The following is a 144,179-nucleotide window of genomic DNA, read 5'->3' as shown; positions in this document are numbered from 1 at the left end:
ACTCACCACGATGCCCAGCTAATTTTTGTATTTTTAGTGGAAACGAGGTTTTGCTATGTTGGCCAGGCTGGTCTTGAACTCCTGACCTCAGGTGATCCACCTGCCTCAGCCTCCCAAAGTGCTGGGATTACAGGCATCAGCCACCGTGTCCGGTTCCAGGTCCTTTTTTGAAGCATATATTTTCCAGGTTTTCTTCCCCTTGAGTTTACACAGGTGGACACCACATACATACTTTTCACAAAAACAGGATCGTGAGAAGAATATGTTTGTAAAATTCCATTGTTCACCATTGAAAGAAACTTCCTAAAGTAAGTAAAACTGCCAAATGCAACTAATGATTGGAGAGAAGCAGCAGGAAACCAAGACAGAGACGTGGAACCCAAGAAGCCCTGCGCACCTCTCAATGCCACAGTCACGGAAGGGGAGCGGGAAGCCCATTCATGACTTTTTCAGGCCTTTTGCCACCTCTCCCTGAAGCTTTCCTAAGCCAAGTTTGTTTATACATCTCATGTATTAATTTTTCTATTGCTGCTATAAAAATGACCTCAAACTGAGTGGCTGAGAACAACACAAATTTATCCTCTTCCAGTTCTAGAGGTCAGAAGACCGAAATGGATCTCACTGGGCTAAAATCAAGGTGTAGGTAGAGCTGTGTTACTCCTGGAAGATCTGAAGGCGGGATGCATTTCCTTTTGCTCTTCAGCTTTCTCACATTCCTTAGTTCACGGTTCCTTCCTCCACTTCAAAGCCTGCAGTGTACATCTTTATATCTCTCTCTGATTTGATTCTCTGCCTCCCTCCTCCATGTATAAGGACCCTTTTCATTACAGTGGGCCCACTCGGATTATCCAGGATAACCTCCTCAAGGTCAGTTTAGTAACAGCCTTAATTCCAACTGCAACGTTAGTTTCCCATTATGTGCAAACTGACATACCCAAAGATCTTGGCTTTAGAATGTTGAGCTCTCTGGAGACCGTTATTCTTTCTTCCATTCCTCTCATACAGCACCAGGTCAGGTAATGATGCTCATGAACCCACCTCTTTAAAGCCTTTACCCAAATGCCAGCCTCTCTGCGAGACCCTCCCTGCCAGCCCCCCTAACATGGTAGCAGCCTTGTCTCCATCCTGTTCCCTGCATTACTTTTTATCATAACACTCATCACCATCTCATACTTTACTCATTTTTCCTCTTCAAGATAGATCTTCACCTACCAGAATATTCATTCCATGAGGGTGAAGATTTTTGTCTTTTGTTTATAGCTATATCTGGGACACCTTGAAATGCTCAATATGCATTTGTGTAACTAATGTCCTATAGCCCATGCTCTCTTAGGCATCCTCCAGCATGTTAAAGTCCCATATACATGTATTATAATCTCCATAATCCCCGCATATTAAAAGTTGTATCTAACCACTTATGCACTGTAAATTAGGTGCCAAAAATTCAACAGTCAACAATTTTAATCAACAAATGTTTACTGAGAACTACTATGTCAGGCACTGTATTTTATCAGAGTTAGCCTTATTTTAAAAAATTGATGTACTGTGGCATATGTACATGCTAAATTTAAGTATTGTTTTGGGACATATTTGTATCACAAGTTTGTGTGCCCATGTGTGCAATTGTGTTTGAGCTCCATCAAGAGTTCATTTCTGCCAGCACATAGGCTGCATGTGCTTTGGAGAAAAAGCTCCTTACTTGTACTGAGTAATAAAGCTCCTACATAAAAAAAAAAAAAAGTGTTTATTGCTCACTGTGTGGACTGTCCAAACCTTTACAAGACACTGACATAGAGTCAGGGCAAGTATGCGACAGTACCAAAGGATGTAGAGAGAAAATAATACAATGGCCCTAAACATGAACAGAATTTCCAAAGAGAAGAATGCTGGTAGCTGAAAGGAGAATATCAACATTTAAATTCAGCAAAATTATCTAGTATAGCAAAATCACATTTTAATGTGCAAACATAATACCCTCCTCTAATTAGTAACCAAAATGAGATAACATTTGCATTATAACTTCTATGAGAAAACTCTCGGTAATCATATAATCATGGAAAACATTGGTACTATTGGATCATATATGAGCCACTACTTTAAAAAATTGTCAGTACAATCAATCTTTAAGTTTTTACTATTGTGGTTTCTTTATACCCATGAGATAATTTTTTGATATAAAATTTTGGTCTTCACAGAATCATATATGGGCAATGTTTAAATTCATTCACTCTGTCAAATCCAGGCAAAAATACCTGTAAGATATTCCAACATCAAATCAAATAGCATTTTGTGGCTCTAATAAACTGAAATAAAGAAGGTATTGATGTACAGATATAATCATCCTATAACTAGAATATGCCCAATTGTTCTATGAATGCATAAATAGTATTCTCCAATACACGGCTTTGACTGATGCACTGTCAAATTGTTGTGGACTGCAGCTTTTATTTCACTATGTTGTTTGTAGAATTCATAGTATTCTTGATAAATAATGCAACTATATTATTTCCATTATACTCTCAGTTGTGTCATTTTCTGTCTTACATTTGGGGCAGAAATGTATTTTGAGGTGGTTTGTACTTGTTGTGTTGAATTGCTAATGAACTCACAGAAAAATAAAGACTTGATATTAAAGCCCCAGCACAGACAACCTGCAATGGGCTGTGTCCACTCTTCCAGATCCCAACCTCCACCAGACAGGAAGAGGCTGCTCCTTGGAGGAACTTCAGTTCAATTAGGGGAAGAGCAGAAAATACATGGAAAACATAATCAATAAAATTGACAATTTAAAATAGGATAAATGCTATTGGTGAAGAAGATACATTAGAATAAAATGTTACGAGACTGTCTGTGGTTGCTTGGGCTAGGGTAATGAAGCTCCTTTGCCGTTCTGGCAAGAAGAGACATTTGAAATTAATTTCAGAAATGGATTTTGTCAACCACTTATGTTATTAGAAGGAAGAGGTAACATGGCCAGGCGCGGTGGCTCACGCCTGTAATCGCAGCACTTTGGAAGGCCGAGACGGGCGAATCACGAGGTCAGGGGATGGAAACCATCCTGGCTAACAAGGTGAAACCCCGTCTCTACTAAAAATACAAAAAATTAGCTGGGCATGGTGGCGGGCACCTGTAGTCCCAGCTACTCGGGAGGCTGAGGCAGGAGAATGGCGTGAACCCGGGCGGTGGAGCTTGCAGTGAGCTGAGATTGCTCCACTGCACTCCAGCCTGGGCGACAAAGCGAGACTCCATCTCAAAAAAAAAAAAAAAAAAAAAAAAAAAAGATTAAAGAAGGAAGAGGTAACATATTAGAAGTGGATATGTGGGAATCCATCACAACCAATGGAATGTGGTGGGACAAGGCAGGAACATGGCCTTCCATGAAAGTGTTTCATTGGATGTTTGAAATTGGATGTGAATTTCACTGGATGTGAATATTGCACATATTCCATTGCTGCCTCTGCAGACTTCCAAATAACTTTGTTCCTCTGTGACCATTAAAGCAGTCACTATGGAGAAAGTTATTTGACTCTGTTTCTGCTACTAGAATTGAGTTCCTGCAGAGGAGGGGGCAACATAGTGTTAGCACTCTACAATTTACAATGTCTGCCCCTCACTTAAAGTCACCATTTAGGAACATTTTCTATTAAATGTTGACACTCACAGGGCTTTTTAATTTTAATTTTAAAATTGTATCCGTTGTAGTATAAATGTAACACATCTAAAAATTATCATTCATAGATAACTCTACACAAATTCTGCCTTCTGCATGTGCTTTCAATGAATAGAAACCTCTATAGCATTTAAATGGAAGTTTTATGTTTGAGAAGACAACTTAATGAATAAAAATTGGACCAACACATAGAAAGGACCTTGTGGAATACCTGTTGAGCAAATGATTCTTCACCTTTCTGTAATTAAAATGGTTTCATAAGAATGATATTCATCTGTCCCCAGTTTTCTTCTCTTGTTTTAAAAATTTTGTTTTATTTTACTCTAAGTTCTGAGATACATGTGCTGAACGTGCAGGTTTATTACATAGGTATACAAGCGCCATGGTGGTTTGCTGCACCTATCAACCTGTCATCTAGGTTTTAAGCCCTGCGTGCATTACATATTTGTCCTGATCCTCTCCCTCCCCTTGTTCCCCACTCCACAAGAGGTCCCAGTGTATGATGTTCCCCTCCCTGTGTCGATGCATTCTCATTGTTCAACTCCCACTTATGAGTGAGAACATGTGGTATTTGGTTTCTGTTCTGTGTCAGTTTGCAGAGAATGATGGTTTCCAGCTTCATCCATGTCCCTACAAAGGACATGAACTCGTTATTTTTTATGGCTTCATAGTATTCCATGGTTTATATGTGCTACATTTTATTTATCCAGTCTATCATTGAAGGGCAATTGGGGTTGGTTCCAAGTCTTTGCTATTGTGAAGAGTGCTGCAATAAACATACGTGTGCATGTCTTTACAGTAGAATGATTTGTAATCCTTTGGGTGTACACCCAGTAGTGGGATTGCTGGGTCAAATGGTGTTTCTGGTTCTAGATCCTTGAGGAATCACCACACTGTCTTCCATACTGGTTGAACTAACTCACATTCCCACCAACAGTGTAAAAGCATTTATATTTCTCCACATCCTCTCCAGCATCTGTTGTTTCCTGACTTTTTAATAACTGTTTTTCCTCTTCTTAAGTCAGCGTCATTAAAGCACAATTGACATACAATAAAATTAAAATTTGGGGGGTAAATTTGCACATACTTTGATAAATGCATATGATCATGTAACAATGACTATGGTAAAAAAAAAAAAGCAGGACAGCTGAATTCTATCACATCAAAAAGTTACTTCATGCCCTTTTGCAACCAACTTCTTCTCCTCTGTAGCCATTTCCCTAACTGATTTTATTTGTGGCCTTATAGATTGACTTTTGTCAAAATTTCAAATAAATAAAATAATACAGTATGTATCCTTCTTTGTTTGAATGTATTTATCATAATAGATTTGAGCCCTATAATTTAAAATATAAAAAATTAAAAAATAAAAACTATTTCTTTTTGAAGATCTGAAGTTACTGGGTTCTGCACTTAGAATCTGTTTTATGTTAAACAGGCTTGACAAAACATGATAGAAGACTAAATTAGGAAAAATAATACATGTTAGATAAACCATCTTAAATATCTCTTGCTATGAAGAAATGTAGCATATTTGCCATGATTTTATGTATGGCAACTCCACAGAAAAGCACACATTTCCTTAGCATTTGATGTTCAAACCCAGAAGCAGTTGGAAAATCTGCCACAGACTTTATTTTTTAGATTTCCCATTTGAGTGCACCACAACGGATAAAGGAGGAGCAAACTGTCTGACATGCTATTTATCCAGCTATAAAATTATCATAATTAGAGAAAGTGAGATATTTTGGTATTTAAAAGAGCTTATTAGTTCTTTGAATAATATTTATAAACAAATATTTGCATTTAAAATATATATAATTATATGAAGCATAATCGAAGAAAGTAGTTTTAGGGTTGTAAATTAATGGTTATTTATAGTTGCCACGAAATTGATAGGGATTTTAGATATTAAAAAAAGTGTGTGTTTATATATGAGTCATATTTACTCCCATGGGGGCATGAGAGGTATTTAAGGCTTCTCACAGATGTTCCAAGATCAATTTATGTGGTGCAAAGAACTAGCGACATATATATGAACATTATGGAAGGTGAATCGGATTTTTCAAGCCTTAAAAATGAATTCATGCACAACAGCAGCAAAGAGCCTAGGAGATATTCTATATTTGCATATGTCAACCCAGCTGTAAATCTACAGAATTGATGACTGTCTCTCATTGTTAGATTAAGAATGTTAATAAAGGATGCTGCCCATCCCAAATCAATAAAACTTTGATATTAAAACAAACCACAAGTTCTGTAGAGGAAGAATTTCAGAATTATATGTTATGGAATCTTCACACCTAATTTTGTTTATGTTAATAGAGTTTAGTTTTTAGAGTAGTTTTAGGGTTAAAAGAATTGAGTAGAAAGCACAGAGAATTCCCATATACCTCCCTCTACCAGGCACACAGTTCGCCTCTTATTCACAACTTATCTTAGTGTGGTACATTTGTCACAGCTCCTGAGCCAATATTGATACATTATTATTAACTACAGTACATAGTTTATATTAGGGTTCACTGTATGTGTTATGTCCTACTCTGGTTTTTCACAAATGCATCATGTTATGCGCCTATCGTTAATGCCATACAGAATAGTTTCACTATCCTAAAATTCCCCTATACTCCACCTATTCATGCTTTCCCCCTTCCCTCTATCCCTCCCTCACACTCCTTGCAACCACTGATCTTTTTATTGTCACTACTTTTTGCCATTTTCAGAAAGTCATATAGTTGGAATCATACAGACTGGCTTCTTTAGTTTAGCGACGTGCACTTGAGGTTTCTCTGCGTCTTTTTGTGGCTTGATATTCCATCTATTTGTATTACTCAGTGATGTCCCATTGTCTCACCAGTGTCACCTATTGAAGGACATATTGGTTGCTTCCTATTTTTGGCATTTCTGAATAATGCTGCTATAAACATTCGTGTGCAGGATTGTGTGTGGAGATAAATTTTCAACTCATTTGGACAAATATCAAGGGTTGTGATCGCTGGGTGGTATGGTAAGACTATATTTAGCTTTACAAAAAAACTGCTAAACTCTCTTCCACAATGACTGCACCACTGTGCATTCCCGTCAGCAATGAATGAGAGCTCCCATTGCTCTACCTTCTTGCCAGCATTTGGTATTGCGCCTGCTTTAGATTTCAGCTTTATAATGGATGTGTAGCGATATCTCATCAGTTTTAATTTGCAATTCCCTAATGAGGATTGAGCACCCTCTCATATACTTATTTGCCATATACATGTCCTTGATGAGATGTCTGTCTAGATCTTTCCCCTACCTCTAAACTGGATTTTTTGTTTTCTTATTGTTGAGCTTTGTGAGTTTATTGTATATTTTTCAAATAAGTTCTTCGTCAGATATGTCTTTTGCAAATATTTTCTCCCAGTCTGTGATTCATCTTATTTCCTTCTAAGTAGCATTTGAAGAGCAACTAAAAAGTCATCAGCAAACCCACGGTAATAAAAATTATCTTCTATGTTATCTTCTAGAAATTGTGTAATTTTGCATTTTTTTTTTTTTTTTTTTTTTTTTTGAGAAGGAGTCTCGCTCTTTCACCCAGGCAGGAGTGCAGTGGCACAATCTCTGCTCACTGCAAGCTCCGCCTCCCGGGTTCACGCCATTCTCCTGCCTCAGCCTCCCGAGTAGCTGGGACTACAGGCGCCCGCCACCTCGCCCGGCTAATTTTTTGTATTTTTAGTAGAGACGGGGTTTCACTGTGTTAGCCAGGATGGTCTCGACCTCCTGACCTCGTGATCTGCTCACCTCGGCCTTCCAAAGTGCTGCGATTACAGGCGTGAGCCACCGCGCCTGGCTGTAATTTTGCATTTTATATTTAAGTCTATGATCCATTCTGAATTAATTATTGTGAAAGGTATAAAGTTTCTCTCTAGGCTAAATTTTTGGCATTTTTCTTGAAGACAGACTATCAATGCTTTGTTTTTTTCATTGTATTATCAACTATTCTGGGTCTTTTGCCTTTTCATATACAGTTTACAATCAGTTGGATTGTGTTGAATCAATACATCAAATTAAGAAGAACTGACAACTTAGCAATATTTGTCCTCTTATTCAAGAATATGGAATATCTCTCCACGTATTTAGATCTTTAATTTCTTTCATCAGTTCTGTAGTTTTCCTCAGATAAAATTCATACATACTTTATTAGATTTATACCTAAGTATTTCCATCTTTTTGGTGCTATTGCAAATGGTATGTCTTAAATTTCAAATTCCAATGGTTCACTGTTGTTATGAAATGAACAGGAAAGCAATCGACTTTTACATATTAGGCTTGTATCCTGACACACTGTATTTTCCCCACTGATATTTATATTAACTTTTTTTTTTTTGGATACAGAGTCTCACTCTGTCGCCCAGGTTGGAGTGCAGTGGCACCATCTTGGCTCACTGCAACCTTCGTTTCCCAGGTTCAAGCAATTCTTCTGCCTCAGCCTCCAGGGTACCTGGGATCACAAGTGCACACCACCATGCCTGGCTAATTTTTGTATTATTAGTAGAGATGGGGTTTCACTATGTTGGCCAGGCTGGTCTCGAACTCCTGACCTCAGTTATTTATATTAATATTATCTGTGAACAAAGAGTTTTATTTCTTCCTTCCCAATCTTCAGTTCTGTTAGTTTCTTTCCTTGTCTTACTGCATTAGCTAAGACTTCCAGTACAATGTTGAGCAAGAGTAGTGAGAACACACTTGGCTTGTTTCCAATCTTAAGCGGAAAGCATCTAATTCTTACTATCAAATCTGATGTTAGCTATAGATTTTCTCCTTCTACTCTTTACGAAGTTGAGAAAGAACCAGCTCTAGCTCTTGATTTCATTGATTTTTCTATGCTGATTTTCTGTTTTCAATTTTATTGATTACTACACTAATTTTTATTATTTATTTTCTTCTGCTTATGTTAGATTCAATTTGCTCTTCTTTTTTAATTTTCTAAGGTGGAATCTGGCATTACTGATTTTAGAACTTTCTTCTTTTCTAATATATGTAGTTGATGCTATAAACTTCCTGTAAGTACTGCTTTTGATGCATCCCACACATTTTGGCAAGTTTTATTTTCGGTCTAATTTAATCCAAATTGCTTTTAAATTTATCTTGAAAATTCTTCTTTTACCTATGTGTTATTTAGAAGTATGTTGTATACTCTCCAAATATTTTGGAAATTTGCAACTATCTTTATCTTACTGAGTTTAATTCCACTGTGGTCTGAGAACATATGTTGGATAATTTCTATTATTTAAATGATTTAAAGTTTGTTTTATAGCCAGACTGTGTTCTATCATGGGGAATGTTCCATGTGAGCTTGAGAAGAATGTTTCTTCTACTGTTGTTGGATGAACTATACTACAGATGTTAGATAGTGTTGATTGATGGTGCTGTTCAGTTCAACTATCTCTTACTGATTTTCTTGATCTGTCAATTATAGATAAAGGAGTGTTGAAGTCTCCAGCTATAATAGTGGATTTTTCTATTTCTCCTTGTGATTCTATCAGTTTTTGCCTCGCGTATTTTGATGCTCTGTTGTTACCTGCATACGCATTAAAAATTGTTATGTCTTCTTGGAGTTTGGAACACTATCTCATTATGTAATACCCCCTCTATCCCAGATAATCTTACTTGTTCTAAAGTTTGCTTTGTTTGCAATTAATATAGCCATTCCACTTTCTTTTGCTGTTGCTAGCCTGATACATCTTTCTCCATGCATTATCTTTAATCTGTCTTTTTATTTATAAAGTGGGATTTCTATAGGCAACATATCATTGGATATTACTTTTATCATTTGTTTTCATTTTGATTCACTATGACAATCTCTGTATTTTAATTGGTGTATTTAGACCATTCCCATTAAACTGATTATTGATGTAGTTGAATTAATGTCTACCATATTTGTAAGTGCTTTACATTCGTTGATCTTTGTTTCTTCTTTTATTTATTTGTTATCCACTCTTTTTTTTGCCTTTCTGGTTTTAATTGAGTATTTTATATGATTTTATTTTCTCTCCTCCTTTAGCATATAAATTATGCTTACTGAAAATAATTTTAATAGTATCCCAAGAGTCTGTGGGATGCACTTACTTACTACTAATGTATATTCATTTTTGAATAACACTATTATGCTTCCTGAGTAGTGAAGGTACTTTATAATCAAGTATTACCAATGCCTCCCACCCATTTCTTGTGACATTTATGTCATGCATTTTATTTTTCATAAGCTATAATAATCCAATACATAGTTTTTATTTTTTGAATATACTGTTACCCTTTAGATAATCAAGAATAGGAAAATTAAAAGTTAAAAGATTTTGTTTTACTTTCATTTATTTTGTCTCTAACACTTTTCTTTTTGTAGGTCAGAGTTTCTGACCTTTATCATTTTCGCTTTTTATTTTTTGGAGGACTCTTGTAATATTTATTACAAGTTAGGTCTACTGCTGGCAAATGCCAACAATTCTTGTTTATCTGAAAAATCTTTATATCCCCTTCATCTTATTTTTAGGGATGAGGTCTTGCTCTGTGGCCCAGGCTGGAGGGCACTGGCATGACCATAGCTCACTGCTGGAACTCCTGAGCTCAAGCAATCCTCCCAACTCAGCCTCCTGAGGACATGGAATTACAGGCATGTGCCATCACACCTGCTCCACTTCACATTTGAAGAATAGTTTTTCTGAATAGAGAATTCTGACTTGGTGACTTTTTCCTTTTAAAAAGAAATAGGTTTAGGGGTACATGTGCAGGTTTGCTATATAGGTAAACTGTGTGTCCTGGGGGTTTAATGTACAAATTATTTCATCACTCAAGTAATAAACATAGTACCTGATAGGTAGTTTTTCAGTCCTTAGCCTCTTCCCACTCTCCATGCTCAGGTAATCCTTGGTGTCTGTAGTTCCTTTCTTTGTGACCATATGCACTCAAAACTTAGCTTCCACTTGTAAGTGAGAACATGTGGTATGTGGTTTTCTGGTCCTGCTTAAGATAAGCCTTCCAGCTTCATCCATGTTGCTGCTGAGAAATCGTTATATCCCCTTCATCTTTTTTTACAGATGAGGCATTGCTCTGTGACCCAGGCTGGAGGGCAGTGGCATGATCAGAGCTCACTACAGCCTCGGACTTGAGCTCAACAAAGGACATGATCTCATTTTCATTCTTTTTTATGGCTGCAAAGTATTCTATGGTATATATGTACCACATGTTCTTTATCCAGTCTACCATTAATGGGCATTTAGTTTGGTTCCATGTCTTTGCTGTCATGAATAGTGCTGTAATGAACATATGCATGTATGTGTCTATGGTGGAAGAATTTATATTGGGTATATACCCAATAATTGGATTGCTGGGTCAAATGGTAATTCTGTTTTAAGTTCTTTAAGAAATTGCCAGACTGCTTTCCACAATGGCTGAACTAGGTCACATTCCCACTAGCAGTGCATAACCATTCAATTTGCTCCATAACCTGGACAGCATCTGTTTGTTTGTTTGTTTGTTTATTTATTTTTGAGATGAAGTCTTGGTCTGTTGCCCAGGCTGGGGTGCAATGGTGCAATCTTGGCTCACTGCAACCTCCACCTCCTGGGTTCAAGCAATTCTCCTGCCTCAGCCTCCCGAGTAGCTGAGACTATAGGCACACACGACCACGCCTGGCTAATTTTTGTACTTTTAGTAGAGACAGGGTTTCACCATGTTGGCCAGGCTGGTCGCTGGTCTCTAACTCTTGACCTTGTGATCCACCCGCCTCCCAAAGTGCTGGGATTACAGGCATGAGCCACCTCGCCTGGCTAGCATCTGTTATTTATTTAACTTTTAATAATAATCATTCTGACTAGTGTGAGATGGTATGTCATCGTGATTTTGATTTGCATTTTTCTAATGATTAGTGATGTTGAGCATTTTTTCATATGCTTGTTGGCAGTGTGTATGTTTTCTTTTGAAAAGTGTCTGTTAAATGTCCTTTGCCCACTTTTTAATGGGGTTGTTTGTCTGTTGCTGGTTAAATTATTTAAGTTCTTTGTATGCTGGATATTAGACCTTTGTCAGATGCAGTTTGCAAATACTTTCTCCCATTGTCTAGGTTGTCTGTTTACTCCACTGAGAGACTCTTTGGCTGTGCAGAAGCACTTTAGTTTAATTAGGACCCATTTGTCAATTTTTGTTTTTGTTGCAATTGCTTTTGGTGTCTTTTTCATAAAATCTTTGCCAGGTCCTGTAAAAAGAATGATATTCCCTATGTTGTCTTATGGGTTTTTTGTAGCTTTTGATTTTAGATTTAAGTTTTTAATCCATCTTGAGTGGATTTTTGTATATAGTATAAGGAGTGGGTCCAGTTTAAACCTTCTGCATGTGGCTAGACAGTTATCCCAGCACCATTTATTGAATACGGAGTCTTTCCCCAATTTTTTTTTTTGTGGATTTTTTTGAAGACCAGATGGTTGCAGGTGTGCAGCCTTATCTCTGGGTTCTCTGTTTGTTCCATTGGTCTGTGTGTCTATTTTTGTAACATTACTGTGCTGTTTTGTTTACTGTTGCCCTGTAGTATAGTACAGTGAGCTTCTGTTAATGAGCTGTGATGTTTACCAGTAATTCTCAGTTTTTCCTTTCTGCTATGGACTCAACTATTAAAATTCATATGGTGAAGCCCTAATCCCGATGTGATGGTATTTGGAGATGGGAGCTTTGAGAGGTAATTAGGCTGATATGAGGTCATGAGGGTGAGGCCCTCATAATGGGATTTGTGCCCTTATAAGAAAAGACACTGCAGAGTTGGCTATGGCTATGGCAGAACATAGTAAAGAGGTAGCTGTCTGCAAGTTGGGAAGTGTGCCTTCACCTTGCCTGCACCTGGTGTTGGATTTCCAGTTTCCTGAGAGGAAACGAATTTCTGTTGCTTAAGCCACCCAGTCTATGGCATTTTATGAGAGTGCAAACTGCCTAACACATCTTCCTTGGGTCAGTCAGGAAGTCTAGAGAGGATTGGAATGGAATATTTTATTTCCTTTTCCCCAGGTTAATTAGGCTCTGGTAAAGCCCATGTTTGTTAGGTTCAAATAGAATAGTTTCCTGTGAGGGCAAGCCTTTTTTAAGGAGAACAAAAAAACTCCAAGCATGTTAGAAAATAGTTACCTTTCTCCTTTCCCTGCCTGAAGCAGGAGGGGATTTTTTTTTTCTCTGATCTTCACATTTAAAAATGCTTGGAGTTCCTAAAGGTAAAACTCAGAAGTGAGAGAGTGGGGACCCGTCATAAGGCTGGCTCCCCAGGCACTTTTATCTTTCAATCTAGTCTACACTCAAGCTCAGTTAGGGAAATTAGTCAATTCCCTGGTAAAATGTCCTTCTCTGTATTTGTCTCTCTCTCGCTCTCTCTCTCTCTCTCCAGTATTCAGGCATGTATTTCATCCTGCAAATTCTACTTTTTGATAGATCTAAGATCTCAGGTCAGTTTGTTCTGTTTTTCTAGTTGTGATGCTAAGAGTGATAACTTTCAAGCTTTTTACATATAGGACTGCAAACTAGAAGTCCCTCTACATCTAGTTTTTAATATTTATACATGGATGGAACATCTTATTGGAAATCGAAGAACACATCCCTGAAAGTATATTACTTTATATGTCTTTCTATGATATATTGATTTATATGAAAGTATTGCAGAAACTAAATAGGTAAGTTTGGACAATCACTAGAGTATAGACATAATGGAGCCGAGAAAACACTCGCCTTGATTCTGAACTTGATTGAGTTTGCTTACAGGAGGAGAGTGTCAAAATAAAAATATATCTCCTCCTAGTCACTTTGAGTATTGCCTGAAGCAAAGAAGACATTGAAGAAAAGCCAGGAGTTCAGGACACTGACAACTTTGCCACAATGATTTTTTTCTTTCTTCTGTCTAATGAGCATCAAAAGGGAAGATGTTGCTCAGCTACCATAGAGGTATGTGAAAAATTTTTCTCAACAGCCAGTTCTGCTGCTTCAGAGAATCTGGGAGAAAAGGAAGCAGAATTCTACATGGCAAGTAAGGGTATTAGTGTAACCACCCAAATATAAAGGGAGACATGGATCCAGTCTAACACGAAACAACACTTTGGATAAACTTTTAAACCACTAATGATGTGAACTTTAAAACTGGAGAATATATAATTATTCACATCATCTGTAAGACAAATATTTGTATGGTCCACCCTAACACTGTTTAGTAGGTGCCAAATAATTGTACTTTTTCTCACTTTGTTCTCTTGTATGAAGAAATAGTAGAACTGATAACAGTAAATAAGAATGACATAGTGTATCTACAACTGGGTACATATGTTGCTAAAAACAGTAAGTGTCTAACACATAAAATGTATGAAACTGAAACCAAGGTCTACTTTTTTGTACAATTAATAAAAATAATCTGGATAAAAATAAACTCCAATATGGAGAAAAATGAGTTTAACATAATATCTAGACAGCTGGCTAGGTGAATGCAGCTGAAAAAATGCATAATTACATCTCTAATTATTATGTTTTTATAAAACACAAGTCACAGGTCAAATGTAAGCATTTGTTTTTATTTTGCCAAATGATCATGTCCAGTACACTATGTAAAGCCAAGCTAAATAAGACTAATGCACGATCCTAATTCACTGTGATTGGAATTTCCTGCTGGCATTTATGTATTGGTTTAAATGCATTAGAAATTAAGACATCGATTATATTTAGTAGATGATTGAATGAATCCTATTTGTAAATGCTAATAATCAATGTGAGTTTAATGAAAATCATATCATGAAAATGAGGGCATATGCTCAAACTTCAAATTCACATTCTGTTCTTTACCTGAGTTAGAATGGCCATAGTCTCAAAACTTTGCTCTTGTAACTAAATGAACAAAAAACAATAAAAGGTTTAATAATAATCTATTTATTGAATTTGCAACTGAAATATTTTTTTTTATTATACTTTAGGTTTTAGGGTACATGTGCACAATGTGCAGGTTTGTTACATATGTATCCATGTGCCATGTTGATTTCCTGCACCCATTAACTCGTCATTTAGCATTAGGTATATCTCCTAATGCTGTCCCTCCCCCCTCCCCCCACCCCACAACAGTCCCCGGAATGTGATGTTCCCCTTCCTGTGTCCACAAAAAACCAAACACCGCATGTTCTCACTCATAGGTGGGAATTGAGCAACTGAAATATTTTTAATAGCAAGTGTGTGGGATGATATGAGAGAATAACTAAACAGCAGTGTGAGGTGATGTAAAGAGCCTCAGAGTGATCTGGATTCTTTCTATTCTTACTTCTGCATTAATTCACTGGGTTAATGGCTGGTGACTTTGCACCAGCCATTTTTATTTTTCTGTGTAAATTTATGTTTTCTTGTCTTTAAAGTGAATTAGTTAATCCAAAATCTTTAAGTTTTGACTGATTGAAAAATTATCTGAGTCTATGAGATTGCTAACAAATCCAGTGGGACTCCCATTTCCATAAACTATTTATTATAATTACTATTAAAATGGTCACTCTCTGATATTGGGGCTCTTGTGACAATTATGTAGGATCCTGCACCTGTCACAGAGCAGGGGACTAGTAGAACATTAGTATCCTCAGGTTCACTTTCTACCATTGGTCCATGTTCAGACTTGAGTTGTAATTTCCATATATTCTATGCATGGAACTCCATTATTCCCTATTTAAACTTTCTCAAAACTCAAGGAGTTCATTTTATTCTTATATACATTTTGTAAATGTTTGCCTTTATTATTCACCTAACAGTCATCTTTCTTCTGTATGACCTGACTCTGACTCTATCTCCCCCTAAGTGGATTCTACGTGGTAATGGGAGTGGTGTCATACCGCTTGCCTTTTCGACAAAAATAATGGCATACTTCATTTTACTGTGCTTGACTTTATCGTGCTTTGCAGATATTGTGTTTTTTACACATTAAAGGTTTGTGGCAACCCTGCCTCCAAAAAGTCTATAGGTGCCATTTTCCCAACAACATGTGTTCACTTGAAGTTTTTGTGTCACGTTTGCAATTCTTACAATATTTCAAACTTTTTCATTGTTGTTATATCTGTTATGGTGATCTGTGATCAGTGATCTCTGGTGTTACTGTTGTAATTGCTTCAGGGCACCAGGAGCGGCACCCATAGAAGACGACAAACTTAATTGATCAATGTTGTGTGTGTTCTGCCTGCTACACCAACAGATCATTCTGAGACATAAGGATATTAAAATTAGGCAAATTAATAATCCTGTGATGGCCTCTAAGATTTCAAGTAAAAGGAAGAGTTCCACATTTCTTACTTTAAATCAAAAGCTAGGAATGATTAAGTTTAGTGAGGAAGGCATGTCAAAAACCAAGACAGGCCAAAAGCTAGACCTCTTGCACCATTAAACCAAGTTGTTAATGTCAAATAAATGTTCTTGAAGGAAATTAAAAGTGCTACTCCAGTGAACACATGAATGGGAAGAAAGTGAAACAACCTTCTTGCTTATATGGGAAATGTTTTAATGGTCTTAATAGAAGATCAAATCAGCTACAAAATTCCCTTAAGACAAAGCCTAATCCAGAGAAATACTCTAGCTCTCTTTAATTCTGCGAAGTCTGAGAGAGGCAAGAAAGCTGCAGAAGAAAAGTTTTAAGATAACAGAAGTCAGTTAATGACGTTTAAGGAAGGATGACATCTCCATAACATAACAGTGCAAAGCAAAACAGCAAGTGCTAATATAAAAGCGACAGCAAGTTATCCAGAAGATCTAGATAACTGATGAAGGTGGCTTTGCTAAACAACGTAGTTTCAATGTAGATGAAACAATCTTTTATTGGAAGAAGATGCTATCTAGGACTTTCATAACTAGAGAGCTTGGCTTCAAGTCTTCAAAGAACTGGCTGACTCTCTTATTACGAGCTAATGCAGCTGGTGACTTTAGGTTGAAGGCAATCTCATTAACCATTCCAAAAATCTTAGGGCCTTTAAGAATTATGCTCAATCTACTCTGTCTGTGCTCTATAAATGGGAAAACAAACCCTGAACATCGTGACCACACATCTGTGTACAGTATGGGTCACTGAATATTTTAAGCCCACTCTGGAGATCTACTGCTCAGGAAAAAAAGATCCTTTTAAAATATTAAAGCTCATTGACAATGCACCTGGACCTCCAAGAGCTGTGATGCAGATATACAAGGGGATTTATATTGTTTTCACGCCTGCTAACACGATATCCATCTTTCAACTGATGAATCAAACAGTACTTCCATGTCTTATTATTTAAGAAATGTATTTCATAAGACTATAACTGCCATAGAGAGTGATTCCTCTGATGGATCTGGTCAAAGTAAATTGAAACCCTTCTGGAAAGGAGTCACAATTCTAAATGTCATTTAGAACATTTGTGATTCATGGGAGGAAGTGAGAATATCGACATTAATGGGAGTTTGAAAGAAGTTTATTCCAATCCTCATGGATGACTTTGAGGATTTCAAGAATTCAGTGGAGAAAAGTAATTGCAATTGTGGTAGAAATAGCAAGTGAACTAGAATTAGAAGTGGAGCCTGAAGAGGAGACTGCATTGCTGCAATCTCATGATCAAACGTGGTGAATGAGGAGTTGCTTCTTAGGGATGAACAACAAAAGTGGTTTCTTGAGATGGAATCTGTTTCTTATGAAGGTGCTGTGAACACTGTTGAAATGACAACATAGGATTTAGAATATTTCATTCACTGAGTTGCTATAACCATGGCAAGAATTGAGAAGACCATGGCAAGATTTGAGAGGATTGAATCCAACTCTGAAAGAAGTTCTAATGTGGGAAAAATGCTATCAAGTGGCTTCACGTGCTTCACTGACTCTTCATGAAAGGAAGAGTCAGTCAATGAGGCAAACTTCATTGTTGTCTTATCTGAGAAATTGCCACAGCCACCCCAGGCTTTAGCAACCACCACCCTGATCAGTCAGCAGTCATCAGCATGGAGGTAAGACCCTCCACCAGCAAAAAAATTACGACTCCCTGAAGGCTCAGATGATCTTTAGCATTTTTTAGCAATAATGTATGTTAATTATGATATATACATGTATATTTTAGACACAATGCTATAGCACATTTAATAAACTACAATATAGTATAAACATAACTTTTATATGTACTAGAAAACAAAAAAAAATGCACTTAACTAACTTTGTCACCATATTCACTTTTTTCTGGTGACTTGGAACTGAACATGCAATATCTCCAAAGTATGCCTGTAGATTGCTTTATCTAAAAAATATTTACTATGCACCTAAAATAGACTAAGTCCTTTCAAGTTGAGTATGACCTAACAAAAATTACATGACTCAAAAGCAATTTCACCAGGCTGTGTTTTCTATCCAGTGTTAGTCAATATTTTTCTTTTTCTGGTATGTGTGAGTTGCAGCATAATCATAAGGACCTGTTGCTGGACACAAAATAAAATCTCATTAATGTATTCATTATAAGTTAACAGTAAGTTTTCTGAGAAAGTATACGTTTTTACTAGAGATATTTTCTACCAATATGCCCAAGAAATATTGAATATTTAATGAAGTATGCAGCAGCTCACGGGAAACCCATAATAATTATTATCCTAATATAAAATAAAGATGATTTTAAAAAATTTTCTTTTCTCTCCAGAGATACATTTCTTCAGTGGAGGAGTTAATGTTCACAACTGAGGGGTTCTTCTTTTTGGATGTAGGCTCTATTCTCTCAAAGTAGCAATTATGTCTTAATATGTTTTATAGATAGTGTTCAATATCCATTTAGCATATCCTTAGCTACATATGTGATCTATGAGAAAACACATACAAGCATTAGAATACATACAAAGATAAATGAAACCTACTGGGAAATAAATCTAATATGAGTATGACCAGAATTAAAGAATGAAGAAATACCGGAATATTCCAATTCGTGTTGTTTTCCTAAGAGCTGAGGCCATTTTGGCACTGGACTACACTAAAAAAAGAAAAAGAAAAAAAAAAGAATGGCTTGGCTTGCAAAGTCTTAGGAGAATTTTACTGTGTTGGAAGCAGCCTGAAAACAAGAATATAAATATCTGTTGCATAACCTCCAATGTTAATAAGGCTTACATACAAGAAATCACTTTCTTGTTTACCACTGATACTTGCTTTGGGCCCAAAGTTATTTACCTTAGAAGAGCATTGTTCAAGAGCTCTCAGAACATTATGGCTGCTCAAATTTTGGTCCTTCTCCCATGACCAGCATTGATAGATTTTGCTTATTATTATTTACATTTCAAATAGAAGATATTGAAGGAAAATAGTTTGAGATAAAAGCTGCAAGCCATCACTGAGTGGTTCATTTAGTATAAAAGCCAACGCTAGATGAAAGTAAAGACACACATTCTATGTGTGTGTGTGTGTGCATAAAATATGTATATATAGGACAAATATATATTATATATGTATATATGTGTGTGTATATATATATCTATAAAACACATATATTTATTTATTTGTCCTGGTTAAGAAATAACAACTAAAGCTTCATTTCTGTCATTCATGAGCCAGTTCAAAGTTCCTACCCTCCTCCAGTTCCAAGTGAAGTCATTCTCAGTGGTCTTGACTAGACTCTCACTCTATCCCTTGTCTTTTTCCATCAGCAGCTCTGAGGTTTGGAATAGGGTGTAAGAAGACTAAGAAAAGGAAAATGTAAGTAAACAGAGGAAAACAAATGTAGAAAAACTGGGAATGGAAAATGCTGAGGAAGCAGCATAATTTTATTCAGAAATAGAGTAGATACTTGAAAAAGCTAAAAGATCTTTCTTTCAATATTCACTTCCTTTCCGTGTGTATGTTTTATTTTGCTAGTATTTTTAATGGACATATTTGCATTTTTTAAACGAGTAAGAGAAAATTTCACGAGGCTGTAGAAGTAACTATGAGAAACTATACTGTAAAAGTTTCATATTATACTCATTATGCACTTATTCAACTCTTACATATGAACATAAGTCAGTGCAGCAGACAATATAAATTGTACCTAGTCATTTAATGTGTTAAAAGACCCATTTTAAATAGAATATCTTTGATCACCCAGTGATTGAAAACAAAAGATTAAAGGGAAAACTATTTGTGGCCTCAGAATTTTCAAAGAATCATTGTGTCACTTGTTTTCATAAAATGTATTAATTTAGGAAAATTACAAATCATTTCTGAAAGGCCACTCCATCAAAGTACAGAGAGGCATGTGCCACAGAAGACAGAAAGATCAAGCTGCATACAATATAGTTCGAAAAAGTCCAATGATCTTGTTAATAATGAAAAGATGCAAAGTTGTGATTACATGAAATTTTTTCTAACCTGAAATGCTGAAATTAATTTACGACAAGTTTCGTTCTTAGAACTTCAAAGAACACTTTAAAGCTCAGTTTTATTTTTTTTCTCCTCATGCTGAAAGTATGAAGTCAGGTCTGAATCTTGGCAACACAACAATACGCTTGTTAGATTTCATGTGAAATTAGGTTTCTGACAGCTTTAAATTTTTTTTTTCTAAAGTTTTTTAAAAAACAAACTTCCTTTAATTGCCACATATTTTTATGAAATAGAATTGTATAATACATCAATTCATCTTGTTCTCAATGAAAATTTATTGTACCTAATGATAATCATAATAGTTTACACCGATTGAGTGCTTTTCTGTGTCAGGCACTGTTATAAGAGTGTGGAATGTTTAGTTCACTTGATATCACAGCAACCCTATATTATAGGCCCCTGGTGTTAAACCTATTTTGCAGATAAAAAAAAAATTGAGGCTCAGAAAGGATCATTTAATGGGGGTAGAACTAAAGGAAGATATTCTTCTGGACGCCAAAGTTCAAGGTGGCAGAAATCTCAGTGATAAACACAGTGAGCAATTGACCAGCACAATTGTTCAACTGAATATTTAACTAATAAGGATGTCATATGCTGCTCATTTCCTACAAGGTACTTAAACCTCTCAGTCTCCTTAAACTGTGTATATGAGGCACCTTAATAAAGGCTTCATATCAAGTTAAATGCGTAGAATGGTTCCATACTGTGTTTCTGCTAACCATGTAACATAGACACTGTTGTGAGATTGTAAGAGCAACAAAGACCCACTGAGGTTGAAAATAGAGGGACAATAACAACCTTCACAGTTCATATACCGCCCTCTTGGCCTTGCAAAATGTTCCAAAATGACGCATGCGGTCTTGCCTTAAGATGTGTTCACCTAAGTTTTTCTGTCACAGTGATTATGGCTAAATCAAAAATCTTTATTTTGGCTTCAGAACTTTTCTTGATCCTGGCTTAGAATTCAAGGTTGTGATGTTCAGATGAATTATTTTCAAACTCCTCCATATCACAGATTAACTAAATGATTAATAGGACTTTGATGCTGCTAGAGTCTTTAAATGCTGAGATGTATGGAGAGGCAATATTCTCTTGAAAGGTCGCACGTGCAGGGAAGAAACCTGGAAAAGCAGAATAAATGTTTTGTTTCAATAAATTTGACAAATTTTCTGTAGTTTCCTATAGTTTCTCCTTAAATGAAATGGGAAATGTGTGACTGGAATGTACACAGTGATTGAATTACTTAAAACATCTGAATGAAGTTAAGTCTACAAAAACTCAGAGAAGTTGCTGATTTTCTTTCACTCCAAAATATCAGCAGATGTAGCTCTCTTACTTTGTCATAGTGCCACATTTTAAATGAAAAATGTCACTAACATTTTCTTGTACATTGAATACTTTCTTTTTAAAAAAGAAATATAACATATTGGGATTGACTTCAAAAGTGATTTTTTTTTCCAGGACAATGTTCCATCCTGCTGGGCTGTTCCCCTAACTACATTTTAACAATTATACATGAAATAACTGTAACCCAGACATGAGTGAACGAGTGAAAAAAAATTCATTGGCACGGGAATTCAGTTCTTTCTCTTATTTTTCTTTGAAATTGAGTAAATCACCTTGGTTTGCTAGCTTATTAAAACAAACAAATAAATAAGAAACAACAAAAAACCCAACAGTGATTTTCATTATACATCTTCTTAGGAATGTCAAGATGTTTATCACAATGAAGAGGCAGTATGTCCATGATCACAAGTTGCACTGGCATGGACAGTATCTGATTTACAACTTTTGGAAAAAAAGAATTTGTTAGGTACTATTTTTTTTAAGTTTTTAAAAAGAAATATGTTGAGGACAAAATACCTCTCTGAATTATCCTTGAGTTTCCATAGGGTCTGCCAAAATATTGTTCACATACTAAGTTTCCAACAAATGTGCTTTGAATCATGCTAGTGAAAGCCATTACTTTCATTGACTGTGAAAAGAGTACAGAGACTCTAAAAGGTCTTTAGAAATAAAATTGCAAGACGTATGGATTTCAGATTACCATTCAGATACCTACTATCATAAATAATGCTTGTCTCATACTTTTCCACATCAGATTGAAGAACCAAGCATATAGTTTCCAGAACAATATTTGCCACCTTTTAAAAAATCTTAATAGGTATGTAAATGCATATTAAATATACATATACATATTTTATTTTAGAAGAGTTTAGATTTTTCGTTTGTTTGTTTTGAGACAGTCTTGCTCTGTCACCAGGCTGGAGTGCAGTGGCACGATCTCAGCTCACTGCAAACTCTGCCTCCCCAGTTCAAGCGATTCCCCTGCCTCAGCCTCCCAGGTAGCTAGGATTACAAGTGCACACCACCACGCCCAGCTAATTTTTGTATTTTTAGTACAGACGAGGTTTCACTCTGTTGGCTAGGATGGTCTTGATCTCCTGACCTGTGATCCACCTGCCACGGCCTCCCAAAGTGTTGGGACTACAGGCATAAGCCACTGTGCCCAGCCTAGAAGAGTTTAGATTTAAATGGTAGGGTAGAGATCCCCATACACCCCATACTCAGCTTCTCTTATTGTTAACACTTTATATTAGTTTGGTATATTTTGTTACTTAATTAAGGAACCAATATTGATAAATAATTGCTAACTAAAATTTACATATGATTTAGCTTCCTTAGTTTTCACTGATGTCCATTTTCTGTTCCAGTTCTCCATCCAGGACATCATTACATTTAATTGTGCATTTCCTTAGGCTCCTCTCGACTGTGTTCATTTCTCGGACTTTCTGTTTTAAATGACCTTGAGAGTTTTGAGAAATCCTGGTCAGGCATTTTTCTAGAAAGCCTCTAAATTAGAATTTCCTTATGGGTTGTTAGGAGGAAGGCTGCAGAGGTAAAGCACACTTCTTATCACATTTTTCAAGAGTATATATTATCAATACGACATATCGCTGTTGATGTTAACCTTCATCAGTCGCCGAGATAGAGTTTAATCTGCTCTCTCCTCTGTAAAGTTATTGTTCTTCCCCTTTCCCATATCCTACTCTTTGAAGGAAATCATTATGTGCGACTCACTTAAGAAGGGGGGACCTAAGCCCCACCTCCTTGAAGAGACAGTATCTACATATGTAAATAAATTAATTGAAATTCTTCTACACAGGCAGTCTATTTATTCAAACATTTACATATATCAGTGTGGACTCATACGTATCTATTTTATACTTTGGGCTACAATCCAATACTACTTTATTTATTTACTTGCTAAAATTGTTTTATGTCAATTTCTTGGGATTATACAGATAATAATTTTACCTGTGGAAAAAAAGAGAATTTAATTTTTCCCTTCCTATCCTGTATATTTTTTTCGTGTCTTTTGCACTAGCTAGAAATTCTAGTATGAAGCTACGTAGGAGTGGGATTAAAAGACATCCTTGCTTTGTTTTTGCTTTTAGATAGAAAGCATCTAGTCTTTCACTATTAAGTATGTTCTTAGCTATAGGTTTTGTTAAGATGCTTTTCACCAGGTTGAGAAAGTTCCCTTATATGCTTTGTTTGCTAATAAGTTTTTCACGAATGGTGTTGGATTTGTCTTATAAAGCCTTTTCTGTATCTATTGATATGATCACTTGATTTTTCTTTATTAGGTCACTGATGTGATGAAATATGTGAATGGATTTTTGAATATTGAACTAGCCTTGCATATCTGAAATAAATCCCACTGGGTTGTGCTACGTAATTTTTTGATACATTACTAGATTTCATATTGCTAGGGATTTTTACATCTATGCTTTTGAGAAATATTGGCTGGTAATTTTCCTTTACTGTATGTCTTTATCTGTTTTTCATATTAGGGTATTGTTGGCTTTATGCAATGAATTAGAAAGTATTCCCCAAGCTTCTACTTTCTGGAAGATATGATGAAGAATTGTTGTCATTTTTATTTCTTAAATATTACATAGCATTTGTCAGCAAAATAATTCACCTTGTCATTTTTGTTTTGAAGGTTATTCATTATTGATTTGATTAGTAGGTGTCAGCCTATTTAGCCTAGTTGTTTCTCCTTGTGTGAGTTTTGGTGATTTGTATCTTTCAAGAAATTGGTCAACTTAATCTAAATTGTATTTGTGGACCTAAGCTTGTTAATAATATTTCTTTATTATATATTTTTAAATTTTATTTTTATTTTTTATGTTTTAATTTAATTTCAAGCTCCAGGGTACATGTGCAGGATATACAGGTTTGTTACATAGGTAAACATGTACCATGGTGGTTTGCTGCACCTATCAACCTATCATGGACATATTAAGCCCCACATGCATTTGCTATTTATCTTGATGCTCTCCCTCCCATATTTCTTTATTATATTTTTATGTTCATGGGACCCATAATGCCCACCTTTCTTTCATTTCTGATATTGCCCATTTTTTTCAACTCCTTTTTTATGGTTAGCCTGGCAAGAGGTTTGTCAATATTATTTTATTTTATTTATCTCATTGATCTTTTCAAACAATCAGTTTTTCGGTGTTGACTTTTTTCTCTATTGTTTTCCTACGTTCAATTTCTTCTCTAATTTTTCTTATTTATTTTATTTTATGATAAAATAAAGCATGACTCTTCCTTTTCTAGTTTCCTAAGGTGGAAGTTTAAGATGAATATTAAATCTTCTTTCATTTCTAAAATATGCATTTAATCCTTTAAATTTCCCTGTAAGCCCTACTTTTTTTCATCCCACAGATTTTAATAAATGTATTTTCATTTTAATTTTGTTAAAATTATTTTTAGATTTCTGGCTGGGCACACTGGCTCACACCTGTAATCACAGCACTTTGGGAGGCCAAAGCAGGAGGATTGCTTGACGTCAGGAATTTGAGACCAGCCTGGCCAACATGGTGAAACACTGACTCAACTAAAAAAATACAAAAAAAAAATTAACCTGGCTTGGTGGCGCTTGCCTGTAATCCCACTCGGGGGGCTGAGGCAGGAGAATTGCTTGAACCTGGCAGCTGGAGGTTACGGTGAGCCAAGATCATACCACTGCACTCCAGCTTGGGCGACAGAGGGAGACTTTGTCTAAAAAAAAAGAAAAAAAAAATTATTTTAAAATTTCTCTCTTGAAATTTCTTTTTGACCAATGTGATACTTACTGGTGTGGTTAGTCTCCAAGTATTTGGATTTGTTCAAATTATATTCCTGTTATTTCTTTTTAGTTTAATTCTACTGTGGTCTGACAACATAAATTGTTGGAGTTCCACTATTTTGAATTATGTAAGGTGAGTTTTAAGGCCCAGATGCAGTCTATTTTGGTAAATGTTCCACATGAGATAGAGAAGAATATGAATTCTCCTGGTACTGAGTGGAACACTATACAAATGTCAATTAGATTAAGATGGTTGATGATAATGTTTATGTCAACTCTAGTCTTACTGATTATCTGCCTGCTCGGTCTATCAATCATTGATAGAGGCACACTGCAGTCCCTAACTATTATAGTGGATTTGTCTGTTTCTCCTATCAGTTCTGTCTGTTTTTACCTCACATATTTTGATGGCCTGTTGTTAGGTGTGTACACCTAAAATAGACAAATCCACTATTACAGTTAGAGATGTCAGCATGCCTCTATCAATAATTGATAGACCAAGCAGGCAGATAATCAGTCAGACTAGAGTTAGGATTATTATGCCTTCTTGGAAAATTGACTCCTTTATCATTTTGTAATATCCCCTTTTCTCCAGGATGATTTTCCTGGTCCTGAAATATGTTTTCTCTGAAATTAATATATTTGTAATCTTTCTATAATTTTTATCATAGAGAGTTAGTGTCTTGAAACTCCCTTAGCAGTAACCCACTGTTAGTATAGCGGAACTCTATTTGTTATATGGAAAAGTATGGAGGAATGAAAGTTTTGTACAGTTTCCTCAATTTCAGTCTTTTACTTTGCTTATTCTTGACCTGTGACCTTTCAATCTAGTTCTTAGCTTTTAGCTTTTGTTCTCCCTTTTACCTGAGACAGGACAGCTCGAGGGAGCTGTGTGGGAGAAATGCCTTTCCCCAGGTAAGACAAGGCTCTGATAAGGGTTTTGTCCCCCTTTGAGGAATGGGCTTTTATTGTTGAGAATGCTTTTCTTGTTTCAATAGGAGTATTCATCTTTTCCCATTGCCAGAGCCAGCGGAGATTTTTTTTGTTTGTTTGTTTGTTTTTACTGTGACAATCTGGTGGGGTTCCTGAAAGTAAAACCCATGAAAATCTGAAAACCCCTGAGACTGAAGCTCCAGGAGTTGTTCACTGTCATGCTAGTACATACTTAGCCTTCAGCTATTTGTCAAAATTACCATTTATAAGCTTCTTCCAGTTTATGTCTCAAGCAGCTTCTCCTCCAAGTAAACAGATCTTAGCTGCAACTCTAGATTTGCCTGTCTACCCAGATTTCGAGTGATGGTTTGCTAGTAATTCTCCAATGCATGCAAGAAAAATTGTTGAGTTTCTATGTGTTTTTCTTGTAAGAATTGAAGTGACAATTACGCAGGTCTTTACATTTCAGAGTTGAAACAAAAAGTCTTGCCACTGTCTTGATATATCTTTTTTTATTCTTATCTACTTTATATTAAAGAGTTAAAAACATAACCTTTCTTCTCTTCTTGGAGGGTGTATACACACAATCATTCAGTCTGACTTCTCTTCTTGGAGGGTGTATACACACAATCATTCAGTCTGACTTCTCTTCTTGGAGGGTGTATACACACATTCAGTCTGACTTATTTAGATGAATTATTGATTTGGAAGAATTTTTTTGTTAAATTATATTTTTATTAAAATATCCATGTTCTTGAACATTCTGTTAACACTATGTTACAGACTTATGTTCAGACATATTCAAAATTTTTTTGAAAAAACTATTAGTAAGTTCTGAATCAACTCTTCATCAGAAATAATTATGTGATAAACCATTTCAAAGACATAAGGTTATCGACAGAAAGGAATAAACCTAATTTATTCCTTATATAAGCAAATGTAACCATAGTCCTAAAAAAAAAAGCACTTAAATATTCTGATTCTTTTGTGTGTTGGGGCATGAGTTTTCTTCCTCTCTAGGACATAAGAGGAAGCACGTCTTTAAAGACTGATGCGCTGGATCCTGCACAAGACTCTTTCTTCAAACAAAATTTCTTAGTTTTACATATTGTGTCAGGAGTGATACTTAAGATTATGTCTCTGGAAGTTTTGTGCTTCATAAAGTTACAAAACGCAGAATAATTTCATAATGAGTAGACAGCAGTCATAGAGGTTCTGTCAGTCTAACTTATATATGTCTTTTCTCCTGAGGAGATAGTGAATGGAATAAAAAGGAAACACAATGATAAGAAAACATCCATTTTTGTTGTTGTTGTTATCATATAATTTTAAAGTTCCGCTGGGAGAGGTGGCTCATGCCTGTAATCCCAGCACTTTTGGAGGCCGAGGCAGGCAGATCACAAGGTCAAGAGATTGAGACCATCCTGGGCAACATGGTGAAACCCCGTCTCTATTAAAAGTGTAAAATTTAGCTGGGTGTGGTGCCGGGTGCCTGTAGTCCCAGCTACTCGGGAGGCTGAGGCAGGAGAATTGCTTGAACCCGGGAGGTGGAGGTTGCAGTGAGCCGAGATCACACCATTGCACTCTAGCCTGGGCGACAGAGTGAGATGCCGTCTCAAAAAAAAAAAAGTTCCTTTCCATTTCCCGCATAAAAAAAGGAAATTAGAAATTAGATACAGCATAAGAGAAGTATTTTATGACATTTACATAGTGTTTTTAATGTCTCTTTTTTGTTTTACAGAAATATACGTAAAAATCATTAATATTTTACCACTGTTTCAGTAAAGCATTGAAGCCAAAGGCAGGCCCTGTTTTCTATATTCACTGACAACAGAGCAAAAAGTTTTCCTAAACTGTAGCATGCAACTTTAATTAATTCAGGAGTGAAACTAGACTACCTTTTTCCAGGATATTCTTGAGAGGTTCTCACTTTGTTTCACCCACATTGGCATATTTAACCTGTGTTATAAAAGCTACAAATGGTTACAGTTTGAAAATATTATTGCAAAAATTACAACTACTTTTTTTTTTTTCCTTTTTTTTTTTTGAGACGGAGTCTCGCTCTGTCGCCCAGGCTGGAGTGCAGTGGCGCTATCTCGGCTCACTGCAAGCTCCGCCTCCCGGGTTCACGCCATTCTCCGGCCTCAGCCTCTCCGAGTAGCTGGGACTACAGGCGCCCGCCACCATGCCTGGCTAATTTTTTGTATTTTTAGTAGAGACGGGGTTTCACCGTGGTCTCGATCTTCTGACCTCGTGATCCGCCTGCCTCGGCCTCCCAAAGTGCTGGGATTACAAGCGTGAGCCACCGCGCCCGGCCAATTACAACTACTTTTGAGTAGACTTTTAATGTAACTTTATTTGAAATAGTTTAAGATTCAGGAGCAGTTGCAAAGTACAAAGAACTTCTCCCAATGTATATATACCATATAGTAGTGTCACAACAAATATATTGATGTTGATTCTGGTAGACTTTTATAAAAGGAGAATATGCACTTATTCCAGCTCACAAAAAGCAATTCATCCACTATGAATCTTTATACTCTGTATGTCTATATGGTGTGGTAGAAATCCTGGATTAAAAATAAGAAGATGAGTAGAGCGACTGAAAACCTAAGGAAAGAAAAAAAGAAGACGACGACGGTAACTAGATAACTCTCACTGTCTCATAACTCTATATGCCAAGATTGTTTCATATCCCAGGTACAGCTAAGTTCTTTCTTCCTCCTTTCACTTTACCCTTTCTCAGGGAGCTCTCTCATGGAACATCCAGGAAAATGGGTCAGGCTAATGACTTCTCAGATCTGTGCACTGAGGAGTAAGAACAGCCAGAAGCATGTACCAAACCTGTACATATACCCTCTGAGTCTGTAACACTAATTGTAAAAGACTGCCAGAAGAACAAAGCCATATATGTTTAATGAGCATAAATAAAGTATTTCATGAGAACTAAGAATATTGATATGGCTCCGATGAGTGGAGGAACACCAGAGCTCTTGTCTTGCACCAAATTGGATAAAACCACACAGACACACATGGGGTGGTTTTAAGGAGTGGAGAGTTTAATAGGCGACTTGTAAGAAGGAAAAAGATCCTCCATACAGAGACAGAGGGAGGGGGCTCCAAAGCTGAGAGAGTAAACTGCTGAGTACCGCAGAAACCAGCCAGTTATATGAGGAGGCTGGTAGATGCAGTGTCTGATTTGCATAGCACTCAGGGGATTAGTTTGACCAGGTATGTCATTCACATAACCCATGACAGAACTGGCCCTCCCACCTTAGCCTTTTAATATGCAAACGCACAGTGCCATGATGTTACACATATGTGGGGATGCACCATGTGATGTATTTAAAATTTTCAGATAATTCTTTTTAATAAATTTTGCCCCATCAAATCATACCTTTTTATTACCTCTAAGTATGATTTTTCACTTTTTAACTGATAAAGTAACTACTTCATGAAAATTAGTCAGATTTATTTTACTGAAGTGAGGGTGCTCAGGATTCTAGGGTAATTTCTTCACTATTTTTTGTGGGTCAAATACCAACAATTCCATATGATCAAATGAGTTAAAACTAGAAACATGAATCATGAAATCTAGATTTCTAAGTGGAAACTCATTTCAGAAGAATTTTTGCCTTTTTCATCTTTGCTGACTTTTTATCGTTATAAAAACACAAAATTAAGATCTTATTAGCAATATTGAAAGAAATCACTTTGGTGGTGCTCTGGCAATACATTTTCTGATACTGCTAAATCCTGCTCAGTGTGAGTCACTCTTATGCTATGTTACAGAAGCTACAATGTTAAAATTGGTTCTCTAGGTAATAGCATTTCTGACAAATTAATAATGTGATGTTTTGCTCGGCCCATGAGATTTTTCATTACATATTCCCCAACTGTTATTTACAATACGATGACAACTTGTAATTTGTCAAGAGGTAAAGAACAGCAGGAGTAGCTTTAAGAGATGAACATAAATGAATCTCCATCATAAGAGGGGTGGTCAATGGTCGTTTGGAAAATTCACAAGTCATTGCTTTTTTCTCCCTTCTCCTTCATGCTTCAGTCCTCACTTGTTACTTCTCTATACATAGACTAGAGCAAAGGCCAAATACAGGTGTAGGTAAAAAAGACTTCATGCCTTGGTATAATCACCAAAATCTCTTGAAAAAAGAGCTTTCTCAAAGTTAGCCCTCTGTACTATACCACAGAGAAACAACCAGCTGAAACACAGGCTTGCAAATGGTCAATTGCCCAAAATAAATTTCATGATTTATGTGATTTCTCTCTAGTGAGCAGTCCAAGAAGCCAATTTCATTTTTCTTCCTACTTAGTGCTCCCATCGAGAAGAGGAATAGTATTTTCTAAATAATTTATTTGGAAGGTTGATGATATGACTGACTGGACAGAGCTGGAAGCACAGTATTCAAATCTGCCACTACCTGCTGTGGGATCATTAAGGAGTTTTCAATATTTCAGTATATATTGTGTAAGTAATTAGCCATGATGTGAAACTGGAAATATAAATGCCAGCAGAAGAGGGGGAAATTCCAAATTGTTACTATGCAGAAAAAGGCAAAAACAAATTGGAAATGAGATAGGAAAAAATTGGAGTTGATATGAAGGAAGATAGGATTAAAAGCAAGATTAGTCCTGGCATTAGCAGAAAGCAAAGGATATTTAAAAGAAAAGCTAAAATAAAGGCAGAAGTAATGAAAGAAGAATGAGAGCTTTAAAAGATATAAAGAAAAAAATGGAAGCAGCATGGTAGAAATTTATGGTTTACAGCTTATAATAAAAGCTTATGAGTAAAATCAAAGAAAGCAAAGTGTTTTGTTTCTGTTTTTGCTTTCAGATAACTTTGAATGCTACTCTAATACAGGTTTTTCAATCCTAGGCCTAGGTATAAAAAGACAATGTAAAAATCAGTTGCCAAAATCTAGGAGATGTTTCTACTAAATGCCAAGCAGGTGAAACCACTAGTTCTGAAAATGTAAACTGCTAATCCACCCATGCTCTGCTGCCTAAGTCACAGCTAGCTTGCCCATCTCAAAGTAAGAAGGAAGGTATTTTACTGATTCTATGTCTTCTTCCAGGTCTCTTGTTCAAAAAATCTTGGTCTTACTAGCCAAAGCAATCTACTAAATATTCAATGCAATCCCTATCAAAATACAAATGACATTTCTCACAGAAATAAAAAATAATCCTGAAATTTATACAGAATCACAGAAGACCCAGAATAGCCAAAACAATCTCGAGCAAAAGGAGTAAAGCTGGAGGCATTTTATTACCTGACTTCAAATTGTAATACAAAGCCATAGTAACCAAAACAGCATGTATTGGCATAAAAACAGACACATAGACCAATGGAACAGAATAGACAACCCAGAAACAAATGTATGCATTTATACCAAACTCATTTTTGATGAAGGTATCAAGAATATACAATGGGGAAAGGGCAAACCCTTCAGTAAATCATGCTGGAAGAACTGAATACCCATATGCAGAAAAATGAAACTAGACCCGTATCTCTGGCCATATACAGAAATCAAATGAAAATGGATTAAATACTAAATCTAAAACCTGAAACTTACAGAACTGCTAGGATAAAACATTTGGGAAACATTCTAAGACATTGGTCTGGGTAAAGATTTTATGCCTAAGACCTCAAAAGTACAGACAAACCAAAGCAAAAATGGACGAATGGGATCACATAAAGCTAAGAAGCTTCTGTGCAGAAAAAGAAACAATAAACAACGTGAAAGGAAAACCCACAGAATGGGAGAAAATATTAGCAAACTACCCATCTGACAAAGGATTGACAACCAGAATATATGAGAAACTCAAACAACTCAATAGAAAAAAGACCAAATAATCCAATTAAAAAAATGAGCAAACGATCTGAATAGGCATTTCTCAAAAGAAGGCTACAGATGGCCAACAGATATATAAAAAATTGTTTGGCATAACTAATCATCAGATAAATGCAAATACAGACTACAATGAGATACTGTCTCATCCAAGTTAAAATGGCTCTATCCAAAAGACAGGCAGTAACAAATGCTGGCAAGGATGTGGAGATAGGGAAAACCTTTTACACTGTCGGTGGGAATGTAAATTAGTACAGCCACTATGGAAAACAGCGTGGAGATTTCCAAAACTAAAAACGGAGCTACCACATGCTTCAGCAATCTTGTTGCTGGGTATATATCCAAAAGAAAGAAAATCAGTATATCAAAGAGATATCTGGACTCTTATGTTTATTGCAGCACTATTCACAATAGCCAAGATATGGAATCAAGCTGCATGTCCATCAATAAATGAATGTATAAAGAAAATATGGTACATATACACTATGGAATATTATTTAGCCATAAAAAGAATGAAATCCTGTCATTCACAACAGCATGGATGGAACTGGAAATTATTATGTTACGTGAAATAAGCCAGGTGTAGGAAGACAAATATTGCATGTTCTCACCCATATGTGGGAACTAAAAATATTGAACTCACGGAGACAGACAGTAGAATGATGGTTATAGATAGTAGACTGATGGTTGTCAGAGACTGGGAAGGATAATAGGGGGAAGGAGGATAAATGGGGGGTGTTTAACAGCTACAAAAATACAGTTAGATAGAAGGAATAAGGTCTAGTGTTTAGTAGAACACTAGGGTGTTGTTAACTGTAGTCACAATAGGGTGACTATAGTTAACAGTAATTTATTGTATATTTCAAAATAACTAGAAGAATGAAATTGGAACGTTCCTAATACAAAGAAATAATAAATGCTTAAGGTGAGTGATATGTCAATTACCCAGATTTGATCATTACACATTACACATGCTAGTACCAAAATATCACACGTATCCCATCAATATCTACAGCTGTTATGTATCCATAATACCTAAAAAATTCTAAAAAGTCTAAGTATCTCTAAATAACATATTAAATACCTTCCTGTGACTTGAGTGCTGCTTTTCTAGTCAGAGTGCTATGGAAATTTCTAATTTCATCTGCAACTCCCTGGTAGTAAAAGAGAGTAAAAAACATTTTCAAATGGCAGCAACTGAGTGTTTGGGAGAGTGGGTTTTTGGGTGGGCATGGGAGAGCAACACTGGTACACTGAATCTAGGAATGCATATTTCACACACACACACACACACACACTAAATGGTTAAGGATAAGTGAAAGAGAATGAAGAGGAAGATATTTCAAAGTGATACATTCTGGGTATTACACAATAATTTTCTATTCTTTATTCTGACTTCAATGTGTCAGAAATCAAGGTAGTGGGTTAGAAGATGGGCTATTTAAGAACAAGGCAGCTACAAAAAATAGAAGCCTGATTAATGCAGTGAACTTGTCCAGAGGCTGGAAAATTAACCTGCTATTCATAGACTGATCTGAGGAGAGGAATCCAGAAAAATATGAGCAGATCGAGAATTCAGATAGGAATAATCTATACAACAGGTCTGTTGGCTATGTCTGGATAGATTTTACTTTATTCAAGCCTGGTAGACAAAACAACATATCTGTAGCTTGTGAAAACATTGTAAAATAAGCAAATCATCATACTGAGAAGTTAAAGAAAGAAAAGATCAGTGGAAATAATTTAGTATGGAAACTAGAGAAAAATAATAATATCAATAATAATGTGATAGCAATAAATCATGTTGATATCTTCAGCAGCATGCAAAAAAGCAGAACCTCTGTAAAACAAGAGCAGAAATCTGTGAACCGATTTAATTGAAGAGGAAAAGTTAATCTGAGATGAAAAAAAGATACCTGAGTAAAAGATCACTAGGAAACTAAAAAGGCAAGATGAAAATGAAAGTCTATACTGGAATCATGAGGAACAGAACTGGCACTGTGGACAGCTGAATATTAAATGCAGAGGACATGTGAGAATTTTCTACACAAAGCAGATGTAAGCAAGTTAAAGATATGGGGAAGAGGGAATGAAAGTTTGCATGTGTTCCTAAAGAAAAAAAAAAGTTATAACTGAAGCACAAGCAATTCTCAAAGCAAGAAAGTTTTTCCCAAATTAAAAATATTACCCAAGAATGGAAGTTAAGTAAAATCACATAGACCATGCAAACAAAAAAAGACAAAATAATTCTCAATGAACTAAATAATTTTTTAATTAACAAAACAAACAAAAAACAGATTACTTGGAATGGCATAACAGTTATGATTATCTTAGACTTCTCTGAAACATTCAAGTCAGAAGATAATTAAAATAAATCCTTTAAGTTTTTGTAGAAAAATTGTGATATACAATGTTTGATAGGCAATTTGCATGGTATATAAACCTAATATTTCATGAGCACAGAAAGTTTATCAGTAAAGAAAACTGAAAATATTTACAAAACTTTGATTGCTCAGAAAGTGTACCATAAACCATCTTTCTTACAAAATGTGTTCTTTTTCTGTTCTCATGAAATTTACATCTTGAATCCTTCCATATATTTCTACATCAACATTCCATTTTTACCAAGTTATTTCTATCAGCATGAACATATACTACAGTCTCTGGTTAAACTACATGGAACTGCTGCTATTTGGCTCTTTTTGACATATAAAAAGGTCAAGCTGAAATTTATACAGAATTGAATATATGAAATTTATTATACCACCTTGATGAATTTTTGCCATATTAGTTTACTCTATCAGTCAGAGTTCTCTGGAGAAACAAAACCAATGGGAGATAACTACATCTATATCTATCTATCTATCTATCTATCTATCTATCATCTATCATCTGAAGGGATTTATTAGAAGGAATTGGCTCATACAGTTATGAAGCTGAGAATTCTTATGATCTGCTGTCTGTGAGCTGGAGACCTGAGAAAAGCCAGTGGTATAATTCAATCAGATTCTGAAGGCCTGAAGAACCAAGAGAGACAATCTGGTGTAGATCTCAGTCAGAGGGCAGGAGAACCCCATGCTTCAGTTCAAATGGTTAGGCCTAAGAAAAGGGGAGGTCTTTCTCCTTCCTCTGCCTTTTGTTCTATTCAGGCCCTCAACAGATTGGATAATGTGCACCTATATTGGGGAGTGACACCACCTTTATTGAGACAACCGATTCAAACGCTAATTTCACCACTGGGCATCCCATGGCATTAACCATCATATTTGTTTTGTCAGCTTTCATCCATATAATCTTTTTATTTCAATCAACTTCCCCTTTTTACTTAAAGAAGTTCAGTTTCATCCTCAGCAATAATCTCCAGGATATTATGGGTTTCATTTGCCGCTTACGCTATTTTTTTTTCTAATACAGTACCACTTGCCAGCTTCTCAGAATAGCAGCAGACATTCCATACTGGTTCTATGAAAACTGGCAGATGCTGGGGCCTGCTAAGTGCTGGCCATTGGACTCTCTTGCTGTACACCCTGCTCTGACGCTAGCCCCGGGCGAGGGAATTCTTATCAACGAGGGGCTGTGTTCCTTTCCAATCTTTCCCAACTAGTAGTACTTGTTATTGTCATTTCATTACTTATGTATTTATTATTAATTGATTCCATTATAATTATTCATCAAATAAACTTAAATATAAAAATCAAGTGGGTGATTGTTTTTATAAAAATTAAGTTGACTTCTCTGGAAAGATTAAATAACAGTCCTTCATAAAATATCCTGGTAAATTTGGTGTGGGTGAGAAAACTGTAAAATCGTGGAGAAAAAATGCAAAAGCTCTAGGATTCTGCCCTCAGATTGCTTGGCAAGTGTCTTTAAAGTCTTCTCCTTTTTATTTCTTCTTCCTTTCCTTTGCTCTACTGTATTTGAACCTCAGATACAGGTACCATATTTAATCATTCCCTTGATTTAATCATACATGTTGAAGATTCAAGGACTGGGTTTGCTCTAGTCTCTTAACAGACAGAACTAGCCCATATATATGTGAATTCCAATCATCATAAACACTTATGTCTGTAACTACTTGTAAAATATATATTTATTTGCATCTATATTGAGCACACATGAGTTTATACTGATGTTCCCATATCTAATCTAGTACCACATGGTTCATTCTAGCTTTCTCCCCTGGCTTACCTGCTCTATCCTAGTCTGACAGCGAGGAACTGGCTCCCTGTCATCCATCCCTTTTTTATTTGCTCAATGCTAGTATACATGTGCAGTGGTTTTAAAATTGTTAACTCAGATCTTTGTGGGGAACAACTTCACCAACTAAAGTACATTGATTATGTATAGTTTCCTTTGTTTATAGTCCTAGTCTCTACACATTTCTAAAATTACTTAGGTCTGGCTGGGCACGGTGGCTCACGCCTGTAATGCCAGCACTTTGGGAGGCCAAAGTGGGCGGATCATGAGGTCAGGAGATCAAGACCATCCTGGCTAACGCGGTGAAACCCCGTCTCTACTAAAAATGGTGGTGTGCGCCTGTAGTCCCAGCTACTCGGGAGGCTGAGGCAGGAGAATGGCCTGAACCCGGGAGGCGGAGCCTGCAGAGAGCCGAGACGCGCCACTGCACTCCAGCCTGGGGAACAGAGCCAGACTCCATCTCAAAAAAATAAATAAATAAAAAATTAAAAAAAAATAAAATTACATAAGTCTTTAATTTCTTTTACCAAAGTTTTGTAATTTTTCACCTATATGTATATATTCTGACTGCATTATGTTAGATTTATATATAAATATTTCTTTAATTTTTTTTTGGTGTTAAGGAAGTGTTTATTGTGTTTTATTTTCAATATCCAAATTCTAATGTTCATTGCTGGTATATAGAAAACCAATTCATTCTTGTATATTCACCTTTTATTGTGTGACCTTGCTCTCCTTGCTTGTAGCACATTTTTTGTTTATTCTTTGGGGTTTTCTACCTAGGCAAACAGACACAGTTTTATTCCTTCTTCCCAAGCTATGGATTTCTTATGTCTTTATATATTTATTTATTTTGTCTTATTGTCCTCCCTATGAATTCTAGTAAAATGTTGAGTGGAATTGGTGAAAGAAGACATCCTTGTCTTGTTCTTGATCTTGGAGGAGAAGCATCCTATTTCTTACTATTAGTTATGTTGGCTGTAGGAGCTTTTTGTAGATGTCCCTTCCCAAGTTGAAAACGATTCCCTCTGTTCTTAGTATTCTGAGAGTTTTTAATTGTGAATGGGTGTTGGATTTTGTCAAATGTTTTTACTACACCTATTCATAGGATCGTATGATTCTTTTTTGGTTTTTTGGTGTGGTAAATTACATACATTGATTTTCAAATGTTGATCTCGGCTCACTGAAACCTCTACCTCCCGAGTTCAAGCAATTCTCTTGCCTCAGCCTTCTGAGTAGCTGGAATTACAGGTGCACGCCACCATGACTGGCTAATTTTTGTATTTTTAGTAGAGATGTGTTTTCACCATATTGGCCAGTCTAGTTTCAAACTCCTTACCTTAAGTTATCTGCCATTCTCCGCCTCCCAAAGTGCTGGGATTAAAGGCATAAGCCATAGTGCCCGATCAAATGTAGGTCTTTTAAAATGTGCTGGTAAGTATTCCTTCCTCTTTTATTGTTTTTCAAAGATATTGTATGGAATTTATATTATTTCCTTAAGTGTTTGGTAGAATTTACCTGAGAAAACCCCTGGACCTGTGGGTTTTATTTGTTTTGTTTTTAGATTTCATTTTTGCTGTAGTTATTTTATTTTATTTTATTTTTGAGACAGAGTCTTGCTTTGTCACCCAAGCTGCAGTGCAGTAGCACCATCTCGGCTCACTGCAACCTCTGCCTCCTGGGTTCAAGCAATTCTTTTGCCTCAGCTTCCCAAGTAACTGGGACTACAGGTGCACGTGCCACCACACTCAGCTAACTTTTGTATTTTTAGTAAAGATAGGGTTTTACAATATTGGCCAGGCTGGTCTAGAACTCTTGACATCATGATCCACCCACCTTGCCCTCCAAAAGTGCTGGGATTATAAGCGTAAGCCACTGTGCCTGGTTTTGTTTTTCGTTTTTAACTACTAATTTAAAATCATTAATAGATGTAAGACTACTCATGCTTTCTATCTCCCTTTTAATTAATTTTAGTAGTTAGTATCTTTCAAAAACCTGATCATTGCATCTAAGTTAATAGGTTTGTGGGGCAAAGTTGTCTGCAATAATTCACTGATTATTGAGCCAGGGGATCAATAACCTCTATACTGATTATGAATTCTATATTTTTTTCTTGGTTAGACTGGAAAGAAGTTTATCAAATTTATTAATCTTGTCAAAGAAATAGCTTTTGGCTTTGTTGATTTTCACCAGTTTTTTTGTTTTCAGTTTTATTAGTTCCTGCTCTAATATTAATAATTTTCTTCTTTCTGATTGGCTTAATAAAAATTACCTAATTTTTCTGCTTCATTTAATTTGGCTTTCTATAGGATTAATTTGTTCTTAATCTAATTTCCTTACAGGGAAACATATGTTAGTAATTTCAGATTTTTTTCTATAATGTGCATTTTAGCACTATGAATTTTCCTCTAAATACTGTTTTCACTTCATCCTCAAACCATAAGTTGTGTTTTAATTTTTATTTAGTTAAAATATTTTGTAATTTATCTTAAGACTTCTTTAATCCCTAATCATTATTTTAAAGTGAATACTTTAATTTCCACATATTTTCAAAAATTTAGATATATTTTTGTTATTAATTTCTAGCTTAATTCTCTTGCAGCCTCATAATATACAAATTGTGCATGCCACACGAAAAAGGTGTTACGGTAAGTTTAAGAATACCGGGGAACTAAAAATAGCAATATATTATACCAGATTTAGAGCAAAGAGCCATGTAACAGTAGATGTACAAGCTAAGATCTGCTCCAAATTTTAGTGCAGTTCTGGGTTAATGTTTATCATGAAGTCTAGTTGATAGTCAGTGCTAGAGACCCCTGTGAGAGTAGCTGTGCAGCCTTTCCTCTAGAAATATGCATCTTTCCAAAGCATCAGATGGTTTAAAGTTAGGTGTTAGAGAAAAAAGGATCCTACTGCATGACTCTTAGAAGGTGATTAATTTCTGACTTCAGGGTCTTTATCCCAACTCATTTCTTTATTCTCCTCTCACGGAGTTTAAAGAATCTCAGTGTTTGCATGCTTTATCTGATGTCTCTGATAACTTTTTCTAGATCTCTATTTCAGAGTAGAGTTTTGCTTCAATTTTTTGAACGTCACTAGTTGTCTCTTTCATTGACTGGTCTTTAGAAGCCACAGTTCATTGTGTTCCATTCCCTGGAAAAGATCATTTAAAAATGTCAGCTGGGATCCATAGCATAGTATACAATGACTCAAAAATCACACCAAGTATAACGGAATAATTCTGTCTTGATTGCAGTGTACTTTTTAAGTTTATTATAACGTACTTTATGGTCCAGAATGTGATCTATTTTAGTGACTGTTCCATATGTATTTTACTGTTGTTGGATGGAGCATTCTAAAAAGGTCAATTTGATCACATTGTTTGCTGTTGCTGTTCAGGGTACGTGTTCTTACTTATTTTCTACCTGCTTGCTCTAGTAATTAATGAGAGATGTTGAAGACTCAAAGGATATTAGTGGATTTGACTGTTTCTCCTTGTAGTTCTTTCAATTTTTTTATGTATCGATATTTTATGTTATTAGGTGTATATGGTAAGTCCATATTTAGTGAAGTCCACAGGTTCTTGGAAATTGCAACTTTTAGCAACACAACATAGAGCGGGTCTCTACATAATATCATTTACCTCAATGTTATTTTGCTATAACATTGATAAGGGGAAAAAATGGTTTTGTTATCTATCATTTCATTTAAGGTAGTGGTTTCCCAGAACCTATGGATGGCGTTAAGTGAGGACTTATTGTACATGTTTAGGATTGTATGTCATGGAGTATTGACACTTTTGTTATTCTGTAATGCCCCTCTTGATCCCTGATGATTTTTCTTTGTGTGATGTCTACTTGTTGGAATATAGCTATTGACCAGTGTCAGCATGGTATATTTTTCTCCATCTCTTTACTTTTAACCTATCTGAGTCTTCATATTTAAAGGAGTTTCTTAGAGACAGCATATGGTTGGATTTTATTGTTCTTGTTTTAAATAAATATGATAAGCTCTTTCAAATGTTATCTTAAAACCACTTACACTTCGTGGCTTATAATCACTTATAGTGATTATAAATATATAATATAGTGATTAAAATCTACCATCTATGTAAGTGTTCTCTATTGATTTCATTTGTTGTTTTCTTTTTTTCTGCCTTTTCTGCTTTTAATTGATTATATAATCCTATATTATCTACTGTTACTTTTTAAAGATTTGTTCATTGCTTGTCCTACCATTTATAATAAATATTTTTAAATGTTAAATATTAAATGTCAAATCCACCTGTCAACTGACACTATAGTGCTTAATATGTAGTACAGTTACCTTATAACAGAATATTCCCAGTATCTCATTTCTATCCCTTCTGCTGATGCTTTCATTTCTCTTACCCAAATTCTATAATTACCCAGTAAATTATTATTGTTGTTTAAAAATTATCTTTTATATCAATTATGAATAATGAAATAAAATATTTTTACATCTTAACTTATTCCTTCTCAGCTGCCCTTCCTTTTGTGACACACAGCCATGCTTTTGGCCTATATTATTTTGTTTCTGCTTAAATAACTGTTTTTAACATTATTTAAAGAACCAGTCTACCAGCAATTAATTAATTCCTTCAGTTATAGTTGTCTGAGAAAATCTTTACTTCTTCACTTTTGAATATTCATTTTATTGAATATAGAATTTTAGGTTGGTAGGGGTATTTTTCCTTCTGTTATTTAAATATTTCACATCACTTTTTTCCTGTTTGAATAATTTCTGAAGAAAAGCCTCATGTATGTCTTATCCCTGTTCTTGTATAGGTAAGTTGTTTTTCTCTCTCTTCAAGATTTTAGCTTTGCCTTTAGTTTTCTGAAGTTTAAATATGATATGCTTAGGTTGGTTTTGTTTTTATGGTTTTTTTGTTTGTTTGTTTCATATTTAACATCTTTGTTTTCTGAGCTTTCTAGCTCTGTGGTTCACTACCTGTCATTAAAATTGAAGAGTTTTTAAACTATCATTACTTCAAATATTTCTTCAGTTTTATTCCTTCTTTCTTCTTCTTCTGGTATGCTTCTCCTCCTTATGGTTTCTGAAGTTTTGATTGACTTATTTTCTATTGCACTGATTCTTTTCCTCAACTGTGTTAACTCTACTAATTAACGCATTGGAGTCATTCTTATCTTCAGCTACCTGGTTTTTAATTTGTAGCACTTTCTTTTGTTTTTTTCTGATAGTTTCCATCTCTGCTGATACTGCCTTTCTAGCCTTGCATATTGTACCCATTTTCCATTAGCACCCTTAAAATAATCATACTTATTTTAAATTTTTTGTGTTCCAACAGCTGTGTTTTATGTAAATTTGATCCTTACACTTGTTTTGGCAATTCCGATTGTGTGTGATTTTGTGTTTGCTTTTGTTTTGTTTTTTGATATGCCTTGTAAAAATTTTTTGAAAACTGAACAAGTTGTATTAGGTAATGGGTACTGAGTTGCAGAGACATTTAGTATGAGGATTTATGTTAATACGTTTGGAAATTTGGACTGTATTTCATGTTTGTTGTAGCTATAAGTACCAGAGGTTTTATAATCTTCTATTGTTTTTATCTCCTCTCATGGTGTTGGGGCTTCCCTTTTTATTGTTCTCCAGAGAAAGGTTGTGCCTTTTCCAGCTCTTTTAGCTCTCTATTATTATTATGGAGGCTTGCTGGTGAGGTCATATGCTAATTAAAGTCTCATTCTTTCAGTGGGCCTGTGTCTCAGGGTGAGTGAGATCTTCGCAACTGTTTCTATCACTTATACATGGTCTACCCTCTTCCCCATTTACCCATTTCCTTCCATGGCTGTAGTGGGTTTTCTTGTTGTTTTTGTTGTTGTTGTTTCTATTTCTTTGAAACCCTGTCCTGGTTGACTATATTTTTGTTCTTGAGTTTTTTTCCCCCCATTGGTGAGACAGAAATTCTGGATTTTGCTGGAGTGATGCAGAATTTATTCCCTCTAGGATAAAGTTTCAGAATTGTCCTCTGAAGGAGTCCTCCTCCTTGGAGATCGGGCTTCTGGTAGTGAGAAAAGTCTGAGAGTGCCTCACAATGGTTACTCTTCTCCTCCTCAGTCAGGGCAATGAGGGGATTCTTCTCAGATCTTCACTATGAGAATGTGGTAGGAGTCCTGTGGAGAAAGTCTGTGAAAGTATAGCGCCCCTGCCACCACCACCCCTCCATGCCGGCAGCCCGCTGGAGCTTCTCACTCCCATGCTAGTTCACATGCAACCTCCAGTACTTCTTCACAATTACATGTGTTTCTACCAGTTCATGAATTCCAGAGGCTTCAGCTCCATACATGCAAATAATGGATCCTGTATCTCTCAGGATGTGCCTGTGGCTCTAGACTTTAGAGCTGTAGTAACCTAAATTATGTATAAATTTAAAAGTAGTAGTTGTTTTTTTAGTTTTCTAGCTTTCGATAATGGAAATGATGGTTTCCAAGCTCTTTCCATGCAAGAGCTGATACTAAAATAACCCACTGGTCTTTTACCCACATAATTCTCCTGAATACCTGAGATGACCACAGATGATTCAGAATATTTTTTTTTTTTTTTATTATACTTTAGGGTTTTAGGGTACATGTGCACAATGTGCAGGTTTGTTACATATGTATCCATGTGCCATGTTGATTTCCTGCACCCATTAACTCGTCATTTAGCATTAGGTGTATCTCCTAATGCTGTCCCTCCCCCCTCCCCCCACCCCACAACAGTCCCCGGAGTGTGATGTTCCCCTTCCTGTGTCCATGAGTTCTCATTGTTCAATTCCCACCTATGAGAGAGAACATGCGGTGTTTGGTTTTTTGTCCTTGCGATAGTTTACCGAGAATGATGTTTTCCAGTTTCATCCATGTCCCTACAAAGGACACGAACTCATCATTTTTTATGGCTGCATAGTATTCCATGGTGTATATGTGCCACATTTTCTTAATCCAGTCTATCATTGTTGGACATTTGGGTTGGTTCCAACTCTTTGCTATTGTGAATAGTGCCGCAATAAACATACGTGTGCATGTGTCTTTATAGCAGCATGATTTATAGTCCTTTGGGTATATACCCAGTAATGGGATGGCTGGGTCAAATGGTATTTCTAGTTCTAGATCCCTGAGGAATCGCCACACTGACTTCCACAATGGTTGAACTAGTTTACAGTCCCACCAACAGTGTAAAAGTGTTCCTATTTCTCCACATCCTCTCCAGCACCTGTTGTTTCCTGATTTTTTAATGATGGCCATTCTAACTGGTGTGAGATGGTATCTCACTGTGGTTTTGATTTGCATTTCTCTGATGGCCAGTGATGATGAGCATTTCTTCATGTGTTTTCTGGCTGCATAAATGTCTTCTTTTGAGAAGTGTCTGTTCATGTCCTCTGCCCACTTTTTGATGGGGTTGTTTGTTTTTTTCTTGTAAATTTGTTTGAGTTCATTGTAGATTCTGGATATTAGCCCTTTGTCAGATGAGTAGGTTGCAAAAATTTTCTCCCATTCTGTAGGTTGCCTGTGAACAGAATATTTGATTTTTAAGAGAATAACTAAAATTAAATTTAAAATGTTTTGAAATATGTTAAAATATCTTGGAGAATGTATCTGTAGACCCGAATTTGAAAATAACTGATTCAGGTGAATGCTCTTTCTGAAACACAGGGATATTTACATCAGGATTTTCAAACTGTTTCCTTGACAGGTTAAGTTGCTTTAGGTACTGTGCAAACAAAATACAACCTATAAGACAATAACGATTTTAACTGCCCAAGGAAAGTATTCACTGCCTCTATGTTTTATATAGAAGAGTTATAAAAAATGAGTTCTGCTGCTAAAAATGTTTGAAAAACCTTAGTCCTTAATGATCTTTCAGAGCTCTTTGAACAAGGGCCATGCCCCGTAAGATGAACAAGAGGTTCTTAAACAGCTGTGTAATTAAATAAGCTCAGGAAATTCTGTGTTAAAGTTAGACAGATTATTTACTTCAGCAATTTTAATATTCTAGTTTGGTGAAAATTCAGGAGGGGAACACAGCATATTAGATGCTTTATGTTTTTTAATTAAGGTAACAGTTGTATGGGCGTTTGTTTTGTTTTGTTTGTTTTTTGTAGGACACCAAACTATATTAGAGAGATAATTAGTTTCTTGCAATGAATGATAGAATTTGGGAAACACTGCTCAAATTAATGATATTATGATACATCTATTGAATGCATTACATTTTTTTCAGGCACTAAGTGCTTAGCATGTATTCAATTACTCCATTTTTATAGATGAGGCCTAAAGGTGTGTTATAAAACATGCCTAAGGTTATACAGTGAGTGAGTCACCAGGATTTGAATCCAGGTTTGTCTGACCTTCTATTATTGTAAATTCAGGATACAATTTATTTCAAATTCTTCAAATATGTCTTTGGTCTACCAGTTTTCTGACCTCCTGGCCTACCTATTGGCTTTCAGTAATTTTAATTATTAGATAGGTGTTAACATTTCTTGTAAAACAATTCCACAGTTTTGTCCATATAGGGCCAATGGACTAGATAAACTAGGACACTTACAAATCTGAAATTTTCTCTTCGCTGAATTTTCACAATTATATGCATCTTTTAATTTCCCAAGTTATTTTTCCTTTTGTATTTTATTTCAAAATTTTTGTCTAATTCAATTTATTTTTTCTTTAACTTTTGATTCTCCACCATTTTACTTTCTGATTTCAACATATATGGACTACTTCTATGTTTCATGTTGGATGTCCCCACCTTCTTGCAGCTGAACAGATGAAGGGAAAAGTGGTTGGGAATAGTAAAAACTGATTAATTAGTATAATAAGGACTACTCTTGGAGTGCAGGAGCCTGCTGGGAAGGAAAAATAGCCAAAGTCATGATACTTGTAAAGAAAAAAACATAATTTATGTAGTGTGATTATTTTTAACCTTTTATTTTCAAATACTTGTAGATCCACAGGAAGTAGCAAAGATAGGACAAGACGATCTCCTGTACCCTTCACATGGTCTTCCCCAGTGCTTACAAAGTAAATAAGTATAGCACAATATCAAAACCAGGAAATTCACATTGGTTCAATGTTTGTATATGGTTCTATGACATTTTATCACACGTGTAGATTCATGTAACCACCACTGCAATCAAGACAGAATTATTCCATTATACTTGGTGTGATTTTTGAGTCATTGTATACTATGCTATGGATCCCAGCTGACATTTTTAAATGATCTTTAACAGGGAATGGAACACAATGAACTGTGGCTTCTAAAGACCAGTCAATGAAAGAGACAACTAGTGACGTTCAAAAAATTGAAGCAAAACTCTACTCTGAAATAGAGATCTAGAAAAAGTTATCAGAGACATCAGATAAAGCATGCAAACACTGAGATTCTTTAAACTCCGTGAGAGGAGAATAAAGAAATGAGCTGGGATAAAGACCCTAAAGTAAGAAATTAATCACCTTCTAAGAGTCATGCAGTAGGATCCTTTTTTCTCTAACACCTAACTTTGAACCATCTGATGCTTTGGAAAGATGCATATTTCTAGAGGAAAGGCTGCACAGCTACTCTCACAGGGGTCTCTAGCATTGACTATCAACTAGACTTCATGATAAACATTAACCCAGAACTGCACTAAAATTTGGAGCAGATCTTAGCTTGTACATCTACTGTTACATGGCTCTTTGCTCTAAATCTGGCAGAATATATTGCTATTTTTAGTTCCCTGGTATTCTTAAACCTACCGTAACACCTTTTTTGTGTGGCAAGCACAATTATCAGTTCAATAGTGTAATTTGTCTCACAGAGATTATAATGACACATATTCTAACTTGTAAATGTTGCTATGATTTCAAAATCATTGATTTGCTGCATTAATTTGTAGCTCTAGTATTATTGGTTCCATTATACTGAAGACTGACAACATTCTTTAGTAAATAATTATTAGCTAATGCTATTTTACCCTGCAAGCACAAACACTTGGTTACAGATTTTCTGATACAACCAATGTAAAGGCTTTTTTATTCAAGCTAAAATATACAATATAAAATGATAGTGTTTATAGATTTCTTATTTATTTATGACTCTTTAATGAGGCATTCTTGGGATTAAATGGCACATGGAATAGACACAGAAAGCATACATTTCAAAGGACATTACACTGAATTATCACAATACATTAAAAGATGAAAATAACTCTGAAATATATTTTGGAAGCCACTATTTTGTTTTAAGGTGATATTTAGTATGTGAATGTAGTTTCCAGCAATACTACAGAGGCCATGAAAATATAATTCAAAAAATAATTATTAACTCCAAAACTAATATGATAAAATATGGCTAGAGCTTAAACTGTAAGAAATAAAACATTTAACTACAATTCTGCAACTTCAGCAAATATAAATTATTTTGCCCATAATCTTTCAGAACTTGTTTTATTCATACACAATTTTGCATTTATTAATCAAATGCAATTTTGTATTTTGCATTTTCTCATCGCCTATTCCTAAATATTTTATTTTTGGTTAAATTAGTAATTTCTAAGAAATTTATAATATCAATTTAAATATTCTCTAATATTTGAACAATTAGTTTCCAAGTTTTCACTGTTATTAGTACTTTAAAATAAAAAGTCTTCAGAGAGATACCTCCTAGTTTTCTATTACTGACTTAAACACAATCCCTTGATATACAATCATGAATAGTCCTTAAATGTAGCTAGATGAAGAAGATGTTAACAGGGGCCCCTAAAATTTATATAATATTCTCCCTTGACTTGAGGGGAATATTTTTTAAATCACACTATGTATTTCAGTGATGTATGCTACTTTGTATTTAAAGGAAGGCATCCCTTGTGTTCCTAAGTATCATTCATGTTCTTCACATTTAGTACAGTACAACATTATAAGATTAAGGGAAAATATTTTCTTGAATGTCAACTTAGTACAGATACTCCAACGTCACTCACAGGGGTGTTGTGGCGACTCTGCTTAGTGCTGCTAGGTGGCCACATTAGCCTTGGAAAGGGGACAATTGTGTGGGCCTAGATTTCTAAGGGTTGGGCAACCTCGAGAATGTTGGCTGGAGAATCCATACAGAAATGCACATATTTATCGTGCTGTGACAGAACATGCTGTGATACTGCTTTCTTGATTTTACGGATTATTATTATTAAGCAGTATCATAATAAATAAAAGCTTTGGTAATATTTAATTTCAACATGAAATCAATATTTTTAGTCATTCATTTCAGGTTGTCTTTTCATCCATATGATGTATTTTGAAAAGTTGTATTTTGAAAGTATACAAATTTTGAAGAAAAAAATTGAAAATAAAAAAGCCATTTATGAATAGGAAATAACCTTAAAAATAAGTCTGTTAAATAGCAAATATATAGGTATAACAAGTTATCAGTAGTTATGTAAATCCAATAAGCTGTGGCCTACAAGAACTGGTAGACGGGGCTGCCACATTTTGCAAATATACAGAAAGCCCATTTAAATTTGGAATTCAGATAAACATGGATTTGTTTTTAGAATATTTCATGTAATAAGTATATATTGTATAATGTTTGGGATGTGCTTATACAAAAATATCATGTATTATTTATCAGAAACTGAAATTTAACTATGTTCTCTTTTGTCTGGCAACCTTATTTAAGACAGGAGACTCACTGGAATTCCAGTATTTTGGTAACTAACGCAATAAAGGTTTAGTTAAGATCATATTAAACTCTGACTTCATCACTCTACTCACATAAGCACAATACAGCCAAATAACCAAGGCAACAAATTTGACTTTATCTCTTTTTAAATTTGAATTTATCTTTTTCACATTTTTTTCCACTTTTCACCCACACATACACACACATATTCATGAAAACTAACCAGTTATTTGCAACATTTTGAATCTAGTTTTAGGAAGAAATGTATCTCTGTGATTGTTATTGCCTAGTTATTTATATCATAGGATTTATAAAAGGTTCCACTAAGTAATGAAATGTTAGATGGCTTGTCTGATTTAAATAACCAAACTTTAAAAGGAGCTTATTCATTATTATATATAAAGCAATTTTCCAAGAGCACAGCTGTGCAATTTTATTCCATTGAAACCTCCTCCCACTTAGCAAAATATTTAGATATGTAGACATATAGATAGAGAATTATAATAGGGCAGAGAGGAAATAGACAATGATTAAAGGATAAATTCCATTTGCCACGACATATTTTCATGATTTCCCCCCATGAATCTACTGCCTTTGGGGTGTTTGGTGGCTAAAATAGCAGTGAGAGCTTGTTGTCACTGAAGCATGTTGTTGCAAATGCTTTATGCCCTGGCTTTCTCCCAGTGACTCTCTTGCTTTCTTTCCTAATGGTATCACTTGCCACTCATAGAACTGTTGCAGGAAACACAGAGATCTGATCAAAGGTCATTGCTATTGATAGCGCTTACTTAGCAGGTGCCTCTGCAATCAGTTTTAATGAGTTTGAGTCCTACTTATTTCTTCTCTTGCTACTGGTCTATTGAAAAAAAAAATAGTTGGCAGAGGTGTCAATGACACCACAGGCACAAACTTCCTTGATAAGCTTTGATTTAAAGAGCCAAGAGGCAAAACCCAAAATAACTCCTGATGAGTGTGTTCCTGTGACAGAGGCAGTTAGAGGAGGCTTAGGAAACTCATCTTTGAGTGATAGTGAAGACACAATATGGCATTGGCCTCATTGTTATTCCACAAGGCTCACCTGCAAAGTGTATCCGCAAGGTGCAATTTGAAGTGATTATTTTAATCATAAAGTTTCAAATGGGAGCACATGAGAGATCACCACCCAAATTTTCAGATGTTCAATGCCGTTTTCAGGCAGGCTCACTTTTTTTTTTGATCAAACCCTGAATGTCCTGCTCACCATCACTTGTTGGTCTTTTTATTCATTTTCTTTAAAACATCTGGGATTTTTTTAGGTGACCTAGATCAGTACCAATCGATGATAAATAGAGTTGTGAGTTGCTGCCAAATCTTGGGTGGGTGGGCCACAAAGCACATAGATAAAAAAGCAAAAATTATTTAAACCTTTGCCAAGGAAAGGGCACTCACTATAACTATTACGGCTTATTTAAAAAGCAACAATAGGTCACAACTTGGGTGCTATCTACCTCCTTCAATTTATGCCTTCATCTGATCAGTTATTCTTAAAAATGTTATTAGAACACTCTGTGTATGCTTGTGTGGCAGACATGAAGTTAAGCAGTAGACAGTACTGAACACAGGCTATGATCTTTGCCCCAATGGAGTCTAGTGGTAATTATGTGTTGGCTTTTACGAGTTTGCTAAAACTTAAGTTAATTTCTTTGATTTTATGCTGAACTTATTAACTCTTGATTCGATTTTTAAGAGAAGTTCTGTGGTAGAACCTACTGAATTTAGTGCTTATTTTTACATGGATAGTTGCTTGGGGCAGGGATAATCTTTTTTGACCACTGGGGTACATTAGTTATCTATTGCTATGTAGCAAATTACGGCAGCTTAGTGACAAAAACCAACAAGGATTTATCTCACTCTGTTTCTGTAGGTCAGGAATGCAAGTGTGGCTCAGCTGCTGGTTCCGGCTCAGCGCCTCCCCTTGGCTTGCACTGAAGATGTGGGCCAATGCTGCAGTTATCTGGAGGTCTGGTTAAGCTGGTGATCCACTTTAAGTGCACTTATGTGACCAGTGGCTGGGAACTTTGGTTCCTCAGTGCGAAGGCTGGCTTCTTTAAGAACAAAGGGAGCAGGAGCGAGAGAGAGTCCATGGAAAAAAGCTGCATTGCCTTTTATAATCTAATAGTGGATGTAACACACCATCATTTCTGCCATGCTTTGTTGGTCACACAGACCAACTCTGGTACAATGTAGGAAGGGAAGTAACACCAGAATATGGAAACATTGGGGGCGTCCTCTAAAAGACTGCTATCACCTGTGGTTTTCTAATACCAAACATTGAAAAGTTTTACTATTTTAATTTGCAACAGCTAACAAAGTCAGTGGATGAAAATAGGGTTTTTCTCTGTCAATGAAATAAAATTGTTTAAAAATTGTTACTATGCTGCCTTCTTAATCGATTAAATTGGTTTAAGCAGTTATAGGTCACCTTCTGAATCTCATATTGGTGTGCCCTTCTGTGCAGTCCTAGTGAAAGTTTCTTTCAGCTTGTTAAAAAACATTTCTTATTGTTATAAATATCATATGGGGCCATATTAGTTTTCTGTTGCTGATACGATTACATAAACTTAGTGGCTTCAAACAATATTTTTTCTCACAGTGTCTATGGTTTGGACCTGATGGGGGCCTCACCTTATGCTTTCAGAGGATTGGACTCAAGGTGCTGGCTGGGTTGCATTCCTTACTGGATACCCTGAAGAGGAATTTTCTTCCACTGATATTCAGGTGTTTGGCTGAATTCCATTCCTTCTGGTTGTATGTCCGAGGTCCTGTTTACTTGGTAGCTGTCAGATGCAGTGTTTACTTGATAGCTGTCAGATGGAGCCTAGTCTTTGCTGCCTGAAGCACCTGTTTCTCTTGTGCTTTCCATATGTCTTGGCCCAGCAATAGCAGGTCAAGTCTCTCTCATGCTTTGAATCTGACTTCTCCTTCTGCCCCCTATTTGCCTTCAATCTTAGAAATTTATTTGAATTTAGGGGTTTATGTGATTAGATTTTGCCCACCCAGATAATCCCAGATCATCTATCTTAAGATCCTAATCAGTCCAGTATTTGCAGCTAGGTACTTTTGTCACATTCTACTTCTTGAATAGAATTTGAGAGCCTTCCTTCATTTGGTCTTCTCTTTGTCCCATGAAGTTTTTCCTGGCACACAATTCTTGAGAACCTTCCATCATTTGGTCTTCTCTTTGTCCCATGAAGTTTTTCCTGGCACACAATTCTTGAGAACCTTGTGGATGTTGTATGAATTTCAGAGGTTCAACCCATTAGTTAGACGCACTGTCTGTAAATCTCTTTGAGGTAATGTCTTCTCTATCTTTGGCTTCTGCTGAGATGAACTACCCCCTCGATCTTCCTAAAGGCCCTCTGGTTTAAGAGGATCTGAGAGGCACACCCTCAGTCTCTTCAAAGAGCCCTTTGTGTGACTCAACAAGCTGATATTTTGATGTTTCTGAGGTTTTAGTTAAAAAAGAAAAAACAAAAAAAAACTGTAGGCCAGGTAAGGTGGCTCATGCCTGTAATCCCAGCACTTTAGGAGGCTGAGGGTTGCAAATTGCTTGAGCCCAGGGGTTCAAGACCAGCCTGGACAACACAGAGAAACCCTGTCTCTACAAAAAATACAAAAAACTAGCCAGGCGTGATGGTGTGCACTTGCAGTCCCAGTTACTCAGGGGGTTGAGGTGGCAGGATGGCTTGAGCCCAGGAGTTTGAGGCTGCAGTGAGGCATGACTGCACCTCTGCACTCCAGCCTGGTTGACAGAGCAAGACACTGCCTCAAATAATAATAATAATTAATCTTTTAATTTTTTGTCTTTTGCCACCTGGATAGCCAAGAATTCCCCAAATCATCAAGTCTTGGTCTCTTTTTACTTAAAGGGTCTTTCTCAATATATCTCTCTTCTTACATTTTCTTACATTTTACTACAAACAGCATAAAGGAACTAGAAGCTTTCAAACATGAATTTTTTTTTAAATCTCCTTAACTAATTGGCCAAGTTCACCTCTTATAAGTTATGCTTTCCCCATAACTGCAGGACAATTCTGTTCAGCTTTCTGCTGCCATACAGCAAAGATGTCTCTTCCTTCCATTTCACATAGCATGGAAAACTTCCTTCTAGGCCCTCACCAATAGCACCTTTAATATCTGTATTTCTACTCACAGTGGGTTCATGCCAATTTAGATCTTCTTTAAGATGATTGTGGTTCCTCTTTAATGCTCCTTTATTGATCTAAAAACACTATGATTTATTTTGAGACTGGTATAGGGCAGGAAAGATTTCTTTTCTCACCCATGACTAGCTTCGTAGCTAAGGCACCTATGACAAAAAGACAGATTAACAAAAGAAAAGCATACACATTTGAATGTAAGTTTTATGTGACACAGGAGCCTTCAGAAATGAAGACCTAAAGAAAGAGGTAAACTCGTGCATTTTTATGCTTAGGTTTGATGAAGAGTAGACAGCTATAAAGTGTGATTGAGTGGTCTTATCTCATTATAATAGACTGGGGGCAACTTAACAAGGCTTGTTTTTTGTTTTTTTTTTTTCAGATTCTTCTAGGCATCCTGTGTCTTCAGAGATAAGGATATTAATGAAGGTCTGACAACTGTCATTCAGATGAAGGTCAGAGAATTCTTTTATGGCCTGCTTTAGGTGAGAAGGGTGGGAGAAGGTGAGATTGACCTTCCTGCCTCTGCTGTTTTCTCAAATGCTAAGATGTTATATTTTGGGGTAGCATACCCTAAACCCCATAACTGGCATACCTCACAAAATATTCTTCAGAACCTTTGAGACTTTATAAATACACATCTAAAATAATCTACATATATTCTGTTTCTAAAGTAAATTTATATGTACTGCCTCTTCTAGTGATGACAGACATCGTAACTGACAAAGACACTTTTTCCTTCTGAGCCCACTGTCTCAACATCATGCTAAGCAATGCTCTCCAGGCATCATTAATAAACCCTAAGTTTTTCATGTGGAAGAAAATTATTTTCCAAATACTACTTCCTCATACTATTACCTAGCATAATCACTGTAATAATATTAAACAGAAACATGCCAAAAAATACAAAACCAAAATAATGAAGATGTCTTATATGATCAGTTGATGAAGCCTCTTAATTAACTACATATAATACAAAGAAAAATGCTTCCTATCATTTTTACACTATTACTTTTATCTTAAAAAAAGATCATTATGAAAAAAACTCAAGGAACACAGAATAATACAAACAATAAATCAAGAACTACCCTCATTTCCCATTACCCAGAAAGCGAAACTCAACATTTGCTGGAGATCATTCTAGATATCTCTCTCTTCCTATATTTGCATAGGATGATAGATGAATAGACAGAACTATTCATAAAAATAAAAAATTACAAAGACAGAACATAATGCACATGTGTTTCACATAAATGACTACATTTTGTTTTATTTGAATCACAGAAAAAAATAAAATTCAAATAGTGGTTAAATATCTAGTAGATGTTTATTCATCTATGAGAATTTTTTATCATTTTCTAAAATATATTTATATTTTATTTACTTTTTAGAGATGAGATCTCAATAGGTTGCCCAGGCTTGGAGTACAGTGGCTATTCACAGGCATGATCACGTGCATAACAGCCTCTAACTCCCAGGCTCAAGCAGTCCTTTTGCCCCAGTCTCCCAAGTAATGGGACTATTGGCATGTGACACTGTGTCTAGCTCATTTGAGAAATTTTTAAAGGACACTTCTAAAATAACATAAAAATCATTTGGGTGTTAGTGACATTTGTGTGTGTTTGGTAATTATGCATTTCAACTTCAGTAGTAGGTTTGTTTCCCCGCTAAGAAAAATAATAAATTTAGTCTTGATTTTATATTTTAAATAACTCCATGTTTACTTTCAGATCTTGTCATAAAGCCTCCAGTGTTCAGTTCTTTATTTTATTCCATTTCATGATTGGTTGAATTTCATCTTCAAATAACACCTTTTTATTTTTTTTTCAAAAAGGATTACTGGTGTCAGTTTGGTGCCTTTGAAGTTAAAGAAAACCTCATCTGATGATAAAATTCTTGAGATATTCTTTCCTTCAGATCTTTGTTGACATTGATCTCCTGTCTACAGGAATTTAGTATTGTGGTGGAGAAGACAAAGCCAAGATAATATTGGTCTTTTTAGGTGATTCGTTTTTCTGCTTAATTGCTCATAGTTTAGTCTTGAAATTAAATGACTTCACCAGAATTGACTTTATCAGTCTTTGTTTTGTTTTTCCAAACTGGAAATGAAAACTCTTTTTATCTGTAGACTTGCATTGCGAATTCAGAAGACATTTCTTCTAATATATTTGAACAGGTATCTTTTTTCTTCTCCCTTTTCAGGTTTATTCTTCAGAAGCACCCATTTTTGTATATTGGATCTCTTTTATCTGGTGTCCAATCATTGTAATTTCTACATACCATTGTTTATTTCACTTCATTTTATATAATTTTCTCAAATCTGCCTCTACAACCTGATGATCTAATCAGTTTTGTTTACTGAAATATATCTTTCACCTCTATAATGGTATTATGTTTCCCTTTTCAATCTTTCTTACATTCTACCAGTTCACTTTTATTTTTTGTGGTATAATTTATATGAAGAAAAAGTCACCCATTACTGTTGTATGAGTGTTAAAAAATGTATAAAGGTGTGTTACCACCACTACACACAGCAAAAGACGGAATCATCTTGATCACATTCAAAGTTCCTATGAATGCCTTTGTAGGCAATCTACTTTCCCATTCTAAGGCTTTGGCAACCATTAAACATTTTTGATTAGTGTTACTTTTTCCAAAATACCACATAAATGAAATGGTACAGAATATGATGTTGAGTCTTGTTTCTTTTACTTAGCATACTACAGTTTTAATACAACAATATTGCTTTGTTCAGCAATCTGTTCCTCTTTAATGCTGAATAATATTCCATTGCATGAATGTAACAGTTGTTTGTTTAATCCATTCATCAACTGAAGGACATTTAGATTATTTCCATTTGTTGGTGATTATGAATAAAGCCTTAAAAACATGCACTGCACATACAGCTTTTCGTGTGAATGTGACTTTTTATCTTTGTCATATAATGAATAGTGGGATTGTTAAAGTCCATGGTAAATGTAACTATCTATATATATAAAATTTTTACAAAGTTTTTAAATAAGAGTTTGTAAAATTTTATACAAACTACCAAACTCTTTTCCTGAGTGGTCAAACCATTCTACATTTTCACCAGCAATGTACGAGCCCCAGTCATTTCACATTCTCACCAGCGGCTGGTATTGTCAGTTTTTAGAACTCCACTGTAATTGGTGTATAGTGGTATCTCACTGTAGTTTTAAGTTGTATTCCCTTAGTGACTAACCATGTTGATTTTCTTTTTATATGTTTATTTGCTCCCTACATACTTATCTCATCTTTGGTTAAATGTCTGTTCAAATCCTTTTCCCATTGCTTTTACCTGCATATTTGATTTCGTATCGTTTGAGTGTTCTCTGTATAGTCTGAATATATATGCAGAGGTATTTTCCACGAATATTTTCTCAAAATTTATGTATTTACTTTTCCTATTAACAATGTTGTTCAAAGAACAGTAGGTTTTAAGTTTGATGATGTCTAAATATATTTTTGCTTCCATTTATCATATTTTTGGTGTCATATCTAAAAACTATTTGCCTTCTTCAATGTCAAAAATACCATTTTCTCTGTTTCCTTCTGGATGTTTTACAGTTTTAGGCTTTATGTTTTGGTGTATAATTCCTTGGAGTTAATTTTTGTATTTGATGCAGGTATAGGAAAAGGTTGTCTTATTTTTTTATTTTTTGGAGATGGAGTCTCGCTCTGTCACCCAGGCTGGAGTGCAGCGGCGATCTCCGCTCACTGGAACCTCTGCCTCCTGTGTTCAAGTGATTCTCCTGCCTCAGTTTTTCGAGTAGCTGGGACTACAGGCACGTGCCACCACACCCTGCTAATTTTTTGTATTTTTAGTAGAGACACGGTTTCACCGTGTTAGCTAGGATGATCTCGATTGCCTGACCTCGTGATCCGCCTGCCTCGACCTCCCAAAGTGCTGGGATTACAGGCGTGAGCCACCACTCCCAGCCAGTTATTTGTCTTTTAGTTGCACGTAGACATCCAATTGTTCCAGCTCCTTCTGTTGAAAAGACTCTTTTTATATAATTACTGTTTTTCACCTTTGTCAAAAATCACCTTTTCACCTTCGCTTAATTTCTTTAATCAGTGTTTTACAGTTTTCACCACAGAGGTCCTGTGCATATTTTGATAGACTTTTTTAATTTAAATGTTTCATTTTTGTGTTACTGTCAATACTTTTTTAAAATTTTCCGTTCTCAACTCTTATCACTGCTGTATAGAAATTCCATTTATTTTTATTCATCCTGCTAAAGTCGTTTATTATTTCTAGTAGCTTAAGATTATTTTCTAAATATGAAATATGCAATAATGTCATCTGTGAATACAGACAGTATTTTAGTCATTCCTTTTAAATTTGTATGGCTTTTATTCTTTTATCTTGCTTTATTTTAGTCTGTGGTCATCTTCAATAAAATGATAGAGTTGCTATATTGATATATGTTCCACATCTATTACACACATACACGCACACGCACGTGTGCATGTATATGTCAACCAGCTCAATTTCAGATAAACACATAATTTTTAGTTTTCGTTTTTGAGACGGAGTCTCTCTGTCACTCAAGCTGGAGTGCAGTGGCCAGTGATCTCAGCTCATTGCAACCTCCACCTCCTGGGTTCAAGCAATTCTTCTGCCTCAGCCTCCCTAGTAGCTGGGATTACAGGCAAGCACCACCATGCCCAGCTAATTTTTGTATTATAGCAGACACAGGACTTCACCATACTGGCCAGGCTGGTGTGGAACTCCTGATACAGGTGATCCGCCCACCTCAGCTCCCAAAGTGCTGGGATTACAGGCATGAGCCACTGCACCCGGCCACACGTAATTTTTATTACAAATATAACCCAACTATTACATGGGACATACTTTCACTTTTTATTTATGATTAAAATTTAAAGGTATTTTCTGTGTTTTCTATGGCAACCCTAAACAGTGGTGGTGACATAAGCACATCAATATTAGCACCCCTATAAAAAAAGAAAAATTCAGATTTCTCCTGAATCACTTTGCTTTTCGTGTCTGTATCCTCACAAATGGTAAACTCACTGGCTAAAGAACATATGAAATATTTTTATGAATTATTTTTTTCCTCTGTTTCAAAATAGAATATCTGAAAGTTTTGTTTAAATCTCAGTCAAGTCCCAAAAGTCAACATTAAACTCAGGCTCATAAAAACAACTTTTCCTACTCCAGCGCCGCCTCCCCCTCCTCCTTCCCCCCTCCCCCGCCCTGAGCGCCGCCCCCGCCGCCGCCGCCGCCGCCGCCGCCGCCTACGCCCGCCGCCCCGCCTACGCCCGCCGCCGCCGCCGCCGCCGCCGCCGCCGCCGCCGCCCGCCGCCGCCGCCGCCCCGCCTACGCCCGCCGCCGCCACGCCCGCCGCCGCCCACGCCTACGCCCGCCGCCGCCTACGCCCGCCGCCTACGCCCGCCGCCGCCTACGCCCGCCGCCGCCGCCTACGCCCGCCGCCGCCTACGCCCGCCGCCGCCTACGCCCGCCGCCGCCCCGCCGCCGCCGCCCCGCCGCCGCCCGCCGCCGCCGCCAGCCCGCCGCCGCCCGCCGCCGCCGCCACCTCCTGCAGCGCCGCCACAGCCTGCTGCGCCTCCGCCGCCTCCTGCAGCGCCGCCGCCTCCTACATCGCCGCTGCCGCGCCACTGCCTCCTGACTTCAAGAATGAAGCCGTGTACCCTCGCGGTGAGTGTTCGGAAGGCGACCTGAGCAGGTTGCGACTACTAGCTTGGGCACCTTGCTTTTATGCTTTTATCTGGCCCCACTCACCTCCTGCTGATTGGTAGAGCCCAGTGGTCTGTTTTGACAGGGTGCTGATTGGTGCCTTTACAATCCCTGAGCTAGACACAAAGGTTCTCCACTTGCCCACCAGATTAGTTAGATACAGAGTATCCACATAAAGGTTCGCCAAGGCCCCACCAGAGTAGCTAGATACAGAGTGTAGACTGGTGCATTCACAATCAGTTTCTCTGCAAATTGTCGTTTGCTTTATACATTTGCATATATACACTTGTGGTATGGAGATTTAAATTCCTCATTCTCATCTACTATAATGTATTTTGCTGCCTTGCTGAAAATTTAACATTCATATTACATTTTTCTTGCATAATTTTAATGATCTTATAATGATATGATTAATGATTAGATACACTAAGTATTTACTAAGAAGGGAAATATAGATGTGAATTTGTTTTGTTCTCTCTTTACTACATTGGAAACATTGGAGACTTGCTGTTTAATGTAAAGATTAGTTCACTCAGTCAAGAACTCTTACTTTTGAAAAAAAAAATCATGTTTCATTTGTCATTTTCCTCAGACATTGAATAATGGCTTAAATGATGTTAAATTCTCTCAGCAAAGTGGGAACATGGGGCTTGGAAGCATTATTAGTTTTTATTCTAGTTTCATTTAATAATAAAATTTTGGATTATATAAGTATTTTAAAAAGAGTAAGATATTCTTTTCTGCACTGGCTGATTTGTGGAGCCAAATGATAATGTACTTATGTTTAATTCTGTCCCAAACCTTAAAAAATGTACCTCCAAATCACTTTACAAGTCATACAAATTGGACTCTTCTGAATGAGTTTCATAGACTTTCCAGAAAAGTTTCAAAATGGAGTAGGAATTGAAGAGCACCCTGAATGTTCACAATTATTGGCATGCTGCCTTTTGGTCAACATATAGATAGGACGTCTTGCCACCGGGAAGGGAGAACACCAAGTGTGGAGCGGTTCTATACTTCCCTTCTTTCTATTATTTTTAAAGCGATTTGAAAATACCTCATTTGTATGCACTTTCTGAATGTCGTATATGTTAATATTGGCTACATATAAGAGATCAGCCTGAAACTAAATGACAGCTTTGCCAATATAAGAATTCATCCAAATCCTTCTATGAAAAACAAAAATTGCATTTAATGAAAAGTTAAGTGCCTAGTTTTATCCATCTATAATTGGAAATGGAATTAAAACAAATTGCTACAAACAAGGAGTTGTAGTAAAAATGTCAACTCAGCATTACATTTTTTTTTCCCTGAGATACCACCATCCACTCGTAAGTGGAATCATCTGTATTGCAGGAGCTGCGGGGAATGACAGAGGAGTGGAAAGGAATGCTTTCTGATAAATCAACTACAGACTCAACATGAATCGTCAAATGTAATAATTTAAAGATTCATGAAGAAATAAGTGATGCCAAATGTGCTTTAAGAAAAATATCTGTTTAAATGATATTAATGGTAAGGCAGAATATAGCAAGGTGAACCATACTGATAATATTAAATTACGCCAAGAGGTTCCCTAGTCAGAATCCCTATGCAGAAATCTGCTTGCCAACTGTCGTTCCTTTTCCCATTGGTTTAGTTAAGAGTTGAAGTTCTTCTTGAAGTTTCTTTTTTAATCATCAGATCCCGACCTTACAGTTTTTGCTGACTACTTTCCTTCAGGCTGTCTTTGCTCCTGTCAATTTAGGATTTCCAGGGAATTATTCTTCTTTGAAATGCATATTCCAGGCTTGCAATGCTGGCATATGTACACTGTAGAGTAATTGTGGAGGCCAAATGTTTAATTACACATGACAGCTGGAGCTGTAGGAGTCCGAGGCTTGCTTGAAAACAACGTATGCCCTATGCAGCCTTAAGAGAAAGAACACAATTTACACACACACACACACACACACACACACACATACACATTTTGTTCCACGTTTTGTCCACTACATTTAAAAAAAAAATAATATCAGCTACAGCTTTAATAGAAGTTCAACTATTCACACTTGAATGTATTTAAGTAAGCAATATAAAAGCATTTTTTCCTCAAATCCAACCATGTATTTTTACCAAAAATGCAGCTAAAAATTCTAGAAGACCTTTTCTTCCCCTGTGAAGGGTTTGAAGATAACATTTGGTTTAGGAAAACAAGTGGTATAAAGACAAACTATAGCTCATGGGAACACACTACCAAAGAGTTATTAATGAAAACCAATTAAAAAGGATCAGTTGAAAATGTTGAGGGCCACAATTTTCATTATATTGTTACCAGTAAAATATACCCATCTCTTTCATAGTTACAAATTACCATATCTCCAGCACATTTATATACCAACAAGAGGGGAACAGCGTGCCATTGTTGCAATGTTATGTTTCACATTTAGGTTAAACATACATTTTTAAGTTTCCCTTAGATGTGTTGACCCTGAAGATTTGGTAGTAGCTATTTCTCCCCAAATATCACCCATTGAACATCAGTAGATGATCACGGAGCAGTCCTGGAATGTTTTGATGGTAAGAATACTAATGGCTTTCAGTTTCCAGGATTGTATTGTGAATTTTAGATGCTTATTGAATCCTCGTAACCAATCTTCCCACATGTTCTGACTTTAGGACTTTTTTGGTCCTCATTTTCCTAATAAGAAAATGCATGTCCAGATAGGTTAAGAAATTTGCTGAGGTAACATAAAAATCAGCGGTAGGGCTGGAATCCTAGAGGCCAGGTTTCTCTATACACCTTATTATATTGCCTTCAGTATTTATTTGTCTTTTTGCATTTGTCAATGAAATGGAATATTTACAATGTGTGCGTATATAATAATAATAATAATAATTTATAATGTTAACTCCCCAAAGTAAGTGCTTAAATGTGTCTGAGTGGTCCTAGCACATGATCCAAAAACAACAAGCCTGGCTTGATTATTTTAACTTTGAGTCTGTAATACAAAGGAAGAAGGGCATCCATACCTTGTTTTGCAAAGCTAGAGGAGTCAGAGGAAGGACTAATTTAAGCAGTCAAGCATAAGACTCTTTTTTTTTTTTCTTTTGAGATGGAGTCTAGCTCTGTTGCCCAGGCTGGAGTGCAGTGGCGCATCTTGGCTCTCTGCAAGAGACTTTGGCTGTTTTTTGTACTGTTAAGAGATGAGTCTTTTAGTTACAGCTCTCTCGGTGCCACTTGTGAGGACCTCAACCAGGAATGCTGTTTGGTATTGGAAATAAGAGACTTGAACCATTTTGTGGGACAAATTTTGATAAAAGGAAATTAATTTTTACAAAAAGCTTTATTTATAAGATATTATTATCACCAAGAAGGGAGAAATTGTCTTTCTAATTGAGGGAATTGAGATTTAAACCTTCAAAGACCATCACCAAATCTAACTTGATTTAGCTCATAGTAGAACAAACAGCAAAGAAACAAATTTCCCCATCAAAATACTCTTCTACCCTGAGCAGTGTTGGAAAATTAGGCTGATAAGGAAGGAAGGAAGATAAGCAGGATCGTTACCACGATGGGCAGGTTCTTTAAGCTAACGACAAAGCCAAGCTGGGAATTTCTTGGTTTGTTTGAAGAAGGTAGATATTTTGTGGTTAGTGGTGAATTTTTATGACATAGTTGACCAATTTGAGTAATTAAGCCAATCTTCCTTCCCTAATTTTTCTTCCAAATTGTCCAAATCAAACTAAAAATTTTCTGGGTAATGTAGACAAAATACTTAGTTGGGTTTGGTTTTACTTACCCAACCAGCAGAATCAGACAGACCTTCCTGGAAGTTCTCTCCTACCTACTGCTGTATTTTTACTATCACTATCTCCCCACTCTAGTGTCTTTGTTCATAGCCATATATTCCATGACAAATAACTGTACTTCTGGATTAAAAACTTGAAAACTGATACATATTTGATCTGTATATTAAGTAATTGAGTATGTAAAAATAAAACTGATTTTGGTGTGCTTTTAAATAAATTTTTGAAATTCAGGCAATAAATTTTAATGTCTTCTATTTGAAAAATATAAAATGCACCTTCATAAAAATTTACTTAGTAGAAAACATAAAGTCAAGTGGTATAGAATCACATGAAGATAATTTAAATTCTGTGACTTAAAATAATGCCTTTTCAATTATAGAATTGGTTTTCAATTGATTGAGTCATTGAAAAGAATTAACGTGAGAGATATATGTTTGGGAAGTTTTTTGTTTGTTTGTTTTCTAAAGTTCTTCATAAATTAACTGCACAACTGTAAGTTCCACGTATATCCAAAGATTTCTAGTCATGAGACTGAATTGTGAATGTATAAGGGATATTGCACAATGTGTAAGGGATATTAGAAAAATTGATAACAGTGAAGTAAAAAATAACTTTTGCCTTAGCATCCTTTCCAGATGATCTGTTTATGGTCCCACTGAGCGGGTGTCTGCTTCCCTTAGTCTGAAGTAATCAGGAAGTGTAATCCCATCCTTTTCCCCTGGCTGCCTTATTTACTCAGCCTCCAGCATGAGTAAGGTAGTACAGGCAGTGAATTTTAGAACTACTGGAGGCCAATGAAGGGAGGTCTGTGCAAGGAGGCATTTCCTTTGGATGCCGCCTTCCCTATTAACTCTCCTCCCTTGGTGTCTTAGTCCATCTGGGTGGCTATAACAAAGCACCATAAACTAGATGGCTTATAAACAATTGAAATATATTTATCTCTCTCACAGTTCTCACAGCTGGAATTCCAAGATCAAGGTGCTAGCAGATTGGGCGTCTGGTGTGGGCCCTCTTCCTGGTTCATAGACAGCCATCTTATTGCTGGGTCTTCACGTGGTAGAAGGTTAGGGAGCTCTCTGGGGTCCCTTTAATAAGGACACTAATCCCATTCATGAAGGCTCCACCATTATCACCTAATCACTCTCCAAAGGCGCCACCTCCAAATGCCATAACATTGGAGATGAGGTTTCAACATGTCAGTTTTGGAGAAACACAAACATTCAGAACATAGCACTGAGTTTCCTACCTAGAAATTCTGTACTCCCCCCTTCAAGTGACTCTCACTGATCAGTCCCCTCATGAAAACTCTTGGCCCTCAACAGAAGGAGATCTCCAGGCTTGGTTCCCTCCTGGGTCCTAGTGCGAGGGAGCCCAGATAGCCCAGCACCTGTCTAAACACAGCCCCTGGGGCAGTCAAGATATTCTAATCCACTGGACTTGGAAACCTTGAGTGTTCCATTTTCAGTTCACCCTTCCAACCAGCAGTAAGTGGCAGGAATGTGGGGCTGCTAGTTGCCTTGCTAAGTGACCTGTTAAGAAAACACAACATTTGAAAAACTTAATTTTTCTTTAAGTCAATAAAGTCTCATGGACAAATAGGTATCCATGATTGGGGTGATGTACTTTGTCTTATTAACCATTTGCTGGCCTGATGACATCAAATGCACACATACAGGAGCAAAACTAAATTGCTCTTATTGTGCCACCAGCTCTTGGTAAATTCTATTTAATTAGCACCTATATCTCATCATCCCCCTCTACAGGGGGAGGTTGTCGGGCTTTCCAGCCACATTTTCATACGTTGCCATTGTGCATGGGCATAATAAAAAGTGTTGCACAAGTGAGACATTATTACTATAGAAATGAGGGCTATTTTGCATCTGCATTTCTTCAAATCTATGATGCCATCATTGTAAAATATATAGCATTATTGTGAGCACCAATAAGACACAAAAGCAAAACAATGATGCCATTAACTCTGATAAAACAGTGATTTTAAAATACATCCCAGTTGCAGAGATGTTCAAATGTGAATAAGCAGGCATCCTAGAATCTATAAAACATAGCAAATAGAAAAAATATATATACATTTACCTAAGGGGGTAAGACAAAGTAGATTTAAAAGGCATATATGCATTTCTTAACAAGTAACACAAGTAATTATTGCAACACAATATAACATAAGTTCAATTCCAATGTATCAATCAAGTTCACATAGTCCTTTTAGCTTTCTTTCTGAGGCTGGCTAACTAATTTGCGTATAATATCATTTTGAATTTTTTTCCATCTTAACACCATGTGTCTTAACTTCTTTTCCTGAGTTAGGCTCACTTTTGGATTTAAGACCTCTTGAACTTACTTTTTAAAAGTTTTTTTTTTTAGTGAAAAAAAGTGTGTGTGTGTGTGTGTGTGTGTGTGCTGTGCATACATGTGTCTTAGGAGTCAAAGCATAAATAAGGCCACAATTAAGCTATGGCTTTCATGTGTGCCTGCTCATTGAGTGCATTTATATCCTCAGGAGTCCCTACAGAAGTGCATTTGCTTAGTGTCAGAATACTAGGATTTGCACTCATTCTGTGTTCTGCATTATTGTGTAGCTCCTTAAGAATAATTCTGTTGTGTCATTACTGAGAATAATAATAAGGTAGAGATACAACTCATAAGTGGTAACATTTTAACAGTATAAGAAAAATGATAGAAAAAGAAAACTGAAGTGTCATGGCTACGAATTTAGAGAATACTAAAAGTCTTTGAAATTGTCAGCATGTTTTTCAAAATGGAGCCTGTATTTCCACTAGCATCACTTCCTTTATTCAGGAATTGAATGTCTTTTTTGGGTATGAATCATTTTAGGTAGGTCTTATGTTTTACTTTTCCTTTCTTAAAAAGTAATTTGTTTGCATCTCTTTTGAGGTTATCACCCATCTTGAAGGGCTGGGGGTAAAAATCCTCACTAGCTTATTTAAAACCATAAAATGATATAATGAAACATTTTTACCTTGAGTAGTTAACACTGGGTGGGCATTTAGGATCATGTGTTTGTGACTATAAGGAATTCTTCCCTGGCTTCTAATCTACTGCAGACTCAGAAACCCATGTGTTGACCTACATGTCCAAGCTCAACCGATGAGTGTTTAAGAGCACAGGAAGTGACACAGAGAAACAAAGCAGGACACCTGTCTGGGTCACTGTTGACCCATCATGCTTAACTAATTTTTCAGTGATCTCTGACCCAGATTTCCACAGTTCCACAGGGGTTTCTATCTTTCATCTAACAAATCCTACACCTGCATTCAATTAATGAAACAAAACTCAACTTTGTTATCTGATGAACTGAACTCCTAGAGCCATTGAAACAATTGTTTTATTATTGTATTAACAAATTATCCTATTAACAACTGGCTACTACAAAAGTCAATTAAAATCTTGGCTGACATGTTGGAATATAGTTAAATAAGTAGAAATGCAAATTAAAGAGTGAGTTAATAGTTTTTTTAAAATATAGTTTGTAAATTAGTAGCAATTAGATCAAAATCAGAAATATATGTTGAAAATAAGAATGCTAAATTATAACATGCCATATGGAGCTGCTCTGTATTGAGTTTAATTTTATTTCATGTTGATGTACTTAGGAATATCAATGCTTTATTTCATTTTCTCTAACATATATTCCTAGATATCCTATTTCTCCTGATTCCTGACTATTATAAGGAATTGGTAGATTCCCTGTAAACCACTCTGGTTTTTTAGTTTACTGGTAAACTACCTTGTAAAATATTTAATATGTGGAGTGAAAAATAATTGAATCTTTGAACCTTTGGCCATAAAAGTATTATTCATTATTTACTCCTTATAGTAACTGCTTATGTGTTTAGAATATTGCGATACAATCTATGGTCAAGGGAATTTAAAGCTGACTAGTATTTTTTTTTTTTTTTTTTTTGAGACGGAGTCTTGCTCTGTTACCCAGGCTGGAGTGCAGTGGTGCAATCTTGGCTCACTGCAAGCTCCGCCTCCCGGGTTCACGCCATTCTCCTGCCTCAGCCTCTCCGAGTAGCTGGGACTACAGGCGCCCGCCACCACGCCCGGCTAATTTTTGTATTTTTAGTAGAGACGGGGTTTCACCGTGGTCTCGATCTCCTGACCTCGTGATCCGCCCGCCTCGGCCTCCCAAAGTGCTGGGATTACAAGCGTGAGCCACCGCGCCCGGCAGCTGACTAGTATTTTGACTTTAAGAAGTAAAATAACTTGACTTTTATTCCTAAAGTCAAAAATTTGATTTTTCAAATTTTTGGCTCAATGAAAGTTTAACTTTTCTTTTAGCTAGTAATAGAAAAAAATCTGATAATCTCTTGGTATTTACTTCTGCCCCCTGAATAGCCCACTTAAATGATACTTTAAGTAAAAGTAAGTAAAATTAGGTGTGTGTATAAAGACAACATTATACTTAAGATGTTTAAGAATCATATAATTGAACTCTCAAAGCATACTTTCAGAAAGAATAATAAAAAAACCACCCCTGAAGGAGAGACAATGAAATCGTCAAGGAAAAAACTATACTTCTTCCAAAGTATATTACCTTTAATGGCATTAAAACTGTCTAAAAACCTGGTAAGTGTTGCTTTGGAGGGTGAGGGAAATTAATCTCACCTAGTCACTGATGTATTGCACTAGAAAGTGACTTGGAAATGTATAACTTTAAAATTTGAAAGAGAAGAAAGAATAATTTTACCACTGAGCATGAGCCAAATGTTTCATGGAGTTGTCAGTATGATATCTTTCCCTATAAATAGGTTTACTGATTGCAGAAAGCACACATTTGTCTAAATGATACCTGATCTCTGTCATTCACTTAAATGATAGATTTTATTTTCTCCTGCAAGATGCCATCCATCAGTTTTGAAGAGGGAATATTGATAATCAAGTGAAAGAACAATTCACCACCAGAAGTACAGAGACACAAATGTGAATACAAAAAGTAAAAATAAAGTGCAAAGAATAAAAGGAGACCCAGAAACCGTAAAGGCTGATGTGCAACCTAAGTTCAGGTTACTGATTGAGAACCTAAAATAATAAAAATGGATTGTTAACACATAGTGTAGCCAACGAATACTTTCTCATATTACTAAGAGTGCTTCTACACATACTGTTTTCTGGCTCTTTTAGCTGCTTGCTTCAGTGTCCTCTGTTTCAGAAGTTGCTGAAATAATTATCTAAACAGGTGTTTAGACATTAGAGATGTGGTTTTCAAATAATTTTACAGCATTATGAACAACATAAGATATGCATTTTATCTTCTCCTTCTTAGAACTTTGTCCCAGCCGTTGCTTTTTGGCCAAGTGGGGGTTCACTCACTGAGAATTTCAGGGGTTCTCTTTGACATTATGCTGATCTCTACAAATGTCCTCTTCACATTGACATCTATCTAAATGCTACCTACTTTTTAAGACTAGCACGTGTTCCATCTCTACCATGAAACTATCCCTCTGCACTTCTGTGAGAACTGGCTTTTACTCCTCCAATTACTCTAGTATTTGAAATTTGTACAACTCTTAAGAAGTTCACATAACGATACCATTCAAGGCAAAACAGAGAAATGCATTAGGAAACACACAAAACAAACAAACACAGATATATGCACAGAATTAGAGAAAAGTGCTGTCATAGTTGTCCTTTGCAGGCTCAGAATAAAGCTCAGAGATGCTGCCATTTGCATAGATTTCCTTATCTCAGTAAAGAATAAGAGGCAGGAAAGCTCCCTTCAGTCCCCTTCATAAGGACCCTAATCCCATTCACCAGCGTAGAGCCCTCAGACTTAATTGCTTCCCCAAAGATTCCACCTCTTAATACTCTTACTTTTGGATGTTAGGTTTCAGCACAGGAATTTTGGAGAGACACATTTAGAAAATAGCAGAGAGCCATGGTCTCTTGTTCAATTTAAAACCCTGAGTCTGTTTGTGAACTAGAATCTCTTTAATTAAGGGTAAGCTAGGTACAGTTGAAAAGTGACTCCATGGGAACATCACAAAGATACAAATCCAGTTCCTAGCTCAAAACGCTTGTAGTCATGTACCAAATGTACTTGAAATGGTGATTACAGCGATTATTTCTGATATATTTTGATACAATCTCTAGATTAACAGTAATTTCTGGGGACCCGGAACACCTCTGTGCTCCACTGGTCATAGCAGTGATTTATGGGAATTAGGTGATGGAGTTTCAACCAAATTCATTATAAGGTTCAGACCTTATTTGTGTGTATGCATATTTGGAATGGACTTTCTAAACTTGGCAAAAAAAGCCACTTTGGTTCTATAACCCGTGGAATGGAGGCCAATTAATGTGGAAAGGGTCAATACAAAGCCTTCTAAATCACCTCTACTAATACAGTACTTTAAAATGAATACTGTGTATCTCCATATATTTATGATTTAGAGTGACAATCATAGATTTGAATGCGGGGATGGGCATTTCCCTAATGTTTGTTTTTATTTTATTTAAAAAAGCACTTTGTTGAGATATAATTTACATGCAATAAAATTCACCTTTTTAAAGTGTGTACAATTCAGTAGTTTTTAGTATATTCAGGATGTTGTGCATCAACACCAAAATTAATTTTAGAACAATTTCATCACCCCCCAAAGAAAGTTTGTACACATCAGCAGTCAGTTGCCATTCCTCCTTCGCTCTAATCCTGGAAACTACTAATCTATTTTCTGTCTCTATGGATGTGACTGTTCTGGACATTTCATAAAAATGGAATCACACAGTAAGTGGTCTTTTGTGACTAGCTTCTTCTATTTAGCATAATGTTTTCAAAGGTCATCCGTGTTGTAGTATATATTGATATTTCATTATTTTTGAGTAATAGTCTGTTAAGTGGATATACCATATTTATTCATCCATTAACTGTTGGACATTTGAGTTGTTTCTTCTTTGGGTTATTACAAATAATACTGCTACGAATATCAGTATACAAGTTTTCATGTGGACATATCTTCTCATTTCTCTTGGGTACATACGTAGGAATGAAATTTCTGGATCATATGCCAACTGTATGTTTAGCATTTTGAGGAGCTGCAAGACTGTTTTCTAAAGTGGCTGGAATAGTTTACATTCCTACCAATAGTGCACAATGGTTCCAATTTCTCCACATCTTCACCAACACTTGTTATTGTCTGCCTTTTTTTTATTATAGCCATCCTAGTGAAATAATGTTTCATTGTGGTTTTGATTTCCATTTCTTGAATGTTTAATGATGTAGGGCATCTTTTAATGTGTTTATTGGCAACTTGCGTATCTCCTCTGGAGAAATTTTATTTTGAAATTATTTGACCGTAAGAATTCTCTATATATTCTGGATACATGTCCTTTAGAGGTATATGATTGACAAATTCATCTGCTCCCATTTTGTGGGTTGTGTTTTTAATTTCTTTTTTTGTCAGCTTCACAGAGGCATAATTGACAAGTAAAAATTGTATATATTTAAGGAGTTCAATGTGTTATTTTGATATACATATACACTGTGAAATCATTTCCACAATTAAGCTAATGAACATATCCATCACTTCACATTGCTAACTTTTTTGTGTGTGATGAGAATACCTAAGATCTACTCTTTTAGCAAATTTCAAGTATCCAATTAATTATTATTAACTATAGTCATCATGTTGTACATTAGTTTCTAGATCTTATTTATCTTATAACTGCAGGTTTGTACCCTTTGACCAACATCTCCCCATTTCCCCAATCCCTCACCTCTACCCCAACTACCAGTAACCACCTTTCTACTCTGTTTCTATGGATTCTATTTTTTTAGGTTCTACACATAAGTGAGATCATTCAGTATTTTTCTTTCTGTTTCTGGTATATTTCACTTATTACTTAACGTAATATCCTCTAGGCTCATTCATGTTGTTGTAAATGTCAGCATTTCCTTGTTTATTAAGGTTAAATAATATTCATTGCATGTATATATATATGTGTGTGTGTATATATTATGTATATATGTGTATATCTATCTATATCAATATATATCATGCTTTCTTTATCCAATCATCCTCTGATAAACACCTACTTTGTTTCTATATTTCGTATATAGTACAGTGCTACAATGAACATGGGAGTGCAAGCATTTCGTTGAGATAGTGATTTTATTCCCTTTGGCTCTATACCACTTCTAAACAGAAGTGGGATTGCTAGATTACATGGTAGTTCTGTTTTTACATTTTTGAGGACCCTCCATAGTGTTTTCCATAATGGTAGTAGCAATGTACATTTCCATCAATCAATAACATATGGGAATTCCCTTTTCTTCACATATTTGCCAACTTTTGTTATTTGATTTTTTGATAATAGTCATCCTAACAGTTGAGAGGTGATATGTCGTTGTAGTTTTGGTGTGTATTTTTTTGATGATTAATGATATTGAGCACCTTTTCATAAACTCTTTGGACATCTATTAATATATATCTCCTTTGGAAAAATGTCTGTTTGTGTATTTTTCCCATTTATTAATCCTGCTATTTGTTTTGTTTTGTTTTGCTATTGAGTTGTATGAGGTCCTTGTATTTTTTGGTTATTAATCCCTTATCAAATATAAGGTTTGCAAATATGTCCTCCCATTCTATAGGTTGCATTTTCATAGTGTTGATTGTTTTCATTGCTGTAAGAATTTCTTTTTAGTTCCACTTGTCTGTTTTTGCATTTGTTATCTGTTTTTTAGGTATGTCCAAAAACTCATTGCCAAGACCAGTAGAGCTTTCCCTCATGTTTTGTTCTAGGGGTTTTACAGTGTCAAGTCTTATGTTTAAGTTTTTAACCTATTTTGAGTTTTTTGTTTGTTTTGTTGTGTGTGTGTGTGTGTGTGTGTGTATGGTGTAAGATAAGGATCCAATTTCATTTTTTTCTGTGTGGATATCCAGTTTTCCCAAAATCATTTATTGGAGAGACAGTCCGTTCTTCACTGTGTATTCTTTATGACTTTGTCAGAGGTTAGTTGACCTTATATGTATGGGTTTATTTCTGGCATTTGTATTCTGTTCCATTAGCCTATGTATGTTTTATGCCTGTATCATACTGTTTTGACTACTATAGCTTTGTAATTTAATTTAAAATCAGAAAATGTGATGCCTCAAGCTTTGTTTTTTTTTTTTTTTTCCTTAGAATGGCTTTGCTTTTTCCATTACTTCACTTTCTGTCTATATTTTGAAAGCAAAAGTGAGTCTCTTCTAGGTATCATATAGCTGGGTCTTGGGTGGTTTTTTTGTTGTTGTCATTCATTTGTTTTTTGTTTTGTTTTTAAACAGTGATTTTATCTCTTTTGATTGAAGAATTTAATCAATTTATATTCAAGATAACTATTCATAGGTAAGGACTTATAACTGCCATTTTGTTCATTGTTTCCTGGCTGTTTTGTAGATCTTTGTTCTTTTCTTCCTCTCTTGCTATCTTCTTTTGTGATTTGATGATTTTCTGTAGTTGCATGCTTTGATTCTTCTCTCATTATCTTTTGTATATCTACCATGTTTTCACTTTGTGTCTATTATGATGTTTACCTAAAACAATTTATACTTATATGCTCTATTTTAAGCTGATAACAACTTCAATTGCCTACAAAAATTCTATACTTTTACTTCATTCCCTCCCCAAATTTTATGTTTTTGATGTTACAACTTAAATGTTTTAATATGTCTCTATTAACAAATTTTTGTAGCTATTATTATTTTAATAGTTTTATCTTTTAATATTTATACTAGAGCTATAAGTGATTTACACATACAATGTACATACAATGTACACATACTGTAATACCATTACAGTATTAGAGTATCCTGAATTTGACTATATACTTACTTTTATCAGTAAGTTTTATACTTTTGTATATTTTCGTGTTACTAATTAGCATCTTTTTGTTCCAGCTTGAAGAATTCCCTTGAACATTTCTTACAAGGCAAGTCTGATGCAGATGAACTCCTTCAGCTTTTTTTTGTTTGGGAATATCTTTATCCCCTTCATTTCTGAAAGATAGTTTTGCTGGAGAAAGTATTCACAGTGCAGTTTTTTTATTTATTTCAGTGCTTTGACTATATTATTTTCCTCTCTCTCTCAGCCTGCTAAGTCTCTGCTGAAAAATCCATTGATAGCCTTATAGGTGATCCCTTGCATATTAGAAACCTCTTTTCTCTTGCTCCTTTCAAGATTCTCATTTTGTCTTTGATTTTTTTATTGTTTTATGTCTTGGAGTATTATTCTGTGGGCTGAACTGATTGGAGAGGTTTTGTTGATTTGTTTGTTGTTTGTTTTGTTTTGTTTTTGAGACGGAGTCTCTCTCTGTTGCCCAGGCTGGACTGCAGTGGTACGATCTCATCTCACTGCGGCCTCCGCCTCCCGGGTTCAAACAATTCTCCTGCCTCAGCCTCCGGAGTAGCTGGAATTACAGGCACATGCCACCAGACCTGGCTAATTATTTTTTTTGTATTTTTAGTGGAGACAGGGTTTCACCATGTTGGCCAGGGTAGTTTTGAACTCCTGACCTCAGTTGATCCACCTGCCTCAGCCTCCTAAAGTGCTGCGATTACAGGTGTGAGCCACCGTGCCCGGCAGATTGGAGAGTTTTCTTTTTTTTTTTCTTCTTTTTTTTTTTTGAGACGGAGTCTTGCTCTTTCACCCAGGCTGGAGTGCAGTGGCACGATCTCGGCTCACTGCAAGCTCTGCCTCCCAGGTTGACGCCATTATCCTGCCTCAGCTTCCTGAGTAGCTGGGACTACAGGTGCCCACCACCACACCCGGCTAATTCTTTTTGTACTTTTAGTAGAGACGGGGTTTCACCGTGCTAGCCAGGATGGTTTCGATCTCCTGACCTTGTGATCCTCCTGCCTCTGCCTCCCAAAGTGCTGGGATTACAGGCGTGAGCCACCATGCCCAGCCTTGATTGGAGAGTTTTAAGCATTGTGTTCCTAGATGTGCATCTCTCCCCAGATTTAAAAACTTTTCAGCTCATTTCTTTAAGTTTTCTGTCCCTCTTATTCTCTCTTATCTTTCTGACATGTCTAAATTTAAATATGAGTTATCTTGATGGTGTTCCATAAATTATGAAGGTGCTCTTTATTTTTTCTCATTCTTTTTTCTTCTATTTTCAGATTAACTGTCTTTAAGTTAACAGATTATTTCTGCCCAATCAAGTCTGCTGTTGTTATTCTGTATTGCATTTTGCATTTTATTTACTGTATTTTTCTGATCCAATTTCAGTTTGGTTATTTTTTATGTTGTTGTTCTCTTTATTGAACTTCTCATTTTGTTCTTGCCTTGCTTTTTCAATTTTATTGACTTGTCTGTCTGTGTTCTCTTGTAGCTAGTTGAGCTTCCTCAAAACAATTACTTTAAATTTTTTGTCAGGCAACTAGCAGGTCTACATTTCTTTTGGACTTGCTATTGCTATTATGCTGGAATGCTATTATCTTCCCTTGGTGTTGTCATGTTTCCTTGATTTTTTTGTTTTCCTTAAAGGCTTTTATTGTTGTTTTTACTTGAATAAAAACTCACTTTTTCCAGTTTCTACTGACTGTTTTGGGAGAGAAACAACTTTACCAAAAAGTCTAGCTAGGGATTTGGGGGCTCTCATAACTTTGTTGTGGATATACCTTCTCCACACCTCTTATAGTTTCTTAGGGGGTAATTTTTAAGATTACATGCCTTCTGTAGATTTTACAACTCCAGGCTGAGTGTTGAGAGATTTTCTTGTTTTTTCACTGAGTCGGTACCCTGAAATGCTCACATTTGTGTGTTTTCTAAGCCTGCATTGTCAAGCTGGCTGTCTGCACGAAACAGTTACACTCACTGAAAATTCAGTTTAGTAAGCTGGACTGGCGGTAGTAAATGAGGTGCATGGAGTCAGTAAAGTGTCCACAAACCAATTGTGAGGGGAAATCAGTAGATGAGACTTCCCAGGTAGCTCATGGATGGGCTTCCTGATGGAGTCTGTTGAGTGATAAATAGGTTCTGTAGCCTCCTTTTCTTGCTGTCAGCCTTTCTTAATCACTCAGACATGCCAGTCAACTCAGTGTTCTGTGTGGAGCAACAAAGATGTGGGCCTCTTGAGCAGCCTCTTATATGGGTGCTCACTTATTAGGCTTTAACTTTCTCCTGTGGAAGAAATTGTAGGCCAAGAAGATCTCTCCTGGCACTGAATTGTGACACTTTTGTGGAGTGGTGACCTGAGAAGAGTGAAACTGTTTGAACTGTTCTTCTTACCATTTCCCATGTATTTATTTTCAGATATTTTGCTTCATTGGTGTGCTCGAACATTTCTGGATTCCTAGACTCCCAGAAAGGTACTGTTGTTCGTGGGTAGTTGACAAAACTGATAAGTCTTTCAGGGGACGATGGTAGAAATCTCCTATTCTGCCATGTTACTGAAATCCCTGTCTTCTAACATTGATTTGTAATTTGGCTTCTTGACCAGAGATGATAATGGATGAGTGTTGTGTAAGAGCAGGTAGTGACTGAAATTTCAGTTATTGTTCAAGATACAGTTTTTTTTTTTGGAGAAAATAAATCATCTCAGAGCTACCATTTTTATAGTTGGGTTTTATTCCAATAAACTTAGAACATCAGAAACAACTTTTTTTACCTGAAAATAACAGTTATAAATCTTTTCTGTATTCACTCTGAGCTAAGCCAGTTCTTCATCTTTTTATCATAATTAAATCTTTTTAAACAACATGATCACCTTATTCTCTCAGAGAATATCACACTGATCCATTTATTGATGGAATCATCACAATAAATAATAGGACCCTGTGAGGATGAAGTACAAGTATTCTAGATGTCATGGTAAGAAACATAAGTGATCAAGAGTATAGAAGAGAGAAATCTCCTGAAAATCTACTCAAGTATTTGAGGGTCTAGTGGTCTGGGATGCACAGATAAGTTGTGGCATCACATACTCTTTACTTCTATGCCTAGAGGATCTCTGAATTTTGGAGACAATTTCACATTGGGTGTGCTCACTGCACTCATTTATGATGTAATTCCTAAGGATGTCAGCTTTATATAAATTCCAAGATAATAACTTCCTTATTTCTTCAGCTAATCTTGCTTCAGATCATTCGGATAACTTGACTTTATTACTAGTAAATCCAATGTGCTATATGGACCATCTGGTGTTTTGGAACAAAATCATGCCCTTTTTGGAAAATAATCATTTTCCTATAGAGAAAGACTCCTGGCCTTTGCCCCTGCGCCCTGGCTGAGACTGATTACTTGGTCATCTATACCAGGAAGCCATGTGACCTGAGCTGTTCTTCATGATTTAATGCTTTGATATTCACCAAGTGCTAGAGGTGGACATCTCCATCACTACACAACAATCTCTATAATCAAATAGAAGTGATATAAATAAGACTATACTCAAATGGATCTGGAGAACACAAGTAAATTGTCTGAAAAGGTGGCTAACCCTCTTAGAAACTATACTTCTCATTCTTGCCCACACAAAAGGCATCATGGAGGATTTTCTCCTGGCAAGCTGCTTAACAAAGAAAAAAAATGCCTGGTTTAATATGTGTTTTGCACACAAGATGTGGAATAGGAGTGGATTATTGCAGTATTCAAACCATATTTAATGTGGTTATAGAGTAAAATGAGTAAGAAAAATTTTCCCTATTGGCAAAATTTTGAGCAGTATATCTGGTGATATGGTTTGGATTTGTTTCACTGCCAAAATTTCATGTCAACTTGTAATCCCCAGTGTTGTAGGAGGGGCGTGGTGGGAGGTGACTGGATCATGGAGGCAGATGTCCCCGTTGCTGTTCTCATGATTATGAGTGAGTTCTCCTGAGATTTGGTTGTTTAAAAGTGTGTAGCACTTCCCCCTTCTCTCTCTTCCTCCTTCTCTGGCCATGTAAGACATTTTTGCTTCCTCTTTGCCTTCCACCATGATTGTAAGTTTCCTGAGGACTCCGCCGCCATGCTTCCTATACAGCCTGTGGAACTGTGACTCAATTAAACCTCTTTTCTTTATAAATTACTCAGTCTCAGGTAGTTCTTTAGAGCAATGCGAGACTAGACTAATACATCTGGTGATCCTACTTTCCCACAGGAGAGGTGCAAAATTGTACTATTTGATGCACCTTGCCTATTGTTTTGGCTTAACAATCAGAGACTTGAAAAGAGTTAAGATTGGAAGAATGGTAACAAGGAAGTTTGAGTTTTCTCAACTTGATAGGTGGGCATCTCAAAATAGGACCCAAGTGATATTTTTATCTCACTTGAATACTCATTGAAAGATCCACTCCACAAAGGAGTCTCTATATTAAGGTGGATATGATGACGTAGTTTGTGGAAGTCAGTCATTTTCTGTAGGCATCTCATTGTTTGCTCATGGGCTCGAGGACAAATGGCCATAGTGGCACTTCTAGAGTTTATACTTGGGCTCAGCAACATGGACTTTTTCTCAAAGTGGCAATTCTGGTTTCAAACTTCTTTTATTCATTTATTTGTATTTAATTAATTAATTTATTTTTGAAATAGTGTCTTGCTCTGTCATCCAGGCTGGAATGCAGTGGCATGATCATTGCTCACTGCAGCCTCAATCTCCTGGGCTCAAGTGGTCCTCCCACTTCAGCCTCCTAAGTAGCTGGGGCCACAGGCATGCACCACCATACCCACCTAATTTCTTTCTTTCTTTCCTTTCCTTTTTTTTTTTTTGTGAGATGGGGTCTTGCTGTGTTGCCTAGGATGGTCCTGAACTTTTGGACTCAAGCAATCCTCCTGCCTCATCCTCCCACCTCATCCTCCCAAAGTGGTAGCTCACTTCTGAGTGGCCAGTATACTTACAGCAAAAATAAGCACTGATCTTTAATATAGGGTGGGATGATTCAATTTATTTGTCAACTTGGACAGAATATGGTGCCCTGTTGGCGGTCAGAAACTAGTCTAGATATTGTTGTGAAGTTATTTTTTGATGTAATTGATGTTCACAATCAGTAAACTTCAATTAAAGCAGATTAACCCTCATAATGTAAGTAGGCCTCCTCCAATCAGTTGAAGGCTAAGAACAGTTTCCCAAAGAAGAAAAAATTCTGCCTCAAGACTGCAACATAGAAATCTTGCCTGAACTCCTGGCCTGCTGGCCTGCCCTGTGAATTTTAGACTCAAGATCGCAGCATCAAAATTTTTTTTTTTTTTTTTTTTTGTCAGAGAGACAGGGTCTTGCTCTGTTGCCCAGGCTGGAGTGCAGTGGCACAATCTCAGCTCACTGCAACCTCCACCTCTCGGGTTCAAACGATTCTCCCGCCTCAGCCCCCCAAGTAGCTGGGACTACAGGCCTGTGCCACTATGCCCAACTAATTTTTGTATTTTTAATAGAGACAGGGTTTCTCCACATTGGCCAGGCTGGTCTCGAACTCCTGACCTCAGATGATCCACCCATCTCGGCCTCCCAAAGTGCTGGGCTTGCAGGCGTGAGTCACCATGCCCAGCCGCAGCATCAACTCTTACCTGAATTTCTAGCCTATCAGCCTATCTTACAGATCTATATATTTTAGACTCGCCAGCCTCCACAGTTGTAAGAGACAATTCCTTAAAATAATCTCACAGTCTCTCTTTCTCATCATATATATCCTATTGATACTGTTGCTCTATAGAATACTAACTGGTATAGATTTTGTTACCATTAGTGCTTAAAGATGATGAGTTTTTCTGAATTAGTTCTGAGGTTTCTACCATTGGTTCTCTAATCTGATTAGATTTAAAGGCACTAATGTCTCCATTTCCAGTTGTAAAGACAGAATTGATAGTTCACGGTATGACGTGGCAATAGAGATAGACAAATTATCATTGGATAACCCTATTCAAAATTTATAAAAGGCAAGATTCTGAGTGACCATGTATTTGACACCTTAGAACATTTTTGTCAAACTAATGTGCATAATGATATTGACCCCTAATTGTACTAGGCAAAGTGATAATAGTAAAGGATGGGCTCAGGGACTCAAAATCCCAGGTGCTGTATGAAAATTTGTATGTTTGCCCTGAAAGAAATTCGTATCTTCTATAGCTGCAGAGCTTAGATTGCTAAAAACCAAAGCCAAAGCTTCATTCTGTGAGTGGCTAAATTAACAGCCACAATGAATTCCCAACCTCATAAGGTGGCTGCTGTGAAAGTAAGGATATTGGCTAAGAGAGGATAAGATTCTAAAAATTGAAATGGGGATATATGAGAAAACCCTGAGAAAACTGGGGACATTGGACCCCTAAATGCTGACGAGACTCATTGGCCAAAAAAAGCAACCTTTCCATTTCCATCTGAGGGATTAACTTTGCCTGAGGAATGGCCTCACTTTATTCTAATTGTCATGCAAGATAATTCTGAGTTTCCTCAGGACCTATCCCCATCACCCTTCTTTGTTTGTAGAGCTGTAACCAGACTCAGGTTTTAGCAGGCCCCTAGAGAGGATCTACAAAGTGTGACCTATGAGGATGTGCACTAAGCTCCAACTACATTATTTTTCCAATTTGTGGAGATAAAAATCCAGGGAATGTGTGTGGAAATGAAGTAATAGTGAAAGATATATACAGTGTGAGCAAGATGTATTTATTGGCATGAGCCTACTAAGCAGAGATTCTGAGTTTAATGTTGCAGTTTGAGAAGTTAGAAAGGGATCTGTTTGTTTGATTAGTTGGCTGAAACATGAGCCAAAATATGGCCTACGCTTAGTGAAGTTGAAATGTTAGATTTTCCTTGATACACTATAAAGGAAGTTATCCAAAGGCTCATGGAGATTTGTATGTTAGGGTGGGTTGATCATCTCAGATCTGCTCACTCACCCCACGAGGAGGATACGGAGGACACTCTTCACCATGACTGTGAAAAAAAAATTTGAGAGTGCAGTCCTGCTAATTGGGAGAGCTCTGTGGTTGCTCTTTTCTGAAAATCAGTAATTATTGTGGGAAATCCTGCCAGAATGATGTTAGCTATGGATTTAATCTCTGTTTATCTAACTAGAGTTGCTACTAATGATTTTGGTTTTCTACTTTTTATTCCACATTCCCTTTGCCCTCAGTCAGCATCTACCCTGTGAAGATAGTTTTACATGACAGATTTAACTAAACCTGCATTCCAAATAGGTCTGAGCTCTTTATGATTCTAATTTTACTGGAAGTAACATTTACCTAACTAGTATTATACCTAAATATTCAGTGGGCCATTGTGAGAAGGGTGAGATACCTGGTAATATCATTGATTCCCATTCAAAACAATGCCTCACTTATTTTTAAGTGAAATAATTTTGTAGTCATAAATAATGAGCACTGTGGTAGTGAGCAAGACAGTTAGGAGTTATTGGGTGCTGAAAAGAGGACAATCTTTAATTGCCTCTTCCAGGCTTTTCTTGTCTTTTGGCTACGTAATACCAAACTCTGCCTCTGTTTTCAGATCATCGTCTCCTCTGTGTGTCTGTGTCTTCTCTTAGTCTCTCGTAAGGACATTGGTCATAGGATTTCAAATCTACTTGAGTAATCTGAGATGATTTCATGTCAAGCTTCTTAATAATATTTGCAGAGACTTTTTTTCCAATTAAGGTCATGTTTACAGGTTCATGGTCTTAAGACAAAGGCATATCATTTTTTTGAGGGAAACATCATTAAACTCACTACATTCATCCATTCTTCTTGTTTTAAATCAAGAGTGCACGTTAGTGCTGAGTAGTATCCCATTATTCCATTAAGTGGATATGCCATAATCTATTTACCCATTTGTTTTTTCTGTTGTTTGCTTATTTGTTTGTTTGGAGGTGGAGTTTCACCCTGTCACCCAGGCTGGAGTGCAGTGGCACGATCTTGGCTCACTGAAACCTACACCTCCCAGGTTCAAGTAATTCTCTTGGCTCAGCCTCCCTAGTAGCTGGGATCACAGCCATGCACCACTATGTTCAGCTAATTTTTGTATTTTTATTAGAGACGGGGTTTCTCCATGTTGGCCAGGATGGTCTCGAACTTCTGACCTCGGGTGATCCACTCACCTCAACTTCCCAAAGTGCTGGGATTACAGGCATGAGCCACTGCATCCGGCCTACCCATTTGTTTTTTGATCAACACTTGGGTTATTTCTAATTTACGGCTATTGGGGGACAAAGGCTGCACTGAACATTTCTGTAGAAGTCTTTTTTGTGGACATGTATTTCTATTGTGTAAATTTCCAGAAGGAGAAACCATCTGCAAATCTCCTCTCTGCACAATTCTCTCCACTTTGGTAATTTGCCCTGCAAATTCTACCAACCTTGCCTTACCTGAAACCTAACCTGTATCTTCAGCTCTTGGGTACCCCATCTCTGCCCGGCATCCTGGAGATGCTCTCCAAGCAGTAGGTGGGTCAATCACAGTGCTCACCCTTTCTGTTTCCTTGCTCTCAGGGATCACTCGCCTATTCTGCCTGTTGTCAAATGATTAAAAACTGTTGTTTCATGTATTTTGTTCAGGCTTTAGTTGTTTAAGTCAAGAGGTTATCTGTTATTATACCAAACTAGAAGAATGTCTGTTATCTGTTATTATACCAAAACTAGAAGAATAGCTCTCCTTTTACAATATATTCTTTTGATTTAGAAATTAATTTTTCTTAATGGAAAAGACATGCAAAATTAGACTTGAGCAGGTATGCCAACTTTTTTGGGTTGGTAAACAACAGGTATATCTTTTAGAAATAGTTTTCTTCTTCCCTAGTTGGTCTTGTGGCAAACCTATTTAATATTTCTGCTGTCATGCTTGGATGAGCCCAGCTCATTCTAGGTTTTTGCCTCCCTGCCACAATTTCTATAGGTTTCTGCTCTCTGTGTTGTGTGTTTGCATTATGTCTGTTTGTGCATCACCTACATTTGTATATCTATGTTTTTATTGATGGTTTTAAAGGGAAAGGAGATTTATGCTTCACAGGGCCATCTCTTTTCTGAATTATTTGGTACATCATTACTGATTTTCTCACTAAATATGAAACAGAAAGCAAGATTGCATTTGAATATATTTCAAACAAAACAGTATTCTCACTGTATTTATACCTCATTATTTGGTTTGATTATATACATTAGCAAATTTCCTGGGTAAGATACCTAAAGCCTCACTGAAATTGGCCCTTACTGTCTCTGGAGATAAACTCTAATGTAATACAATTAGAATGCTCATTTTTAATGAGGAACCTAAAATCAATTCAGTTTTTTCCATACTCTAAACAGTAGTATTTTAAATAAAATTACTTGCATGTATTTATAGAATCTGAAAGAAAAAGTACAAAATCAAATCTTTGGGCTATAATAAATTATTGAGTCAGTTATATATGTATGCCTATGTGTGTCAATGTACATACATGTGCAAGCAAATATATATACACACTTATATAGAGATATTTATAGAAATAAATGATATATAACATAAGTAATTATAAATACTTTATTACATTTATGATCAAAGCTTTATAAAATACATTATCTATGCAATGACAGACCACATACATGAATGTGGTCTCAAAAGATTATAATAGCGTTTTTAGCCAGGCGCGGTCACTCACATCTGTAATCCCAGCACTTTTGGAAGCTGAGGCGGGTGGACCACCTGAGGTCAGGAGTTTGATACCAGCCTGGCCAACATAGTGAAACCCCATCTCTACTAAAAATACAAAAAATTAGCTGAGGGTGGTGGCAGGTGCTTGTGGTCCCAGCTACTAGGGAGGCTGAGGCAGGAGAATCGCTTGAACCTGGGAGGCAGTGGTTGCAGTGAGCCAAGATCGCTCCATTGCACTCTAGCCTGGGCAACAAGAGCAAAGCTCTGTCTCAAAAAAAAAAAAAAAAAAAAAATTGTAATAGTATTTTTACTGTATGGTCTCTATGTTTTGATACACAAATATTTACTGTTCTGTTACAATTGCCTTCAGTGGTCAGTACAAAAACATGTTGTACAGGTTTGTAGCCCAGGAGCAACAGGTTAGGTGTGTTTAAGGCTATGCCATCTAGATTTGTGTAAATATACTCTATGGTATTCACATAATGACATATTTATCCTAAGATGTCCCCAGTGTTAGCAGCTGCATGCCTGTATAGGCAAATCTAGATATAAATAAGATTAATCTAAATAAGAATGTAATGATTAGTGTATTCTATTACATATGAAGATTATGGTTCTTTGATATTCTGTAAGTGTTGCCATTAGTAATATGTTTTATTAAACAATTGGAAGAATAGGGTTAACCAAAAGAAATTCCCCCATAAATGGCTGCTTAGAACTAGCTTACCACTTTATTTTTATTTTTTAAATAATGAGGCAGGAGAATCACTTGAACTCAGGAGGCAGAGGCTGTGGTGAGCCGAGATCATGCTGTTGCACTCCAGCCTGGGCCACAAGAGTGAAACTCCGTCTCAAAAAAAAGAAAAATAAAAAATAATGCTCAGAAAGTCTTATGAGCTTACATATAAGACTACTCAAATGGTAGCATAAACATGACTCACTCTGACGAACTGAAAATATCACAAATGAACACCAAACTAAGACCCAACATTTTAGTATATTCTTTTTAGCACATTATCAAAAATCTTTGTAAGAGATCACTTACAGATTAGAATTTGCTTATTTGTCTTAAATTTTGAAAATATTTCCATTGCAAATTTAGTCTTATTTAACAAATTAGTTCTCAGAATTTTAGCATATCCTTTCCTTAAGATTTTTTTTATGAAAATAGTGTATATTTACTACAGACTTTTAAATAATCAGACACTTTATAGAAATAACATTGCTTTCTTTAACCGTGTTATTCCTGGTTGGTGAATGGAATTCATAATTTTTTTTTGTCTTGTACTTCAAACTCAATCAATATCACCTAGTGTGTTAAATGGTGTACCTATTTGTTTAATATTGTGCAATGTTATAGCCATTGGTGCATGGGAGAAACAAAATCAGTTTCAACGCCCACACATTGGATATGTAAGCAGATATAGATTTTAGATTACTGCGAGGGAAGACTATGTAATGAAATGGCGAGCTGCCATTTTAAGTGGCTAAGGAGAACCCTTTCCATAGCTCCTGGTTATGTGCAAGATGAAGAGCTTAACGCTGAGCACAGCATAGAGAACCCTCTACAAAGTAGCCCGTGCCTGCTTCTCCAGCTCATTTTCATCTTCTCCTTCACATACGTGACCATGGCCACAGTCTGATAATTCACATGTCTGGAACATCCTATATGTCTAGCTCTCTGCTAAGAAAACTCTCTCAATCTCTGTGCCCTCTCATTTCACCTCACCTGCCTTTCTTGCCCGGGTGAGAGCAGTTCCCTAACACAGCATTTTGCATAGAATAATTCAGTTTAGTTTAACTGGCTATGCTCTCAATTTCCAGTATAGAAGCATGGTTCACAGTTAGTACGTGAGAGAATGGGCCCAGCAGCTGGGATCTTTGTCTACCTTTACTTCCATCTAAATCTTCAGAACCTTATCATCTCCAGGCTTGGCAGCTTCTTCAGCCCCCCACGAAGAACAGATATAAATGATGGAAAAAATGTGTTTCTCTCTGTAACAAGTAGTAAGCTATAATCTAGAATCAAAGTGACCTCATTTCTAATGTTTCACACATTTTTTTTAAATCATGGAGCTATTTCTACATCTAATAAAGATGAAAATTCCCAATTGAAAGTCTCAATGGAATTTTGTATCCTCACACCTTTGTGATATGTAAGAGCTAATCATTTGCACAACCATCAAGCCATATGTAGTGGCATCTTTCTGTTCAGGGCCCCGTGATGGGCATGGCAAAAGAGCAAATTACACAGATATGATCCTGTCAAACTGTTTTCAGCCAACTCTCATCAATGGAGAAGTCTGTCCTGGTACCTCTCCTTGCTCTCATTCTTCACCAGAAAAACTCCAAAATGAGGATGCGGTATCCTCATGAAGGCCCATGATGTTTATGCTCTTTAACTAGAACCTTGGCAAATGATGCCTCTTTCCTTTCTTTTCTCTGTTTATTTAATTCCTCTTTAATGTATGACTGACCATCCCTGCCCACTGCAGGACTTTGTCCAGCTCTTTAGCTGTGGAAAATCTTCTTTCCCAGAGCCCTGGCTTCACACTTCAGAGGGCACGTATGGGGTCTGCCCTGTCCACCAGCAAAAACGAGCAGTCTTTGCCCCACCCCTTGCCAAAACACCCATTTTAATTTTTCTATATTTCATTATTTATTTATTTATTTATTTATTTATTTATTCTGAGACAGGTTCTTTCTCTGTCACCCAGGCCAGAATGCAGCGGCACTATCACAGCTCACTGCAGCCTCGACATCCTGGGCTCAAGTGATCCTCCTACCTCTTTGCCTCCTGAGTAGCTGAGACTACAGGCAGGTACTACCACGCCTGGCTAATTTTTGTATTTTTTTGTAAAGACCGGGGCTCACTCTCTTTCCCAGGCTAGTCTTGAACTCCTGGGCTCAAGTGATCCTCCTGTCTTGGCCTCCCAGTGTGCTGGGATTACATGTGTGAGCCACTGCACACAGCAGAATATCCATTTTTAAACCAAGCAGACTCAACCTTATTTTTCCCCTCCATGAAATTGCTGTACAGAAGGGCCTCTTGCCCCTTCGTATGTTGCTCAGTTTCCATATGGAAGCTGCTGTTTTTCTACTGGGCAAGGGCCCATGGCAGGCCTTACAGTTCTCACCACTCTCCAAAAGCCTAGGGCTCAGAAAATCTCTATCTGGGGGTTTGGGGGTGTAGCCCTGGTGGGAGAAGTGCAGGGTATGGAATGGGGTAATAGCAAAGCCTGAAGAATGGACTTCCTCTAGGCCTGATGTCTAAGGTGAAAGCCTACATTTTAATCTCCGAGAAAACAGCTTTCTTAAGAAGAGGGCACAGAGACAATCTGTTCATGAGGCCTTAGGTAGCTATCCAGGTGTTTCCTAAACTGTTCTCTACAGATATTGATGTAGGCTATTTTTGTTGTTTATTTTGTTTTCTTTCTGGAAAATCAGAATAGATTAAAAAAGCAGTTAAATCAAATTTCTACCTCTCCTTAAAAGGGCACACTTTGCTTTAGGCCTGTGAATTTTCTAATGTCTTTCAGGGTACCCTCTGCCTCTCTACATTTGGCTACTTCTAGTTCATCTGGTCCTACCTTAGAGGTCACCACCTTCAAGAAGCCCTTCAAAATCCTGCAGTTCTAGATTCAGAGCCTGTTCTGTGAAACTTGCAACACCCAGGTTTTGTCTGTCATGATTGTTTGTTGAACTGCAATACACTCTCCTGTTTGATCGTCAGTCTCCCCATAGGATCTTAAGTTGCCTATGATTTTGTTTTTCACCATTGTGTTTCTGTCATCATTAAAAAATTCTGTTCATATTTTATGTTCAATATGTATTTGATAAATTAAAGTGCATAGAACATGTTTGCTACAAATTTGTTTCTTCTTCCTCTGCTCTTATTATTAAGGATATAGAAATGAAAGTTTCTTTCCACTGATATTTTAACAGAAAGATGATATGAAAGTCTCTTCTAGTTAAAAGCATGTTATAAAGTATAATTGAGCCAAAATTGTTGACGTCTAATGACTGAATTAGATGGCCCATTCAGGGTTAAATTAGAAACAGTAACTTAGAATGATAGAAAAACACAGATGATGAAAAACTAGGAAGCAAACTTTAAGAGCCCAGTTTATGTTGTGTGTGTGTGTGTCATAAAGCTATACATATATAAACACACTTACCAAATAAATTCCCTTTCCTTAAATAAATTCCAGCCTTTTTAGCTATAAATACAATAAATAAGAGGTATCCATTGGAGAAAGAAATAACCACTGATTAGGTTAAATTGGAGGATTTCAATATAGTAATTAAAAATATTATTGCTAATATTTTATTTACACAGCCATATAGTTACCCAAACTCCAAATTTCCACACTGCTATGTAGAAAACAGATAGCTTAGTGATTACTGTCATTGTATCATTTTTTTTAATATAAAGGCTGAAGTAATTTGTGGATATAAAATTTCGAGATATCCAGATGAGAATAAATACAACATATTAATAAACTTACAGTTAAAAGATTAGAAAACAAATTAGAATTCTTAATTTTAAAGATTTGACATTCATCTATAATGTTTGTTGAAATTTGCATAATTATAATCAATAAATTATTTAATAAAGATGAAAACTATAAGAGTTTTTAAGGATTTGCAATATAATATGGCTTAATTATTTTATTAAATATTTAAATTGAAAAACGCCCTAACTTATATTTGAAATTAAAAGATTTCTGTTGTTAAAAGTTTGTAACAATTTTTTGCAAAAAAAGAATTAAAAAAACATTTTGTTTTAATGTACGTGATATCTTGACGTTTTTCATTTTGCTTATTTTTAAAAGAAATTACAAATTCTACAGTCTGCATTATAATTTATATTTGTCTATTCAATCAGCAACATAATTATTATTTATACAGACAACAAATGTCTAAAAATTAATTTAGTTTACATAATCATTAAAAATGACAGCATATGATTTTTAAATTTGTCTTCATTTCTGTAAGATATTTCTCCACATTTATTAGTAATTTGTTTCGCATAATTTAATAATGAGATGTGGACATATAGTTACCAAAACTCAAAATTTACTCAGTTTTTTTGTAGAAAACACATAGCTTAGTAATCAATGTCGTTGTATCATTTTTTAATATGGAGGCTGAAATAATTTGCAGGTATAAAATATACCGCTTCATGGCCAGGCGCGGTGGCTCACGCCTGTAATCCCAGCACTTTGGGAGGCTAAGGCGGGCAGATAACGAGGTCAAGACCATCCTGGCTAACATGGTGAACCCCCATCTCTACTAAAAATACAAAAAATTAGCCGGGCGTGGTGGCGGGTACCCGTAGTCCCAGCTACTCGGGAGGCTGAGGCAGGAGAATGGTGTGAATCCAGGAGGCGGAGCTTGGAGTGAGCCAGATCATGCCATTGCACTCCAGCCTGGACAACAGAGCAAGACTCCATCTAAAAAAAGAAAAAAGAAAATATATATATATGTGTGTATATATATGCAAATATATATGTAATATATATAAATATATGTATATATAAATATATATGTAAATATATATAAATATATGTATATATAAATATATATGTAAATATATATAAATATATGTAAATATACATATAAATATGTATATGTAAATATACATATAAATATGTATATGTAAATATACATACAAATATATATAAATATATATGTAAATATACATATAAATATATATAAATATATATGTAAATATACATATAAATATATATAAATATATATGTAAATATATATATATATATATATATACTGATTCATTTATATCTGCTATATATGAGACTGTTTTCCAAGTTACATGTCAAGGCAAATTTAAGATCATAATGATGTTTATAAGAAATTTTTAACACGAACTTTAGAATTCAATAAAATAAAGCTTTTTTTCACCACCCTACATAAACACAATCACGTGATTTTTTTTCTATGAAAGTGTTTCACATTTGAGATGAATAAAAAAGTTTTAAGAAAGGGAATGAAAATCTGTACAGTCAAGAAAAGAATTATTTTGTTAGCTATAAAACATACAAAATATCATATTCCGAAAAACTTTTATCATTTTTAATTATGTTGGAAACCTAAATGTCTTGTTCAGTGATAAAAGTTAGAAAAGCAAAGCAGCTCGCTGTGATTTTGATTTGCATTTCTCTAATGACCAGTGATGATGAGCTTTTTTCCATATGTTTCTTGGCCACATAAATGTCTTCTTTTGAGAAGTGTCTGTTCATACCCTTTGCCCACTTTTTGATGGGGTTTTTTTTTCTCGTAAATTTGCTTAAGTTCCTTGTAGATTCTGGATATTAGCCCTTTGTCAGATGGATAGATTGCAAAACTTTTCTTCCCATTCTGTAGGTTGCCTGTTCACTCTGATGATAGTTTCTTTTGCTGTGCAGAAGCTCTTTAGTTTAATTAGATACCATCACATGCCAGTTCGAATGGCGATCATTAAAAAGTCAGGAAACAACAGATGCTGGGGAGAATGTGGAGAAATAGGAACACTTTTATACTGTTGGAGGGAGTATAAATTAGTTCAACCATGTGGAAGACAGTGTGGCGATTCCTTAAGGATCTAGAACCAGAAATACCATTTGACCCAACAATCTTATTACTGCGTATATACCCAAATAATTATAAATCATTCTACTATAAAGAAACATGCACATGTATGTTTATGGTAGCACTGTTCACAATAGCAAAGACTTGGAACCAACCCAAATGCCCTTCAATAATAGATTGGATAAAGAAAATGTGGCACATGTACACCATGGAATACTACGCAGCCACAAAAACGGATGAGTTCATGTCCTTTGCAGGGACATGGATGAAACTGGAAACCGTCATTTACAGCAAACTAACAAAAGAACAGAAAACCAAACACCACGTGTTCTCACTCATAAGTGGGAGTTGAACAATGAGAACACATGGACACATGTAGGGGAACATCACACACCAGGGCCTGTCAGGGCGCTAGGCAAGGGATAGCATTAGGAGAAATACCTAATACAGGTCGATGGGTGCAGCAAACCACCATGGCACACATATACCTATGTAACAAACCTGCACATGTATCCCAGAACTTTAAGTATAATAAAAGAAAAAAACAACAACAAAAAGAAAAGCAGCAGGTTACTTGTGCAACATTTATTATTAAGGCAAGTACATTTTAAAATGTGAGAAGCATAAATGGAAAAAGTAAATCAGCTTGATCACAGAATCCCACATAACCACACCTTCAATCCCAACAGTTTGGGAGGCCTAGGCAGGCTGATTGCCTGAGGTCGGGAGTTTGAGACCAGCCTGACCAACATGGAGAAACCCCGTCTCTACTAAAAATACAAAAAATTAGCTGGGAGTGGTAGTGCACGCCTGTAATTCCAGCTACTCCGGAGGCTGAGGCAGGAGAATCACTTGAACCCGGGAGATGAAGTTTGTGGTGAGTTGAGATCGCACCACTGCACTTCAGCCTTGGCAACAAGAGCGAAACAAAAACAACAAACAAACAAAACCCAATTTTCTAGATATTATCTCGCTTGTTTCTAAAATACTTTCCAGGTAACTATGTACTTAGTCCTCTATTATTATGAAAGGCAATTATCCGAAGAAGCACATATGTCTAATAGAATGTAGCTGATTGGGTGAGTGTAAGAATATATTTAGGTTCACTTTTATTTAAGAACTTATATTACATTTTTGGAAATTTACATGATTGCATAGCTTTCCTTTATCCAGTATGCACAACTCAATATCCTTGATGAGATTTATAGTTTGGACCACTTTGATATTCTTCCCTGTAAATTACTTCACCTTCTATTTTGCATCACTCAAGAGACTACATGTCAAACACAATGCCCTGATAACTGTGTGACCTGTATTGAACACAGTGGAAATTTGACTGCACAATTACAACACTTTCCCTGTGTGCACATCCTATGATTGACTTAATCCAAAAACCATCATGTGGTCAACAAGCATTACAGGTCTCTCTCCTTGCATGATCAATATGCAAGCCACCATGATTTGGTAGTAGCTGACATATAGAGTCATAATTTTGATCCCTGAAGGAGGTGTTTTAGAAAACCCTTGGCTTGATTCCCTCCCCAGGTCAGCACTCTTGAACTTGGGGCTCTCACTGCTTTGGTGAGATGTGGCAGGTGGCGAAGACAGTGTGATGATGAAGCAACGGCGTGTGTGACTCAAGGCAAGTGTGGAGGCAGTGCCATGCGTCTATGCTGAGGAGGCTCATGCCATCCCAGGATATTTAAGCCTGTGGGCACTTTCTCCATTTTCTGGCCTCTCGAGGAGAAGCCCCTCGAGTAAAAATGACATAAGCCTGTGTTTCCCACTCATGACAAACTTAGTTTCCAAACAGGGGTAATGATTTATCTCACTAATTTTTAATTTCCCTTCTGCTCTTTTGTATTCCTGAGTTTGTTTCTTAATTTCAATATTATGAAATTATTTCATCAAATGCTGAATTATTATTTGTTTAATTATAATAATGTCACTGAACTCTCCAAACAGTTTTAGACATAAATACACATAATTAGGTATAATATTAGAAAATGTATCTTATAAAATATATTTATGAACCAAACTGTATTCCCAAGTAATGAAGTACTGTAAGATTTTGTTTACAGAGATGACTGGTTAGAAGGAAAACATTATGCAGATGTGTGTATTTGTGTCTTGGGTGTGTGGAGAGAGAGAGACTGATTTCATTAAAAAGGGCAAAATGCCGATTTCAGAAGGTGCTCTGAAGCACCACTCTCCAAGTTCGTGCTCTCATTATCTCTCTCTTCCTCTTTCTATCTCTCCTCTCTCCTTGCTCCAGTTTATCTTGCACATTTCTGCGACAGTACCCTTTTTAAATTCAAATTTGATCTTGTTTCTCTCATGCTCAAGGTCTTTCAGGATAAAGTAACACTTTCTCAGCAGGCTTCCGCCTCACTTCAGCCATTCCTGGCTTATACACTCTTTTTCTGGCCAGCCCTGGCTCCCCAGTGTGCCAGAGCACTGATCATCTTGAGCATTTGCCTGTGTGGTTGCTCTGTCCCACCCTTGTCACTACATTCTTGGTCACTTTGTCCTTGGTGCTGCCATGACACTTGCCTTGCTGAATTGCAGTGATTTGCATCTTGTTCTCATTTGTCTCTTCCCTTAGAGAATGTGCTTCCTGGGCCAAAGTCCTTTGATTTTTATACTTCTGTTCTCAGGGTCTGGGGTTAGTAAGTGCTCATTAATGTAAATAAAATAAAATAAAATAAAAAATAAAAAGACTGATTTAAATACTTGCAAAATATGTTCCAGATAAAGAAAATAGTATGTTTAATATAAATCAAGAAACAAAAATATATTCTCAGAAAAATCTTTTTTTTAAAGTTTTGCATGAAAACTTGAATCAGTTTTTGACAGAGATGGTCTAAGTTTTATGAGTAACTTTTTCTACAGTTGATTTCCATTTTTGATCTCAAGAATGTTCACTTTGCTCTCTTTGACTTTTTGACTTTTGGGAATGTGACTTTCTCAAGTAAATAATATATTTAGTACTGAGGATATAGAAACTCCATTGTAACATTACTTAGTAACATGCACAGAAGAAGTTGTTATAGACTGAATGTTGTTGTCCGCCCAGAATTCATATGTTGAAATCTTCACCCCCCGAGGTAATGTATTAGGAAGTGGGGTCTTTGGGAAATAATTAGCTCATGAAAACTGAACTCAGGAATGGGATTAGTGCACTCAGAAAAGACATCCTACAGAGCCTTCCCACCCCTTCCACCATGAGAGGATACAGCAAGAAGGCACCACCTATAAACCAGAAAGTGGGTCCTCACCACACAGTGAATCTGACAGTGCCTTGATTTTGGACTTTACAGCCTCCAGAACTGAGATAAATAAATTTCTGTGATTTATAAGCCATTGGCTATATGGTACTTTGTCTCAGCAGCCTGAACAGACTAAGAAACAGTCTATCAACAAATATTGTTTTACAAAGAAATGGAGGAGTAGACAGAATCCAGAGTATGGATGCAGCTAATGAGGCAGGCATTTCTACTCAAGGGCAGGACAATGCAAAGGAATGAACCACTCCTTCCTTCTCTTTCGGTGACACTATTGAGAACCCATCCAGGCTTGCCTGGAAACAAGTGAAACGTAGCAAGGAGGTGAACTGTGGGATACAACGATATGGCTGTAGGGGACAGAGGTGTTTCACAATGTGTCTTCTAGAAGGGCAAGAGTCCTCATGGCCAAGTAAAAGTCATCTGTAATGAGATGTCAATAGTTTGTGGACTTCTTGTTATTGTACCTGAAGAACATTCAAAAGAGGATTTTGAGTTACTCAAACAGAAGAAGGTCACCCGTGTGATGGATAATCTCATGGCATTAAGAATATCACAGTTTTAGTCTAAGGCACTGGCTGAAAAAAATAGGAGGAAGTGGTCAATCCATTCAGAGGCTTTGTGCCATAGGATTTTTAGGACTTGGATCTTATATATTATAAACTACTTTTTGATAGTCCTAAAGGACAACCTGATCTAGCGATTCTAAGCTATGCGTGAAATAAAGAGAAAAACAACTCCTGGGAAGAAATGTTCCCTGATGGTTTATAAGAAGCCAAATTAGAAATCAGAAAGATTATACATAGACCTTTAAAGAACAAGGACTTCTCCCTCTAGTTCATCTAATTCACAAAAAATGAAAAGATGTCTGCTTCTCCTCTTTACGTAAAGTAGATCATATTCCCTCTAAATATCAGTAAAATCCCAGCATGAAATAAATGAATTTGAATTTACAATAGCTCCATGAACTGGTACAGGGTCAGATGCTGACACAATGGTAGAGGGGCGCTGATGCCGAACTTGCTAATAATACTGTCACCTGGTGTATGTGTTGACTCTGAGACTGATGAGAGGGCAGCCTTGGATATGTCATAGAGGATGGCAATAATAAAAAGTAACAGGAGCACATAAGAGAGTTGAGGAAAAGCTAAAAACACAACTGCTGTACAGTGACATAGGGCATAGGCGTCTTGCATTTTGACCCATTAGACTTATTGCAATGCTGATCTGAGGCATGTATGCACATAGAGACAAGGAACAAATTGGAGTTGGCAAGAAGTTCACCGTGCTCACCTTTAAAACTCCAACAAAAGGAATTAAAAGGCTGGGGCTCACAACTTATTAAAGACACTATATTGAAAAGGATTTGCCTCAGTCACCCAGGGACTTGCCTGAAAACAGCACCTAGACAGCAGGGTCTTAGGACTCGAGACAATTGGAAATGTACAATTGATCTTAGGTTATAAACAAAGGCTTTTGTATTTAATAAGTATCGATTCTTTTGAGCATGGAAAAGTCTCAGTAATTCAAAAAATATATATTTTAGAATTTGAATTATGTAGGAAAGAGATGTGAGCTGAGGTTTACCTTCTAACTCTTTATAAATGAGAGTACCAGGAAAGGGAATACTTGAAATACTTAAGGGAACAAACCATTTCAAAATATCCTAAAGCACTTTGCACTCATTCTCATTTTTAAAAAGTATATGCAAATTGCAAATAACTTTTAACCATTTATTACCTAGCATTCTGTAACAATTTCTTTTTTTTTCTTTTTTTTTGAGACGGAGTCTCACTCTGTCGCCCAGGCTGGAATGCAGTGTCACGGTCTTGGCTCACTGCAAGCTCCGCCTCCCTGGTTCACGCTATTCTCCTGCCTCAGCCTCCCGAGCAGCTGGGACTACAGGTGCCTGCCACCAGGCCCGCCTAATTTTTTTGTATTTTTAGTAAAGACAGGGTTTCACCGTGTTAGCCAGGATGGTCTCGATCTGCTGACCTCGTGATCCACCTGCCTCGGCCTCCCAAAGTGCTGGGATTACAGGCGTGAGCCACCGCACCTGGCCAACAATTTCTTTAGGAAAAAAAAATGTTGCCCTATTTTAGGATAGTGTAAATAACTTGAAAATACTACTACTTTAATTCAATTTCATATTAGAACTATTAATTGGCTTACATTGGCTTCCTCTAATTGGTTTAAGATACTAATTTTACTATTTAAGAAACAGTTCATACCTTTCTCGTAATTTTTCAAGCTTATACGTGGAGGGAGCTTTTGAAACAGAAAAGGAGTCAGTGGTATTTTCTTCTCTTTCTCTAAAAATAAGACAAATTATTTCCAAATTTCTAAATACCTCCTGTCTGTTTTTTAGAGAAAGAGAAGAAAACACCATTGCGTTTTGTTTGTTTGTTTGTTTGTTTTGTTTTTTTGGTTGTTTTTTTTTGAGACGGAGTTTCACTCTGTCGCCCAGGCTGGAGTGCAGTGGCGCTATCTGGGCTCACTGCAAGCTCCGCCTCCCGGGTTCACGCCATTCTCCTGCCTCAGCCTCTGGAGTAGCTGGGACTACAGGCGCCCGCCACCACGCCCGGCTAAAAAGCACCACTGGATTTTAAAGCATTAAGCATTGAGTTTAATGCTTTAAAATAACTAGCGGGAGGGCAAGAGGAATAAAGAATTTTTGCTATTTGTCTGATAAAGGTAGACCTTTCCTAAGTATATGTCCTGGTATTTTCAAGCATGTGCGCTTCCCTGGTAGAATGGTTATATTTCAATACTTCAAATAGATACAGAAAATCATGATTAGCTTCCATGAGAAAAAGGTCCATCAAAGTTACAAACCTAACAACAATAACATAAAACTGTTTACTTCCCAATTTCTCTTGCACCAGTCAGTACATCAAACCTTAGCACTTCATGACTGGACTATGAAAATTACTCAATTGATCTTTTGTGCCCTTGAGTCTAGATTGTCTTCAAGCATCACCTTCATCACATCACTGTCCTGTGCAAAGGACTTCCCCAGCGTGAGACCCTCAGCCCCTTACAAATCAGGCCCTGCAGGATCTAAGCCCTGCCCTTTCATGCTCACTGCTCCCAACAGAGTCCATGTAGTTCAGGAAAACTACTCAGGGTTCTTGAATAGACTTCTCTCCATAATTTACACTTGCTCCAGGGCAAATACACAATATGCACACTATATATAGAACGCTATATGATTAAAAGGAAGATGGAATGATTTGGGATAAAGGGAGTATTTTAAAACATGAGATTTCATAGTATCTCCAATTATTATCTCTATGGCTTTGTTGGGAAAAAGAACAGGCAAACATAAAAAATGTATCTTTGGCTATAAGAAATAAAGTGTGTGTGTGTGTGTGTGTGTGTGTGTGTTTGATTTCATTTTGTTCATTAAAAGTTTCCTGGAGAAAAACAGTAATATATGTGTTGACAGTTATGAAAAATTCCCATGTTTAGTATTCTTATGCACTATTATGAGGTGGGTTATGGGCATAATGAGAAAAACCTAACTAGTAGGCTGAGCTTATTCTTCTTGTGTAAATTATTAAGGCAGATATTCCTTATGGTTCATTGCCTGCATTATTCTTTCTTTTGTGGCAGGAACTGAATATCTTGAGTTCTCATCTGGTGAGTAATAATCCACATACCCATCATCGTCTCTTATCCAGCACATGGCCAAATTTTATATGATTATATTATGGAGGAAGCTCGCAAAAGCATGTATGTTGTACCTACAGAAGCGGGGATGAAGCCAAGGAGGCACCTCGCTTGGTATAAAAAAGGCTAAGCTGGCATATTCTTAGAAGTTATACTAAAATTCTTTATTTCTTGACCCTGACACTAACTAGTTGTATAAAAGAAGGTAAGTTATTTACTATATCAATCAGATTTTTCTTTGAAGAAGATTATAACCCTTTTGAATTTATGATATTAGAAGGTAGGTAGGTCATATAATTTAAAGCTATTAACTTCATACATTCAAAGTAATTCTGAAAATGTCTACATTCTTTAATCTTATTTAGAACTGATGTTCCCTCAATTGCACTGAGTATATCAAAGAACTTATTTTTTTTTTCTTCCTTTTGACCTGGAGCTCTCTCCTTAAGAAATCTTGATATTGCTGACCTCAGTGAAGAATGCTGTCAGCTTTAAACTCATTCTATATGTTTCAAAGAAAATCATTTGATGATAAGTGCAATGTAAATTTTTTAACTCCCTGTCACTAATTTAAAAGAAAAACAAACAAATAAAAGATTAGAAAAAGAAGCTAGAGAAATGCAAGAAATAAAAAAGATGTGAATCAAGGGCATTTTAAATAGCAGAAAATAGCCCCAAATGTACATTACTGGAAGGGAACTAGCTAATGGGTTTTTAAGTGTTTATTTAACAAATGCCATAAATATAAGGACTTAAGTAACGAAAAAGAGAATTTATACTAAAGCAGCCGTAACAGGCTGAAGTTAATTCATCATAACTTTCACATAGGCTTTTGTAGGCAGTTGGCCAGTCCCAGCACATTATCTATTTGACTCACTGAGTCACTGCAGCTAATGGAATTTAGCCCCATGTTTGTTGTTGCCATGGTGATGCGATATTCTCAGGCATGTCATGTTCACAGATCAGTAGCAGCAGCACGGTTGCAGACACACAACTGCTCTCAGCCTTTGACCATCAACAGGAATTCACTCTGCAGTTGGTCTGCCAGGAAGGAAGTTGGCTCAGGGGAAGGAGCTCCGGGCTGAGGAGAGGGCCCTTCCTTCTTCCTTTGTCATCGCAGTGCTATTATCATTAAAATAACCTTGAATTTTCATGAATTTGCTCATTCACAAACACTGTCAAAGAAGGTGCAAGAGTTCAAGAGAATCCGGAGGGTCAAAGAGAGGACTAGTTTTAAATCTGTGCCTATTGAACCTGGAAATGACATCGTCTGTTACATATAATCTTATTCTTACCATAGCAAATCAAATCGTGCTGACTGGCACCGACGTCCAAGGCGATTCAGCACCATGAAAGGTTACTGGGAGCAAAAGGGTCATATCTTTTGTGGCACCGCTCTGAGAAATAGACACAGACATGTGTGGGAATATTCTACAAAGAATAGATTTCTCCCCAAAGTGAAAAACAAATCCTGCCAGCAATCTATAAAGGGAGTGGGTATTCTATCCTATAGATATATTCAGATTTCAAACCAAAGATATAATTATGAGCTTTTCAAGATATAAAATGTTTGAGCAAGACACAGGTCTTGTGCAAGATGTTCTAATTTGTGTACAAGAATAAAGAGTCAAAACAAGATGAATTTCCTGGGAAGTATTTTTGCCAGTTGGAAATATGCTTTTATTGCATTGTAATTTCCATGAGGGGTGAATTATGCAAGTAAAGCAGGCGAATTTAAAGACACTTCTGTAAATGTTTGTCTATAACTCTAGGCCCTAATACAGGGTCTGGAGTTAATGATAACAATACAGTTTCACATTTCCTCAGGATCTTCTTTTATGCTGGGCTTGTACTGCTGGTCTAGAACATCTCAATAACGACTCCCTAAGCTTCATGGGGAATTGCTGGGGAATTTGATGCCGGATACATACCTCAGAGGTGAAACCTGAAATCCAAACCAAGACTTCCAGAATTAGTATTTTAGTTTTGCATTTGATTTCTGGGTACATGGGTCAGGATGATCAGGTTGGGGAGACTGGGGAAGTGAGGGTGGTGGCTTCTTAATTATTTTTGCTTTTCTTCTAGCACAGCAGTGTGAGGATATTATGTTGCAGAATTTGGTCAGAATATGAAGTTTGGAAGACCCTATATTCCTGCAGATCCTTGGATTGAGGTTAATTAGAGAGCAAGGCTGTGAGTGAGGTAGCCTTTATTATTCATCATGTGTTTAAGAATGATGCAATGAGGCTATGTTCTCTGCCTATCTGAATCGTGTGGCCCAAGCAAGAGATATATATTGAAATAGCAGATAGTAGTGTCATTCCATTATAATTACCATTATTTGAGCTTCAGAGAAGTGGCATTGAATAACTCAATTGGAGAATATGCAAGTAAAGTTAACAAAATCGTTGACTATTAAAAAATGACTTGGTAGATTCCTTCCAGAAAACTTAGAAAACAGAATCTCATAACTCTCGGCATACTTTATGTCAGGCCTCTGAGCCCAAGCCTGCAGGTATACATCCAGATGGCCTGAAGTAACTGAAGAATCACAAAAGAAGTGAAAATGGTCAGTTCCTGCCTTAACTGATGACATTACCTTGTGAAATTCCTTCTCCTGGCTCATCCTGTCTCAAAAGCTCCCCCACTGAACACCTTGTGACCCCCATCCCTGTCCACCAGAGAACAACGCCCTTTGACTGTAATTTTCCACTACTCACCCAAATCCTATAAAATGGCCCCGCCCCTATCTCCCTTCTCTGATTCTCTTTTTGGACTCAGCCCGCCTGCACCCAGGTGAAATAAACAGCCTTGTTGCTCACGAAAAACCTGTTTGGTGCTCTCTTCACACGGACGCGCATGACACTTTATGATTACTTTTATTTGGACAAAGAGAAACCCTTGAATAATGAAAGTTCTCACATATAAAATGTGTTTTTAATTTTTAATACCTTACAAAATCATCAGATTAAATGACATGTGGTAAAAAGTAATATGTAGGTTAACATCAGATGTTATCGTTCACTGCATCTTCTGGTCAGATAATACTGAGGTTATTGAAATATATAATGGCCCCAAATGCATTAAGAGCAAAAAAAAATTTCCCACTACAGCTAGCAATTTAAAAAAAGTTGTCAAAATAATTGTTTCCTGATAATATCTACCAGAAGCATTTATGCTCTCATAGACAAATTAGTATCAGCCATTGGGGAGGCCTCTCATAGCTGGAGTGTCCTTGCTTGAACGCTACTGCTGAGAGCCACAAAGCAAAGCGAGCATGGCACATAGTTAGTCCAAGAATAAATTCAAATAACATAAAATAAAAATAAAATAAAACTTGTTACGGACTACAAGTAAGAGGCAGTGTCTATTTGCTCAAATTCAATCCAATTACTTTATTGTTCCAGGATTTTGTTTTTTAATTTTCGTCCCCTTTAAATGTTTCCTCTTAGTCATTTGGTAGGAGCATATTTATGTTCACTCTTATCCAATACAGGCTGCAAATGTGCCCTTTACTCGACCCAGTCTATTAATTTTGAAATGCCTAAAGCCAAAACTGACAGTGGAAGAAAATCTTTCTGGGTTGTAGTTCCAAACTGTTGTAATAAAGCTACTTGCTTCAGTAAAAATGCATGGGCGTATTACTTTTCTTTCAGGAAATGTTAAGCTTTCCTTGAAATTAAAAAAAAAAAGATTTTAGAATTAAATGTAGGAAAACGCAATTTCTCAATTATTATTTTCAATATAGGGTCTGCATATGCTTTATTTGTACTATGTTTGAGTCACCCATGGTGATATAAATGTGGGCCCTAGGAGTCTTCATCATATTAAAAATTTTGGAGTTTCTTGTCCTAGTATATATTTGCTAATAAACTTCCATTGCTTTCAGAGATACAAAAATTTCTCCGGGTTATTTGCTGTTTTTACTTTTAAGAACCAAGTGAAAATTTGAATGGCTACTGTATTTTATAATTAATGTTAATATTCATAAGGTATAAAAATATGTTTTTCTAGCTCTAATCCAGTTATTTAGCTTCTATTATTATTTTTTACTTTCTCCTGTGCATTATAGAAATCAGCCATCTAAACCAAGTCACTGGCCCTACCACATTTGCTACAACTCTGATATTCCACATTTTACAAAGGTAAAGGAATCGAGCCTTTATGATTCTCATCCATATGAGGTTTATCCAAAATAAGGGCAATCCAGAAGCTGAGCAATTAGCTGTGCACCTTATGTTACTTGCTTTCTTACTTTCTACTTTCCCAAGGTATCAACACCTTTGTCTACCTTCTACCTTTGTAATTTATTCTTTTGACTCTTGAAGACGTGTGGTCTTCAATAATCTTTATTAAAAAATAAAAAATAACCAGGCACTTTGAGGGTCTGAGGTGGGCAGATTGTCTGAGGTCAGAAGTTTGAGATCAGCCTGGCCAACATGGCAAAATACTATCTCTATTAAAAATAAAGAAAATAGCTGGGCATGGCGGCGCATGCCTGTAATCCCAGCTACTCAGGAACCTGAGGCAGGAGAATCGCTTGAGTCTGGAAGGCGGAGGTTGCAGTGAGCCGAGATCACACCACTGCACTCCAGCCTGGGCAACAGAGTGAAATTTTGCCTCAATAAAACCCCACAAAAAAAGAAACAAAAAGCCAGGCTGGGCAGTGGTGCAAACCTGTTTTCCTGGCTACTTGAGAGGCTGAGTCCTGGGCAAGAAGATCCCTTGAGCCAGGAGTTCAAGTCCAGCCCGGGCAACATGGCAAGACCCTGTCTCTTAAAAAACAACAACAACTAAAAATAACCGTGAGCCCTCAATGCCCAACACAATACTTGCATATTGATACTCTTCAGTTCTCCATATTCTAGACATAGTGCTAGATATTTTTCGTGACTTAGCTGTGACAAATAGTCAAAGACAGAATTCGAGGAAGGATGGAGGAGGTTACAGGAGGGTCAAAAATGTCCTTAAGAAAGGAGGAACAAGTGCTTCAAGACAATTTTGCATAGCACAGACACAGCACTTAGTAGTCCCTATACGTCCCGTTCTGGCTTTTTCAAACCCATCTCCCTTCTATGCTCAGTTGACTGCACGAGGGCCAGTGCCTGCAGTGTCTGCCCCACAGTGGGTTCTGAAGGACAGTAATAGTCTCATGAAATGCCGTGGAATAAAAAGATTCAGCGATCCAAAAACTATGGGGGACCACTGAAAGCTGTATCTCTCTCTTAGAGATTTACAATACATGCTAGTATTTTAAGGACTCTGGAAAATCCGGGTAAAAAAGGACTCTGTATAAAATGTGTTCAGCTGAGTTTCTTAAGGTGACTATGGAGCCGTTGTATTAAGGCCCAACCAGGGAGCACAATTTGGGAAATCCTGACCTTTAAGTGGAAGGGCACATGCATTAGCATGGCCGTCAAAGCCCCCCACTCCACACTAGCCTCCCTCATGCCTCTGCTCCCCAGCTTTGTTCCTGGCTCTTCAGCAAGACTGAATTTGCTATCTTCTGACCACACACGCAGCTGGGTTCCACTGCCAACATTCTTCCAACCTGCCTTTTCTACCCTGAGTGCTCTGCCCCGCCATGGGCCTGCCCCTCCTACTTACAGGCTTACTTCAGCTGGCTTAGGTGTTCTGTGGCTGTTCCTGAAAAGCTCTTGTGAGACTTCTTGCGTGTGAATACTGCCTCTGCCATTCACTGACTGTGTGACCTTAGGCAAGTCACTTAACATCTTTGCCTCTCAACATTATCCACACAATGAGGGTATAAACAGTACCTACCTCATGGGGTTATGGAGAGGACTGACTTCATCAATACATATAGAGAGCTTACAGCCAGGCTCCACACATGATTAAGTACTCAAAAGGATGTCATGAATGCTGTGGTCCCCTGTGCATGTCTTTACCATTGCACACCATTGTATTATCCTTATCTCCTTATGCATCTATATTCCCCATCAAATTATATTCTACTTGAACATTAGGGCTGTGTGCTATTTATCTTTTTTTTAATCTTTGGTGTCTAGCACATAGTAGGCAATCAATGAAATTCAATAATGACTTTATCTAATAAAAATTGATCAAACTTAATGAAATAATTACACCTATGGTCTGGGTAAACTTGGAATATTTTATAATGCTAGAAAATCTCAGCTATGGTCACTGAGTTGAGCTATCTGTTTATAATTTGCTTATAGTAATATAATACCAAAGCACATATTCAGTCTACAGCCATCTGCTTCAAAAAGTGCACATATGAGGAAGCTAATGTTGCCTTCAGAAATTGCTAGGGGAGATTTTAAAAAAAGTATTCAGAAATTGCTAGGGGAGATTAAAAAAAAACAAGATAATTTCTCTGGTCTCTTTCATCTAAAAAAGTCTGTGGTCCTATGATTGATGAGCCAGCACAGAGTGGATTAGAAAACTGAAGAATGATCAGAGTCAATTTGTAGATGCCCTTCAATTTTGTGATAAGACAATAGCAGTGATTATTGTCTCTTGCTTATTTCCTCCTTAATTGGAAGTACTACATTGTAAAATAAGAAGCACAAATAATAAAATCCTTATTTTAGTTCATTATATTTCTCTGGGCTACAAATATTTCTTTTAAGTAAAAAATATTATGCTAAATTATTTTTCAGTTGGTTAATCATCAGAATTTAGCAAGTAATTTTGGTCTACCTCAGTAAAGTTTGGAAATTTGAAGGTGAGATTGTCTAAATAAATTATTTTTGGTTACAAAATTAATTGCCATGTAGAAGTTTGAAAACAGTGCAGTCTTTTGGGGCAGTTTTCTGACTTTTCTGTACTTGATTTTTTTTTCTGACCTTCCATTAATAAACTATTTTATTGTACTTTATGTTCTTAATGTCAATATATTTAACACATTTCCCAAAATAAATGAATATATAAGTATATAATGTTAATTATTAGTAAGTATTTATCAAAAGACGTACTAGGTTTGACCAAAACATCTAAGTGGACAACACCTAAATTAACGATTTGTTTCCTTAAAATCATTCCTGGCTATCTCTCAAATGACCAGTGAAGTAACTTTTCTACAAAACCCTAGTTGAAAGTTGTTTCTTTTTCTAAATTGTTTCCATAGACGAAGCCACTGGGGTATCATTTAGTATGCTCAAAGTCACGTGCTATATTCTAAATATTGCCCCAATGATCTGAAAGAGTTCATATTTGTCTCTCAAAATGCCCCCTAACTTTACATGGAAAGAATGAAATACAATAGCCTTTGACTTTATCTACCTGTCCATAGCATTATACATATGGTAAGTAATCAATGATCTTTTAATAACTAATTTTTAAAAAGAATTAAAACCAAATGATTTGGCTTTAAAAATCATGGTAGCATCAATTTTTATGTAATAAATGAAAACTACCTAGATTGCTATGCCATGTTTTGAATGAATTTTATTTAAAATAGCTTAATTGTGTGTTTCTGACACTAGATAGCAAGAATTATTTCTTTTTCACAATGCAGATATGGATATATAAAATTTTAATGTGCTACATCAATGCTGTAGTTTGAATTAATATCCAAATGTCTAGCTAGATTAAAGGAATGTTTTAATTGTAGCACAAATATTAATTAACATAATTCTCATAACCACACTATTGTTGCCCCATGTTCTAGATAAGGAAATGGAGGAGTAGATTGTTTAAATAACTTAAAAAGAAAGTTTGTGATAGAAATAGAGAATAGAAAGAACTGAGGGCAGAGTTGATGTATAAACTGAGATTTTCCAATTGCAGAGCTTGTATTCTTTCCTCTAAATCTCACCACTTCCTTAGAATGGCATTTTGGTTGGGGTTTACATTGGGATTTGGCATCGCATGGTCCCCAAAGATATCCATACTAGGGGCTTTACCTCAGTTTCCTGTTACCTGCCAACTTTCTCTGTGATTCATAATCACTCAGTTTATTGCTTATTATCTAATTGCCTATTTTCTTTTTACTTTCCAATTCAACTTTCCTTTATTAGATTTTTGTAACCTTGGATAACATTGTCCTTCATGTTAAAATAAAATCACTTTAATTTTTCTTTTCTCTAAAAAGTTTACCTTGATAAATTGAGCTGTGAATACTTTTTTACCATCACAATGTATGTAGTCAAAAATACGCTGCCCAACAAATTTTACAGGATCCAGTCCTTACAGGTAAAGGCTTTTCCAGAACTGAGTTAATGGAATGGAAGAAGCACCATTGTTGTTTCATATTTCCCTGTGTACTAGCTGCCATACTTGATAATTAATGTCTGGAAAACCTGCACAATAAAGTTACAGTGTATATTTCCTCTGATTTTATGTATATTAAGATTTAATATTATACATTCTGTGTTAAGATTGTATTCCGTTGTGTCTTTTCGTTTTATTTTAGATTTAATGTCCTCAAACTTCAATATTAGAATATTCAAATAAACAAACATATGTACCTCTATTCATAAATGCCATTTTATTTCTGATGGCCTACAGATAACTTGAGAATACCGAAAAAAATGAATATTTAAACCAGAACTCATTCCCAGAAGCAGAATTGCGTACATGTGTGCATGCATATGTGTGTGTATGTTTGCATGTACTAATCTGCTTAAGTATGAGTTTTAAAACACCACACATCAATCTTTACTCACGATACCACTGAGAAGTTTATATTCAATATATCTATTAAATAATAACAGCACTGGACTAAGAAGCTCTGAAAAAGGGAGGTATGTACAGGAAACAGTCTACATCTCAGAAAAATGTAACATTGTTCAAAATCCACACAAATGATTCCATTTGCCTGATAAAAGTCATTGCGGTTCAAAGAGATTGCCAAGGCTTCAAACACAGTTGTCAGTGTAGCCATGGTCCTAAGGTGCTGTGTTCCAGGAGCAGTAAGTACCCACTCATTTGTTCATGTTCCTTTTTTTTTTTTTTTTTTGAGACAGAATCTCTTTCTGCCACCCAGGTTGGAATGCAGTGGTGTGATCTCTGCTCATTGCGACCTCCGCCTCCAGGGTTCAAGCGGTTCTCCTGATTCAACCTCCTGAGTAGCTGGGACTACAGGTGCCTGCCACCTCGCCTGACTAACTTTTGTACTTTTAGCAGAGACAGGGTTTCACCATGTTAGCCAGGCTGGTCTTGAACTCCTGCCTTCAAGTGATCCACCTGCCTCGGCCTCCCAAAGTGCTGGGATTGCAGATGTGAGCCACTGCACTTTGTCCATCTGTTCATTTTCTTAATGTAAACTCAAATTAGAACAGATTACTTTCATTTGCTCTTCTGTTTCTTCTCTAACTGCAGTGAGCCACAGAACTTAACATCCCTCTCAACATGATCTCCTGTTCCACTCATGGAAGTGAGGACTGGAAACCAAGAAATCCCGGTAAAATATCTCACCTTGATGCAATGGGGTAGCAGGGTGCTACAGAACAGTACAATGCAAGAGGTAGCATGATGCAAAAAAGTGGCATGAGGCAATAAAGTGGCACGTTGCAATAAAGTGGCATGATGCAATGGGGCCATGATGCAGTAGGGGCATGATGCAATAGGTTGGCATGATGCACTGGAGCACCATGAAGGCATAAGGGGAGGCAGAATGCCATGTGGTAGCATAATGTTCTATCGGTTTGTGTCCTGTACACCTGCCTGCCTCCAATGCCCCTTAGCATTCCTGAAGTTCCCTGACTCTCCTTTTTTCCTTAGCGTTGCTTGCTAATTTGTCTGTTCTTTCTTCATTCATCAGTTCATGTCTAGCTGCTTCATGTCAGAACACTAGAACTCTGTACTATGCCTTGCAGAAATCTCACTCTTGGGAGCAGACAGAATGGATAGGCTGTATGAATTCCTCATAAGTATTGTGGAGACCTTGGGCCTCCCCAGCCGTGCTTAATAATTTCATGGAATAGAGATGACAGATGCCAGCTCACAGATTTGTTTTGAGCTCTAAATGCAGAGCAACCAGCATTGAAGAATTTCTTGGGAATCTTTGGTTCCTCCTGCCCTTTCAGGAAAGGATGAATGTGTGTAAACAAAGAAACAAAATTTGAGCAGGTTTGAGGCTGCAGGGTGAAAGCATTTCTTTCAGTTGGCTCTGGGAGCACCTGCAGACCTCGAATCCTTCACTCTTCCTCCTTTCTTCCAAGAACTCACCACGCCTTCCAACCTCCTTTCCTCCATGAGACAAAGCACCCTCCAGAATGAGGCTAAGTGCAGTACCTCCATGCTCAAAAGCTGCTGGTATCAACATTGGCCTGTAAATAAAATGTGGGACCTTCAGACTGACTCTCCAGGTTCTATGTGCACGCCAGCTTGGGCACAGTCCTCACCGCTGCCTGGCGGGTCTTCCCTGTCCTTACCAAACTGTGCTGCTTGCCATCCTCTGAATATGGCCCCACATCTGCTTCTGCTCTGCCCAGCCATCCACTGGAGGGGTATCTCATCGTCCCACCTCCGCCCAGGGAAAACCTGCCTGCTCTCAGAATCTGCCTCAGTCCATCAGGTTGATGAAGTCTAATTTGGTTCAGCTTTCAGAGATTCCTGGTAGTTTTAAACCATAAAGTTCGTAAGTGTTATGGGGGCCATCACCATTTCATCTCGGAGATGGGATAACTGATGTTCAGATCTAAAAGATTCTAAGAGAGTCACACTCTTCTAAGTCCCATAGCATTTTAGGGAAAACTACTAAATATATTGAAGATACTTGTGTACATTTCTTAGTTCCTGTTATGGGCTGAATTTTGTCTCTCCTCTCTGGGTAAATTCATGTTTGAAGCCCTAATTTCAATGTGACTGTATTTGGATATACAGTCTTTAAAGGGGGTAATTAAGGCTAAATAGGTTCACAAGGGCGGGGCCTAATCCAATAGGACTGATATCCTCATAAGAAGAGGAAGAGACCTCAGGGATGCTTGAGCACAGAGGAAAGGCCACGTGAGGGCAGACAAGGCAGCATCTGCAAGGCATTGAGAGAGGCCTCAGGAGAAACTGCAGGCACCTTGATCCTGGACTTCCAGCCTCCAGAACTGTGAGAGAATAAATGTCTGCTGTTTAAGGACCCCAGTCTGTGATACTCATTATGGCAGACCTAGCTGACAAATATGGCTCCCCTATGAAATGTAAAGTTCAGTCATGTAGTCTTTGTATCTCCCAGGGTTCTGAGATACGATTTAATAAACATTTGTAGAATGACAAAATTTTATCTGTGATGACTATGTCACATGTCACACACACACACACACACACACACACACCCCTTTAGGCCACCCACTATGTCATACTCCTCTCCCTTCTTTCCTTGGAAATAAATTATCCTCCAAATTAGAAATATGTGCCTTTCAAAATTTGAATATCAATCTCTCTAGGTGAATTTTATCTCCCTTTATGCTTTACAAATAGGTTTACTTGCCCCATGGAGTGCCACATTGGTCCAGATAATAAATTAATATCATTTGATTGTAAATACAATATAAACCTTTTTGAAACAGGTCTCATTCTCAAGTTATTTGTTGTCTAGAAAAGTCTTATTTCAATGACCAGAAACGTAAAACTGGTACTGTTTCAAACAGGCCTGCAACACACAATTTATCATTGACTAAAATGTATTTATATTATGGCCAAATGGATTATCATTGAAGCAGAAGTGACTGAGTGAAGTAATTTAGAAAAATATCTGGCTATTTAAAACAAATTTGAGAACTTTATGACATTGTTTTATTCATCAGAAAGAATTACATGTAGATTTAAACAAAAAAATCAAGATTTTCAAAATAAATGCCCTCTGCCAGATCTACCACACTTTAAGCCCTCTAAAACCAGCATATTCCTTATTAGCTTCATTGCTCAGACCATGTTTATTTTCTAAGTGAATGGCATTACAGGGCTTGTAATCACAGTGTTAAGACCTGAAGTATTATGACCATTACTATGTGGAACATATTTCTTTGGAGTCCAAAGATTTTCCACATGCATTAATTTCCCCCCTTTCTCAAATGTGTGCTCTGTGGCTATACCTCAGCGTCCTCATGGATGTGAAGTATTTTGCTGTGTATTTGTTGTGGGGGGGTTGGTGAGGGGAAGGGACATGTTTTATTTAGTAAATGTCACAGGGCCTAACAGCTCTCAGAGGTAATCAGATTTGGTAATGACTAAGCTGGATCAGTTTTTAAATGGTTAAAACAAACAAACAAATAAACAAACAAAAAAGCAAATAAAAGCTCTCATGTTTTCTCATTACTTTAACAATCCCAGCCAACCCCTGACAAAAGAATTTAAGGTAATATTTTTAAAATAGTAGTATCTTTTTTATATGTGCTCTGCCCTTTTTCAGTGTTATAAAATATCCCTGTGTTGACTTACTGTACATTGATTTTAATAGGCGTTCTCTACAGAGCAATATGAATATCATTGGAAACTGTATAATACAATTTTCTACCCCTGAAATGCTATAGAAAACTGCACATTTTATACTGACATGTGCCCCATCAATAATAGAGTTTTTATATCTTATTTGTAGCTATTGATGTCAACAGCATAATGAAAAATTGATTGTAGCGAAGTGCACCATTTCTTAAATATACATTTCAATGTCAAATTATTTTTATCTATGCTTCCCAATTATACATGGAACTTATACACTTATATATGTTTGCTTCCACAAAACTCTACTGCAATAAATTAGATATGACAAGAATCTACTGAGTCAATAGAAACCATTTTCTCTCACTAAAATATGATTCCAAAATTAAATATGCTAGTTTGATACTAGTTTCATTTCAGCATTATGAAGAGAATTAACGTCTCAATATATAGGTATCACCTTCCCATGCAACTAAAAAATTTTAAATGAGGTCTTAAATCTTCTGGGGATATAAGTACACACACACGCACACACACATACAGAAAATCCTATGTACCCAGAAATCCATGCATTCATTTGGTAGTCCACATGATACTTTAAACAAGGTGCCTGTTCTTTCTTATCTCTTGAGACCTTATTATTTTAGAAGGAACATTCTGCTAGGAAAATCTACAGGTATAGGTCTGATAAAAAGTAAGAGGTGAATCATTTCTGCTCTTCAACAGTGATCCGCAAGTCCAATATTACAGACAGAGATGAGTGAGGGTAGCAATCCACTAATCTAAATATAATCTACAAACAGGAAGCAAAAGATCCAGAGATGAGAAAAAATTATTTCTTAAGTTAACTTGTCCTTTCTATGTTATTTTGAATTGAAACCATTAATAAAAAGTTTTTACAATTTTTCTCTGAGCTATGCAAGTGTAAACATAACTATATTATTCAATAAAATATATTAATCTCACAAAAGAAAGTCTGAAACATATGTATTCCTCTGGATAAAACACTTTTTTCAGCATTTATGCTGAGATAGTAATATTCGTAGTATGGTAATAGTAGTAATAATATTATGATCATGTGCCCTGCAAAAATGATAATCAGCCTCACCCGCACTCATTAATAATAAAGTTTGGAAAATTATTTTGCCCTTTCAATCTCTGCATGGGTTTATAACATCCTTGAATTAACGACAGCTATTTGGCAGTAGAGTTTTGGAAGGGTAGAGTATTATTCATTTTTAAAAACAGATTTATTGAAATTTAATTCATATACTATAAAATAGATCTGTTTATATTTTACAATTAAGTGGTTTCAACAAATCCACAGAATTTTGAAACCATCACACAATCGAATTCTAGAACATTTTCATTATCCCTAAAGGACATCCTATATCTATACCCAGCCACTCCCTCAACCCTCCGCCTCTGCCAGTCAATAAACTATGTGCTTTCTCTCTCTATGGGCTTGCCAACTTTGGACATTTCATATAAATGGAATTATATAATCTGTGACCTTTTGTGTCTGGCTTCTTTCACTTATCATAATGCTTTCAAGATTCATCCATGTTATCTAGCCCTAAACGTCTACATCAAAAACCCTGAAAGAGCACAAACTGACATTCATAAGGTCACACCTCAAGGAATAGAGAAACAAGAACAAACCAAACCCAAACCCAGCAGAAGAAGGAAAATAACCAAGATCAGAGCAGAGCTAAATGAAATCGAAATAAAAAAATACAAAAGATAAATGAAACAAAAAGCTGGCTCTTTGAAAGATAAATAAAATTGATAGACCATTAGCAAGATTAAACAAGAAAATAAGAGAGAAAATCCAAATAACCTCACAAAAAAATGAAACAGGAGATATTACAACTGACACCACTGAATACAGGAGATCATTCAAGGCTATGACGAACACACTTACACACAGAAACTAGAAAATCTTGAAGAGATGGATAAATTCCTGGAAAAATACAACCCTCCTAGCTTAAATCAGGAAGAATTAGACACCCTGAACAGACCAATAACAAGCTGTGAGATGGAAATGATAATTAAAAAATTACTAACCAAAAAAGCCCAGGACCAGATGGATTCACAGCGGAGTTCTACCAAACATTCAAAGAATTGGTACCAATCCTTTTGGCACTATTCCACAAGACAGAGAAAGAAGGAACCTTCCCTAATTCATTCTATCACCCTAATACCAAAACCAGCAAAGAAGACCAACCAAAAAAGAAAACTACAGACAAATATATTTGATGAACATAGATGCTAAAATCCTTAACAAAATACTAGCTAACCAAATCCAACAAAATATCGAAAAGGTAATACACAATGATCAAGTGGGTTTCATACCAGGGATGCAGGAATGGTTTAACATACACAAGTCAATAAATGTGATATACCACATAAACAGAATTAAAAAACCACATGATAGTCTCAATAAATGCAGAAAAAGCATTAGACAAAATCCATCATCGCTTTATGATTAAAACTCTCAGCACAATCAGCATACAAAGGATATATCTTAATGTAATAAAAGCCGTCTATGACAAACCCACAGCCAACATAATACTGAAAGGAGAAAAGCTGAAAGCATTCCCTCTGAGAGCTGCAACAAGATAAGGATGCCCACTCTCATCACTCCTCTTCCACAAAGTACTGGAAGTCTTAGCCAGAGCAATCACACAAGATAAAAAAATTGGGCTGGGCACGGTGGCTTATGACTGTAATCCTAGCACTTTGGGAGGCTGAAGCAGGTGGATCACCTGAGGTCAGAAGTTCGAGATGAGCCCGGCCAATGGGGTGAAACTCCATCTCTACTAAAAGTATGACAATTAGCTGGGTGTGGTGGCAGGCACCTGTAATCTCGGCTACTTGGGAGGCTGAGGCAGGAGGATTGCTTGAACCCAGAAGGCAGAGGTTGCAGTGACCCGTGATCGCACTATTGCACTGCAACCTGGGAGAAAAAAGTGAAACTCCATCTCAAAAAAAAAGAAAAAAGAAAGAAAAAAAAGGGCATCCAAATCTGTAAAGAGGAAGTCAAACTGTCACTGTTTGCTGATATGATCATTTACCTTGAAAACCCTAAAGACTCCTCCAGAAAGCTTCTAGAACTGATGAAAGAATTCAGCAAAGTTTCCAGATATAAGATTAATATACACAAATCAGTAGCCCTCCTGTACACCAACAGTGACCAAGAGGAGAATCAAATAAAGAACTCAACCCCTTTTACAATAGCTGAAAAAATAAAATAAAATGCTAGGAATATACCTAACCAAGGAGTCCAAAGACCTCTACAAGGAAAACTACAAAACACTGCTGAAAGAAATCATAGATGACACAAATGGATACACATCCCATGCTCATGGATGGACAGAATCAATATTGTGAAAATGACCATACTGCCAAAAGCAATCTACAAATTCATCACAATCCCCATCAAAATACCACCATCGTTCTTCACAGAACTAGAAAAAACATTCTAAAATTCATATGAAACCAAAGAAGAGCCAGCATAGCTAAAGCAGTAGTAACCAAAAAGAACAAATCTGAAGGCATCACACTACCTGATTTCAAACTATACTATAAGGCCATAATCACCAATACAGCATGATACTGGTATAAAAATAGGCACATAGACCAATGGAACAAAATACAGAACCTAGAAATGAACCCAAATACTTACAGCCAACTGATCTTCAGCAAAGCAAACAAAAACATAAAGTGGGGAAAGGACACCCTTTTCAACAAATGGTGCTGGGGCTGGGCATGATGGCTCACTGCTATAATCTCAGCACTTTGGGAGGCCAAGAAGGGTGGACCACTTGAGGCCAGGAGATTGAGACCAGCCTGGCCAATGTGGTGAAACCTCGTCTGTACTAAAAAAAAAAAAAAAAATTATCTGGGTGTGATGGCGCATGCCTGTAGTTCCAACTACTCGAGAGGCTGAGGCAGGAGAATCACTTGAGTCCAGGAGGCGGAGGTTGCAGTGCACCAAGATTGCACCACTGCATTCCAGTCCAGGTGACACAGCAAGACTCCGTGTCAAAAAAAACAAAAAAAAAAAAAAAAAAAAAACATGGTGCTTGGATAATTGGCTAGCCACATGCAAGAGAATGAAACTGGATCTTCATCTGTCACCTTATACAAAAATCAACTCAGGATGGATTAAGGACTTAAATCTAAGACCTAAGGCCTGAAACTATGAAAATTCTAGAAGGTAACATTGGAAAAACACTTTTAGACACTGGCTTAGGTAAGGATTTCATGATGCAATAAAAACTGGGACCTAATTAAAGAGTTTTTGCACAGCAAAAGGAACAATTAGCAGAGTAAACAGACAACCCACAGAGGGAAGAAAATCTTTACAATCTATACATCTGACAAAGGACTAATATCCAGAATCTATAACAAACACGAACAAATCAGTAAGAAAAAAACAAACAATCCCATCAAAAAGTGGGCTAAGGACATGAATAGACAATTATCAAAAAAAGATATATAAATGGCCAACAAACATATGAAAAAATGCTCAGCATCACTAATGATCAGGGAAATGCATATCAAAACCACAATGTGATGCTACCTTACTCCTGCACGAATGGCCATAATCAAAAACTCAAAAAACAGTAGATGTTGGTGTGGATGTGGTGATCACAGAACACTTCTACACTGCTGGTGGGAATGTAAACTGTACAGCCACTATGGAAAACAGTGTGGAGATTCCTTAAAGAACTAAAAGTAGTACTACCATTTGATCCAGCAATCCCACTACTGGGTATCTACCCAGAGGGAAAGAAGTCATTATACGAAAAAGATACTTGCACACGCATGTTTATAGCAGCACAATTTACAATTGCAAAATCATGGAACAAATCAAATGCTCATCGATCAACGAGTGGATAAAGAAACTTTGGTATATATGTATAATGGAATACTACTCAGCCATAAAAAGAAATGAATTAACAGAATTTGCAGTGACCTGGATGAGATTGGAGACTATTATTCTAAGTGAGGTAGCTCAGGAATGGAAAACCAAACATTGTATGTTCCCAGTGATATGTGGGAGCTAAATTACGAGGATGCAAATGCGTAAGAATGATACAATGGACTTTTGGGACTTGGGGGAAAGTGTGGGAGGGGGGCGAGAGTTAAGACTACAAATAGGGTGCAATGTATACTGCTCGGGTGATGGGTACACCAAAATCTCACAGATCACCACTAAAGAACCTGCCCATGTAACCAAATACCACCTGTGTGCCAATATCTTATGGAAAAAAAAATATTCATCCATGTTATAGCCTGTGTCAGGACTTCATTCCCTTTCATGGAAGAGTAACATTTCATTGTATGGACACATCACAGTTTGCTCATCCATTTACCAGTTGGTGGACTTTTGGGGTGTTTGCATATCTTGGCTGTTATGAATAATGCTTCTGTGAACATTATCCATAATAGACAAGATATGCAAACAACCTCAAAAAAAGTGTACACTTTTTTTTTTTAGTGTACAAGTTTTTGGGTAGATGTGTTTTTATTTATCTTGGGCATGTATGTCTAGGAATGGAATTGCTTGCTTTCTATGTTTAACTTTTTGAGGAACTACAAACTGTTTTCCAACTGGTTATAACATTTTACATTTCCACCAGCAATGTATGAAGGTTCCAGTTTCTCCAGAAAATTGTTTCTTGACAATAGTTTTATTATCTTTCTTTTTTATTGCAGCCATCCTAGTTTGTATGAAGTGGTGTATTGTGATTTTTGATTTGCATTTTCTCAGTGACAAATGATGTTTCCATTGGCCCATTGGCTATTTCATGTGCCCGCTGGCCACTTGCATGTCTCATTTGGAGAAATGTATGTTCAAATCCTTTTCTGTTTTTAGACTGGGGTATTTATCTTTTCATTGTAGAATTGTAAGATTTTTTAATATATATTTTGGACACAAGTCCCTTATCAAATAGATGATTTGCAAATATATTCTTCCACAGTATTTTTTTCAATTTTTAATTTCAGCCAAGTTTTCTGTCTACAATTGAAAGTTCTACCGTTGAAAATAGTAAACAAATATGGCAAGCTTGTACCAAATGGAAATGGGTCTTCAGCTCTACATGAAAGATCTGACTACAATAGGACTTCAGTTGATATGAAATAGAAATGCAGCATATACAGATACAGGCTGGATTCCTGTTGTACTATCCCAATTTTCAATTTACTTAGCAAAATCTTCAGAAAACTGTCAAGTGTCAAAGTCTGTAGCATGTCGACAAAAATCTGTGAAAGGGTGTAAGTAAATGAATAGTAGAGAAAAATGTGCAGTATTAAAAACAAGGATCTTTAGAGGGAGGCTGAAGTGCTATAGCAACTGAGTATGAGAAAACTAGCAGATTTGACTGAGGGGAAGTCATAATTGTAACACTTTGCTATTGACAGATGGGGGCCCAGAAGGTAGCTTGGAGTCAAAACAGAGCACCAAACACAGGAATAACTCGTGAGCGTAGATGAGATCAAATGCATGTTTATAAAAAGATAATTATTTTAGAAGAGGCTCTAAATAAAGATTCCTCAGCTGTGAGGGTTCAAAGCAACAATTATTTTCATTCTCTTAATTTTCTGTTACTGACATTGATGGTCCAGTTGAGAGCATCAGCATTTTACTGCTTAATTGTATATTGCTCTCTGCAAAAATGACTATTCTACTGTGAAAAAGTTACAACGAATCAGGAAGCCATCATTTCATACAGGTTTAGTGCTGTAACCTCATCACTCATTCATTTCATTCATGTCATAAGTCCTTAATGAATAATCTTACATATCTGGAACATTGCTAAACTGGTATAATGTTAATCAAGACATAGACCATGACACCTCACAGTTCATGGCTCAGTGGAGAGGAGATAACAAATAAAAATATAATTGTATATAGTAAAATTTTATACCTTCAATGGCATACCACTGAAGTTTTCTGAAGTCTAGGGGTGCCAGATATTAGTAAGTCATGAGCCCATTTGTCTATCTGAAAGAAGCATGTTGAACTTGCCCAAGGAATAAAGAAGAATGTTGTCCTTGCAGGTAGGATACATTTTTCCCCATGATGACTGTCTCAGTTCTCCATGGAGAAAAGAAAAACTTGTGTACTCAGAGAGTTGGTTAAGAAGTGTGTATACATATTGAAGAGGGGAAAATATTATATCATTATTATTATGGCTCCTTCATTTACCATGACATTACAACGAAAGAGCTAAGACCCTGAAACCAAACTGCCTTGGTTTAAATCTCAATTCTGCCACTTAGCCGACATGTGACCTTTAGTAAGTTACTAATTTTTTTCTGTGCCTTAATAGTCTCATTTGTAAAAGTGGGGATGAAAATAGCACCTGGGTTATAAGGCTATTATATGCATTGAATGTGGATAAACATGTAGAGTTTGGGGGACACGATCTGGATTATGGAAAGCACGCAAAAGATTTTTTTTTTTAGCCTCAATTTAGTTTTTCCAAAAACTGTGTGTGTGTGTGTGTGTGTGTGTGTGTGTGTGTGTGTCTATGTGTGTGTGTGTTGGGGGATAGGGAGGTGCATGGGGGCCAGGAAATTCTCTTTATGGGCTTTTATTGCATAGCTGGCAAGGAAGAAAATTCACCACCCGTAACCTCAGGAAGAGGGCATCTGTGTTTGCCTGGAGCAATTGCCAAGTGACATTTGTGGAGAAACTGCTTTCCTTCTTTCATTCCACAAAAATGTCTTGACAGCCTACTCTATGTCTCATTACTGTGTTTCACTTTCTTCGTGGAACTTATGCTTCTCTGGAATCATCTTACTTGTTTACCTGTGCATTGTCTGTCTTTTTGCATGAGAATATGAACGCCGTGAGTGCAGTGCTATCCGTGGCTATATTCCCAGGGCCTATCACCATGCATGACACATCACAGTGGGATGATAAGTATTTACTGAATAAATTGATACCCAATAATGTGCTTGTATTGATGGAGGGATGCTGCCTATTAGCCCACCTTCTGGATGGGGAGAAGATATGTGAATATATAGCCCCAGCTCAAGATTTGATTAGGAATACCCAGCATGTCCACACCCTCTCAGTGGAGACAAGCTGTCTTAGTTGCCCAAGAGCTTAGTGCAATACTCACTGAACACAATATTTTCATTTGCTTGTATTTTTCCTGAATAGACTCATGTAACATCTGGGCTCTCATAGAGGCAAGCTATGTTATACTGGGGCAATGTATAACTCAGATGTTTGGATTCTATGTGTATGGGTTTGAATAGGCCTCTCCTTCTGTGTGAATGATATGCTTAGTGCTAACAGCATTTACTAGAAAATTAACTTTACTACTCAATGACTAAGTTCGTATTGGCATTCAAATATCCAAGTGTTTGCCTAGACTCATCTTCGAAAACATAAAAGAGCAAAAATGTCAAAATCAGTTGTTTTTTTCATAACTTTCTTTTATGCTCTAGATTTTTCAGGTTGAGATAGTTAGAAATGGGATTTGCCTCTATTTTTTAGCATTTAGAAAATGTCTATTTCACTCACAACCAGAAAATATTGACATGAACACCCTGTACAGATTTCTAAAAAGTCCCAGAAATTGCATTTGAATTTGTTTTTAGATTTTCCTGAAACTTGTAGCTGTCTTCTCTTTTTGATGAAGGTCTTACTTTTTTGTGATTAGTAATTGCTCAAAAAATTGGAAATTAAGCACCAAGCATTGTCCTAAGAACCTCAAATCTAATTTTGCAATCCTGGGAGGCAGATGCTGTTATTATTCCCTTTATATAGTTACGGAAACAGAGGCAAAGATTAAGTAAACTGCCCAATGTTCTACAGCTAGTAAAGCGGTATAACTGGAATTTAAACCTGTGTCTATCTGACCATAAAATGGCTGCTTTTAGGCACTAGACAATACAATTTTTCTTTCTTTTTTTCTCTTACTCCATTCACTGATCTGATATTTGTTTGTTTGTTTCTAATCATTGCTCTTCATTCCCTGTTATGTTTTCTCTTTTCTGTCATCTCTGGCAATTTAAAATTATCCAGAATATTGTGGAATTTGGAAATTAGGCTGCTTGGTAACTGCCCGGATAGGAATATCTTAATCCTCTAGGCCTCCCTGGATGTTTTCTTCTCATCTTATTTCTTTCTCTCAAAGGCCTCCTGAGTTTTTCTTACAGGTAATCTCTATCCAACCTCAACCGCAAACCCCTGTGCCATCTGAGCCATGGCTGTCCCTCTCATCCCCACAGCCAAGAGTGTTGAATTATATGTCATTATAACTTCTTTAGGAATTTCCTTTCCTAAATTTCTGAAGTTTCAACCAAAATATATAATAATATCCAACTTTGCCCTTTGTAAAATTGTAGTAGTTCTGCTAGACCCCTAGGTATCTGGTAGCTCCACTACTTCCTTCAATTCATGAACTGCCCCCTATCATTTACTTCAACTACTTTTAAACCTTTTGTTCCTTCTCCACGGGTTCCTTTTCTCAACAAGTTACTGCCCTAGAATTCATCAGGTGAGTATGCTATGATGAGCTTTCTCATGATATAAAAAAAAAGGAGCTGGCCAGGCGCGGTGGCTCACGCTTGTAATCCCAGCACTTTGGGAGGCCGAGGCGGGCGGATCACGAGGTCAGGAGATCGAGACCACGGTGAAACCCCGTCTCTACTAAAAAATACAAAAAATTAGCCAGGCGTGGTGGCGGGCGCCTGTAGTCCCAGCCACTCGGAGAGGCTGAGGCAGGAGAATGGCGTGAACCCGGGAGGCGGAGCTTGCAGTGAGTCGAGATCGCGCCACTGCACTCCAGCCTGGGCGACAGAGCGAGACTCCGTCTCAAAAAAAAAAAAAAAAAAGAGAAAAGGAGCTGTGGGTTTGAATCGTACCTTTTGTAATTTTACGGACATTTCTACTCTGCTAAAATAGGGTCTTCTCTTTCTCACCTCCCTCCTGATAGCTGTATTACTTATGAACATTCTTTTGCTTTGATATCATGATAAGAATATTTATAACTATTCTGTCATACTTTATTCACTGTTACTAGGTAGGTTCTTTCTATCTCTTTTGTCTAGCTTTCTTCAGAAATCTTTTTTCCATAAATGGCGTATCGCAGGCAAAAATGAAGCTCTTCTGAACAGAGAGAAGAGAGTAGGTCTCTCACTATTACCTTCTGAATATAGGAGAATATCCTCCTTCAAAAGAATGAGCCTTTATTTGAGGAAATTGGTGTTACTACAAACGCAGGCGGTGATTTAACTGTACTGGTAATAACAACTTTAATATATTTTGAAGCTAGCAGTACTGTGGGCACATTCAATGGTGCAGACCTGTGGATCTTCAGTTTTCATTAAAGTAATTGTTAGCAGAGACCCTCCACCATTCTTTACAAAAAATGGGAAGAACATCACGGTGCAATCCTGGAAGAATATAAAAGGCCTTCTTTTCTAAATTGTCTTCTAAACAACACAAGTTCTAAGGCATGCTATTTTTGGGGAAAAAAGGTGGGGGTTATTTCAAGTTGAATATGTGAAACACATATTCAAGAATAACCTTCTTTGACCCAGTGACTCTCCTGAGTTTCTGACATGCTAATGAGCTCTTTAAGTTCCCATGGGGTGAAAGTGGTGACGAAGAACACCTCATTTCCTGATCTTCAACTGCGGTGGACTTATTACAGGGGGCGTTTCGTGGAGTAGTCTGTAAGGCACTGTGGGAAGGAATTCTCTACCAAATTTTTCCTTTGGCTTAGACAAGACCATAAGAAAGCTTTCAACCCAGATTATTTTATTTTAGCCATTCAAAAACATTTATTTTTTGTATGTGCGCCATCAAATCTCACTGAAAGGCATTTCCACAAACAGGACAATGACATTTACTGTGTCATTTCTTGTAAGAATTTTGTCAACTCTGCTTGTTATCTCAGATAGTAGGACATTTACAGCGACCCACAAGGGTACTTTCCATTACATTGTGTTATCAGTAAAAACAATACTATTTAGCAAATTTTGTGTTGCCCAAAATTTTCGCATGAAAAACACAGCAAAGAACAATAATTATTTTATTGATGCTTTATTTAGCTTTAAAAGAAATAATTATTAGTTTAAAAAATACATTTTAATTTTAAATAGATTTATATTTAGTAATTATTTTGGTACAAAATAAAATGTGCACTTACCAAACAAATATATCACACCTTGCAGTTCTCATTCTGTTTCACTGTTTTACATTTTAAATACAAATTAAAATGAGAATTTCAGAATGGAATAAACTCAATTTCTGTCTTATAGTACTATGCTATTATACTTTAGTTTATTTAAAACAGACTGTTAAACACAGGGATATCTAAAACCGCAGGGACCAGAGACAGTAACTGGGCCTGAAGAGAGTTTAAATTAGTTCAAACTGTTATAAACCTATTCTCGAAATGAATGTATGTAGCTCATTCCACATGGTACAATTAAAACTGTGTTAACTAGAAGTTCTGCAAGTTAGTGGCCATGTAGAATGCCATGATTATTAAACATAAGTAATAAAATTACACGCATTTGAAGCTGACATATGTTATTAAACTTAAAGGTAACTGCAGCAATTGTTAGAACTTAGGCCGACAAATAATTTTAAGTTATCTGTAGAAAATGCATCTTGCGTGAGCCATTACCATCACTTCCCTCACCCACCCAAACTTCTGCTTGGTACTCCTTGTCCTCTGGATATTTATTATATGCACTACATTCAACTAAACTCTATGTAAATTTTGTAGTCATGTTTTCCTTTGTTCCATCTTGGTTATTTATACCATAGTGATGTATAAAAATGGCTTAACATCATTTTGCTAAGTGTTATAGATTGAATTTTTTCTACCCAAAACCTGTGACATAATTTGGAGATAGGGTCTTTACAGAGGAAATCAGGTTAAATTAAGGTCATTAGGTTGGCTCTAATCCATATGACTGATGTCCTCATAAAAAGGTGAAATTTGGACACAGATACATATAAAAGAAAAAAAGATGTGAAGAAACACAGAGAGAAGATGGCCATCCACAGGCCAAGGAGTGAGGTTTTGAACAGATTCTTTCTTCACAGCCCTCAGGAGAATCCAAACCTGCCAACATCTTGATCTTGGACATCCCGTCTCCAGAACTGTGAGACAAGACATGTGTTGTTTAAGCCACACAGCCAGTCTGTCATACTTTGTTATGCACTAAATATGAATATGAACAAACAGTAAAGAAGCTGACCATATTATTAACATAATTGTCTTTCTTCCAACCTTATTGCACCTTTGCTTGTGGTTCTGTGTTCATTCTGACAGCCCCCCGACTTCCCTTTCTGTCATCGAGGAGGCCCTTATGCACAGTCATTGTGTGTTAGACTGCCCTACTTCAAACCTGTCCCTTTGCTCTCAGCACATGACCTGGCCAGAAAGATTATTTAAAACAGAACAAACAAACAACAAACTAGAAAATGGGGCTAGTTGGGAGGATCAGTGTCATCCTCCAAATATAAATCTTCCTATATTCCTTTCTTCAGTTTTATGTTCTTGCAGTATTGAGAACCAAATCCAGCAACACTACTCTACTTCCATCATAAAGTATTCTGGAAGATAATTCATTATCATCTCTTCAGCTTCTAAAATGGCCCAACCCCCATCTCCTATGCTTCCCTTCAATATATGCTTATTCTCTAGCATTTTCTCCTGTTAAAGCAAAACAGCGGGGCGTGGTGGCTCAGGCCTGTAATTCCAGCACTTTGGGAGTCCTAGGCGGGCGGATCATGAGGTCAGGAGATCGAGACCATCCTGGCTAACAGCGTGAAACCCCACCTCTACTAAAAATACAAAAAAAATTAGCTGGGCATGGTGGCGGACGCCTGTAGTCCCAGCTACTCGGGAGGCTGGGGCAGGAGAATAGCATGAACCTGGGAGGCGGAGCTTGCAGTGAGCCGAGATCGAGCCACTGCACTCCAGCCTTGGCGACAGAGCGAGACTCTGTGTCAAACAAAACAAAACAAAACAAAACAAAACAAAACACAGGACTTAAAGTCCTGCTCATAGCAGAGTATGCAGGGTTGAGTTCCTGCTTGCCCTCTCACTGTTCACAAATCTACAGTTGAACAAAATATATAATTTAGGCTGGAAGCAGTGGCTCACACCTATAATCCTAGCACTTTGGGAATCTGAGGCGTGCAGATCACCTGAGGCCGGGAGTTCAAACCCCTGCCAACATGATGAAACCCCTGTCTCTACTAAAAATACAAAAATTAGCTGGGTGTGGAGGCAGGCGCCTGTCATGCCAGCTACTCCGGGAGCTGAGACAGGAGAATTGCTTGAACTCGCGAGGCAGAAGTTGCAGTAAGCCGAGATGGCGTCACTGCACTCCAGAGTGGGTGACAAGAGCGAGCAAAGTGCCGTCTCAAAAAATATATATATGTATGTTTAATATATATTTAATATATTATATATTTATATATTTATTTTTATTTAATAGATTAGTTATTTATTTATATATTATATATAATATATAAATGTATTTAATGTATATTAAATATATAAAAATATATATTATATATTAAATATATAAATATATATAATATATATTAAATATATTATATATATTTAATATACATTAAATACATTGGAGGCTCTCAACAGCAATGCGTGAGGACTGTGATCCTTGAGAGAAGAAAGGCAAACAAGTCGAGCCCCACAGTTCTCTGGCTTTCTCCTCATGAATGGTTTGTGTTTCTTTTTGAACCACTGAATGAAGAAATGGACTTCAAGCAGAGAATGGGTAGTCTGGCTGAGTGGAAGAAATATAGCACAGAATAGTCATATGGTGGAATTTCACGCCTAATAACAAAAGCAATAAGTATTGATACACACTACAAATGGGTAAATCTCAAACATGTAATACTGAAAGAAAAAACAGAAAAACATCACCTACTTTATGATTCCATTTTTATAAAGACCCCGAGGAAGTAAAACTATCATTACCAAGAGCAAGTACAAGTGTTGCTGTCATGGGAGATAATGACAGAAGTCAGTATAGTACCTTGTACGAATACCAGCGTGAAAAAGGTATGGGCCCTCCTGGCTTGATGGGAAATATTCTCTATTTTTATCTGTATGGTGGTTAAATGCAAAAAAATTATTGTACTGTGTACTTACATCTTTACACTTCAACCTCAATAAAAGCAAATAATAGAAGAATTGAAGGAACAACAAGAAAAAAAAAATACTACCCTTATCCCTGACTCTCACTTTCTCTCTCTCTTGAAATCACAAACTTTTATAAGGATCATTACTTATTTTCAATTGTTATTTAGTGCTTTCTTGCAGAATATATTAATACCTAGCAATAGTAGTATTAGCCTGTCTAAGCTATTCTTGCTAAGCTCGTGTGTCAATTGCCAAGTATAACAATTTGCTTTCACTTTTTAAAAATTTTGTTAATGATGATTCTATTCTTATTGAAGCTAACTTTTCCTTTGGGTTTCATGGTATGACTTTCTCTTTCTCTCACTCTATCTCTCTCCTTTTTTTTTTTTTTTTGCCAACCTTGACATCCTTTCCTCCTCAAAGCTTCTTTGTGATTTCTTAGCCTTTGCTTATTTCTTAAACCAGTGGTTCTCAACTTTCATTGAAATCACCTGGAGGAAGGGAGCCTTGACAACATAATAATGCTCATGCATGCACTCATCTTAGAGCAATTATGTCAGAATTTATTGAGATGGAATCTGAAATTTTTAATTGAAAATCTTCTATATAATTTTAATGAATGTCCCAAGTTAAAACTCCTATCTTAAATATTCATGTTGCCCAGGAGTTATTTTATCTGGAGTCTTATCTTCCTACAATAAATGATCTCTGGGTGCAATCTCAATCTTGCCAATTGTCTTAGTAAGCAAAGGCTGAGTTCTTTTGTTATCATAAACAAACCTTACATTTTCAGTAGCTTAACAAACAGAGATTTATGGCTTTCTGTTATAAAGTTTTCTCTGGTCTACTGGCCTTCCAGGGCAACTCTCTTCTAAGCAGTGACTCAAAAATCTAAGCTGTTTGCATCTTGTAACTGTTCTATTGGAAACACTGCAGAAGGGAAGAGAAATGGAAGGCTAAGCAGTGAACATTAAATGCTTCCACATGGAAGTGTCACCCATTACTTCCACTCATAGCTCATTCACCAAAAGTCAGAAACCATCTGACTCAGAGGAGTTAGAAAATGTGTGAGAGAATCTGCATCTTTGGGAAGCAGTAAATGTCTCTGTCATACTTGTTTTCAACAACCTTTTCCAAATGAGTGTATGTGGCATAGACCTCTGTCACTTGCCTCCGCTCATATTTTTAATGCTCTACTAGAAACCTTGACTTGGTTACTACAAGTTCTTCCAACTCAATATGTCCCAGAAAATTCTTTCCATCTCCTCCTGATCTTCCAATTGTAATCTTGTGAGCAACACCAATATTCACCCAATGCTCCAATTCTGGATTTAATCCTTGACTTTTCTTTTAGTAAGCCATGATTCTTCTTCCTTGAAATATCTGTCTAGTCTCTCCTTGCTCCTCTGGTCAAACTGTCATTATTTTGTCTCTAGTTCTCAGTAGAGTTAGATTAGACTATAAAAATTGTCTCCTTACTGGCTTTCCGCAAATATATCCTTTCACTACTGATAGTGTGATTGCTCTTTTTTTTTTTCTTCAAGACAGGGTCTCACTCTGTCACCCGGAATGAAGTGCAGTGGCGTGATCACGGTTCACTGCAACCTTGACCTCCCAGGCTCAGGAGATCCAACCATCTGAGCCTCCTGATTACCTGGGACCATAGGCATGCACCACCACACCCAGCTAATTGTATTTTTTGTAGAAACAGGGTTTTGCCATGTTGCCCAGGCTTGCCTGGAACTCCTGGGCTCAAATGATCTGTCACCCTTTGGAGATATCTCAAAGACTGGGTTCTTTGTTCTCTTCTTTTTATTCCCCAATCCAAGCACAAGGCCTGACATTTTCTATGCACTTGATAGCTCTCTGCCCTTGTAGTATGACTTTTGTAGATCTCTTCAATCTTCAATGACTTATTAGCCTCTATTAGTTTCCCTTTAATGCTTAGCGTGTACAAGGAAGAATGACACTGAATCCATAGTGCACAACTTTGTCTCAGGTTCAGTGAGAATAGCATGAGTTTTGAAAAAGTAGAGAACACAGAAGGAGCAGCCTGGGATCTTTGGCCAGAAATAAAGACAGATCACTACAGACCATGCCTGCATTTGAAAGAGGATTTTGAAGTTCTTTGAAGCATGGGATCACGACGTTTACCACACAGTAGCTGGTGCTGTGGTTCTACGTTGGCTTAGGAGTTCAACTATAGTAGCTTTAATATGAGGATAGAAGCTTCAAATCTTCCCTTACCTTGTATCATTCATTTCTGGAGTCTAGACTCTCTCAAACACTTAGGCAAGAAAATTAAGCCTGATGCCCCAGAGCTTCCATCATTGGAAATGAATCTCTAATGTGGCACTCGCTGCTACCACTCTCGAAAGAATTACGAAAACAGCTAAATTATTTTTATGAGGCTTAATTCCCCTTGAATTTTTCTGCACTCTGTATACAATAAGAAATAGCATCATTTGGCAGACTTCCCAGGGCTGCTGTGTAGATAAAACAGGAGTCCTTATAAGAGCAGTTAACTAATAGCAAATCGCCACACATTTCTGGTCTTTGTATGCGCATAGCCCGCATGTCAGGTCTCTTTTTAAGCCATGACCCCTGAATCCGCATGAACTGGGGTTCATCCTGTACCAACCTGGAAGTAGGGGTGATCAGTAAGTCCTTTACCACTCCCTCTCCTCCAAATCCTATCTACCACTGGGAACCCCTCACTTCCCTTACACTCCCCTCCATTCTCAGCACACTCTCAGGAGCAACTCATTTCCTTTCTCTAGCATAGAACCAGCAGGGCCAGTTTACCACATTTGAGGCCTTGGGAGGCCGGACTTCTATCCTAAAGTGGACTTAACCAAGCCCTTTCTTATCCACGGAGAGCCTTGCTGCATCAAGTGCAAGGAAGATAAATTGTCCCCATATTATTATTCCAGTCACCAAGATAACAGCAATTAAATGGTACAAATCACCTCTTGTTATTCTTTGGATGCCTGTTTGCTGCTCCTCTCAATTTAATGTGTTGACTTGAACTTCAGAAATTATTTGAAACTTATTATATTGGAAATGACCATTATAGGAAGCTCTTAGAGGGTTGTGGATTCATTTGTGAGCTAGGGAGGGGGTTGGTGACCAGGTTAGGATTTGGATGTGGAGCTGAGTGAGCTGTTAGGATTTTATCTAGTCATGCTTGGCTATTGCATGTGATTCCCCAAGTTGGCAGCCTGAGCAGGAGGAACCATCCATGCATCAGTTCTGTATAGCATAGCTTCCTTCTCTCATGCCCCAGGATAGAGAAAAGTAGTCAGATCTTCCATGTCAGATAGGAAAGACTACCTGTGTTCCCCCACCAAAAACATGAATAGCACTTAATGATATAAATAATCTTCACGGTAGGACAAAGCGAAAACCTGAATAGCAAGTATGAGGGTGGACCACACATGGGATTTCCAGATATCAGGAAGCAGACAGGTATTTTTCCTGCCTTTTGACCTGCTGAAATCTATTTTTACACCTTTGTCATGTTGTCTCCAGTATAGAAGTCCCAGACAACTATGATTGTGAAAGTTCTATCTAATCTCTAATATTCAGTTAAATTCCTTCCTCATCGAATGCCTTCAGTTTCTAGTGACCTCTCTTTACTGAAAATGCTGACTATATCTCTAAACTTAAAATTTCAAGATATCTCATTCTATATTACTTTCTCATTGTTTAATGAGTTTTAACTACAATCCTTAAATAGGTTATGAACTAAATACGTTTTACACACACACACACAACCTTTGTGAGTCTCTGTAACCAGTTGAGGGGGTCCACAAGGTGCTACCATTTCATATCAGTGTAAAGCTGTATTTTGTTCATATCCTTCAACTAAACCCTACATGTCACACCTGAATGAATGCAGACACGGATATGAGAATACAGCCATCTTTTATCAAACCAGACAATGAATATATACATAAAAATGTAAATCAGTCATTCACTTCACTAATGCCTTTGTTTGGAAACACGTAGGGCTTTACAAATTGTTATTTAGTTAAACATATAATAGAGTCATTGTTATTTTAAATGATTTATAAATTTTTAAAGCCATAATTTCAAAAAGATCCCAAGTTAAGTTATTACAATATGATAAATATAAATAGATATAATCTACATGCCCCAAGAGCTATTTGGATTTCTCAATAATTTTTAAGAATCTAAAGCAATTCTTAGACCAAAATGAAAACTTTTCATTTTGAGAACTAAGATTAAGAACTTCTATTCTAGTTTATTGTAGCACTTTTTTTTCTTCTGAGAGTGGGACAGTTCTGCAAACAGCCATGGTATATAAAAAGCACAAGTTCATTTCCAGGCTTGAGTAGTGTCTAAAGAAGGTGTGGATTTCTAGCCCCAGAATTTTTGATGTAAAGAAAGAGAAATTGGCCGGTCGCGTTGGCTCACGCCTGTAATCCCAGCAGTTTGGGAGGCCGAGGGGGGTGGATCATGAGGTCAGGAGATCGAGACCATCTTGGCTAACACAGTGAAACCCCGTCTCTGCTAAAAATACAAAAAATTAGCCGGGAGTGGTGGCAGGTGCCTGTATTCCTGCTACTTGGGAGGCTGAGGCAGGAGAATGGCCTGAACCCGGGAGGCGGAGCTTGCAGTGAGCTGAGATCGCGCCACTGCACTCCAGCCTGGGAGACAGAGCGAGACACCGTCTCCAAAAAACAAAAAAAGAAAGAAAGAAAGAGAAATTATTTTCTTGCTGTTTTGAGACTGATGTGTGTATGTGCCGGAGTATGTGAGAAGGAGCGGGGAAGTTATAAATTATATGAGCTGAATCAAGCATAGCAAGGTGGGTTCAATGAGGAGTGTTATCTCTCCCCTCTGGGCTTTTTCCCTAAATGTACCTCAGTCCTCCCATACACCCCAAAGTCCTGGCAAGAACACAAGGTAGGGTGAGTTTAGCAGACAAAAGATGGTCCATGCAAAGTTTCAGGATTTTCCAACAAACATTCAGCTACTGGTGATATGTCTTTGGTGTAGGAAGGTATGTGCTCCGGAAGCTCGCTGTTTTTAAAACAAAACTAAAAAGGAAGACTACGGAAAAAAAATCTTTAAAAAAGAAGTGTCTTTCAGGAAGGAGAAGATAGCTCTAAATGGAGCTTGAAAAAAAAGGCTTCTGACCAAACAGATTTTTATTTTTTATTTTTCATGGATTATTTCTTTGAAGACATGTACACTGCTCTTTTGTAAATGCTTAATTTAGCAGAGAAGATTCATGATCTATGTCACTTGCCTTTTGTACATAGACTGATGCATATCTTCTGAGTGTTTTCATTTTTGTACACTCTTCTTCAACACACTTATCCATTTCAACTAATTAAATTATCCATTGTATCTATTACATACCCACATTTTCCTTGACGGCATAAAGCTGTCTTCCTCTGAATATTTTTATCCTCCTTTAAATCTTTGCCTTGACCTTCACTGTCCCTACATATTCATCTGATTTCTTTTATTTTCACTTTCAACAATCTCCCAAATTCCAATGTAATAATGTAGTCATGTATGAATAGAAGACTGCATTCTAAGTCACAGGACTAATATTTGCAACTCTCCTTTTATTTGATCTTGAATATTTTCTCTGCCTTTCTGTGACTTGAGTATTTGATTTGTAAAATTATTTTAATAATATCCAATTTTTCATATCTCATGGAAAGTCTGAAGGAATAAAAGATTAGATAGTATATGAATCTATTTTGCATATAGCAACATACTGGTAAATAGACATAATGTATAATATTGTCATTATACTGCATTACTCAGCCATTATGTTTTGACCTCTACACTGTCATTTATTGTCCTCAAGCTGTATTTTCCTTGTTGGTCTAAGTAACCTTCATTCATTTATTCAATAAGCTTTTAGTGAATTGCGGATCATGATCCAACCCTTATATTGGGAACTGTGGATATAACTTCAAGAAATAGGACTCTATGGCTGTCCTCACCATGCAGAACCTACAAATTAGTTCCTAAGACAAGGAGAATGTTTTAGCCAAAATAGCCTAGGGTCCACTGCAGTGACAATTAACCTCCAGCTCTCAGGGACTTAACCCAATATGGTAGGTAGCCTCCACAGATGGCCAGCAGCAAAGCCTCCTCTCCCTGTGTGCCTGTGCTAAACTCAGGAGGGATGAAAACTCCCATTGAATGTGGTCTGTCCTTGTGACTGCTTTGGCCAACAGCATATGCAGATTCTAGACCTAACTCTTCAGAGACCTGGCAGTCTCTGCTTTTGCAGAGACCTGGAACACAGCCACCATGCTTTAAGAAAGTTCTGTAGAAAGTCCCTGAAGCATAAGAACACATGAAGGAAGGAGACCATATGGACTGAGACCAATTGGAGGAGTGAGGCCACATGGAGAGGGAATGAGCCCATGGAAGAGAACGGAAGCCAGAGTGAGCCTAGGTGAGACTAGTAGAACTTCTTAGCAAACCCGCTGAATCATGAGAAATTATCAATTGCTATTCTTTTAAGCTGCTACATCTTGGGCTGCCTTTTTTTTTTTTTTTTTTGGAGGCAGAGTCTTGCTCTGACACCCAGGCTGGAGTGCAGTGGCACAATCTCGGCTCTTGGGCTGCCTTTTGTTACATAGCAATAATAACTAAAACACAGTACAAAAATTTAATTCACTCATGCTACCTGCTCATCTTGTGTTTGGCAGAAAAGCTCTGTTCCGTAGAGTCACACAGGAGCTCAGATTAACAGAAGAAACACGTTATAGCTGCCCCATGTGTAATACCAGGCCTCCTTTGTCACTGAAGCAGAGAAAAAGAGCAATTAAATGTGTTTATGTTCTGGAAGTGACCCCTTTCATTTCTGCTCAGGGCACCTTGGCTAAATCAGGTAATACGGTTCCAAATAACTGCAAGGGAGTAGAGCAGTGTGGTCCTCCCATGTCCGCTGAGAGCAGAGGGAAATCCAAAGTAGATAAGCACTAGAATATCCTATGGCATGGAACCTCACAATATAATGTGCAAAGTGCTAGAATAAGTAAAAATGAGTCCTACCCTAGGTTACTCAAGAAAGTTCTTTTAAATGAGCTAACAGCTCAGTTTAATGTGAAAGAATAAAAAGGGTAATGCAACAGAGAAAGAAGGTAGGGTCCTAGCAGCCAAAGGGAGCAGCGTGGTCAGCAGCATAGAGAAGCATGACGGCCTGATGAGGCATGATGAGTCATGGCGAGGCATAATGAGTCATGGTGAGGCATGATGACGCATAATGACAGTTGACAAAAGCATGATGGGTCATGATGAAGCATGATGAGGCATGATACATTCTGAAAAGGGAAGTAGTGCAAGTGATTGCAGCATAAGTTAAATATCTACAGATAAAAGTAAAGAGGTAAGTATGTACTATATTTTGAAGGGCTTCATAGAAAGCTACTAGGTTCTACTCTGTAAATTATAATGACTCCAAAGGAAAACTTCAAGATAGGGATAATCTGGACATATTTACAATTTAATGAAGAAACTGTGCAAGTGAAAAATGGGTTGGAATGTAGGAATGTACATAGCAGAAAAACTATGAAGACATGAAAATGGTTCCGGTGAAAGATGACAGAGAATGAATATGAAGGGCAGTTTGGAAAGGTAACTCTGAAGTAGAATCAAGAAAAGGTGACCACTGATTTTAGAAACATGGAAAATAAGTGAGAAGAAGAAGAAGACAGGAATAATTGTTGGATTTATTGCTTAAGATACACATTGAGAACATGGAATATGTATCAGGTTTCTGCTGAGATGAGAGAAAAAGACACTGAGTTCCATTTCAGACATACTAGTCCTGGTGTCTATGGTAAATCCAGATGAAAAAGTGATGCAGGATTGGGCAGAGAGCCTTGAAGTCAGGACGTTAGAGATGAGCACACCGGTGAAATCACTCAGGAAGAAGAAAACGTGGATCCAGAGAGGAGTGCATCACCATAAACCCTGGAGAATCCCATGTCCAATGGCAGACTAGAGAAGAAGGGGGTTCTGGGATTTTACCAATTTCAGAATTTGAGCTGGCATATTGAGAAAAGCGTAAGCACAATGATTACTGATTTTAGTTACCTTCCTTCTAGTTGACTGAATATACTAGTTTGTGATTTCAGTCACAAAAACATAAATAGCATATTTATGTTTTATTGATTTTTGAAAATTTTATGTTTGAGGCTAACAGCTTCAAGAAAAAATACATCATAAAGAACCTAGTAATCTAATTACATCACTGAAGATCACATACTGTAGGAGGAAAGGATGGTCACGTCCATTTTTTATTTTCTATTATTTTATAAAGATAAGATGAAGAATAATAATTTGGCTTCTGGTTCCCTACAGCATCTGATATAGGAGTCTGCCTAAAACAGATTCCAGAATTGAGTGGCTCAGTTAGTAATTCAATCCAAAGCAGAAAACAGTGCTTTCCTTCAATGTTTTATTAGATATCAAGTTGAAGGTTATGGTGCGGCTTAGCACATTACTGGCTACCTAAGCAAGTTCCTTCCTCTTTCCCCTGTTGGAAGGATGGGGTTTACCCAACTCTCTTTGAGATCTGTGGTTATTTTGATGTAGCCAGTCTAATGTCATTAGACAGGAAAATCTGCACTTGAGCCAAATTACACAAATGTGTGTCCTGGCACTAACTTTAATGTGCACCTGGGTTTCAAAAAGGAAAAACGGAAACCCAAATTCCTTTCTTTTTCTTTTGGGATTCAGCCCTAACACCATTTTGTTTAAATTTCATAGGTTTAAGTTTCATCAAAGTAGAATTTGTTTATGTAAAATTACATACCAGATGTGAACTGCCATGGAAGTTGTGGAGTATTTTATTGCCAATATGGTCCTTGTGGATTCCACAATTGTAAACTGAAACCAGGTTGTCTGTGGTTGAAACCATAGACAGTGTAGAAATATGGTAATACAGGGCCCATGATATCAAAGACAGATCTAATTTTTAAAAAATCTCTTTTAGAAATGGATATCTTAGAGCTTATAAAAGTTGGAGTTTGAAGAAGTGCAAATTAGTGGCAAGATTTTACATTTTTAAAAATATTTTGATGACTCTTGCCACCAGCTGGGCCTATGCTATTTGAGGTGAGATAAAGTAATATATGAGGTCGCTGAGCATAAGTGACATTCTTCTTTTGCAGTAGGGATTGTCAACTTTAGTGCACAGCAATCTCACCTACAGGGTTTGTTAAAATGTAGACGGATTGATGGGCTCCACCCCTGAGTTTCTGAGTCAAGTCTTGGGTACAGTCTAATGATTTGCATTTCTATCAAGTTCCTGGGTGACGCTATTGCTACTGGCGCCAGGGCCACCCTTTGAGAAACTGTTCATGGCTGATTGATCATCTGGCCAAAGCAAAACTGACCCATGACTGGACGCCCAATGATCTGATGTGAAAAGTTTTTTTTTGAGTCAGGTTCTCACTCTGTCACCCAGACAGGAGTGCAGTGGCATGATCTTGACTCACTACACCTCTGCCTCCCAGGCTCAAGCCATCCTCCTACCTCAGTCTTCCATTCCGAGTAGCTGGGAGTACAAGTGTGTGCCACTGTGTCCAGCTACAATCAGTAATGTTTAAGGTGTCATGGGATATTGGCAAGATTCAATGTGCCTGGAGAAGAACAATTGTTCTCATTGCACATAAAAGGACGGAATGTAAGAGGTATCATTACCATTTCCAACTGAAGAAACTGAAGCTTAGTGGGATCACTATGCTAGTAAACAGCACTAAAAATCATCCAAAGATTAAATGAGGCATTCTGTAAATAATGGAGTTTTCTTCATTGAAAGTGGACAAGTAATATCTGGATGACCATCTGCACAGATGTTGTCAAAGGAATTCCTGGAGGAAGCAATTAGGACCAGTTCAAATCTTTTATCCTTCTGAATCTGTGATTCCTTAATATTTTGCTGGTTCCCATTTTGTTATTTCAGAAAATCCGATGTTAAACTAGGATTAAAACCGTCTAGCAGAATCAATTAACCTTGAAAAGTTATTCATAAAACTATTTGTATTTTTTCTGAATTCTGCTATTTTATATAAACCTCTTTACACATTTCTAATCAAGATTTGGAAAATATCCATGAATAGTCTTGTCAATATGCTTTCTCAATATTTAATACCAAAATACCACAGCAACTTAGTGAAAGCAATGGTAAATCAATATTAAAAATTGCATCTTCATCCCAAACTCTTTCTTGAAAACCAGGATCCTATATCCACTGTCTATATTTCTTCTTCACTTGAACTAAAAGGCATGACCAAATCAAACTCTAAATCTTATTTTCTGTGATCCATGGTTTCTCGGTAAGTTTTTCCTTCCTCCTTCTTCCCCCAGGCCCCCATTTTAGCTCGAATTTCCCAGAGAAGAGTGAATGTTCCTGCTTTATTGATATTGGTTGGGCTTTGAAATGTATCTTGCTTTGGCCAATAGAATACAGAGGAAGTGATAGTGCCAATTTTGAGTGGAGACCAAGGAGGTATTGTGTGTTTCTTCTTGCTTTTCCGGGGGCTTCCTTTGGCCTTCCATTAGGAGGAAGAATACGTCTAAATTAATTGCTGTCACTTCAGCTCAGGCCTCAGAAAAACTTTTGGAGCAGGGCTGTCCCAGCTCACTCTAGATCTGCATAACTTATTTTTTGTATGCCATTGCTATTTTATGTTTTGTTGTTTTGTAGCATGATTAATATAGTTTCTAAAATGTCTCCTACAATCTTTCCCTTCTAATTTTCTTTCATTTATATGAAAATCTATGCATGTAAACAAATATAGAAAATATGAAGAATCACAATTTACCCATAATCAAGCTTAACAATCATAAAAAATTGTGCGATGTTTGTCTTTTGCTTCACTTTTGTACAGTTTTCTCTTTCTCCCCCTCACCCTTGACTTCTCTGGAGTATTATAAAGGAAATTCTAAGTATTATACCATTTCAACCATCCCAACCAAGAACATCAGTATGTATCTCAAAACAAACAAACAAACAGACAGATTGGGCATAGTGCTTCATGCTTATAGTACCAGCACTTTGGGAGGCTGAGATGGGAAGATCCCTTGAGTCCAGGAGTTCAAAGCTGCAGTGAGTTATGATCACCCCACTGCACTCCAGCCTGGGTGACAGAGTGAGATCCTGTCTCTAAAAACAAACAAACAAATAAACAATATTTTCTATGCTAATAACACTGAAGAATCACTCTCAACTTCTGGTTTTTTCCTAGTGGCATCATTTGTGTTGTTATATGTCTTAAGGTACTGTTAATTAGACTATTATCCTCTTTCTTAATATTTTTAATTTGTATTTATGTTATTGACTTGTTGAGGAAATGGGATCAATTATCCCACAGAAATACCTCATGTCCTCGATTGGGTTAAGTGCTGCCTCATGGCAACCTTCAACTTGCTCCTGTATCTTAAAGATACCAGTAGATTAAAAGATAGATCCGAAGGCTTTATTAGATTCAAGTTAAAATATGTTCTGGTTGAGGAGAAGACTTGGTTGTTGGTGCCATGTATGACATACTGCATCACATCAGTAGCTATATGATGTCTGGTTATCTAGCATTTGTTGGGCTAAAATATGTCATTATTTTATAATTATGTAACAATACTTTAGTGTTTATTATACCTACATCGGTGTATACACTTTTCTTTATTTTATTACACTTATGTGACAAAGGTGACATATACATACATTTTTCTATTTTTTGCTTTTGATTTTACTTTGGAATATATCCTGCAAATAATTCCATTCAGTGTATGGAAATCTCTTTGCTCATTTTTCAAATGTCCATAGTACTCGTCTGTGTAGACAGACATTTGAATTTATAATCTTTTCACATTTAATAAAATTATACATTCATTCCATTTTATTTTTGCAGATGTATTTTGGGGATTGATTCCTAGAATCAGTATTGCTGAATTAAAGCAGGATTTCTGAAGCAAAGAGTATATGTAAAGTTGTTGGATGTCAAATTCTCCTTCATATGAACTGTACAATTTTGCATTTTCACTAGTAAAGTGGAGAACACAGGCATTCCCTTCCACTTCATCATCAGAATAGATTATCAAACTTTTCCATGTCAGTGTAGCTATGTTTCTTTTATTAGGGGTGAAGTTGAGTGTGCATTCAGAGTTCAAGAGTCATTTGTATTAATTTTTCTTTGAGCCATCTTCTCATACCTTTTACTATTTTCATGGCAGGTTATCAGTCTTTCTCTTATCAATTTTTAACAACGTTTTAAAATATGGATATCAATCATTTTTATATAACATATTTTATCATTTAACTTTGCCTTTTGGGGAAGGGACATGCAAAATGTTTTATTATTATTAATAAGTGAGATTGTTCTGCACTCTTGGTGCTGTGTGCTTTTTATCAGTCTGTGTATCCTCTATAGTCTGTTTTACTTGATTCATTTTTTTAAAATATATATTTTCCTTTATTTTCTATCTTCTGAAATATATTACATGGTGTTATATCTATCTGGTCTTCACAGGTTTGTTGAAATTTTCTTATAAAATTTTCTGGAATTATCATTTGTTTTTTGCTGTTTAAATTTTTCTTCCTTGATGGCTATTGATTGGAATAGACTTACTATTTCTACTGGGGTTGTTTTGCTAATTTATATTTTTTTAGTATGTTGTTTTTTTATTTAGGTTTTCGAATGTATTTGAATATATTTTTTAAAAAAACAATTTCTTTTATAATTCTTTTGAGAATTTCATTTGTTTAAAATATTGTTTTCTCTTTGACATTTTTAAATATTGTGTAATTGTGCTTTCTTTCTCTGTGTGGATTAAGGTGGCTAGTGGTTTGGCTGATTCATTGATCTTTCAAAGAACCAACATTTGCTTTTATTGATTCCTGTTCGTATGTTTTCAATAATTTCTCAGTAATTACTTTTCTTTTACTTCTTGCTGCTTTCCTTTGGTTTATTTATGTTTTTCCTAAATTTTTGAATTGTAAGCTTATTCCATCTATTGTCATTGTATTATTATAGATAGTTAATGCTCTGAATTTTTTTCTGAGTGCTCTATGACTTGTGTTTCATGGATTCTGATTTGAAATGTTTTTATTGTCATTGCTTTCTAATTGATCTTCTGTTTTCATTTACATTTCTCCTTTGATCTAAGAGTTGTTTGTGAGTTTATTTTATTTTAATTTATTTATATTTTTAGTTTCTAAGTAGATAGACCTGAAAAGGCAAACACAAATGGTCACTATCTATTTATATACTATACTAAAACCATAAATCTTGCTGAATTAAAAAAGCTCATACCTTTACTTTAATGTGTTGCAAACCAAATAAAATCAGCTATTGATTTACAGCATCTCACTTTCAAACAGTTATTTTGAAATGCTATGAACTAAGCCACGTACATTTTTCTGTGGCATTTTCTAAAGTATATAGATTTTAAACCCCAAGAAACATAAATCGTAAAGCTTAAAGAGTCTTCAGTATATTTGACTATCCTGATTAAGTACAGCTAGGAGACACAAATTAACTTCTATTTTTTATAACAGTCAATAGTAGAGGTAAAAATTTCTTACTAATTGAAGGAGCCCTCTAAGTTGGAAGAGGGAAAAAAAAAAGCACACCAACTACCATTCCTGGAACACAATAGAAATTCATTACATGTGATCCTTCCTCTAATTGTCTAGAAGTTGGATGCTCACAATACCAATAAAAAGAACATTATTAGTTGCTTCCACAACTTGGAGTATTGTGTGACCATAACGTCAATAAGTTTCATTTGCATCAGTTGTAGACTAAGTAGACATTGTTTAATTTTAAGTTTGAGAAAAAATAAGAAGTTGAGATTTTTGATGAAAATATAGATTCATGACAGGTGATAGTGAAAATAGTACTGGAGGCAAGAAGCACTAAAGGCTGGAGGAGGAAGGAAAAGGTAAAAACGGAGATAAAAGAAGTACAATAGAAAAGACAAAGAAGGTTTTAGAGTTTAATTCCGCAAGTAAGATACAGAATTGCCAATTTAACTAAGTGACAGATACCCAGCACAGTTTTTTGGAGTAATTAGTGCATATTCATTGACAAAAATACAACTAACACAATACAGTAATCTGAACAGAGTGAGGAAAACAACCAAAGGTGACAAAATGGATAGCAAGTTACCCAAAATGGAGTAGTTCATTTCTCTCTGTGCTCTCACTTGGAACTGTAAGATGCTGGACATGGGGTGCCAAATCACAGAAGAAGACTGAAAGGTGGAAAGAGAAAAGCAGACTGCCTAGGAACCCTGAGATTTGAGGAACAAAGTACAACAAATTTCTGGGTTTCTTTTCTCACTCCCACATATCCTGGACCAGAATTTGTAGAAGTCACCAACCAGAACTGCCAACAATCACAGACAAAAAATAGTTCGAGAAAAGCCTGTTGTCCCTAGCTGAAGGATAGGAAGGAGGGTGGCCTAACAACAGAAAAGCTTCTTGGCAATACCCTTTCTTTGTCTGCTGCTCCCCAGCACCCCCTAAGCAGGTTCCAGGTAGTGTACTGCGGTTCCAGTTCCAGGTAGTGCCCTGAAATTCACACCCTCCCCACAGTAAGGAGACTTGACCAGGTGATGCGAGGCGGGACTTGTTCTAATTAGAAATGTATCACCGGACTCTACTATCTGTGTGATTTCATTCAGCATGCTCATTTCTTACTAGTTTTATTTAAAACCAAAAAAAAAAAAGGCATAAAAAGGAGAATTTGGGGACGAGGAATGATGAACAAGGAGACATGGAGAATCCGAAAAGGAAAAAGGGAGCATGTTCTTGAAGGTAGTGAGCAAGTGAAATTTAGATCATCTAATCAGCCACAAAGGAGACAGGAAAGAGTAGAAAACTAGTGTAGTTTTATGTCATGAATGCAGAAGGGAGGGCTTTCGAGTAAGAGAAATAACTTGGCCATGATGCAACAAAAGATTTAAAAAGATGGAAATGAGGGCCCCCAAACAATGGGTGAGTTGTCCGTATGTGCAAGACTCTCCTGTTTATCCAGACGCTTCTCATCTATGACTTGCCTCAACCTTCAAATTGTGCCACATCAGACCATTATTTCCAAAAGACGTGTGTTTTCCTTTCCATTTTAGACTCCTCCGGAAAACAGGAGAACATGTTATTACTAAACGCAAGGCTTACAAAAACAAAATACAGACCTGTCTCCAGGGGCTGCATAATGAATACTGAGATGATTAAGAGAGTAAAGGCATTAGAAATCAATGGATCAGGCTGTAGGGACCTGAAGAATGACCAGTCTATGCTGAAGGCCAAATACATAAACTGAATTTTGTGCACAACTTGCTGACTGTGTCTGATTCTTGCTTGATAACTAAGGGTCAAGGAGTCTAATCAAATTTGTGCTATTCTATTATACACTCAGATGGAGGAGATTCCCTTTGCCGGCATTTGAAATCTATATGGAAGCACACCATCAGCAAATCCCCTCGTCATCTGTCTGCTCTTCTCTCCTGCCTTTGCCCCTAAGTGCCATCCAGGTGGCTTTCTTTTTTATTTCTTCTTCTTTTTTTAATGTATGGATCTACTGATGGAGGTTGGGAGGGACACTTATTGTGAGAAATTATAAGCAGACTCCATCTGCATTCAGAAATCACAAAGGGAAGTAAAACAGCTATGCCTGCATAATCCAGATGTTGATGAATACAAGGACCCAGAATGCCCTTCCATCCTTCAAAAACATTCCAAAGCCCAACCTACAATCAAAATCAAGACCATCCAACAGCAATGAGTTGAACAATAAAACTTAATTACTATAGCACTTGCAAGGCCAAGATTCAACACATGATGTGCTCTTAATCAAAATATAGAATATATCTCTAAAATAAACTTCATAGTTTCCCAAGATCAGAATTCTCTTAAAACAAAAACAAAAGCTTTGGTTTGTACCAAACATGTTTGTTTTTCCTGCCTAATAATTCCTAGCTTAGAGGATAAGTTAATATTTTTTAAGTAAAGGACTAATATATATCTACAGTAGTGGCTTTTTTTCTTTCTTTCTTTTCTTTTTTTTTTTTTTTTTTGACCCATCTGGTTTGTCAGAAAAGTCTCCTACCTCTGATATTTATACAATATCATGCAAATGTCAAAATCTGAATGTCATCTTCAAAGACCCTTTTATGTCAGGCAACCCCTTTATAGGGAAAAAATAAACAATTTTATGTATGCATGCTTGATGCCAGTCCAATTAATAAAAGCCTTTTTTGCTATGCTTGGCTACAAGCAAGTTTCTCTTTTGAAAATGAACAGAGGGAGAATGAGATAAAAGGTCTGTATTGTTTCCTTGCAAATTTTACAGTTTCATTTTTAATTTGTGTTTGGATGTGAGGATCTTGGTGCAGATGGTGTGATAGTCCACAGTATGTTCTGAGAACCTGAAATGATAACAAAGATATGCAAATTGAGAGGGTGCTTTGGATGAAAGCCAAGATATCCAATTTCACAATAGCTGAAAACAAATTGATGTGCCCAGCAAACTACTCAGAGTAGCACTAGGAAATGTCGCAGTGCCAAAACAAATTATATTAATGACCTTAGCAGTTTGTTGAATTCTATTGGCCAGCTTAATGTTGGTTACATTTGTCTGCATTGGCACTTCATTTACTGTGTAAAACAACTTTTCTAAAAAAATATAAAATAAAAAACAGAACAAAAAAACTCACCAAACAAAACAAAAACTTAATGAAAAACCTGTATTCATAACCATAAAAAAATTATGCAAATATTTTTGCACCCGAGGAATGTTCAGTGATACTTTAGGTATCAAAATGTAAAAAAATACAAACACAACTTAAGAAAAAAGTCATAAATTTATTATTGTAAGAAAAGACAGTATTTTTTACTGCAAATAAGATATAGTATTTCAGTAAACAGGATTTAGTAATTAATATGATTCATACTACTTCATAGGGATGTTTAATCAAAATTAATAAAACAAAGGAATTTCAACAAGGAGTATTTTTAATAGATAATTTGTTACATTCCATGTGTCAGACTGTAAAAGGGATGGTTCAGAAGGAAGGAGCAAAGAAAAGAGGTAGTAAATAGGGAAGGGAGAGAAGAAAAATGTATTGTAAAAATAGAATCTTACAAATATAAAATCTTATTTATAAGGTACTATATTCAGTTATAAATATATATACTATTTTTCAACATTTTATGCTTGAACTAAAAAAATTTGGAAAATGTTATTTATAAGTAATTTTTCTATTGTATCTGATGTTGGCAGCTTGTTTAATAATTATTAGAATCAAACTTTCTAGAATGAAGGTGTTGCAAATGAAAATGATGTTTTAATCTTAAATCTTACTAAAATATAATTTAAGACAGACGGAAGATTATTACTAAAAGTAGATATTTTACTGACACAGATGTATTTTCAAAGTGAAATGATTTACAAACAAATGTCAGTTTTCAGTGCTGATTTCTTGGATAATTCATCTGACCTTTCATTAAGAATGAAAAACAAACAAATGCAAACATAATTGTGGGGATGCAGTTAAACTTTCCAAATCAAGGAAATGTTTCTGAAAGTAACCTGCAACTCTATTGACGTTTCCATCACTTACACTTTTGCAAAATAACTCATATGTGAACAGTTCACAGCTCCAACCCTTACAAGCCTAGGGTTTCTTAAAAATTGATGGCACCACTTGTTGCTCAGAAATTAGTCTACTAAATGCAAGAGCCATGCAAATAAGTGAATAAAGATGAAGTTTATGAAAAGATTTTGATTTGGGGCTCATGGTGAGAATGAAAAATGTAAGGCAGCATTACTGACAGCATGACTCCACATTTCTTATCACATCCTAATAGTGAAAAAGTATTTTAGCTGAAAATTCTCACAGGATTCTATCCTCCTATGAGAAGGGAGCATCTATTCACAATACGACAGATAATAACTGAATGGGACCGAGGCATAGACAAATGCACATTCCCTGATAGAAATGGTCACTTATCCAAATTAAATATTTATCCAGAAACTAGAAATCCACTCTTCATTTTAGGATACGGTATTATTTTTGTCACAGAATTCCTGTTTATATTCCTGCCTTTCTTTTTTCTTTGTATTCTTTTTTTCCAGAATATTTCTGTTTTGAAAATTTTAAAAGGTGAAATGACAGGAAATGGAGAATGCTTTTATTCAAAAAACAGGCAAATGTTATACTGGTGTTCTTTCTACATGGCATATGCCTTTTGATATTAGTTCAAGGTCAACTGGGCTTTGGCAAAATATTGGAAGTCAGAAAATTCCAAGTTTAGTCATGTATAGAGCAACAGGTTAATATGTAACTATTACGATGAAGTGTAGATATGAATACTATTTATGTAGAATATCTTGCAGCTAGAAGCTGAAGAATAGGCTGTGTAATTAGAAAGTAGCATATCTATTTTAAAAAAAATCTTCATAAGAGTAGTTCTGCAGAGAAGTGCTCTTGATGTAGGTTAGGCAAATATGAAAAAAGCCTCAATCTGCAACAAATAACAGCTCTTATTAGCTATTTAATCTAAGTAACACCAAAATACAGGGTTTCTGATAAGCCCCCATGTGACCCCTGGTTTAAGGGGAAAAAATGCACTAAAAGGAAGATCTTGGAGCTGTCCATCAATTTCTGAGACACACAGAAATCCTGAGCAGTGAGGCAATGTACTCTCCGTCTTCATGCATAATACATACCAAATAGGTGAAGTAGTATGTAAAGTGAATTTTAATTGGTTATAATTGTCATTTCATTTAGTAAAGTATTGTCTGGAGACAAGGATATCAATTAGCACTCTATGGACTCTGTTACTTACGAAAATATGCATATAGAGAGATGATGTGCTTAAGCAGTAGATATACTTTAATTAAGAAAATGGTACAATAATTTAAATATCTTTAAAATATCAATTAATTGCTATATAGGTAGATTTTGAGTATCAACCTGGTAAAGTCAAAATCACTGTATCTGATTTAAATGAACTTGAAAAATATGTTTTAGTTTTGCTACCTGATTTGTTTTTCTCAAGGCATTCACTTGATATGCTGTAAGAAAAATTCCAACATTAAAAAATTGCACCAAAAAACAGAGATGTTTGATAACGATGAAAATTTTCTTTTTTAACTTTAAGCCTCGACATGTATGCATTTCATGAAAACAGAAAAAAAAAACAATATTAAGCCAAGAGTCCCCTATGAAGATCTCTTTCATATGTCCTTCATTTCCTTAGCATTAATGGATGTTCAGGCATCAATAAGGTAGAAAAAAAGATGATTGATGTATTTCGTTTTATTATTAAATTGTTGGTAACCAAGGCAGCTTTTCTTTTTTCCATGGGGATGAAGAGGGACCTGTCCCTTTTTAACCACTTGCTCTGAATGACTTTTATACCCAATATCAGTGAGAAGAGAGGATGAATGTCACCTCTCTTCTCTTCCTCCTCCTGCCGATGCCTACTCCCTCCTTTGATTGACAGCTACTAATAACCTTCCTGCCCTAAGTGCCATGGAGACACTTTATTAGGACAAACAGCCAAGGAAATCTAGGAATGAAGCCAAGTCTGCAGTGAGTTATTATCGGGCTTGTATTTATCTCAGCTTTGTAATTTTTTTCAGTGATATGCAAATCCTGAAATAGATCTTCTGCTGTTGAAGGACAGGTCCCTCTGTTAATTGATCCACTGAGATTCACTCTACCCTCTTTCAGCTCTCAGCCAGGGAAACATGCTACATGAAAGACGCTCAGAGCCGTACACAGGACACAGAAATTCTCCATGCTCTCCTTCCACAAGAAGAACTTCCACAGCAAAAATGAATTTTCGTTTCATAAAAACACGTTCTCTCTCAATATTATCTGCCCAGTGGATCAAACTGATTTGTTTATTTGTTTATTAGTTGCATAGGAAATACTCTTTCAAATTATAACCAAATGTGACTTCAGATGGGATTTACATTTTCTCTTGAAATACACAGAGCTCACACATACTGTAAATATATTAAAACTAATTCAGTGAGAGCCAACATTTATTTTTTCAGGAAGAGAAAAGGAATGTGGGAAAGACCATGAAGTAGAGAAATCAGGTTTCCTTGGAACAGCTCCTTCTTTGTAAATTAAAAATACAGGTGTATATCCCCAGTCTTTTCAATTCTATAAACATTTATTTTATTTATTCAAAACCATTCTGTGTGTGTGTGTGTGTGTGTGTCTACATGCACACCTCAAGAAGTTTACCAATAGGACATTAATAACAATGATAATAATAGTAATGTGTCTGTATTAAATCTTCCTTGAGTTGATAGCTTTCTGGCACTTAAAGTGTTTATATGGCATGTGAAGACACCACCGGAACAAAGGCAAACAAAAATTATGAGCTATATAGCTAAATATTGATTAGTACTCTGCCCAGAATCTGTGTGGCCTTGGAAGAGCCATGGACATAGAATCAGAAAGACTTGATATAGATACTGAGCTCCACACAAGTGCTCTTCCTTTCAAACTCAGTTTTTTCATCTGTAGACCAAGAATTAATAACATTAATACTTTCTTAATGACATAACATTTTTTCCATAAGTAGAAAATAAATGAGTGGGTGTGGAATTGTTTCATGAAGTGTCATTCCAAGATAAAGTATGAAAATAAGTGAGCAATTGCCTTATATCATTATAGTTTATAAAGTAGTAATTTTTTTAAGTGTGGTCAAGTAAGTTTGAGGAACAGACTACATTCATAGGTTCATAGTACACAGTAGCTATTATCTATTCATATTTTATTACATCCGTAATGTACGGAACATATCCTCTCAATTTTGCACATTAATCTTTTGCAATTTTCATTAACATAGGAAGCAACAAGCATATTCCTGGTATGCCATTGGTTATTTAAGAGCAGTCTTCCCTTCATCACCGAGGTCTGAAACACAATAAAAAAAAAAATATCCGGTGAGGTTTCACTTTATTAGCTCAGGGAATACCCCCACATTCTACACCCCAGAGCCCCTTTCGGCTGATCTCTCAAGTTGCCATCCCCTAGAGCAGGCTTTCTCAGGCTGGGGAGGGGGCTAATTTTGTTCCCCAGTGGGTATGTGATAATATCTGAACACATTTTTGGGTTGTCACACTTGGGAGAAAGGTGCTACTGACATTTAATGTAGACAGACAAAAGATGGATGCTGCTAAACATCCTACAACGCCCAGGTCAGCTTCCCCAACAGAGAATGATTTAGCTTAAATGTGAATAGTGCCCAGGCTGAGAAAGCCTGCCCTGCAGTTCCATCTCAGTCCTCTTTTCATAAGTGCTTCGTATCCATGTGTCTTTGGGAAGGTCTCTTCAATGCTTAGGGCTGCATTCCTTCTAAGCCTTGCCTCCTTGTGCTATGTTTGGCCCAGGTGAAGCATCTGGGATTCTGCCACCAAGCCCAGCTCAGACTCCCAGACTCTTCTTAGGTAGGAGAGTGGCAGGAATAGGCTTTTTCTTGCAGAAAGAAATTGGGCTATTCTGTAGGATTCTGTAAGATTAAAAAAAAATAGATTTTCAATTTCCAGTAACAATTTATATTTTAATATTGGCTAAATGTATCTGTTTTTCGATAAAATTTCCCTTAGGTATATAAAAGCTCCTGATGAATTACAAGTGTACACACAGAAAAATGTGGTATCTATATATGGAAGTCACTGCACATGTCAGAGAAATACTGATCATGGTTTACATCGTCATTCAAAAAGTCATTGGACAGCCCAGCAAAATTCTTAGACCTCAAATTTACTATGCATTCATTATTGTATTCATTTTTCACAGATGCTGCTTGTGATAAGGCCTATTCTGCTGTCCATGACTGCCATATCCCAATGAAAGTGCTAGTTATCAAGCAGCTAATTCAGTAAGACTTTTTAGACTTTCTATAGCCATATTTAAGAATAAATAGATAAAATAAAAGGGTCTCTACAGCTATGAGACTATTGCTTTAATAATTAAATATTGAAAAAACAATATTTGACATGTAGTTTTTTAAAAATCAAGAATAATAAGTTCTTTTTCTAAAACCAGTTATGCTTATCAAAAGAGAAAATCTTTTTCACTCTCATCTCCTAAAGGGAGATATATAATTTAACCTATTGTTATAATAAGGAGACTTGAAACCATTTAAGTAGAGCAACAGTCATAGTCAAGGAAACTATTTCTAGATTTCCTGTAGCTCCCAAGAGGAATTAACAAATGTGGTGCACACAATGCAGATTTGTATTCTAATCAAATATTACCTAGTTTGCTTAAGTGAAATGTGAACTAAAGGAGAAGTGTGCCTATTATAATGGCACTGAATATGCAAGGAAAAATAACATGGTCCAGGCCCTCTAGAATTTTAGTCTAGTCAGCAAATATGCATTTCCAATTTTTAGTAGGTGATATAACAAATGCTACATTAAGATATAACATTCTCTTACTAGTCTCAAATAGACAAAATCGGGCTTTAAATATGCCACTAGACAGAAAGGAATTGTATTTCAGTATCTAAAATGACATGTTCATGACTTAGTTGTTATTCAAATAAATTCAACATTTTTTTTTTTTTATAGGCAGAATTTCACTCTTGTTGTCCAGGCGGGAGTGCAATAGCATGATCTCGGCACACTGCAAACCCTGCCTCCCCGGTTCAAGAGATTCTCCTGCCTCAGCCTCCCGAGTAGCTGGGATTACAGGTGTGTGCCACCATGCCCAGCTAATTATTTTTTGTATTTTTAGTAGAGATGGGGTTTCACCAAGCCGGTCAGGCTGGTCTCAAACTCCTGACCTCAGGTGATGCACCTGCCTCTGCCTCCCAAAATGCTGGGATTACAGCCATGAACCACCACGCCTGGCCACTCACTGAACTTCTACTCTGTTCTAGGAACGACAATATACTTAATGGAGTTTACAAAGATTAGTTTTACTGTATTCATCACTTTCAA

The sequence above is a fragment of the Nomascus leucogenys genome, chromosome 14 (assembly GCF_006542625.1).
Source record: "Nomascus leucogenys isolate Asia chromosome 14, Asia_NLE_v1, whole genome shotgun sequence".
Classification (NCBI taxonomy): Eukaryota; Metazoa; Chordata; class Mammalia; order Primates; family Hylobatidae; genus Nomascus; species Nomascus leucogenys.
Note: the sequence above shows the minus strand (reverse complement) of the source record.